Source organism: Pipra filicauda, unplaced genomic scaffold, assembly GCF_003945595.2.
Source record: "Pipra filicauda isolate LSUMZ 115617 unplaced genomic scaffold, ASM394559v2 scaffold161_size1661140_pilon, whole genome shotgun sequence".
In the NCBI taxonomy this organism is placed as follows: domain Eukaryota; kingdom Metazoa; phylum Chordata; class Aves; order Passeriformes; family Pipridae; genus Pipra; species Pipra filicauda.
In genome coordinates, this window is record NW_024104118.1 from 1,454,078 (window position 1) to 1,598,256 (window position 144,179).

Consider the following 144,179-nt stretch of genomic DNA (forward strand, 5'->3'; position numbering starts at 1 on the left):
ATATTGGTTCTGCAGTGTTCGTAAGGATTAAGTATTTTGACTGTTAGGTAATCCCATTGTCCAGGAAGCAGATTAGCTCAGCACCACTATATAGAAATAACACCTCGTTTGTTGCTCTGATAGAGTATGCAGATAGTTTTATACTGCATAGCACAATTCAATTAATTGTTGTGCTATTGCCAGGTAATGCAACTTATTTAAACAGATACTGATGATATAGGTAAATTTTAGTCATGTCAGGATCTCGAAGGGCAATGCAGTTCCTCCTCCTGACTGGGACATAATCCCATGTTCCAACACTGGAACCATGGGCTTCATCGTGCTGGGGGTTTTGTGAGTCCTGTCCCTCTGTGCCCAAAGTGATCTGTGATGCAACATCACTGCAGAGTCAGACTCCGCAGCACAGAGACCACGAGAGGCGGAACAGCAGCTGCCAGGGACCCAGAGTTTGGGGAGTCACCACTGACCCCAAGCTGCAGTAACAGCACGACAGTACTGGGGGCCGGGAGAGGGGAAGTGTAGGGAGCATCTTGGACAGGGCACCTTCAGAGCTGTAATCATGCCTACACCCAACTAACCTTTGGGAACAGACACAGTGACAGGGAAAACAGCTACACTGCGTGCTATGTTCTGCATTTATGCTGTCAGTCACAATCTGAGAATATCTGAGCGGAGTAGCAGGCTTGCACTGGTACTCACATTGCAAGCATACAGAGCTCACATCTTAATTTTCTTACTGACCTTTTCATACACCAGTTGGAGTCAAGATCTTTATCTCACCTACTACTCCAGTTCTGAAGCTGAAATAGCTGATGTGTACTCTTGCTACTTGTTCTCTTTGTCCACTGCTGTCTTTAGCACAATTACTACCTGCTAACCACATCTAACTTCGGGTGCAACTTCCACCTCTTTTCGCCCTTCAGGCAAAATCCCCACCTTGCACTGAACGAGTCAGTTTTACAATCCAATGGGCAGCATCAGGACAGAGCTGCAAAAACTCCACTTTGTTCAGAAACAGAGGAATGAGTACGAACTGCTTCGGGAATGGGCTCTTAGTTCACACAGTCCCTTCCCTGACTGCAAGCACACTCTTCCTGCATTTAGGAACCATAACACGTTTGAAGAAGAACACACTTGCTTCTTATTCCACATCCTCTGTAACTGAGAGGTATTCCCCCCCTTCTCTGCACAGAGGAGACTGCCCCACAATACAGACATTGTTCTCAACGTCGAGGAATGGCTTTTCCCATATAAGATACTTGCTGCACAATGTTAATCGTGGTATCTCGCTGCAGAGCACTTATGTGCTACTATTGCATGGTCTAATTTATAATCCCCACCTAATGTGACTGTGTTAGTAATAATCCTTTTACAAGTGTCCTGCAGGAACTTGCAGTATCTTCACAGGAGCTACCAAAAAATAACTATCACTATTGTCTCACCCGATCCACACTTGGGTAATAATGTTATACAGCACATTAAAAGAACACAGTTTGCTTACCTTTCTTGGTGCAAGTTCCAGTAATAAGTCTCGCAAAAAGAGTAGGATTCCTAACAGTCACTCCACAAAGCAGCAATTTCTGACTGTGTGCCTATGACAGCAGCCCTGTGTTCAGACAAATGAGCCTTCTCTGCTGTGGCAGAGAATGAGCATTCACAGCTGTAAACACCCCTACATCGTTACTCACTTTACTTCTTTTACATGTACCATCTTTGGCAGCTGTTACAATGGTGTCAGGTGTGTGCTCTATTTAACACAGACCTTGTAGATCGGTTTGCTCTCAAGCCCACATGTAAGAACCAAGAAATTCTGCTGGAGACACATTTAGCAGAACCTTTTCCTGTACATTCAGCAAGCTAACAAGCGTAGAAACCAAGCACACCCATGGACTATTCTCCTTAAGAAAAGTTACTGTGACATGCCGTCTTGTTACAGCTCATCAATCCTCACGATTTAGATTTCACCTCTACAAATATAACAAAAAAGGCCTATCACATTTATTACATTTTTATGCAAGGCAAACCAAAAAGTCCCTGGTTAAGAGCACTCTAAATGGATTTCAACTTCAGAGAAGAAACTATAGTTCCTTTTCTGGTTGGGGCAAGCAATGATGCTGCTCCGGGACGGGGGATTTCCAAGAAGTGCTGCAGCACCTTTACAGACCTGGAGCGCTCTCGGTGAAGGCACTGCTGAGGCACCACACGTTGGGTGGGTTTGCCCGCACGGAGAATAAAAGCGACTTTCACGCTGAGGCACCGCCGGGGCCGTCCGTACCCGGGAGCCGCACGGCACAAGTTGTGCGGGGCGCGGGGGCCGGGCCGAGCGGCGGTGCCGGGGGGCTGCGGAGCGGGAGGTGCCCCAGAGCCCCCTCGGCCCCCTCCCCGAGGGGGTAACGCCGCTCCGGCCGCGACCCTCAGCCCGCCCGGCCCGGCGGACCCCGCGCAGGGTCCCGAGCGCCCCCGGCCCCACCGCCGACAAACTTTGTCCCGCGCGGAGCGGCTGCCCCGGCACCGCCGGCGAGGGGGGCCCGCCGGGCCGCCCTGCCCGGCCCCGGGGGCGCGCACGGCCGCGCTGGGACACGGCACCGACCCGCCGCCCGCACCGGAGCACGGCACGGCCCCGCTTCCCGGGCACGGCACGGCCCCGCTTCCCCGGCACGGCACCGACCCGCTTCCCCGGCACGGCACCGACCCGCTTCCCCGGCACGGCACTGCCCGCACCGGAGCACAGCACGGCCCCGCTGCCCGGGCACGGCACGGCCCCGCGGCCGGAGCACGGCCCGCACCGGGGCTCCCCTCACGCCGCCGGGGCTCCCCCCGCACGTACCTGCTCTGCCCGCGCCACCGGCGTCCTGCGCGCGCCCCACGCGGGGACGGGGAGGGACCCGGGGCCGCCCGCGCGCGGCCCCGCGCGCGCCGCCCGCGCCCGTTCCCTTGGCGACGCTGGGCCGGCGCGCGCGCGCGCGCGCGCGGGTCGCTCCGCGGGAGCGCGGGTGGGGGGGGCGCGCGCGCGTCACGCGCGCGGCGCGGGGCCAATGGCGGCGGCGGGCGGCGCGCGCTGGAGTACTACGGGCACGGCCCCGCCCCCCCGCGCGCGACCCCCGCGCGGGCACCGGAGCGGCGACGGAGCGGCGACACATCGCGACAGACCGCGGGACACGGCGGGACACACCGCGGGACACACCGCGGGACACGGCGGGACACACCGCGGGACACACCGCGGGACACGGCGGGACACGGCGGGACACACCGCGGGACACACCGCGGGACACGGCGGGACACGGCGGGACACACCGCGACACAGCGGGACCCGCATCGCCGCCCCGCGCGGCGCCGCCGGGGCCGGGATTGCATAACGGCGCCGGAGCGAGCAGCTGCGGGATTGCACCCTGCGGATTAGGGATTACGTTGATTCAGCAGATTGCCCGGTGCATGTCTGAGAAAGATTACAGCAGCAGAGTTAAGAATACCCCTGTGCTGCGGTAAGCCGTGGTTTCACTAGAGCAAATTAACTCAAAACAAAATTAAATGCACCAAAAAAAAAAAAGAGAGAAAAAAGAAAGGAAGTAAACCAACCCAAGGTTAAGAATGTGCTTTAAATGGACAAAATAAATGGGACTGGAATTCAGCTTTTGAGTTATCCGCCCTATGCTGTAATAGGAACCAGCTCTCTGGATAAATCTTAAAAAATCTAAATCAGTACAATGAACACTAGTTACATTTGATTCCTGATGAGTACCATGTAAAAGTAAATATCTAAACTCTCACGATAAACATTTTGTAGTAACTCAAAATTATTTAAGAGGCACCGGTCAATTTGATTCTGTCACCATGTGCTAAACTGTCTTCTTGTACAGAGTTTGTAACAGGGATTTTTAGAGTTCTGATCACTGGATCTGAGGTTACTGACACTGGGGAGCTGACATTGTGGGGTCACTACATCTGCCACTGAGGTGTGAGTAAAAATTAACCATGCACTGAGAACCTTTAAATTGCATTAATTTCAGTTGATTTCTTACAAGAGTTGATGAAACTTGGAAGCAAAAGTGCCACAGAAGAAATCATCAAGCACACAGAATGAAAGAATAGTGTTGTGGGGGTTTTTTCCCAAGCTTGGTAGTGATCTTTTTTAATGCGTGTTGCGAAATTTATTAATTCCCCCCACATAAGCACACACAGGCTCGAGACTGGAATCTCTATCTCAAAATTACGAATTTGTAGTTATATTTGACAGAAGCTCAACTTTGTAGCTTTGCCAATGTCTGTATGAATATCTCATACAGTAGAACTGGGGTTTCTGATGGAAATTTGCAGTTGGTTGCAAACTGCTTGGGAAATTTTAGGAATGGAAAGTGTCCCTTTAAAGTCACTGTAATCTCTCAAATTGCAATTTCAACACCATGACAAGAGCTTTAGGCTGCTGTTGTAGTACATAATTAATCCTAGGTGTACTTCAGTGGATAAAATCAAAACGTAAACCTAAAGTTTTGCTGTAGGCATTTCTAAGACAAGAGGACTCAGTAATTTGTTGTCATCTCAGAAAACTGTAATGGAAAGAATTTTAAACAACTGTAGTCAAAAAAATTAACCTGTAAGACAAAGCACACTGAGATTTGTGAGCTATTTATGACCTGCCTTTGCTTCTGCCTTTTGTTAGAATTCCCTCACGTTGTGGCTGTCCTATCCTAAAAGAAACTTTCAGGGTGTAAATTTGTCCTTATACAGATTTGTTGTAACATCTCACCTTGAATTCTTCCTTAGAGGGATCCTCATTTGTGTCAGGCAGTTCAATGGATTTTTTTTCTGACACCTGATGATTTTCTGTGCTCAGATCAGTTATGAGCTTCAGGTGGGGAGGGGATGAGAAGTTATACCTAGATGAGAAAAAACAGACTCCTTTTAACAAGACTTCAGGACAGGTCCTGGCTCTTGGAGAAAATAAGAGGTGTAGGTTACTAACTGCTTGACAGATACCAAGGACATATCTCAGAAGGAAAGTTGTATTTAATTAGCTCAGTAAGCAATTTTTGAAACCTTTTCTGTTCACTGTTTTCACAACACAAATATTTGAGCTCAATATTGGGGCAGAATGAGATTTTACTTTATTTTTTAAAAGAATACATAATGCAGTAAAATCTCATTCTTTATGATGGCTGTAAAATGCAAAACTTAATCTAAATGTGTATTTGAAATAGCCACATGACCAAAATGATCTTTAATTTGTGGGAGTGTTTACATAGAGATTAATTTTAAGAATGTTTGAATAACAAAGAACCATAAAACAAAGCCCAAATCGCTATTCAGGGCTTGCTTTTTCTCTGCTCACTAAGACTTACAGTTACATTCTTTGGGGGGGTACAGCATCTCATGGATGCTTGGGCCAGCTAACCAGTAAAAGTACCCAAACTCAAGAGGCAAAGCAGATTCTGATTTAAATATGTGGGGAGTAAAGCACACAGGTTCGTTTAAAGACAAACCCAGCGAGTTCAAAACAGTTGTTCCAATATATCTCAGTATGCACAGGTGACTTAAATGTCTAAACTGTAACATTTCCAACAACATACAGCTGTTGTTTAGTGCCAGTTTAGATGGCAAAGATGTGGGGGAAAGGATAGAACTGATCTGAAGCTTTTTTTCAACGAGCTGGCACAGAGCAAAATAGGCTGTATTTTAAATTTCAGGTAAAAATGCTCCAACTGGATACACAGAATAACTTTTCAGGAGCTCCCAAGATGCATGCAAGATACACAATCGAGCACTCATACAACTGGATCTGTAGTTTCTGTGAGCATAGGCTACATCTGCCTCTTAAGAGGAAGACAGATTGGAAAGTGGAAGGTAGAAGCACAAATGATCTTTGTGTTTCTAGTATGAACTCAGTGCACAGATAGGTTTAGGCAAGTTGGAATAGAGTTTAGCAACAATTTCTGTGGTAGTATTTCCTTTTCTTTAAATATATCATCCTATTTCTAATGAGACAGGGACTCCAATCTGTTCTTTATAGGACACTTATACATACTCGAACCTCTTTTCAGAGTGCAGCACCCCAGAGAAAAACTCATAAATACATGACTACCTAATGATTTATTTCCTCTTCAGTCTTAAAAAAGAAAAAATAGAGAACTAGTGGTCCCATGGCCTCCCTCAGGCTGCCTTGTTGTCTGCAGTCAGCCTATAAACCATGTGTAGTACCCGTCACAATGAGAACTAGTCCAAACAGTGATGAGTGGCACAGCACACCCCTGTAACACACTGATGCAGCAGAAAACCTCAGCTTCCCCATGGGATTTTCTGCCAGATCACTGGATTTAAGCATCTCCTGAAAAAGTTCAGCTTACACCCGGAGCAGCAGCAGAGACAGTGAGGTGCATACTGATAGTAAGGAAAGACGAGAGATCTCCTTTTTGCAGTAGCAAAACTAAAGTTATTCTGTCAATTCAAGGACTCCTAATTAAATCTGGTACAGGAGCTAGTCTGAAATTTAGGTGATATATCCTGTTTATATTTTCTGTTATGAGAGCTATTGGATATTTACCATTTTGTGGAACTTCCTGTGAAAAGGGAGACTAAATTAACAAGGACTGCTTGCTCCAATTAGATACAAATTTAAATCAGATTTTTGACTGCTGTGTAAAATATATTTATGATGCAATTTGTGTGAGATAGACTATGTGAATATTTTGAATTCAGCAATAAACTGTAGTGCTGGTAACGCTAGAAAAACATGCAAGTGATTCTGTGAGCATAATGGGGTGTTCCCCTATTCTGTGCTTTGCCTCTGCAAGGATGTTTGTCTTTGCTGTAACCTCACCCACATTGCACTGTATGTAAATGTGAAGCCTTTTTCACAGCACATAAAATCCAGATCTCGACTGCAGGAGAAACCTACCTGCAGGATGATTTATTTCTTTTAAAGCCAGGATTTTAGTTCTGAAGCGACTCCTGTTCATCTGTCTCTTTGTGCAATGTTAATTGTTCTCGTTGTGCACACAAAGGTTGTGTATCTGAGGCAGCTCAAGAGGACGCCTTTGGGTGGGGACCTTGCTGTTACAGCCCAGTGTGACAGGCAACTGCCATTTCAGATTTTCCTGTATGGACAGGACACGTGAAAACTAGAGAAGCCACCTGAGGTCCCATGAAAACCAGAACTGTCTGCTCATAAAGTAAGTACAAATGCATTATACCTTCTGAAATGGGCCTCTGCAGAAAGTTGGTTTTCTGTTACTGAAAGCTGAAGGATAGGCAATTATTCCTCGTAAAGCTGAGACTTTATTTTATTTGATCATTTAATGGGAAAAAGATTCTTCTTTCCAATAAAGAGCAGTTTGCTTAAATAATTGCTTTACGTACACTTTAAAGTATAATTAAGAAAAAAGAGCAAACATGAAAAAATAGGATGATCTATTGCATTAGGCTTAAACATAACCTATTTGGTACAGTAAACCTTGACTATACCTAACAAGAAAACAGAATATAGCAAGGCTAGCTGGTTATAGAGTTGGCATATCTACAGAATAAGTTTCTTTTAGCATTGTCAAGTGAAGATTGGTTTCTGTCCAGGCAGAGAGTTTCTATTCCAGATTTTAAAGATCATTGTACAAGCCTTGACCTTGCTGAGTTCTGATAAATTCACAGCCTGTATTACTAATTCCACCTGACATCCAGACATGAGAAACACTCAACTGGAACACACAAACTCTCAGTGAGAAATGACAAATTGGGGAGTTCTTGTTTGTGGAATGCAAGAATTCTACCACCAAGACCTTACCTGACTGAATAATCAGCAGTCTGAGGACTGGGGCAGTTGTGTGCACTGTCTTTCAAGGTGCAAATGCCAATCTAATGAGCTGGCCAGAAACAATCAATTCGATTGCCTAAGTGCACAGGTATGGCAATTCTGAATAAGCATGGCAGTTTGAAAAAAGCATTCATTGTTTCAATATGCTTTAGTGTGAATTTGGTTTTACTCTGCCTTTAGGGATTCACTGAACTGGATAGCAGACCTGAATGTTTGCCATTAACTGTGAATTAATGGAGCTCACATCTGACAGAACCTCACTGTCACAGTGCAGCAGACTCTTAGCAGCAACACTAAGTTGCATTCCAGTAGCTGTCTCTTCAGGGGAAAAAGTCATCAGGTTTAAAAATGACATGCTCAACTTCCATGTTTGTCTTCAGGTGCTGTTTTAGAAGAGTAGCCTCTGACCAAGAATAAAAATTGTTGTCGGAATAATATGCGAACAGGTAATTTCTTCCAAGTCTTCACCTGGATACACATACATGTATAATTAGAATTCATTAATATTGCCTTGAATTTAGGAGCTGCCCCTGGGATTGTCACAACTGCTCTGTAGAGCTGCCATCCCTTATTAGAGTTCACCTGCTGATGGTACAAATTCTGTAAGGGCATGTTTGCTTTGATCAATCCTAACGTTTCACACTTTGTGACTGATTAGCATACAGTCCAAAGTTGCTTGTAAGTGAGGAAGCATCAGCCCCCTTTTATCTTCTGTCAACGTTTCCCACTCCTCCCCCTTTCCTTTTTTTGTGTTAGCAGACTTCAGGATTAGACAGTCTAGTATTTTAGCCTCTGGACTAGGCAAGACAGCTGAGTCAACATGTGGATTATCAAGGCTGGCTTGGCTCTTGGAGAGTTAAGGTGGTGTTGAGCCTGAATTTGTTTTTTTAACAGCTAGGACAGTCAGGTTACAACAGTTTAAATGCAAACAGACGAGATAGTTTAGGGACACAGCACTGTACCAGGAAGAAAATTAACTCTGTCCCAGCTGAAACCAGGACATGTGCATGTCCTCAAAAAGAATAATTAAGAATAAGTGTATTTAGAGCCTGCTATTACCCCAGCCAGTTAAGTATTGATAGTCTGGCATTAAGAAAGAACAACCTTGTTTTATTCCTCTTTGCTTCTCCTTCCACCAAATTCAACTTTTTTTAAAAATAACTTTGTGTCCTACTTCTCTTTAATCTCTCACATAGGATGTATCAAAATACATACATATATATTATGTGCAACATAAAGAGAGCTCTGTTAATTTAAAAGCTAAATCTTTTGTATTTTTTTAATCTCCAATCATCACTTGACTTGTTAAACTTTTCTATCTTGATTATGGAGTCTGAATGTAATATACATTTGACTTTCAAAGCACACAATTTGCATTTTTAGATTAATATAATGTATTGACCTACCTCATGAAAAATCATAACACATTCACCAATGCTAATGTAATTGGGTTTTGGCTTGTACTGAACCCCTTCTGATTCTCCAGTATACTCTTTTGCATCATTGACTATAAATTTAGAGGGATAAACTGGTGCTTTCACACCTTCCTATCTATAAATACAGAACTGTGGCTCTGAAATTTGCTGCAAGCTACTCTATTTCAGTACAGTAGGTATGAAGTACAATAATATCTATTTTTGTGTTACGATTTTCTAGTAATAATGTTTTATAGTGTTGAGCATCCTGAATTTTCTTTTATTGCCTTTTGTAATTCTGACACCTACTTTATACTGTATTACTCTGATAATTTCACTAAGTAGTAGCAAAGTATTGATAAACAAAATAGAACTAATGAAAAGCACAACAGGATGGAAAAAGGGGCACATGATCTAGATGGACATAGAGGTTTCTTCGAGTTTCTCATCACTGGTAAAATTAAGGTTACCATTTTTCCCTCAGGACTGGAAAAAGTCTATATCTGGAAGGAAATAGCCTATAGAAAAATTGTCTGTAATTACAATCAAAAAGGTTTCAAAGGCTCCCTGGGCACTTTTTGTTCTCTCTCTCTGCCTCTCTCACATTCTCTAATAGGCCTGAGGCAGAGTGCCTGAGGTATTTAGCCAGAGCAGAAATGCCTGGTTGTGCTGCAGAGCTGGTCCTTAATACAGAGGTCACACCTGAACAGGGATCATTCTCCCAGATGTCCCGAGGCCTGGGTGACTCGAGGCATTGAGGTTTCCTCAGGACTCTGCCACTGTGCCAGTGTGAGACAGGTCCATTTCTGCCTAAAGATGAAGAAAAGAAATAGAACCTTAAGGCAGGATTTTAAGGAGGTTAACAAATTCTCATTAATTCTCACGAGAACTTCTTTGCAACCTTTCCATGAGCTGTGTAAAAGATTTTTTTTGGGGGGGGCCTACCTTCTATCATCTTGCTTTTCCATCTGGTAGAATTTCAACAGTTAACTCCCTCAGACACTTGATAGAGTTGAGAGCACGTTGAGAGTTTTGTTTTTCTCAGCTGATTCTTATAATTGTATGGATATCCTGATACACTGTTCATGTGTTCAGTACCCTCTCTTCATTTGACAGAGGATTCAATTGAATTACACTCTCACAGAAGGTCCACTGTGAGGTTTGAATAGACTAAAATCAAATAATTTGTAGTTCTTGTTTAAAAACCTCCTTGTTTTTCTTCTGTGCCCATTTTATTCCTATTGCAATTGTACTGTTAGTCTTCTAATAGTGAACTTGCAGGAAATGAATTGCCAGCAGAGAAGCACAGAAAGCTTCGGAGTTAAAATAAATTTCCATTTAACTTCTAACAAGGTAGGGCAGAACACACATTTCTGTGCAACAAGGTCAAACATGAACAATCTTTCCAGCCTTTCTTCTCCCTCCTCCAGCTCCCTCTTTTATCTGCACACAGGCAAAAAGGTCCAGTTCCCATTTGGATGCACTTGGATAAGAGGAACATGGCACTGAATTCCTGTTGGGTGCTGGGGTTTAACTGCCTTCACCTTAAAATAACAGAAGGACTTGACTCACACTCCTACATCAGTATGCCATCACAGAAATGGAAGAATATGTGGGAAAAAAGGGAGAATGGAATTGCTGGAGATTGTCTAGAGGATAGCAGGATGCACAATGGTTTTGTTGCAGAGTTAGAAGTAGCTAAGCCTCTCTGCTACTCTTAGAAAAGTCAGTTTTATTTTACATACAGAGCTGTAGAAACTCCCTCTAGGGTAGGATTTCTTATGGCCACACTTCTCACTTTTTTCTGCAGGAATAAAGGGGAACCCTAACTCTTTTTCCTGAAGGACAAATAAGAAAACTAAAATCTTGATTACTCTTAACGCTGTATTTTGTATAGAACATGTCTTCTATACATAAATAGTGAAACAGCAGAGTTCTTATTTTCAGAGCTTCTGAGAGAAATAACAGCAAGAACACTTAAAGTGTGAGGTAACACATGATTCTCACCCTTGTGATGTCAGAAGACTGCTCTATTTTTGTTTTGATTGAGATACTGTAGTTTCATAAGATGGAAGAAATATATAAAAATATATATATGCATATATATAAAATGAATTACTGATGCATTAAATGTGTCATAAATATATGCAGTCCAGCTTCCAAATTTAGACTGCTTTCAGAAAGAGTGAAGTGGTACAGTTAAATATGCTTTTTAAGCATAAAATGGTCAACTGCTGCTACGAGTGCCAACATTAGTGTCCTGTATGGGGGTGTTATTAGAATTCCTAATTATGTTTAACACACTAGCAATTCATCCAAGAAGCCTATTGAGTCAGGAAAGAGCCTTTCTGAGGTCTGTGGAAATGACATTGTACCACGTAAGTGACCCTTGGCAGGCTGTCTCCTCCTCTGGTCATTAAGAACTGGGGTGGGAAAACCTGCCGGTGTCCAAGTGGGCTGTGATTCAGCTCTTAACACAGCCCTGAGCAGTCTCAGAATGTGCTGGCCCACACCTGTGACTATTCTGGGTGCATCTGTACTGGCTGAGCCTCTCACAGAAGGTAGTGAAGCTAAAGATAGTTTGTGCCAGTGGAACAGGACAAACCAGACTCCCCACGGGTCATCGTGTGGTCACTGTGCTCGGCACGGCGAAGGAAGGAACGCAGAGTTCAGAAGTTCCTCTCACTGCCAGAGAAAGTTTGATTTATTTATCTAATTTAGGTGTTTCACATGTGATATGGTGATAAATTAGTGATCTTTTCCGCATATTGTTACATGAAACAGCTGTGCAAGACAGTGCTGTGTGTTGCTGGCCTGGAGGGCAAGGCCGACGCCTTTTCTGTTCATAGGGTGGTTTTGTTTGTGTGAGGGTTTGTTTTGGTGTTTTTCTGGTTTTGAAGTCTCTATTTTTCTCAGTGTTTTTTTGGTCTTATTTTTAAGATCATGAAGAACTCTGTGGCACCAGTTATGGATCTTTTTGTCTAAATGGAGGGATTTGTTATATGATTCCTACTGTATCCAGTCCATTCTGCAGGTCAGTGAAACTGAAGTTTGTGTGTCTAAGTGTTGGACAGTAGCTGTCTAAAGACTATGTCTCCATTTTGTTTCTTTAGGAAATCACTGTTAAAATGTCATCTAAAAGAAAATATCTATTACCTATTACTTTCCAAGCTTGTAGAGCCGTGACAATATGAGACAAATAATTGTGTATACTTGGTTTATACTTGCTTGGCAGGTGCACCAGCACTCAGTTACGTATGCATTCAGGATGATGTCTATATTTAGAGCCACGTCTCTTCCCTCATTACAATACAGAAAGAACAAAATACCCTTTGCCTCATGGAATATAGACTGTAGGAAAGGCATTCAGAAAGGCAAAGTACATTCCCAGTCTTTCTTACAGATGGATGATATTACAAACATTTTTGTAACATAAAATGGCCTACCCTGAACAAAACAAGGAGGCACAAAAAAAAATATGATCTTTTAAGGGGGAAAAAAAAAAAGACTGTAATTCAAGACTTACTGTGTTCTCTGAATCTTGCTGAAATACTCAGCTTTCCAGTGACAGCCAAAGACTACCTGAAAAAGAAACATGAAGGCAGCAAATACAGATACTTCCTACATCATTCCATAGCAGAACCATTCTTCTCTCTGAAACCCATTTAGCACACTGGAAAAGTAGCAGTTCCTGGTTTTGCATGTGGATACATTTCCTGCATGAATACAGCCCTATCTTTTTATTTTCTCATTTACCAAGACATAAGATGCTAAATGAAATTCTCATTTTTCATGGTTCATTTACTAATTCTGAGTTATCATTCATCAAAATAAATTATGATTGATTTAACGGGTTTGCTTAACAAAATAATAGGCATTCAGACAAATATTACATACACTTAAGGATATTACCTTTTTTGCTTCTATGGCAACTTCTGCTCCCTCTTCCATCTTGAGCTATAACTAATGATAACTGGATAAAACAGTTGAAGAAGGGAACAAAATCTGTTCCCAGATGCCTAATTAAAATATCTCTTTGTTTTGTTTGGGACAGTTCAATTTAAACACTAAAGCTCAAGCATGTAAACTCATTTAGTTAGATGAGGAGAAAAGAGACAGTTTTGTGATAAATGCTCATTGAAAAATATACACAGCAGATCACTGTCATTGTCCAGTGTCACAATGAATCACATCCAGAAGGGAGACTAGAGCTCCAAAGTGCTGGATGATGGTGATTTATTCTCTGCTAAACCTTGCAAGCTTGTGTGATAGAAAATGAATACCACACACACAAAAAGTGAAACATTTTGAAATACATGCTGGTTTTTTTTTTTTCTAGAAGGAATCCCATATTACTGATATTAAAATACCTAAATGAAAAATGAATGGTTAAACTAAATAGCATCAGTTACACAATTTCAAAGCCCCTTCTCAACTATTGCTAGGCTGCGTAACAAGGAAGATGTATTTGATGCAATAACTATAAATGTGAAGTAACAAATCCTCAGAACAATTCATCCTTCAGGAGCACAAACTAGTCAGCATAGATAATTTCCACTTTAACAGCTCCAAATGAAGTCATTTGCAGTTCAGGTGCTATAGGATTTTATAATCTGCTGAAGCAGAAAAGTAACATCCTAAGAGCATTTCTGTTATACTCAGGCAATCTTACTGCATTTAAATTATCAACTATTTTTTTTTCCGTATCTAGCGATTGATTATGAAGTTAGATGGTTTAAATAGCAGCATTCTATTTAAGCATGTCCTCATTCTAAGCATGTTCCTTAATCAGTCAGAGAAGGCTAATTATAGATGAGAAAGGTTTTGTTTACACACAGATATCTTAGTAATCAGCAGTGATGTGAATAGAAACAACAGAAAAAATGCATCACGATTCAGCAGAATTCAGGAAATATTTGGTGCTTTGGAACTTCAGGACTGGCATCATCACATGGCTGCACAAAGTTTCTTTGATGGAGGTTTCTGCCAAATCCCACCCAAAGCTCCCAAATGTTCTCAAATGATCATCTCCCACCAAAAGAAAACTCAAATCACTTTTAGACTCAAAGGCTGGATGACTGATAGTTAAAAGGGGGAGATGGAGAAAGAACAGCCTAAAAAACTGTAAAAATACCTTGAAACACATTTGCCTTGACATGCTACTTAGTTACACCAATGTGTTGTGCTAAACATAGTCCAGGTTACCTGATGCAACGTCATTGGAAGTAATTTCGCCACAAAACTAAGGAAAATGCATCAGTCTTTAGAAATATGTGGGTTTATGCATGCTAACAAATTAAACCTTTGGAATTTAAGTTATTTTAATCATTCAGAAATGGACATATACAAGGTAGAGATTTAATAGAAACAAACATTAATTGACCCCCCCTTCCTGTGCAACATTAGCAGATTTTAAATACAGCTGATGTGTGCTGAAACATGAAGTTGCTCAGCTGCCATCTTCCCTCACTGCTTTCCTAACAATGAGTTAACGTTCTCAGCAGCAAAAGCACACCTGGCACCATAAACCAGATGAGCTTCAAACCCAGGAACACTTAAATGTACTAAATAAACAGGCAGCAGGACAGAGAAGGATGGAAAAGCAGCTGCCTCAGGTGTCTCAGGAACCACAAGGCTGAAAGCATTTGCCTCAGCACCTGATGGCAGCTGCCCCAGAAGCATTAATTAATGCAGGGCAGAACAAGGAGATTTTGTTTTCTGAGGGGGAGCTCTGGTACTTCCATTTTTTTCTTACACTTGGCAGATTTCTGAGAGCATTCTTCTGTGTTTCAAACAAAATACAGATGGCATAAGACCACACAAACATAGCTCCTCTGCTTGGGAGGGCAGTACACACAAAAACAACAGTGAATGCTCTCCTTATGTCTTTGAAAACTATTAGCAATCAGAACTACAGCTGGAGATATGGCAAATCTTGCCACATAAACACATAGTTAAGGGAGTTCTAGGGAAAAATAATCAATTCTTTCAACTTCTCTCCACTAGGAGCATTTTCTTTTACTCTCTTTGTATATGAAGTCATCTTCAGAGTAACAGTTTTGAAACTCCCTTAAATGCAAAAATGTTTAAAAACCTGCTTAGGGCTTCCAGTTAACTTTGCTATTGTTTATTCACTTCAGCTTGAAATTCTTTTTCATACTTACTAGATGTCCTTACAGTGTATGGATTAAGACAACTTTCAGGAGCCTGCTACAGGCTGAAGATTATGGTGATTTTGAAGCTCTCAGCCATGTAATCTGAGTTACATTGACAAGCAGATAATTTTTCAGCTTTTTCTGCTTAGAGCTTTGTATTTCCATGCAAGTAATTTTGATACCAAGAAGCACCCAGGATTTTTCTGACTAAAGGAAGACTAAATGAAAACTAAAGTCAACACCCTTACAGTGTAATGCAGTGCAATGAGAATCCAGGTGCATATTTGACTCAAACTCTACTTCCATTTTTAAAGTCTGTCAGATACTTCCTTATGTTGCCCACCTGGGAGTCTGGCAGAGAAAGAAACCTCTCCTTGTTACTATATCCCACAGGCAGAGGACCCCTTGCTCAGCCCCATAAGAGACAGCAGTAGTGCCTGCTGTTATTGCAAGACCTTCATGCTTCTGTTTTAGTTACTAATCAGATTTTAGGGGAGCAATAGAATTGCAGACCCACCCAATGCAGTCTATTTACTTCCACTTTGTACTGATGCTGACACGGGTGGTTTGGATTAATATCCTATGCTGAAAGACTCTCTGGATTTCTTTACCTCTGCTAGTGTTTCGTCTGTAGCACAGCTCCTGTAGTATGTTTGTATACAACAGTTTCAGGCTGGCTCATCTCGTCTGACAGGAGGCGTGGGGGTGTGTGCATGTGTGTGCAGGCACCTAGGAGAGCACAAATCTGGATGCTTTCTGAAAATGGGAGGTTTCAGTCACAGATTTCCCTCAAACATCGAAGGTTGCTGTATTTCCACTCTGATTGAATTAGAAATTCTAATTTCTTAGAGGGGGGAAAGACCTCTTTTCCATTTTAAAAATCAAGTTTGGGATGCTACATAGTAAGACCATTTAGGCAACACAGAGCACGTGCTGAGGCAGCAGACCCACAGCATGGAGGTGATGTTCTGCAGCAGCTACACCTCGCCTAGGGAGCACAAGACTTAATGAGTCTTATGCTCTTAGTCCAGCCTAGAACCAGGCTGCTCTGGTTTTGCCCCAGTTTATTCAAGTGCAGATGCACCAGTGCCTGCCCTATTAACAGCTGCTCCTAACCTGGGCTCTACTTTTAGGCATCCGTTATAAACAAGATAAACTAGGAGTTTATCTTAAAAGCTGCTGGCTTTTAAAGCTGTGTCTAGTAAGCCTGACTACCTCTAGAAGGCATGAGATAGATGCCATGCATTATGTTCATGGCCCATGTGCTTGATAGACACTGTGTTTCTGACTTGCTTGCAGTCATTGCATAAGTAACTCCACTGAAATTATTAGAGCTCTGCTACAGGATAATAAGGTCTTTTGAGTGAGTTCCACTGCTAATTATAGAAGTCTGCTTAGTTTCTCACCAATTTTAGGAAAGGACTTGCAGAAGAAACCTTTCCTGGTTGTCTTAAAGCATCAGTTGCCTTCACCTCTGTGTACATCAGGACAGGTAACTTCATAAAAGCTCGTGAAAGCCAATATTTGAACATCTGGATTTTCAGAAATGCCCTGGCTGTAGCACAGTTTGTTGCTAAGGTCACATTAGCTATAATTTTGTTTATTTATATGTAACCCAGAGGTACCTCATCGCAATTTTCCTGTTTCTATGAAAACCTACATAATTTTTAGGTTTTATGGCAGCAATTTTTACATAGCTTGGAATCACTTTGAGCAAGTGTGTCAACAGCTCAGCCTAGTTTGTAATCCCTGATCCACTTCACACAGTTAAACAGATACTATCAAACTAGCCAGTCATGAAAAACATGTTTCTACAACTTGTTTTTGTTACATCCATGCAGAAGAGGTTCAGCATCCAGGATGTTTAAGTTTTGCATGTGCTTTTTTCAGTGCAGGGATTTTTCCCGTTGCTCTAACCCTGCATTCATATTGCTGTAGTTTTCCCCTCAGAGTCTTAGGCCTTCAAGCTCCTTTCCCTCTTAAAGGCTTGTGACTACCTCAAGCATCTGGTTGTGTTTTCTATTTAGTAGGAAGTGCTACAATCTCGGTGAGGTTTTTTCTAGGCTGTCATCACATTCCCAATTTTTTTTCCCGTGGTCTTTTGCAGCACATGAATACAACTTCTGTGCACTGATCATGTCACCTCTACTTCTCACAACAGTTCACTAACCCTCACCTTTTACCTGATCCTGTGTGCAACTCTCTGCAGCAGGACTGTCTTTTCTTCCTCCTGCTTCATTTGACTCTTTAGGTTACTGACTTACTCCCTTTACACTCGTTCTTTAGAACTTTTCCATGAGCCTTAATTTGATGCCAAAACCTATTTATTTTTTTTCCTTCCTGTATCATTTTAGCCTTGCATTATTCTCCAGTTTCCATTGGTATTCAAGAATACTTCTATGAATTTCATATTCCATTTTCTATCCCTGTGACTCTATTCAGCTCTCCAAAGCATTTCTCTCTCACTTGCTAGAGAACAATGCCCCACTCAAACTACACTTCTATCCTTAAAGTATTCTACAGTATTTCAGAAATAGGCCACTGAAAAGCCACTACACTTAGAGTAAATATCTGGAACATTATCTCAGGCAATCAGAGCAGTCTGCCTGCCCTTGCTTCTCCCAGCAGTGACACATCATAACTTTGAAAAGTCTCCCATTGTCCTTGGCAGTTTGATCAGCTGCACAGCTTTAATATATGATGATAATTAAACAGATTTTTTTTTTTTTAGTGTCTAAATCTTCCATTATATTTCCAAAGACAAAGAATTAAAAGAAAGGGTAGTAATTCTTTGTGGCTGAGACCAGCAGTACTGAAATACTGTCCATAATGTAGAGAAAGTGGAGTCACAGTGAGCCTCCACGTTGGAAAGCTCACAGGGATCCTTTTGTCTTAGTTACATGTCCCAGACATTTCTCCTTTTTGGCAGTTCCTCCCCACTCCCCCTTCTTATCCCTCATCTGAAATTATACCTTGCAGCTGCCAATGGCAGTGGAGAACTTCAAGTATGCTACAGAGTTCAGCCCATTTCTCTCAGCTGGAGCCTCAAATTGCTTATGTCACAGATTATTATGACTTCAGTGCCAGAAATAGCAAGAAGGAGCAAGATCTTTAGTAATACAGAGGGAAGCAAATTTACATATATCAAAAATACATGCAGAGTGTAGATACTGAAAGAAGTGCTTTCCATTTTCTGTACTGCAAAAGAAAACTTAGCAGAGTAAGTGCAAAATACAAGACAAATGAAGATTAGTTTAGCTTCAACCTATCTATTTTTGACTGAATGTGAATTACTAAGCCATCACTTCTATTTATTTTTAATAAAATATACCATTTTACCTTTCTTCAGAAGTTTTCAGAGGCTCAATACATAAAATAAGCATAGTAGAGAAGACTTACCTAGGTCTCTCCAGGAGAGGGTTATTCACCAAGCACGTAACATGTTCTGGCATGAATTATCACACTGCATAAACTACTTCTGCAATTTAAGGTGTACCGTGTCTCAATGAATTCCCATTTCCTGGATCTATTTACCTGACAGCTCTTCAACAAAGGAAGCTAAAAGTTACATGAAAGGGAGAAAAGAAAGCATGGCTACTGTGTGAGAACCAGTGGGATGACACAGTTAACACTAGAGAGGTAGATTTAATTAATTAAATCTGTCAGTAATGAATATACTAAATTTAATATATGAAAGCAGTATGGATCAGAATGTAAACTTGATGCCCAATGTGCCCAATTCCCTTTGTTCCAGAAATACAAGGTGAGAGGAAATTCCCTAAGAAGAGTTGCTGCCCAGCAAATACAAACTTTGAATTATGTCATAACAGTTCTCTCCCCACTTAAGAGCAAAAGAAGCCTTTGACAAGTTACCATCTAATCCGAATACCACTTGGTTTCCCAGGTGTATTGAGCATTACACAGGAGCCCGTTGTGAGGAAGTTTTGCTGCCCAGCATCAAGTCCCAAACAAAAGGTGACCTGTTTGCAGCTTTCTTGGCTTCACTTCTTCTTCTAGGAGTTCTTGTAATTGGAGCATTCTACTTCCTTTGCAGGTAAAAGTGCTTCATAAGGCTGAAGCTGTTTAATCAAGTAGAAATTTCTTCTGGTAATCATGTACTAATTATCTGAATGTAAAAGCATGTAATGAATTATCCATAAGGTTGTATGGTTATTCAACATAATGAATGTGGGTGTCTCAACTTGTTGCTTGTAATATTTCACTTCCTGGCTTAAAGTTTTCTCAGTGTCTTTTCTAAGCTATTACTTACAGTTGCTTTGTAAAAAATACAGGTAGTACACCCATGTTTGAGATCCACAGTCTACCCAGAGTTAGTGCTAACCTTTAAAAACTTTATGTTGTCTGAAGATTGAGAAGTAGAAGCAAATTGATGAAGTGCTTAGGGAACAAAAACTGTTCCCACTGAGCTGCCAGCCAAAGCAACTGGTGCCATTAGCTCCTAATTCCTCTACAGCTCCTGGTCTAAAAAGGAAAACTAAGGAAAGAATGAAAGTGAAGAATAATCCCAGGCAGATACTTCCTAACTAACATTTTGAACAAAACAGAGGGCTAACTAATTTGTCCAGGATGATCCATGTTAGAGTAGCAGGAACATGTCAGTGCCAGACAGCAAGTGCTGCAGGTTTGGATTTTGCAGCATTTTAGGCACATCAGGACTTGGAATGAAAACACACAAGCAGCTATTGGGATCAAAGCAGCTATTTGATGCTGTACATGTGTCAGTACACTTAGACCAAACCCAAACAAACTTACTGTTTTCACTTACTCTCTGCATTTATAATGCAAGTCAACCTCCTTTATTTTTAGAATACAGCACTTTTTATAAGAGCTTATTTTGTCATACACCATTAATATGTGTTTATGCCTTTATGAGGCAACTTACATGAGTCCCTGTAATTCTTGGCCACCACAGACTTGCAGCCTCTTCCCCTTTCTCCTGTACTGCATTTCTCCTTGGCTGTGATAACCAAAGGTTCTTGCAATTCTGTTCTTTGCTCTCCCACAATCACATTGCCAAATCAACCTCTCTGATCAGTGCCTTTCAATGAGCGACCTTTGGAATAGCTGGGCTAGTTTTACCTCAGCTGCTGTCATGGAAACCCACTGAATGCCAGTTTTTCCCACAGCTGAATGTATTTAGAAGAGATAGAGAGCATTTGATACAACAGTTTGTATAAAAACCCCCTTGTTGTAAAGCATACCCCCCACCTTAGTAATTTTAGTTAAATTACTCCTGCTTAGCCATGGAATGCCACAGCAGTTCTTCACTAAAGAACATTTGAAGATTGCCAAAAAGTTATTAGAATACAGCTTTAACTAACTTGAGAAAAATTCATTCAAGTGTCATACAGGCAGTATTTCTTCAGAAATAAAATTGTCTCCAAGAAGAGAGCAATCTGTTAAAAGATCCCTTTCCTCTTGCATACAGCAAAATTAGGGGAAAGCTGGAGACACAGTCTACTGAGTGTCATGGTCAAAGTACAGAATCTTAGAGTGACAGCAATGACAGGTCTGTGCAAGTTCTTTTATTAGACAGTTGGAAGATGAACCTCACCTACCCTTCACTCAGGCTCTGTCTAACTGGCAGAACAAGTAGTAATGCCTCTTTATTGGAAAAATAACTCAGTCTTAACATAGTTGCCCTTGAACTTATCTTACATACCAGACTAGCTTGGGAAATCTCATATAATCATTATCAACTTCTTTAGTACAGATAAAAGAACCTAACTGGCTCAAAATTGTCTTGTCTTACCTTTACACTTCTGAGGCTGATGTAGGATGATCATCTGCTAGAGAACTCATCTATGCAAGAAACACTTCACATCTGTAAGTCCTTATGTCTTGACTGAAATGACCAACGTGTGAGGAGTCTCAAGTGGATACTTTAATCTACTGCTCTCTTTTCAGCTGTGTGAATGAGGATTATTGCCAGCAGCTGTCATTAATCTGCACTTTTTTCCCCTCAAATTTGATCTATCACCTGTATCCTATCTTAGAAGAGGGTGAAATTAGGGTTTCTAAGAGTTAGCTGAGAGTTGCATCATCTTTGGCTTGTCCTTGACAGGATATGTTAAGTTTAAAATGTTAAGGAAAAATACTGTTTCCACTGTTATACTTTATTAACAAAGATGTTTGATCCACAATCAGAAAGCAGAGTTTTTTCCCCACTATTGTGTTTTATTAAGCATTTCCATGGCCCTTTCAGCAGAGGGTTCTAGTGGGGTTTTAGTACAAACAGTAATGCAACCTGGAGGGATGCAGAAGAGGAGATACTACTGGAAGTTCAGGACAAGGAAAAGGAATCCCTAAAATTACACATTAAATCTTTTAGAATTTAGGAAATCAGTTTTGCTCTGTTTTCTTGTTTGTATCATCACTTATACCTCCCTTCCTTTCCAAGTTGTCTTTCTCTGAGGCTACTTGGGACAGATTTGAGGACCAAGCACATGCAAGTGCATTTAATGCTCCCTAGAAACAAATCCATTCAGCCATACAAGCGTGGAGAGAAAGGGTTTCAGTGCTCTGCTTATAAAACTAAGTCATAACTAACAGTGAAAGAAACCCATAAAAGAATAGGGCTGCATAGGAAAGCTCTGGGTGAGCAGTGGGAAATAATTCTTTTTACATTTAGCTGAGTCATCACATTTTTATCAGCTGATGATTTATTTTTTTCAGTCTGCAGAGTGCAAATCCAGATGCAGGTGCTCTCCACCTTGAAATAAACACCCCTCCAACAAACAGACTCATAAAGTCTGTCTTTCTGACATGGGCAAAACAGGAAAGTCTGCAAAAATCCCTGCTATTACACTGGTACTGGGTAACAAATGGCATATTTTGCTTCCAGCAAGTCACCTGTCAGACCACATCCATCTGGCCTTCCTTCCTCCAGAAACATATTGTCCAAGGGTTGCTGGAAGAAGAATAAGAAAGGTGGCTGATGACTATAGATGGCACATAAGCCAGCTTTTATTTAAAAGCAATACAGAAGCCTAAATGCCACACACAGAGCTTAGAGGAACAGAACAAAGCCTAGGGAAAACTAAAATAAATCTGCAATTCATTTCTATATTTCACTGTAAGTCCATGTTGAAATGCCAAATTACCTGTAAGGTAAGTGCAGTGTTGATGAATGGGATCTCAGCCAGCCAAAACTACAGGGTCTAGGAATAAAGCCACCTGAGCTGTCCAAGACAACAGACTTTGTGGAGGAGTTACATCACCACAGGACACAAACTGGACAGAACAGAGAAGAGCTCATGACTCTTCTCAAGAGAGCAGATGTCTGATTACTATTAAAAGAAAGGGAACAAGACAGCAAGAGGTCTTTACAAATCTTTACAAGATTTGTGTCTCCTCAACAAAGCGCGGAGAATTTCACATAATTTCCAAACATCAAGAGAATTAATAATAAATTATTTTGTGCTGTCTACTAATTGCTTAAATAAAGAGCTGAGAAATCAGACAAACAGGAACATTAGGAGAGAAGCCACATAGTTCTGAGCGCTCTACTGGCCTCTGATCTCCGTCCTTCTCCCTCCAATACAGGCTTCTCACAAACACTGACTATTAATTAGACAGGAATCACAGGAGATCCGTGTCACTTTTTTCAATGGACATCATTCAATTAATTTGTCTCCTCCCTGACAACTTTTTTCACTCTGTGTGTATTTTTTTCCTCTCTCTGTTGTCTGGTTTTTGTTTCTTTTGGTCAGAAAAGTTTCCATTCCAAGGACAAGTTCCTCAGAGTGTGGTGCCAACCTAGTTGAACCTACAAGCAGCAATGGCTGCAACAGTGAGTGCAATTTAAAAGTTAAATGACTGGACTCCACGAGGAAAGTGGGGGAGGAAGTTTTCCTTAATTAAAGGTATGTGTTTTGTTTATTTTTCAGAAATAACAACAGCATAAAGCAATTAAGTGGAAGAATGGTGGGAAAACAACATGCAGAGCAACCCTAAGAACACAAGTTGTAGAGGATGATGTGGTGAGCAAGATGAGAGAAGAAAGCAAACTGAAATAGGAGGCTTATGTGTTGGAGAACACTGCAACTGAGACATAAACAGTTGCACTTAATGGCATTTGTATGTATTTTTAAAGGTGCATCAATTATACAGAAATCACTATAACTTGTTTGAATTTTTTGTGAGATTGTTTTATGACAAGTTACAGTTTTCAGTAATGCCCAATGAGAACTTTGGGGTTTACTACATGGGAAATGTATGAAATATATTCAATATTTTTTTCACTGCACAGAGAATATGAGATAAAAACAGGGGTTTAGCATGACATAATACTATGGATTTTTGATAAGGGAATTTTGTTTGACTGTCTTGATTCAATAGTTTCAAAAGTTGTACTACTGATACATGTCCAGAATTTGGCTTGTTTCAGACACCCTTAACAGATGTAGGGGGGAAAAAAGTACCTTTCTGCCAGCTAATACTCTTTCTCTATTTTTCTTTTTAATCATAAGACAACATGAGGATGAGGTACCACTGCTAGTGTATTTGATTTGAATTTGAATGAAAAGAAAAGAGATAGGTACTGGTTAAAAGAAGTTTAGGCAGAGAATTTACGCTTTGTTTGCTCTACATCCCTAATATTAAGCAAGACATTTTCCTTGATGGGTTTATTTTTGTCTTGCTTTCTTCTGAAACTCTCACTGCTGAGGGAAATTTAAACCTCGCCTTAAGTTTTCCGGTTGATATTCAGATAGCAGAAGCCAGGAATTTTATTCATCAGGTCAATTCCTGATACAAAATATCCAGACAGGTGTCTTGGCTGGAAAAGTGCTGCCCTCTCTAAAGATTTATTTCTTTTATTCACATAACCATTTGTTGATCCCACCAGTACCTCATATATCACACTCTGGTTCCTTACAGGATTCTCTCAGACAAAGAGAGGCCAAATGACATGGTCCATGTCCCTTTTTGCCTTGACAACACAAAGAGAATGGTCTGGTTAGTCAGAGGTGTAGAAAATGTGAAATGAGCAGCTTTCTTTTCAAGTTATTTCTAGCACTGGGGGTTGAAACCAGCAAAAATCAAATATGTTTCCATTTTTGCACATTACTCAGCAGGTCATTATATGGGATTTTTAAGGTTGTACTGAGGGGAAGATTAACTGAGAAAACTTCACGAATTGAAAGGAGAGAAAATGTAGAACAGAGATTTCTTATCTCTGAAATAAACAACCTGGAGTTGTGTAAAATCACAGGTGCAAAGAAAATGCTGAATAAGCTCCTATTTCTGGGATGCTTTACTAAGGCTCTGGTGTACTCTGTATCAGTGTAGACAAGAGTCCAGTGGGGCAGAGAAGGAAAGCCCTGTTATAGGGTGCAAGGTGAGGAGTCAAAGGGAAAACTGTGCTATAATAACTACTAGAACACAAACCACAAAAATTCATTACCTTCCAAGGACTCATGTCAGAGAAGTCAGAGTCCCAGTTAATGCTCAGCATCTGAAGGGAGAATCTGAGGGCACCAAATCAAGTACAGGACCTGATCCAGAGATTAGGTTATATAAAGCACTAAAAGATCACTTTCTCCCCAAATTAACCAATCTTCTATGTTATTTTCTGGACTTCAAACCTTTTGCAGATAAGCTGAAGGAAGCTGGGAATATTGTCTTAAAGGCTAAGAAAGAGAAAAGTGATTTTTCATCACACAGGGACATGTCACTGTTGTAGAGAGAGCTCAGGGGATGTGTGGCAGTACTGAGAGCTCCATCAGAATCACTGTCACCTGAACTTTGCACATCCTCAGGGAAAACTAATCAGAGACAGCTGCTCTCAGATAACTTCAATATGTTACTGATCCTGAGACAGTCAGACTTACAGTTTGGGATACCATCTCCACTGAAAAAGGAAAAGGCTTGTGGTCATCTTAAGTGGAAATTCAGGAAGGAGATATTAATAGAAGATGTAAGAAATAAATGGGCTGAAGTTGTACTGTATAAACTCTTAGAATCCCCTCAGCTTTCTAGACAGATATGGAAGAGTTATTCCCTGTTACCAAGTGTGTTTGCATTATTTGGGAAACAGTTTGTACAAAAAGTGAGGCTGAATAAACCAAACCCATGTTTAAATGCAAACAAGGTGATTTATGGAACAGTGCTACCTGTGAAGGAAATGCTATTAGCAGTTCAGACTGCCTCAAACCCATTGCACCTGAGAACATTCCAGCTTCCAAAATTAATGGGCTCAGTTCACAAGCTTTGTGACTGTGACGTTCAGATCTAAATGAGATCAGGCTACAAATTCATTTTAAGGTGGTCAAATGCCACAGAAAGTACAGGGTAGCCAACATTATATGTAATTTCATAAAATAGTGCAGCACTTTGTAGCAATGTTTGCTTACAAAATAAAGTAGCCCTGTGAGCAATAAAGCTAAAGAAACACCAGTTCCAATGGATCAGATATTGTGGTTGGAGTCACTGGAGCATAAAATTACATGTTTATGGAGGGGTGAGTAATAAGGGCTTTCTCTTGTCCATTTGACTCCCATTTCCAGGAAACACAAGATCTCATGTCTTTAAAATTACCTCTCCACCAGCTGGAAGGTTATGAGGGAAGAAAAGTAGAAAAGGCTAATTTCCTAAGAAACTCCACTACTATGATTACACCACAATTTATTATAGTGTTATGGCAAAAACTCTTTTATACCTGAGGATCACGTCTTCCTTTCAGAATCTTGTAGTAAAAGTCTCTTCATAAGGTGTTGCAAAAACCTTTTGATCACTTGCAGAACAAACTGACAGCTATTAGCAGGAAGTCTCTTTATAGACCTAAGGAAGAGGTTGCTTATATGTTACAGTATATAATTGTTCTTCATTAGCAGCCCAAACAAACTCTGGAGTAAAGTACAGTTAAAGGAGAACGTGAAATGGCTTTTCAAAGAAAACAAGAGGATTTTCTCTGTGCAAGTCTTTTGATTTATAATGTTAAATATTAAGCAGGAAGACCAACAGAAAGTCCATTTGGTAACACTTCCCATTTTAAAGGTACCTTCAATGTTGTGCAACTCCTTCAAAATTTACTGCACTAAAAAAAAACCCTTTTCCTTCTGGCCCTGCATTTTTGAACAGCTGGGGAGGGTCTCTGACTGTGTGACTCTCTTTCCTTTGGTATTTAGCATCCTTTTATTTAAAGGACATCAAGCTATTTCCAGCAAAAACTGAAAAGACTGGATAAGTTTAAACCCAGGGGTTTTTTCCATTTACTTTCATTTTTACTATGACTATATTCAAACCCAAGGATATTCATGAAGATTTATCAGTATAAGTTTGGGAAAAAAAATGGAAGCAAGTTGTGTAATGATTCCCTGGCAATATAATTTAGATGACCGGGGTGCAGGTGTTCACCATGCCTCCCAGTTACAATGTCTGTTGACATCTATATACTTTAATGAAGAGATAGAATATTCCTATATCTCAGATTATATGGAATAATCAAAAGAATCCAGACATAAATTGTTTGGGTTTTGTGGTTAAGATTAATGAAAAAAGGGATTCTTCATTTAAAGGACTGCAGTATTTCTTGCACTTTGGGGGAAATGAGCAAAGAAAAAAACCCCTAAACCTGTGTATGCCTAAAGATGTTATAAAAACCCCCATAACCCAAAACCTTCTTCATTATTCTATGTAACATTATCTGCTTATGCTTATTCAAAGTCTGTTCTTGCTCTCCTTCTGACTGTAACCTGTTCAACATCATCTATAAGTAAGGCATGAAGTCAGTTCCTTGACAGCAGAGCACCAAATACAAATTTTGTCAAATACCCATAGTCAGGCTGCTGCTCAGTTCCATCTTTGGGACTGACACTCCACAAAACCTTTCACCAGGAATCATTTCTAGAGCGAGATAAGGGATGTAAATAGAACCTACAGCTGCAGAACCTGAAATAACAAGAAGATATTGCTGTTTTCATCCCCCAAATTAAAGCTGCAACCAATTTTTAACTCTTCTCGATGCACCTCTGTGTTTGTGTAACATTTGAACAGTCCTTTTCAGTGTTCATTTTAAAAGAGACTGTTTTCAAATTACCTTCTCAATGCAAGTAATGATATTTCATCTAAAACTTTGTGCAGGCACATGATGGGCTGTAAAAAGGTAGCTGAGCATCCACTGGTGGCAGTTTGTAACAGGGCTGGGTGGTTTGAATCTATGTTGTTCATTCTCCATCACAGAAATTGCTGCTGTTTCAAACCATTCAGTCATTTTCACCAGTTCTGGAGATTCTCAGAGAGTTGCTTTTGAGGGGATTAGTGTTTGCTCTCCCTGCTGCCATATTGACAACTCAGCTAAAACGAGCTTATTTTAAAAATAGCTGTTTCTAATTCTTATAGCTGTGAAAATTTGTTGTGCAAAGGTGACATGACCTGCCACTGTCAGTGATGTGAATCACCAAAACATTTATTTTGAGAATTTTGTGCTACCTGCTAATCTCACTGAAGATCTACCTGTGAAATGTAATGAGGACAATTTATACATTGTTTTTTAAAAGCATTTAAAAGGACAAATCCCAATGATTTGGGAATAAATTTGTTCTCTTAAGTTATCAAAACACTTGGGAAAATATTCCAATTAGCTATTTCTCTGCTAATAATTCTAATGTAAGTATCCAGGTGATACCACTTCTAAAGAATCCAGACCTATCTTATGCATTTCCTTTGAGTTTCCAGTTTCTCACTGCAGCTGTTTGTTCTGTTTATAAAAATACCCTACATTGTTCTGGAGTGCTGGTGGGCAGAAAACAGTCAGTACAAGGGCCCTACAATGCTTGAACTTGTATTGTTTGACCTAAACCAGTGGTACAGGACCCCCACCAGCAGTGAGCTTGGTTTACCTTCCAGCCTGTAGTTCAGAACACCCTCAGGGCTCCTCTGGAGTCCTTCTGGAACAGCCTCTTCTGGAGTCTGCATCTGGCTGAGAAATGGGCTTAGCAACAGGAAAAGAGCTTATAAAACACCACTTAACTGCACATTTACTATCTTTGTAACTTCTAACTGTGCAAACCTCTAGATCTCAAATATTATTTTTCTGTATCATTCCACTGAGTAAAACAGAAGTAGGCATCTGAATGAGAAATGTTTTTTCTGGTTCTCTCACTGGGCCAGACATGAGGCATTCAGAACACTTAGGTTTGTTCCAGAGATAGTGTCTGATATGAAAACTGTCTGGAAAAACCCATCTCACATTAGGTTGAGATGGGGGAGGGGGCTTAGACTAGGGAATTGGATTTTTGGGGCTATCTCAAACCATGACACAACACCACAGATATACTTCTAGGAGAAAGAAGTTCTCCATTTTTAGAATGAAAAATATAAACTAAGAGGGGGTAATGACACTGACTGAGTTTGGAGGGAGACTTAACAAAATTAATTCAGAATCATATGTAACTACTTGTTCATAATTTACCTCCTCTTTATCAAATTATTCTTGCTTTCTTACAACTGCACATCACAGAAATATCCTATAATGAGAAGACATTTGGATAGTAACTTTAAAATAAAAGTTACAGTAATAGCTTTATGTTTGGCAGTTGCTATTTTGGTTGTGCAAGTATGAGGTTATACATCACACCACTTGATATTATTTCTTATATTTTTAAAACTTAGAGATAATTGAATGATGCATTAAGAACAAATGTGCAGCAAAACATTATTCATATTCAAAAGATGGGGAAAAACAATGCCTTTACCTTTCATCAGCAAAACTGTCACTCCTCCCTGTCTTGTGCCTCTGCAAGTTTTCTTTTTTTCATAACAAAACCAAAACCCAGTTGTGGTCACTTAGGAATTCTGTTCTCTTGTTGGAAACAGATTAGCATCAGCACTGTAACTGCAGATAAACTTTATCTTTAGGTATCTTTATGCTATTCACATTTGCCTCAATTGCAGAATACTCATTTATCTAACTTTGCTCACTTTAAACCCCTTTTTGAGTGAGAGTATAAATTCTGGCACTGCAAAACTTTCTGTCAATTCAGAACAAGCTGTCTTTTGGTACCTGCACCTTTTAAGCAAATATATTTTGGTTTCTCTGAGGAGTTGTAGTTGAAGAGCAAATGACAGCATGGAGGCAAAATGAATTTGGATAGCAAAACACTTTAGTCACAGATGTTGCAGTTTTGTCACATCATTTCCCTGTCACATGGAAAGCATGATGCAGGCTGGGAGAGAGTGCAGTGGTTCCAGCCATGTGTGTGGTTCTGGGATCCCTTGGGCTCATCCCCACTCCCCGAGGCCAGAAAGAGGATCCTGGACTCTGGTGCAGGCTCTTGAGGTCACCCCCAGCATCTCACCTGTACTATGTTTACCTCAGAAGTTTCCTCAGCTCCAGGACCCTGCTGATGAGTAGCCCCTTCAGACCACCCTCTGGTTCTGGTTTTGCTGCACCATCACCTGAGCTCACCAGCTGCTTCCTCGGACACATCTGGACACGGCTGCACTGTCATCCAGGAACAGCCAACAGTGGAACATTCCTGTCATCCAGGACACAGCCAGCAGTGGAACAGTCAGGTGTACTCGGCATGGCCAGCAGGCACAGGAGTCTGGGTTACAGGAAGGACACATTTCCTTTCCCTCCCGTTCAAGGTGCAGCTCAGGCAGGCACAGAGGGCTGAGCACAACACTGTGGTTACCTCCAAAACCACGGAGCCGCCTCCCACCGAGGGGCTGCTCTGACAACTCAACCCCATTCCCAGATACCTTCCCCCTTAATGCAGTGACTGAAGGCTGTCCCAGTCACACCCACACTTCCCGATCTCCCACTGGGAGTTCACAGCACCTAATTAAAAAAACCCATCATCAATAAAGCCATGGGGAAGTGCTGGGTGTGCTCAGCACAAACTGAAACCAACAGTTAACTCAGAACAGATACACCTCTACCTCAGCTCCTTAGGCCAAGTTCAGGAGAAGTTTTAACTAGATATAAGCAAAAAGTTGCCAATGAAGACTTGCTTGGTACATTTAAAGCAAAAAATGTTATTTTGTTTTACAACAACAGCTAAGTGTTTTCTTTTTACTACACTGAAAATGGGCCAGCTGCCTGATTTGGTATTTAGAAGTATGGTGAAATGGTGGGAAATTAATCTTATTTTCTTGTCCTTCTATTACTAAGTGAAAACAAAAGGGAGGAAAAAATTTAGAAAGCAGCAAATATATTATTAGCTATACTGAGACTATGCTGAATTTACTTACTTGAACAATACTGCATGCCAGCTGCAGCAACCAAAACAGGTGACTGATGTAAAAGCACAGGAAAATCATGCAAAAGCACAAGTCTTGTTTAAAGTCTCTATATAAATATAACCAGATCCTGTGTGCCCCACAATTCCAAATTAAAGAGCAAAAAAAACTTTTTAGAGAAACTTAAAAGATACCAGGTAGCCTTATTTTTTTAGGACTCTGGATTTAAGTTTGTAATCAAGCTACAAGAAGATCCAAAAGAAAAAAACAACCACTACATTCTAAACCAGACAGTTAAGACAACTGAAATTCAGTTCAAGGTGGTGAACCAAGCTGAACTCGTAGCTGGACAACATCTCTTTAAATCAGAGCCTTTTCTCTAATAGAAGGCAAAGTACTTTGACACACTTTTATTTAACGAGCAGGTTGTTACTTTTAAGATTTTCATTCATTTTATCTAGTAAAACCATTCAGCTTTGTAAATAGGACTCTGGGAAGGCTGTGCATCTCTCTAATACTAAAATCCAGGAAATGGATTTTTCCATGGACTGCTTTACATCCATAAATAGAGCACGTCGAAGTCCCGTTTCTTTCTACATGTTGGTATTTGGGTTTGCTGACAACATGAAACTGGGAGGAGCTTCAACTCCCTGAAGGGCAGAGAGGCCCTGCAGAGAGACCTCCACAAATCAGAGATGGGCCATCATCAACCATGGCGTGTTTAACAAGGACAAGTGCTGGATTCTGCCCCCTGGGATGGGGCAGCCCTGGCTGTGTGTATGGACTGGGGAATGAGAGGCTGGAGAGCAGCTGTGGGAAGGGCCCTGGGGGTCCTGGTCGGTGGCCACTTGGCCATGAGTCAGCAGTGCCCTGGCAGCCAGGAGGGACATCCTTGTCCTGGGGGCATCAGGGAGGGGATTGTCCCGCTCTGCTCTGCCCTGGGGCGGCCTCTGCTCAATATTGGGGCAGTTGGGGGGACACAATGTAAGGGAGATATTGAGCCATTAGAGAGTGTCCAAAGGAGAGCAATGAAGAGGAAGGGCCTTGAGGGGAAGCCATGTGAGGACACTGAGGGCACTTTGTGTGTTCAGCTGGAGAACAGGAGACAGAGAGAAGACATCATCAGGATCTTCAACATCCTCCCGAGGGGCAGGTACTGATCTCTTCGCTCTTGTGACAGTGACAGGACTCAAGGAAACAGCATGAAGCTGAGTCAGGAGGTTTAGGCTGGATATCAGGGAAAAGTTTTTCACCCGGAGTGGCTGAGCACTGGACCAGGCTCCCCAGGGAAGTGGTCACAGGACCAAGCCTGTCTGAGTTTCAGAACACTCTCAGGCACATCGTGGGATTCCTGGGGATGTCCTGTACAGGGCCAGGAATTGGACTCAATGATTCAGTGGATCCCTTCCAAGTCAGCATATTCTAGGATTCGTGCAAACCATTCTCATTTTGGAAGAAAGAGGCTTTCTTCAATTGCAGAATTCCATCAAGTATAATTTCCTGCAATTCTGATGTGTACAGGGGATTACACAAAATGCAAGGCTTTCCTGCAGATAGCATATTAAACTCTATTGCAACTACAAGACTTGATAACATTACCAAAATGATGTTTACGTTTTGGAAGGGGGTTCTGACTGCAAGATGTCCACTCTTCCAGACTTCTCAGCTCTCTGGAATGAAACAAACAGCTCACTGCAGCATTAAACCTTATTTATGCTTGGCTTGCTTTAGTTGAACCAAAATGAATAAGAGTCATAACGGTGGTGTAACCGTGAAGCAGGTCATCCTTAATGTCATTACATTCTCTTAATACGAAATTCCCAGTAACTATTCGATCACATCCTATTTCCCCGTGTCCAAAAAAGCCAAAGAGGGGTACGTTTGGAAAAAACTTCCTGAACGCATCCGCTTCCATGTTCCTCTTGGTTTTGTAGTGCCGGTACCCCCTGCCCACGCAGGCGAACATGAAGCCCAGGGTGTTGTGCTCGGGGATGTTGGCGGCCTTGAGGCGCTGCACGGCCGCCTCCGCCGTCCTCTCGTCGGCCACGTCCTGGTCCAGCAGCACGGTGGCACTCTGGATCTGGGGCCCGCTGAAGGCCAGCCCGACCACCCCGCAGGCGTCCCCGGGCTGGGCCTGGGCACTGCAGGGCAACAGGCAGCGGGTTAGAGAGCGTTCCAGGAGACCACTGCCCACCCCCTGAACTGCTGCTGCTGCTGCACGAGGGGGGTTCAAAGGAGCCAACGCTCAGGGGATTCTGACACCACCCACAGCTGAAAAACAGACCAAAGCCTTCGCATTTTAGCAATTTTTTTTTTAGCAACCTTTCCCAAGGAAAAGCTTCCTCATCCATTATTGGGGATTAAGCATAAACTTACTGTTTCATACATGCCAAATTCAGCAGTTTGTGTATGTCACAGCTCTGCAATTCCAACTAAACTATTAGTTGAACTTAAGGCAAGCAAATACACTCATCATTTACACATCAAACCAGGGCAGCAGGCAGTAAAGTTCCATATTCATGTTGCTTTAACTTGGTTGGCCAGGTCACACAGGTTTTAGTAGTTACACACTAATGTTTTATTATCAGTCACTTAATGTAAAGCCAGCTCTGTTATGTGCAGCTGGAAAATTGGATGCAAGAAACATGTTGGTATTAGTATGAACTCCAGACCTACAATGGCATGAGAGGAGCCTGTGGGCATTGCCTGCATGTGCTCCACAGAACGAGGTGCTCCAAGTGCGGATGCACCAGTGGCACAAAGGGCTCTGTCTGCCTGTGCAGCAGAGCAGCTGGAGCAACTGGGCCCAGCTCTGCCCTGCAAGGTCCTGGGCAGGGAAGGGGTGTGAGCTGGATGAGATCTAGCCCAGTCCTGGGAGTGCCACATCCTTCCACAGGGCAGCTCCTGGGGCACAGCCCTGTGTGTGTGTGCAGCTCCTGCTCTGGGGTGTGAGCCAAACCCAGGCACATACACAAACACGTGGTCACATCCATGGCCTCTGCCACAATGGGGAATCATTTATTAAACACTGACTGCAATAAACACACAAAGGGTATCTGAAGCTGGAAATCTCCTTTTCAGTGGGTTTCTCCTAGTTGAGTTTCCAGAATCCAATTGGTAACACAGCCATACAAAACTTCCAGCTTTTCTGCCTACGCCACAGTGTAGCAGTTGTGACATTTTTCTCTTAAAGAAATTACCATTTCAGTTGTGACATTTTTCTCTTAAAGAAATTACCATTTTACTCCTGTTAAAGGGCATTTCTAATACAACTAGGCGGCTACGGATCTGCAGTGTTTCTCCCATTTTAAATCCTTTTTATCATTTACCTTGAAAAAGATACCTACTTCTCAGAGGTCAGTGATGTGAAGCTCTCCACTTGTCCCCCAGCCAGGATGATACTTTTCTCATTCAATGGATTGACTATCTGATGAAGAAATCGAGTAGCTCCAGACTTCCAGGAGTTGTAGCCAAACAGAAGAACAACACGGAGATCTGGGTTATTCTTCAGACCTACAAACAAAACCAAACACTGATCCTCTCTTCTTTTTAAATCCCAAGCCCTGAAGCCCAACCTTCCTAGTCTCTCCTCAAATAAGAAATCACACCTTTAGTAATGGCTTTCTGTTGCAATTGGGAAGGCAAGACACAAGTTGCCCAGGCAGGAGCTGGGCTGTGTTCCCCACCTGAGAGAGAATTTCTGGAAAGAACTTTGCAAGGAAAAAAACAGACTGCATCTGCTTCCTCCAGCCTTCCACTCCTTTACCACAGCACGTGAGTTTTACCACAGCTCTTCAGTTTTACTTGACAGTCTTTACAGGTAAGAACCAGGCATATGAGTTATTCAAGAACCATAATACAGTGAATAGCTTTATCTGAAAATGAAATAAATTCCACACTTCAGCAATTTTCCTATCCCAAGGCAGGTTCCTATCCCCCCAGGTTCCTAGAAGACTCAAGAGACCCTTCTGACATTAGTCTTCATGAATTACCTACTCTGCTGAGGACACAATGTGAAGAATATGAACTGTATTCACTGAAATATGCTGTCTTCTGCTCTGCCTTCCCTTGCTACAAACCCAACTTGGGATCTAAATGCAAAGTCATTTTGGGGAAGAAGAGAAGCAGCTCTTCCCCACTCGTTTCTAAATTGTAGTGACAGGAATAATTCCCAGTGGAATATTTTTAACCAATTAGAAGCTGCTTAAAACCCAACAACTCTCTGAACAACTCCACTTGGAACCTAACTGAGGTAATCTGAGACTGATACTCAGGATAACTTAACCTTAATGCTCCACAGATTGGGAGGAACAGAGATGCACAATTACCAGCTGCGGCCCTACAGAGCCAGGGGGCTCTTGGAGCCAGCACAGAAGCTGCTGGTTCCACACATCACTCCAGACTGGCACCTCAAAGAGTAGCACAGTACTTCACAACAGCCCAAGTGAAGGAGAGAAAAAGGACATACCTGCTTCAGCAAATTTATTTTCATCAAAGACCCTGTTCTTCACATCTTTACTAAAATGGAAGGTGTGAATTTTCACCCCATCCATTTTGGGAAACAATAGAGCAAACCCAGCTTCGCCCTCTTCAATTTCTTGAGGCTGATTGCTGCTTGAACCCATCGGGGTAACTGCAAGGAAACAAAACCAGGCATCTTGTGTTCAGGGACTCTCATACTTTCATCTACACTGTAACAAGAATTGAAACAGGCTGAACAGCTCAGGGGATGTAAAACATGACAACTTATTTCCCTAACAACTTATCTAATTGAAAACTGGTGTGATTTTTTTTTTAGAATCTTTTGGAAAGATGAAACACATAGAAGTCCTGCTGGCTATGGATTGTGCTGAAGTCACTTTGGATAAGGAGACATGGATATATTTGGACATTTCCCCACAGTCACACCAAATATAAAACAGTAGGAAAACAAGCACGGGTCTTCCTACCAACTTCTACAGGCACACAAACATGCTCAGGTTTTTAAGGTGTTATACAAGCGTGTGATGACTATAAACCAAACTGACACAAATACTGGGAGTGTATTATTCAGTTATGGTAGTGGTAACAATCAAATACCCTACTTATGCCGTGGGGGTTGAATTTAGGGTGAGTAACTATAAAACCCCAACTTTCTAATGATGAAAAAGGGAAGCATGAGAAAAAGCCTGCCAAGGAAGGCTGTGAATTATCCAGTTACTGCACGTGCCTCCTGCTAGACCACAGCAAACGGGTACATACGAAGGATGTCCTGTACAGTCAGTCACAATATGACTGAAATATATACATAAATCCAAGAAACATTCTGTAAGTACATCAGTGCCAGGAAAAGCTGCCTAACCGGTTAAATCAATCCTTTTAATTATGACTGCAATACACAAAGTAAGCTCCACGTGTCAGTGAGCAGCAACACCGTGAACTCCTTAGAACTGAAGCCAGTGCTGAACAAGGTGGAAGAAGACACCTCCAAGCTGATCTCTCACAAAAACCACGTTTTGCTCCTACCTACAATCCCTGGGGTGACCAGTCCAAGAACCTGACATCGCTTTGGCAACAACTTTTCAAGTGCAAGTGCTGTTTCTTTACTGTTTCTTTTCCTGGCTGTTAAAATAAGAAAAAGAGACAGGAAAACATCAGAGAGAAGTAAAAGTGTGTTCTGAGCAGAAACCCCGTCCTGTTGAGCCAATGCTGCCCATCAGCGGCCGCCCTGGTAACAGCACACAGGTCTGAGCTGTGTACGAGCACAGGGCTGCCGGCACCAGGGACTCCGTGTCCTCCGGAGAAGGGAAAGGATCCGCGCACATTAACACACACCTGGCAGGCTACTTCACATCACAAAGGCAGGACTAGGGGGTCCTGCTTTTCGCAAAAGATTTACTTCCCACTGAAATTCACACCAGGCAAATTCCCTTTGAGCCGACGCTGCTCCACCTACACCCCGAGCACTCCCGGAAAGGGCAGCGAGTCAGGGCCAGGTGTTACCTTTCTTCTGCTCGTGACACTCCTCGTGCCCGCTGAACGTCTCGGCATCGGCGATGTAGAGCACGGTCTGGGGCAGCACGTGCACCTTCTGCAGAGACACGGGACAAGGAGTGCGGGGACAGGGAGGGAGGGAGAGAGACAGCGGCGGCACGAACCGAGGAGACACCGCTCCGAGGGGACACGGCCCCGGCCCCCGCCCCGAGCTCCCGTCAGACAACAGGACACCTCCCTCAGCCTCAGCACTGCCCAGACTGATCTAATGAAAGGGCAGCACGGGCACAGAGCCGACCCAGGCCCCACACGAGCGAGGACAGCTCTGCAGCCTGGCCCCCTGACTGCTCGTTTTAACGCTGTCTAAACTCCTTCCAGTCCTGGCTGTTGGCTTTCGTCAGCGCTGACGCTGGGAACAGTGTGGAGGTGCTGCTGGCCTTTCCAGTCCCCGTTGGTTTAACACTCATCTGCTGAGGTCTCTGTTTAGTGCTTAACAACTTGACAGGAATCTTTCTGTGGTGAAGATCTAGCACTAGTGAACACTGGAAAAGAATCCTGCCAGAGAAATCCTACAATGTCGCCTGTGTCTCCCGGGCTAAAAAGGGTTTATCTCTTAACGAGATCGCCGAGATGAAGAGACGCGCCCTGACCTGGAAACCCGCGGCGTTTCCCTCAGTGTATTAACTAACACATAGCACCGAACTGTCCAACCGCTCACAACCTCCGAACGCGCTCCCTGCGCCGGGCCCCTGGGAGGAGCGGGTGGAGCGTTCAGGGGCGGCACGAAGGCGCTGACAGACACGCACCCACACCCCCTCACACACACCCCTCCCGCCCCCGCCGCCCCTCACCTCGAGCTCGCGGCCCAGCGCCCGCACCAGCGCGTGGCTGTCGGCGGGGCCCGGCTCCAGCGCCGACACCCAGGCGATGCGCTGCCGCGCCCGCAGCGTCCGCCGGGCGCACTCCCTCCACAGCCGGCACACACTGCAACACAGCACGGACACCCCGCGTCGGCCGCGCCGCCCCCGGCAACCGGGGCCGGCCGCCGCCTCGCCCTCCCCCCCGCGGCCTCGGGCCTTACCAGGCGGCGCGCAGCAGCGCCTTGGTGGGCAGGAAGCCGAGGACGCGCTCCACCACCTCGGCCAGGTTGGCGAGCACGAAGCCGCCCTTGGCCTCCATGGCCCCGCCGCCTCACGGCCCCGCCGCCCCGCGCCACAGATACCGCTTCCGCTCGGCACGGCCGGGCCGCCGCAAGGGCGCCCCCTAGCGGCGCGGAGGACCCGTCCCGCCCTCACACGCCCCACCCCCGTCCCCCCCCTTCACCCCCCGGGCCCCAGCACGGACACAGCGCTTCGTAAAATGCTTTTTATTTATAAACTTGATGCAAGTTTACAAAGTACTGTACATTGCCAAGGAACTCTGCCAGGAGAAGTGGAACCCACACCGAAGCATGCGCCGAGGGCGGGGGCGGGTGGCGGCCGGGGCCGGGTCTGTCCCTCACCCCCCGCCCACGGGAAGCGGTGCCAAACCTCGCCCATCGCTTCTTTCGAGCTAAAAACTGGATCTAGAAGCAAATGCACAAGGACCCGCGGGTGCCTGATAGAGAGAAGAGCACAAGTTTGATAGTCAACTAAAAAAAAAAACAAACCAAAAACAAAACCATAACAAAAACATGCTTCTGCACTTGTGGAAGTGCTTAATCCACGGAACACACCCTCAGCTTGGCCCCAGCGGTGCGAAGGCCTAACGACTAAAACTACAACCAAAATAGAGTCGATTTCTGTAAGGCAATGAAATTGTGTAAGTTCACAGACCCAGGTTCGTCTCCTAATAAAGAACAAACAGTTCCCATTAGTCTCTCAATAACAAAACCACTGTCATGACTATGGCAACATCTCTTATGCCTCTGAAGCGGATGACATGTTCTTGTACTTTATTGTAGCTTTTATATAAAAATTTTTCATTCAAGGACTTTCATCTCGATTTGTGCCAATTACTTTATAAGTTCATTAGTTTACAAATGATTGCAACAACCCGTTAATAAAATGGAACACCTAGAAAGGTTTTTAGTATTTTAAATAACTTCAAGCTTCATACTGCGGCTCTTCTTGTTAAGGAGGTTGAGCCAACAAGTAGCAGGAACAGCCCAGCAAGTTCTGATGCCCCAGTGGAAGTGACTAGTTACAAGGTTTTATTGGCACAGCCTTGCTCTGCATAAAAACAAACAAACAAAAAAAAAGAAGGGAAAAACCCCCAAACCTAAACAAAAAATTAACATAATCTAAACAAAGAGCATCTTTTCCAATAAACAGTTCATATTCTCATACAGCCATGAAAAATGTTTAATGACTTAACATACATGAGTTTTTCCTATATCATTAATTTGGAAATACTACAAACGCTGTCATTTTAGACCAGAAGAAACTACTGTGATTTGCAAGACCTGACATTTCCTAAAACAGTATTAAACAATGTATTAAACTTCTTGGCTTTAAATGAAACAATACAACGCAAGTCTCTGCAGTCTGCATTTTGCAAAAGGTAAGAAATACACAAAAGTGTGTGAACAACTCACTCCTACTGAATGATCTTTAGTAAGTTGGTAGCCTGCTGTAGGGAGAGCTTATGCTTTCAAATAAAAAAACAAGGAGAAGGGAGGTCATGGCCCAAATATGCTTAATCCATAAGAACAAATGTGGTAAAGGCCCAAACTGCTCAGTCCAGATACCTACGGAGAGCGGAATGGTAAGGCTGTAACTTATACTGTATGTGTCAGTTGACAGATTATCCACTAACTTATCTAATAGCTAAAGTCCTCAGTACAGCTGTTATGGGGCACTCATAGCTTGAGTCTGTGTGTTGGAAAACATAAAAAAGAGCTTGTTTTATTGACATTGGTCCAGGTAGACAATAGTCCTCAGCGTTAGCCATCTTCTTTTGGAGGAGTGTACCAGCCTGTGGAGAACAGAGACATGTTAGGGACTGACACTGCTGCTCCAGACCATCTTACCCTCCCATCTGTGGGAGAAGGAAGCCTAATCTGGCTCCTCCCTGCCCTCTTAACATAGGCCAGCTCAGTGAGACCCAGTTCCCTAAATGCTACTGGTCAGCAGTGGGACATGAAGCATGTGTAAAGGATCAGACCCAGTCCTTGAGAGTACAAATTAAATATCTCCAAGTTTGGGGGGTTTTGTGGCAGCAGCTATCCTGAGCTGGACAAACTGGACACCGACAAAGGAAGCTGCTGAAGGAGGAACACTGCTGACAAAACTTAGTGGAACAGAGGTAAACCTCCCGAGCCTTCAAGCCACTTAATGCACAGACATACAAACACAACTACACTGGGACACTTATATAAATCCCATTTTGTGTACTGTGGAGTTAGGCATGCACAAGCAGTTGAACAGTTTATCCTTTTTCTGCAAATCTTCCTGGAGGAATAAGCTCTGAAATGTCAGTTGAATAACTGGTCTCCTGACACAATTTGGAATGTTTAGCAGCTGAATCATACCTGATCAAGAGTGCACAGCTTCTTCTAGCCACCTCCACAGCTCCAATCTTAACTCTCCCAGCCCCTATAGCAAAACTTCCTCTAAACGTGTATATACCCACTATGGAGCCTATTAATGCCATCCCAGAGAGCAGGCAGCAGGTCTAAGCTAAAGACACCTTTCCCAGCAGCATTAGGTGCTGAGAGTGCTTTGTGTACAGCTCTTGATGCAGGAGTGATCACTAGCCTAGGCCAGCACACAGCCAGAAGTAAACAGACAGCCATGCTGGCCTTTGTAGGGAACTAAAATAGCAAAAGGCTGTTCATGGCAAGATCAAACTATCATAAAATTGGAAAGCACATTAAAGTCATTATCTTTGACCTTCCTCCCAACAGCAGAGAAGGTGTTATGTTCCATTTTAGCTGCAGGGAAACTGAGGCTCTGACTGCAGTCACACTGAAACACTCCCTTGTGTTCACAGCAACACGAACTCCCAGAGGACACTGCATCCAACCCAGATCAGAGAACGTCACAGAAGAGGTAACTGGACTAACTCCTGAATCACAAGACCAGATACCAATTCTGCTGACTACCTTTACATAACCTGTAAGCTACTTAAAGCTTTTAAAGCCTCAGGTCATTTATTGTCTTCTCATACTGGCACAAGTAAATGCAATTACACCTGAAGCAATTTTTTATGCAGCAGAGAGACTACTGAAGAGGGTAAAAAAAAACAAAAACAAAAACACAGGCGTCTCCCTATTCTGTTGTAGAGTTTTCCATCCAGGACATCTCACTTGGACTTATTGTATTTTTTTAGTCTCAGGTCTTTCTTTCCATTTTATCTCTTCCATAATGATTACTGCACTAAGGTCTTGCCACGTTGAAACAAAGCCTTTCAAGGAAGGGACAAGCTCCCAGTAGATATTTCACTAATAAATAAGTCCTTTTTAAAGCTACAGTAACAACAAAGTTCCTAGACCAACTGGCTGAAAACAAAATGGAGCTGCCTTTCAAGAAACAGCAGAAACACGTGGAAACATTTCATGCAAACTGGAGAAGTTGCAATGATTGCAGTCAAGTTCCTTTAAGCACTCTTGTTTTCCTAGTGCAAGAGGAGAAGGAAACACCATTCATGGTCTTCCCAAGCCAACATAAGACACTGTCACTTCCAGTTTCTCTGTGGCCAAACACCAGGGTGCTCTGCAGACAAGGACAAAGTCACAAGAATATACATACCATTTTTCTCATGGATTTGTACTAGTGACTTATAGGACTGCTGTGCTCTTGCTAGATTATATTGATTCTGAAAGGAGAAAAAAAGCAACATAAAAACCTGCATCTAGACATGGAAGACTTAAGAACAGTTCTTCTACAAGGAAACTCTACAGCGGGCTTACAAATAAAACCCATGCACAATGTAGGAACATTTCTGGCTTTCCAGTACAAGGTTGTCAAGACAAATATCCTTATTTTCTCATTTCTCCTCTGTCATAATGACAGTATTTTGTAGAGCCCTGCTGCTGGGAAGGCCCCTCCTGTCAGAAGGTTCAGAGCCTGGGGTGAGTCAGAAGCATGTGTGAGCAGAACAGAAGGCTTCAGGCAATCCCTGCCATAACTCTGTCCTGCTCAGCTGGGTTAGGCAGAATTGTCATCATAAACTTTTACATCTTACCTGAACTGGTACTTAACAGACACCCAAGCGACAATTTTGCTGTCTTAAAAATTAAAACATAATTTGAAAGCAGCATTTAATTCTTCACAGTCTTTTAAGTTATGCTCTGTTACCAGTGTGCACACTTGAACTGAATTGTGCTTTCAATTAATGCTGAATGGTGAGCTTTGAAGTATTTGCATATTATTATTTTTCCCTCTCTCATAAAACTTTGCAGGTGTCTCCAGCAATAGGAGAACTTCTTACCATGAATGTATGTAATCCTGGATGTCATCTACAGCCCTTCTCAGAGCCAGAACATCCAAATCCTCCCAATTCTGATCCTCCTTCCCTCCCTCCCTTGCCAATGCAAGGATAGTAAAGTCTAACTACTTAAAACCCCTGCCCATCCCAAGGTTTTATCTAACTCATATGCTCATAATTACATAACAAACTCTTAATTGCCTCTAAAATACTCATACACATGCACTAGACATCAAGACAACTCAAAATGCAAATATATTTGCAATGACAATTCTGTATTAAACATCTGTGCAAGTCAACAAAGAAATGGAAGCCTAACAGTGATTTGTGTAATTGATAAACAGCACATTTACCTTATTGGCTCCAAACTGTACTCTGGCTTTTCCTTTGACTAAAGTGGCATTGATCTGCATGATGACTGATTCTATTGAGTAGGCACTGCTCCAGCCCTGGAGGAGGAAGGGAATATTAACATGTAACATGTACTTGTTTCTTGTGCTCACACTGTAAATCTATTTTGGAATGTGTGCTTTGGGATTATTTTTTTTTCTGAACTCCAGTTTTACTTTTAACTACTTGTTTTCAGTTAACTTTTATTTTCCACAGAAAATCTGTAAAATGATACACAGTATTAGTACTAAGAACTTGTAAGGAAAATGAAAAGGCTGAATCACACATTTCCAAAATACAGCAAGACAGGAACAAAAAAGCTCCATTCCTACAGCACTTACACATTTTCAGCAACATCACAACAGAAATTACAACTTCTTGTTCCAAGAAGCAGAAAAGACTGATATCTAATGAAGTCATTCATTGAGCTGTGAGAATTTTGCTCCCACGACTACTATTGCTCATCTCTGCCATTGCTCTACCTTCCAGTGCTCACAAGAGCTTCTGCCAGAGCCTGCAGACAGTTACTTCATTCATTTACTTATTTAGAATCACTCTGTCTACACAAGAATAACCTATGCCTAGAATCTCCTGTATTCCTCCCTTCTCCAGAGCTGACTCTGTGCAGTTGAAGAGACTTCTGGAAAAGAAAACAATGTGTCTTGTTCCCCAGAACTCCCTCTTCACACTGGCTTCCTCACAGAAATTCTGAGAATGCAAAGGTGATGTGCTCTCACTTCTGCTGCCTCTTCCTCAGATCTCTTGTAAGCCATCCAAGGTAGAAAAGAAGATCTCACACAAGATCTGCAAGGCAAATCTTGTGGGACTGAGGTTTATTCCACCATGCTCCCTTTGGAGTGTGTAATTTATTCCACACAGGAATTCTTCAACTCAGGGAAAACACCTATTTTTATTATTTTAAAGCATGTTTTGTTATTATCCAGATAACAGAGCCTGTATTCACCTGTTTAGTAAGAAGTTCCATGCATAATGCACCTCCACCTAGGACATACCTAGAAACAAAGGTGAAAGAAAATATATTTGACATCAGCAGTTAGTAAAAAGATGCAACTGCTCACTGCACTTTTAGCTCTTGCCAGCTCGTTTGTTAAATTCCTTGTTCATAAAGCTGAAATGCCCTTTAACCAGAAATATATTGTAACTAGTGAGCCATGTTATACTCTTAAGCAAAGAAGATTAGCATTGTGAGACAAAAAAAAAAATTGTTTGCTAACTAGACTTGGTTAAAACCAGTGACTAATCTAGTGTGCACAGCTGCTCAGAGACACTGGAAAAAAGTTGCCTTTTATGGCTACGCTACATGGGACTGATGGGTAGTTCAAAAAAGCCAACAACAGTCAATTCTGTAAAGAAATTTAACACAATTTCCAACAATGCAGGTGCACCTATAAATCAAATGAGATAAAGCAGATCTTTGCTTGCTCTTTTCCTATAAACTCCTTTCTAATTTCAATAACACTTCATCGTGCATTGTGCTGACTGGGACTCAGCAGAAGACCTGAGCACCACAAAACCTGGACAGAGGGAGTAGAACTGACCACTCCCAAAATGTGGTCTGCTCTAGGATCAAGGCATTCAAACCATTCAGAGGGAAATGACTGCTGAAAAGCTATTCTTTGTTTCATTCTACAAAGCCCAAGTAGAACAAAACGAGAATCCAAAGTGTTTTCTGGTGTTCTGCTCCTTTAGTTTAGAGACAGCAGCACCCCTCATGAATGCTATTTAACTGCACTAACCATGGCTTGAATTCAAAAAAGACACACAGCAATTAAAATCAAATCAGGATCAGCTATCACAGACTGCATTTTCAAATGCAGGTATCATTTTCTGTCACCAGAAGATGCATAAAAGCCTTGGAAGGTGAATTTAATCTTCTCTCCATGGATATATAAGAGTTTCTGTGCCACAGACAGCACTTCAAACATGCTTTACATGACATTTGGAGAATGGTGTCGATTAAATGTAGTGGGTTTGGATTAGCATTTGAGGATTTTTACACAAAATCTTTATGGCAGTGTTACAGCAAGAGAGAACCAGTTGGGACTATACAGCAAATTTAAGGCAACACAGGGATCAAGACCCATTCAAAGCACCAACTCAACCACCCACAAAGAGGCCAGTTCTGGAACAGTAGGGCAGGCACAGAGTTTTTCAAGTTGTGACACTTTTACCACAAAGTACAATTTCTGCAGGGCAACTCAAACCTACCCTCCTGTGAGCACAGGAGACACCACTCGCACAAAGGGAGGATCAAAAGGGAAGTTATCCTGAAAAGAATAATAAAAAAAAACCAACAGGTTAAGAAATTATTTCCTAAGCAGAAAGTATTTCAATAGCCTTATCTGGCAAATCAGATTTGAAATAGTGCAATTTTTCAGTTCTGTCAAAAATCACTTTTCCACAGTATTGGAAAAAAAGAAGCATTTTCTGGGAAGCTTTAGTGCAGTATCCTTCCCCCCCCCATTTTATGCTACAGATCCATTTTTACCCAAGTAACAGCTGAGGGTCACTTCACTCACTTTCCACAGTAAACCTCAAATTTAACCACAGCATTTCTTCCCCCAGACACATACCTTAAAAGAGAAGTTGAGTAAAATGTATTCTACACCTTCTTTTTCTTTTAAGAACTGAAGATCACTATGCAGTGGGCTATCAGGGTCAACCCTGTAAGAGAAGCAGGGGGGGAGGTCCTGGATGTAGTTAACATTTTCACTACCTGTAAACAGGAATTCTTCTCAAAGACTTCCTTTATGTAATTACAGTTTACAAACTGAAATCTAAGGTGAACTCTAGAAAATTCTTGCTCCTTTTACAAAGTAAACACTGTGCCATGAGGTCAGCCTGAAAGCTTGCTGCAATGCACTACATTCCCAATGCTATCAAGTGTTATTTAAACACAGCACAAAATAAGCTGTTTATTTGAAGAGAGCACTTTTAATTCTCTTCAGTTCACTGGAAATCTATGTTCAAAAAAAGAGGGGAAAAAAAATTAACAGGAGAACTGTAGTCATCTAGTTTTCAGTACACAGTTAGTGAACCCTTTATGGAATATGTAATTGTAGTTCTGCATCAGCTGTTAAAAGTAATTTGCATCAGCAGAAATACTAAATCCAGCAGCTTCTGCTCAGCAGAATTTCAACAACTGCTTGTTGCAAAATGCTGCTGATGAGCAGCCTGATCATTAATTCAGTCACTACTGGGTCAATCCCACCCAAGCTCTGACACCCCATCAGCTTTTAAGAGAGACTAGTCAAAAAACACCTGCAGCAAGCCCAAAGCATACATTAAAGGGACTGGCAGGCTATTAAAGCCAATCCTCTGCTACAGGTGGAATCACAAAGTTATGAGATCCCATTCCAGAATTACTTGGGCAGTTTATCCCCATCCTTCCAGTCTGAAGTTGTTCAGAAGAAAAATCTTCTGTGCTTAGAAACCTCTCGTTTCCAGCCATAGCTTGTCAGTGTGACTTGTTCTAGTTACAGTGCTGCTCCTCACTCCAATGGGCTCTTTTATCTGACATTTACCCCCTTGGCCAGTCTGCACAGTTTGTTTGTTTTCAGACACTTTTTGCCGTGATGAACAAACACAACACTTATTCTTAGTCATTCTGGAAAGCATTTGCTGCATCCAGCCCATTTTCTCTTTCTTGAAGGCAGAAAATGAGGCCTGTTCCCAGCACTCCAACAGAGGTTTCCAACCACTGCACAGTGGTTTGAGCACTGTTAGAGGTGCTCGACAGAAAAAGCCTCCTGTTACATGACACAGATTTTTCTGACACATCATTCCTGCCATTTTCAGCTCCAAAACATTCACAAGCCCCTGATTACACTGAGGAGGAAAAAAAACCTGTGTTTCAGCAGCTGGTGGCCCAGCTGTACAAGTCTCACCCCTAGGACAAAGCAGCAAGTCCTACAGGCAGGTCACCACTGTGCTGGGACAGCCACGTCCTTGTCCTGATTCACCAGGACAGATCTCAGCTGAGGGAAGTTCCTTCATCCACTGCCATCTTTTGCAGCCCCCCAGCATGGTTTGGGTAGGCTCTTCCTTTCTACAGGGTACCTTGTGTGATGGCAGATGGTCTTCTTACCAGGAATAATTTCAATATAACACCTCTAGGATTACAGTTACTGGACTATGGACACAACAAGATGAGTTATGTACTGCTTTTCATTGTGTGTACGAGGAGATGAGAGAAGACAAATTATATATAATTATGTAACTCACATTTGTGTGATATCTAAAAGTTTCAGTCCTATGTCTGTTCAACTGTAGAAATAAAGAACTAATGACACTAAGACAGTTCTGTTCCTTCTTACATCTTGAATGAAACTAAAAATTGCATTTTCTTGACATTAAAAACAACTAAAAATAAAACCATCTAAAAACTCCAGAAAAAAACCCCGTTCATCATTTAAGGTTTCATATTTTGGAGCAGTTTTAGAGAATTGAACAGTAATGACAGTTACTGGATTACACACTGCGTTGGCAGTGCAAAGAGGGTTTGTCTTTTTGCCAGCTCAGTTACTACAGTTCCATATCTACACATTCCTGTATATCAGAATTAGAGCCACTATTTAGTGGCTACAGTTATCATTACTACTTTTACTACTGTAACACACTATTTTATATGCTCTGGCTAGAGATTCTCATTTATCTAAAGTAAGAATCTCTGCAGCAATAATAAAACAGATTGTTCAGAATATGAAAAAACTTGAATAACTTACTTGAGAAGCTTAACATGCCATTCATACAAGCTGTCATTTACCAGTTCCACTGAATATATCCCTGTAGAAATATTAATGGGATTAATTATGCACTAAAAGCATTACAAGGTAAAACACAGCAAAAACATTCTTTGCATTTAAGTACAAATACTGTCAGGAGATGTAAGCAATGGGTAAGATACTGTCACTGCAGCACACTCTTCCTCTACTACAAATAGCAGAAGCACTTCTGAGCAACTACAAGGAAAAAAGTCTTTTCATTTCCATAAAAAAATTAATCAAAATGGTTTTTTGACACCTAACCATTTCCCCTTCAGACTTTCCACAACTACAAGTCCAGCTTGCTTTTTACTCAGTGTATTTTACACCCAGTACAGGACCAACATGCTTTTAAGACACTGAACACACAGTCTGAGTATGCAGCACTGGATTTCACAGGCTCTCATCTGCACTGGCACACCAGGACAGGACACTGGACAGGGTATGGAGCAGAAACCCAGAAGATACTGCATGGGATGGAGCACATTCCCAACAGCTGACTGAAGGAGCCAGAAAGGTGCACTGAGGGAACTGCTGTCTGTGGGAGCCAGCTGGTGATTTCCAGTGGTCTGTTTGTTTTAGGGATGTTCCACAATAGTTGTGCATTCCACTCACAGGGAAGGAGGGAAGTTATCTGCCATTTGCTTGCATATTCAAGCTTCCTCTCCGCATAAATTCACAAGCAGCCCAGGAAAAAGCCATAAATCTTTACCCATTAGACAAGATTTAGAACATAGTATCAGTCATGCTCTAAAGTCTAATCTCATTCCTCACAGACTATTCATGTATATACACTAAACCATTAGGGTTAAAACTTGTTACCTGGCCTAATATTTAACAGCATCTCTGCTGATGATGTAATTATTTGGAAAACATATGCAAATCAGGAACCTACCAAGGAATTCTGAAGGCACTACAACCACCACAGTGCAGTCACCACATTCCCTCCAAGGAATGGCATTATCTATTTCTGAGTTTTATTACTCCAGAATAGAGATAATCTTGCAGTCAAAACTTAGAAGCGTTGGTGCTTGGAGTACAGATGACATCTCAAACTGTCCAGACACCCTTATTTCTAAAGCATTTCAGAACTCAGTAAACAAGGTAAAGAACCCGTGCCTGTTTCTCCTTACTGAGTGTACAAGGTAGCACAGCCAAGAGCATTACTGCAAAGTTTTCCATGTCTAGAACAACAACTTAGGCCTGAACACTCCCTCAGCGTCCTCTCCATGTCCCTTTTAATCAGCAGCTGGTTCAGAGACACAACATTTCTGTTCCAGGATGAACTGAAGGAGCTATTAAGGCCTTTTTCCAATTCCCCAGATCCAAGGACACTATTTTCTGATTGACCTTCATGTAAGTGGAAGTCGGGAATTATAAGAATTTCAATTTGTACTGCTCTGATGTAACAACGAAAGAGCTGACATTCAGAACTCTGCTCATTGTCAACTGCCATCCATGATGAATCTATTCCACTGTTGTATCCAGAATATTTTCTTCCACCTGCATCCAAATGGGAGTAAAGGCTGGAAGAAGCAGCCTCTCAGTATTCCAGCTTTGGCACCAGCATAAGTATAAAATACTTATGTTGGAACAATGGAACAAGTTACAGTGAGGATCCTGACACTACCCTAAACAACAGACCACAAGAGAACTCCATAGCTTGTTCATTCATCAAGCCTCCAGCCCTACTCCTTTCCATTCCTCCCATCACCCCTGAAGTTCATGGACCGGTCCTTCAGCTCCAAGGCCCACACATTTTGCCACCTTCCCCAAAGGAGTGACTTGTGCTGCCCTGAAGAGCTGTGCTGAACCTAAACTGGAGGCTGCAAAAGGGTTCTTCAGAGAGACAGGCTCAGCTCAGCACTGACCAGCACGAGCCTTGACACAACAGCAGGAGACTTCATCAGCCACTCCAGCACCCACATTTTGAGACAAATAGTGCCTGTATCTCCTCATGAACAGCAGCATGGTGGCTCACTGTCTTCAGACAGAAGCTTCTTAACAACACTATGCAAAGTTGAGGGGGGGTTGTTTGGGGGTTTCTTAATAATCAAGAGGCGTTATTTGAAAGCAGTTCATATGCTTTTTTCTTAGTTTTGACAGTAAGAGGAAAAAAGTTCCTGTCAAGAAGTATTTATCTGATTAACATCAGTTTCTGAGGGGTCCTTCAGGTAGGAAAGGAATCAAGGTAAGTTCCTCTCAAACACACACTTTCCCCCGTGCTTAAAGAGGTTTTTTTTTTTGTTTTGTTTTATTCCTCTAAGAGGCCATCTGTAGAGGTGATCAAATAAAAACAAGCACACAGAACCATGCAAGCAAAAAATTAAGTAATTAAAAGGTAAGAAAAACAATTCATTCCAAAATAGAGGCATTATTTACGACAACTTTACTACATCTAGAAGTAACTCCTATACAGTCTTTGGATAAAAGCAGTGAGTGGACATCACTACATATGAACAACACAGCTGCTAAAGGTATAAAAAGATTTCATTTGATAGCTCTAAATTCTTTGACCCTCCCCTTCCTTTCCCAATCTCCCAAATTACATTAAGACCCTTGTGAATCTCCAACTTCATATTTGGAACTTCGCAGGACTTGCATTACCTAAACAGGTTAATGAAACTGTCTAATTCACAGCAGAATAAATTTGCTGGAGTGCTTTTTGCTTCTGTTAGCTCATATGAAGATTATTTTTGGTTTCTTTAAGGGCAGTCCCTCACCTAGACTGCCCAGGTATAAGCAGCTTTGCTGTTGAGAGCAAGCTTGTCATCTTTTGCCTTAACTCCAACAGTATTATTTCAATTGATAAAGGAACTTGAGTTCTAAAATGGATACCCTCAATACACTTCTGCTGTTGAAGACCTCACTGTGTGTTTTAATACTTTTTTTTTATAAAACATTTTAACAGAAAATAAAAAATGTAAAGGACTATTGCTACAAATATTATTCCCTTCAGAACTCCCAGTATAGTCCTACTGTCAGTCCTAAAAACATGTAACCTCACACAGACTAAATAAAGTGATCCTTTCCCAACTAAAAATCAGGCTTAGACTTTCTGCCTTGTGTTACAAAAGATGAAAGGAGTGTTAAATTCCTTTGCAACTATTACCAGAACCTTTAAGTTTCACAATGGTTTCTTTTGCGTGTTTAATTTTGGAAGAAATTAAATTAAGGTAAAAATGGTCCATGGAACAAGTAGTCAGAACAAAAATGACATTAAAAAAAGCCAGCTACCTACCATACCCACGGTGACAGTTATCTCACAAAAGGCAGAACTAGGCTATAAAAGGTTTTGTGCACAGGAAAGAACCGATCCTTAAATTCGCTCAAGGTCAAAGGCTAAGTGAAGCCATAAGGAGTGAATGCAGGTAAGTTTTATAACAAACAGCACCATTTACTGGCAAAATTTAGTAAGTGTGTCAGTAGAACAGTGTTTCAAAGCAGGATTACCACCAGCTTTACAGTGCCAGCCTCCACCTGACACTACTTCATTAACATGCTTTAGAGATGAACGTGAGGCACCCAGCTGCAGGCTTCTTACAGATTCCCAGGTCACAAGCCACAGTCAGTTACTACACTCACACTTCAGAACCTCAGCTTTCTGTACAGTTTAGCAAGATTTGCTTCTCCTCATAATTCAGTCTTTTGCAACTAGTTAAGAGTTGTTATTAATCCAAGGCCAAGAAATGGCATTATTAAACAGCCTAAATCCTCACCTTACACTACACCAACTGCAGGGGCTCCTGTGCCACCTCGTGAGGAAGCTCCACACAACAGCCTTTACAGGCAGGTCACAAAAACAACCCTGAAGAACACAAATGGGCAGGAAAGGATCCCTCGTGACTTAATACAGCTCTATTTCCAGGCTCTTCCCCAGACCCACTAATCCATCCCTCACCGGATGGCTGGTGATTAGGGCACCCTGGCAAGCACTCGGCTGCAATAAAGCCTAAAAGAAGTAGGTTGTGTTAGATCCACACCAGGTACACTGGGTTACCTACTCAAATTTATACTTTGGACATTTTACCACTCTCTGCAGGTACTTCAGCACATAAAACAATTTACTAGGAGTTAAATATGACGAATCAAAGCAGGAGCCTATCGGCTCTTCACCTCTGTCCTTTTACACAAGATTGAAATGCTGTTGCCAAGGGAGATTTAAGTCCACTAGAAATAAATCTGGGGAGAAGTTCAGAAGAGTAAAAGATGATTAAAGTTTAGATTGACTCTCTAATGGGGCATTTTGGCAGGCCTAAAGGAATAAAAGTTGCCCAAAATCTATGTAATTTCTACTTCTTGCATGGTAGCACTCAGACAATTCAATAAGCTGATTCCTTTGCTGAGCTAGTTTAGATACAGGCCCTACAGGGAACAACTGGAACAGGCAACCACCCACCTAAAGATAATCACTGTTCATTGTTCTAAGGAATTTAAAATGCAAGCTTGTTTTCTACTGTCATTTGTATAATTGTTCCAAGGAATACATGGAGCTTAGGATCAGATTAACACCATCACAAAATAACAGAAGTAACAGCAGCATAATTAAGGTTAAGTCATACATAATAAGTAAATCTGATGCTGTCGAACACAAATCCCTCTACAGCAAACATGTTCCTGTGAGCAGCACTACCCTCCAGGAGAGGTTTAAGCCTCTGCCCTACACACCTTTCAGGTTGTTCTGAAAACTCAAGTCCCACAGGAGTAATCTTGAGTTCTTTGTAGTCATCCACCCCAAGAGCACTCTCACAGTTACACCAATCCTACTGATTCTCATACAAGACTTTATGTAACAAAAAGAAAGAACATTTTACAGGATATGTATACCCTGACTTCTTTTCTCCACAAATGCAGTACTTTATGTAATGAGATTATATCTAATTTATCTATGTATTTTTATATATGTGCACACACGGATATACACACACACACATATAGGACAACAAAACACAGAAGGATTAGCAGAAGTATTTGCCAAGAGAATTCTATTAAAGTGTATTTCAAGAAGGGCAATCTGAGGCATTTTACCTGTTTTATAACTCTGTGATCTATATATATCCCTGAGTTCTTTCATAAGTCGATCTGAAGCCTGAACTGACCCAGAGACTGCACCCTGAAACAAACAAAAAAAAAGACTCCAAATAAGTGCAAAGTCATATTTACAAACAGCTTTATTTACATATGAAGTTACACTAACTAGAAGGTATTAACAATATATTCATTTCTGTATGGGAATTAGTTTTTTTTGAAAAGTTAAACATTCTAATGAGCAGATTACTCAAAAGAAACAAGGCACTCCCTCTAAAGCAGTACACTAATATATACTACAATATGGTATAGGTGATACAAACTTTTAACCAAGGTACAACAGGTATTTTCCTGTAAAGGAGCTAAATCCCTCTGGCATTTTAATTTCCAAGATGGATCCACAGTACATTTCTGGCAGCAAAACATTTTGTTTTCCCTTCTGCTTTTATGCAACAGAGAAGCAAGACCAACCAGTATATTTAGAAAATGTGAACAAAAGCAGTATTTATTTGCAATAGATGAAAAAAATCAACACCTCCACAGAGGAAGACCAAGGTAAGTAAACCTCAAAATACTTTTTGTGATTTGTCACAGGCCAGAAACGTCTTTGTTTTTGTTTTTTTTTTTTAGAGCTCACTTCTGTATACTCAGCACCTTGAAGTGATAGCAAACCTAGCACCCAGTTTCTGAACCCAGTATTTCAGGCTGAGATACAGTGCTAAAGGGAAAGAAAAATACAGGATAAAAGAAAAAAAAAAAAAAAAGAAAAAAAGGAGACCAACTTTAAGTGGTATGCATATAAAATATATGATTGGCTCTAAAATCCCCCAGCTACTGACAAACTAATGAACACAGCAGCTACCCAGTAACTGAGGTCTCCTTCCAGCAGCTGCTGCTGCACTGGATGTGTTCTGCACACATCACCAGTGCTCACATTCCCATGACCCTGGTATTCAATTTTGCCTCAAATCTTCTGGGCTTTAAAGTGAGGACAGAACCTTTTCCTCATATAAAGTTGAAGGGCTTATCTTGAACAACATGATCATCAGAAGTACCTAGATTACTCTCTCCAATTCAATGCCAAAGCTAACAGGATGGATTCTGATACTAAACTTTAGATATTACCTGATTTCTCTGTTATATATTCCATCCAAAATATCATTTTAGGTTCAAGATTTTTGAAAAACAGAGATACAAGGTAGCATTACAAGATTTAAAATATAGAAAAGGAATGAGGACTCCAAATGAGGTAAGGTGGGTATCACCCTGAGCCCCAATGCTGTGACCCCTGGGCTTTCACCAGCAAACAACCCACAAACAAATACTTTTTGGACAGAATGTCAGAGAAGTATTTCTGGAGGAATATGAAACAGCTGTGACCACTGTCTAATACCTATACCATCATCCTATTCACCTGAAGTCATCAGTGATGTTTTATATTCTACAAGGTCTTAATTGTAGAACCAAATCATCACTTACTGATATTTAATTCTTATTAACAGTTGCTTGATGCTAAAGCCTCCACATACTCCTGTCTTCCCTGTGCAGCAGCATCACAGAATATGCTTAGCTGCACACTACAGTCTGTAGACTATTCTTTTAAGCCTATTCATTTTCATATGCCACTGGATAGAATTATGCAGATTACTGAAATTCCACTAGTTTTTCTTAACAGACCAATATGAAAATGAACTTTGGAATTAAATAGGCAAATAACAGGCAACTCCTTTCATGTGATTCAACAAAAGCTACATAAAGACAGTGCACCAGACCAGTCACTTCTCAGTTTACTGAAGCCCTTCTCTATAGAGCAGTATCAGATGAAGGGATTCCTCTTTCTATAACACAAGTACATGCAATTTTATGGAAAAAGCTTGTTTATATACATTATTAGCATATTACTATTATTTATGCCCCCTATTTACAGAGAGATGAAAAAGAAGCATTACACAAGTTAACACAACATGTTAATCACCATTCCTTCTACAGTTGTTGTTTGTGAGTGTCAAGGCTGAGACTCAATGTGTTGAGTCTGCAGGAAAACTTCATGGAGAAGTGTCAAGGTTCTGGTTTTCTTCTGTGCAGAGCTGTGCAATATCCTTGCACCTTCTGCTGTATTTCTTACTGAAAGAAGGAGTTTTCTTACATTTTTCACAGAACATCAACTTCTGTATACAGGCAATTTAAAAACAAGCTAGATGGTCAAAACCATCCTGTGGAAAACTAGTTTCCTCACTGCATCTTTATTTCCATCAAGTTAAACTACTGAATTTCTATACATAACTTTGGAAGCTCATCTTGGCATATCAAAATGTGATTAACTTCTCTACTGTAGACATTTAAACCCCAAAACTTATCACACCCCCTGACTGCCATTATAAATGCTGATAAAATGAAGTGGTATTAAAAATGAAGTTAGTTTTAGTGTGCGTAAGGAGCCTCAGTAGACCTGGTCTATAATACTGTTTTTCACCCTTTTTTCCTAGGAGCTTCTGGTTGGGCTGCCCACTCTATATAGCAGTATTAAATATAGTTACAGTTGCTACTCTAAAGAATCCATAGACTGCAAACCAGCAATCTACAATTAGGAGAAAGAGGATAGCAAGCTTAACCTCAGCAGTTTAGCACAGGAGCTTATTTTACTTGCTCTGAACTAACTCTGAACAACTTGGAGAAAGCTGGAAGAGGAAGGTAACTTATGGTAACACCAACCACCACTGCTCTAAAATACACATCTTCATTCTGGAATCACTTTTGGGTTTTATAGCTACTGTTAAAGTGCAGTTTAGAAGAAAGTACTACTTGCATCATATCATTGTATGTTATAGAGCAGGCAGGTCAAGTTTTGACTATAAAAGCACTAAAATTAAAAACTCGTTCAGTAACTCGCTATATACAAGTTATAATTCCCAAGACTGAATTCAGATATAAATAACAGAGTATCCTTCTGGAAAAATGGGACTTGACACTCCAAGGGAGTTCAAGTTACCATTTCTGCACTTGGGAGATCAAGATTTATGGTTGCAACTGTCTTGGGAACAAGTGATCAATCATGGGATCTGACAGGTATCTGTCACATGGGGCTGATGCCATTTCATCTGAATTAGTTAATAGAGCTGCCAGACAAGACTCAGGTGATTTTTTTTTTCCTATTAAATAATCAAATAGGCACAAAAAGCCTCACTTGATCATCCCCTCCTGTACAAGCATATCTGTGGTTCTCCAGAAGAACGGGCAGGTAAGCTGGAGAAATCCCTGCTGCAGGAGGGAAACATCTTTGTGGACAACATGCCAACTGCTGAGAGCTGCAAGTACCAGAAATACCTGGTGCAGGAATTCCCACAGCCAAGACTGGGGGACAGAAATAGTATTAATGAGATACATCACCACACGCTTGTCCTGTTCTCAAACTCCTCCCTCTCAGGATGTGCCTCTGCCACTGTCAGAAAGGTGACACTTGAGCAGTGCAGCAGCTGGGCCAGCACTTGCCACTGCCCAGCTCTGTCTGCACTGGGCCTCCAGAGACAGGAGGTTTTTCTTTTCCCCTTCCAGTCCTCAAAACACAACCACAGTCTGCCCCCCTCCCCAGGTTACATGAGGTAGGAGGTGCAGTTCATTGCAGTTTTAGATCCCAAGACCAGAATGTTTTCTATCTGAAAAGTACTGTCACACATCAAAGCACTACAGGAAACCATCTCACAATACATGATAGACATTAATATTATTACTATCTGTAATATATTAATATTATAGATAATTTAGCCACAAGACCAAAAATCACCTGCTAAAACAAAACATGGAAACTTCTCCAAGATAACAAAATAAAAATCTCAAGAGACCCAAAGAGAGCTAAAGAACATGAGATGCTCTGTTGTCCCAGGACTTTTGCAGTATCTGTGCAGTGTACATTATTTCTGGAAGTTACAGTAGATTCACACTTACTTCAAGGATTAGAATGAAAATAGAAATGACACCTTAGACTTCATAAAATCTGGAGACAAAAGTAGAGACATTTGAGACTTCTAAAGGAAAGTGCATAAACTCCTCAGTATGAAACGGGAAAAGCTAATAGCATTATCTAAATAAGAAAGGGATTAATCTCTAAAATGACTATGTGGGGAGAGACCTCTGAAAAGCAAGCAGCAGCAAGTTGTTAAATATTTGATGTTAATGATTCCGGTTCAAAGACCTCTTTTAACTCTAAGCAAGTGGTTCTTTAAAGTTATTACAATGTTAAGAGGAGGATTAATTCTTGCTCCAAGTTACAAACTGTACCACAAGCCAAATTTATTTCCTGATGCCAGCAAGAAGAATGGGATTAGGGATACTGCCAAGGAAGAGAACTCATTTACAAAATTAGTAGATAGACACGCTTAACTTGTATAATACAAACTCTAAAATCTCCTATAACAAAAGTCTTGAGAAGCAGAAAAATGTCTTTAACCTGTGAGAAATAAATGATGATGGGGCTGCATGCACTGCTTTCCTGAGGAAAAGCCTTTAGCACGACCCATAACTTCAGCCTGTGCTGCAGCAAGGGGAGAGAGGACAACCCCTGGCTTTGGGCCAAAGAACATGTGAAGGAACTGTCAAGTCTTCTGGCTGCACTGGGCACCAGCCAGAGCCTTCCATCAGCCTTCCCATTCCCTCTTCCAACCAGCAGCATGGAAATGGCTTGGGTTCATTTTACTGATCTCTGCTGGGGAAACAGAGTACCCCAAAACAGCTGCTGGTCTGTGTAGGGAACAGACTGTGTTTGGCCACTGCATTTAAGTTTGTGACACTCCTACTGTCCTTGAAGAAACCCACCTGTGAGGGCTGTACAGATTGAAGTTTTGCTGTATCAGGATACTGAGCAAACTTCTGCTCTCTCAGGGCACGGTTAACACCTTCTATTAAATACAAGTCCCATGTTCTGGCAGCATGAAAGGCCACTGAAGTGCTACTAGGTGAGCTCTTTCCCAGGTCAGTAGCACAGCTATCATCTTCTGTTCCACAGCATTTAAGAGTAAACCCTCACGAGTCCTTCGAGAAATTATTTCAGCAGCGCAGCTATTTCTGGTGACCCACAAAAATACCACAGTTCCTCAGCAGCAGCTGAATACCCTGTTCCCTGTACTCAGCTGACCTTGTTTATGCACCAGCATCAACGAGAGTGTCTTGGCATGAGAAGCAGCTATTATGTAAGTTGAGTCTGCTGTTGTCAAACAGAAAACCAGCAGTGTTCATTTCAGCTCCACTAAACGTGGAAGGGGAGAAAAAGCAAAAGGAAAGGCAATATTTGCCAAATTGGAAAGAACAGACAGCAAAAGAAAATCTGCAGTTTTAAGAGGCTTCCTGCACCAAGAATGCTGACACTACAAAAACCTTCTTTCAGTTCTACCAAATTTTAGATGATGGTAAAGCAGGTCAGGCCTTTCAGGCTGCAAGAGAATTTAGTTTCTTGAATAAATAAGGAGTCTTTACCACTAGATCTGAGTTATAAACACAGAAATACACAGAAATTCAACAGGCATCTTCTAAAACTGTGAACATTTAAGTTTAAACAAAAGCAATAAATGACTGTTGCATTTATGGTTAGTCAAGTCTCAAAAACAGACTACACAGCAAATGCAGTTTGGCACCTTATGCTTACCTGTTTTTAAGTAATGAAATACTGGTCAGGTTTAGGTGTTGTGGGGTTATTTGGCTGGGTTTTTTTTTTGGTTGGTTGATTGTTATTTTTCCCCTCAGGGGTCATCATTACTGTGCACTCCCTTCACACCATCTGATAGGTAACTACTGAATTCACACACAAATCAGAGCAGTTTCCTTTAGCCAGTTACCTCACGCTGCCATTCCTGCAGAACATAAGTCTCAGGTACTTTTGACAGTTTGCAGTCAAGTCATATTCAAACAGCACAGGGACAGCAGCAGAACACTGGTAGCTGAGGAACTCAGAAGCATTTCTGCTTCATTTCCTTTCAAAAGCAGATGGCTACACACTGAAACTCTTTCCCCTGGTAAAGTGTCGGTTACCAAGAGAAAGAACTTTTTCTTCTAAATTAGAAGACTCAGTAACTCATGACAAGAAATAGTCAAGATTCTGCTAACTAAAGGAGCCTTTTCCCTGAATTCCTGTGATAACTGGATCTATCAGGGGTGCACCCAATATTAAAAGTGGATTGGCTTGGCTAGAGGCAAGCACTTCCTATATAGTTCTCACTACAAATGAAAAGAGGTTTACAACATCAATTTTCTTGAATCTAATATAATTCTTTAATGCATTTTAGGCTTTTTAGGAGATATTTGCTGGAAAAATCATCAAGTATAAGAACTAGAACAAAAATCCAGGTGTGTTCCTTACACACCAATCCTAAATCTTATTCCTTTCCTAAATAAATATTTACAGATCCCTCCCCTGCACCTCACTACTGCTCACATCTTCAGCTACTGGCTGAATGAGGAACAGCACAGATTGTGTCTGGACATGATTTACATGTCTGCTCACTTGCCAAACAGCACAGGAAAACCTCTGGGCTCACACAGAGGGAGGCACCAGTTCAGGCACTTTCTTGCTGTACAGGTGACTTATAAAAATCTTAAAACCCCTTGGCTGAAACAGAAGTATCGAATTTCCTGCTTTACACATTTTAAGCCTCTATGAAACAGAAGTTTTGATTTCTTTGGGAGCCAGGTTAAATAAAATTAAGGTTGTATGACATCATCGCTCCCTCCTACGTGCACTTTTGAGAAGCAGAAGTGTCTCTGGAACTTGGCACTTGTGACAAAACATTTCTAAACCTCTGGAGAACAAACTTTTTTTACAACTGCCTGCTGGCAAGATCCCTCAAAAAAACTGATAACAAAGCTGCAGAGCTGCTGAAGGCCCCTTGCTTCACACCTGGCAATAAAAAAAAAAAAACAAAACCAACCCAACCCACCACCCTTCAGTAATTTCCATGTGGCACAGATATTACTGAAAAATAAATTCATGCATAAAATGTATTTAAGGCACAAATTCCTGGGTCCCATGATTTCTAATGTAGTCAGTTTTAAACATGGCTTTTTTTTCTACTTGAAGGGCTCAGCAACAGAAGTCATGCTCACAGCCTCTGTGCCTCCTGCTGATTCTGCAAGGAGGATGCTGTTCACAACAAAGGCACCGAGCAAGAGAGAGGGAAAACCAAAGAGATACCTCTGGAAATGACACAAGCAGGTCAACAGTCAGGTACAGGTTAATTTACTTGCAGATTCATAGCAGTGGGCTGGATTTGCTGAAAACCATCTCTGTTTTAGAGTCAGAAATATTACACAGAAGTATTGCAAAGTATTCCATTGCAGTTAGGATGGAATCATTAACTCACATTTAAGTGATCTTGCCTTTGATTTTTTCTGATTTTTTCTAAGATTGCAAGGTTCTCTTTTTCAATGCCTTCGTCCTCAGACTTCTTCCCATCAACTGGTTCCTCCTCCTTCATATCATAGTGATCCAGATCCTCAATGTCCTACAGGATAGAGGAAAAGTTAATTGTAAATAACTGCACTGTGCTCTTTATTCAATGAAACCCCCTCCAAGAGCACCTGGAATACAGTCACATACTGCACAGCACTACATGTTTGTGATTGTTGGATGCCATTTCTATTTTGTTCTAACTTCATTCTCAGCCAAAACTGGAAGTGTAGGGAGCCCTCACACTACAAACAAAACCCAAATTCACAGCACATCTCTGGTCACAGAAACAAGCACAATAAAACCTCTGCATGAAGTCAGGACTGTAGTGCATTAGCCCACTAAAGTAGGTAGAAAACAAGGCTTGAGAATCTAAAAGTACCCGAAGCTGGGGTGGCTCCAAGATGTTTCTAAAAGCAACCTCTCTTTTCAGTTCAAATCCTATCTATTCTACACTTCTGGCACACAGTTATTAACAGATCTGGCAGGGCTGCAGCAGCCCCTAAAGAAAGTTAAATATTAGAAAACTATGTGTACTTTACTCAAGGCGAACATTTCAGCTAAAGATCAGATGTAGGAATTTTGGAATTGGGACGCAAAACGCTGTGGTCAAGCATTCTTGATCACACAAGCAACATTTCAGTTCCGAGTTCTAGACTAAGACACTGAGAAATCCTCTGCTCTGTGCTCTGACATGGGGTCATCCTGTTGCAGAGGAGCACTCTGAGCTTCAGGCAACTGCCTGGGAGGTGACTCCAGTGCTAGTTGTGGAGAGGAGGGGAAGGATGTAAAAAGGAAGCACTCCAGCAGCCACCCCAGCAAGCTCTGGTTACACAGCTGTCAGACACACTCCAACATGCAGTGCTCTGCCACACTGGGGCTACTCTTCACACACCACCTGTTTGCATGGCAGGAAAACCTGGCCATAAACCCAAAACCAGGGATGTCCTACAGCATGAGAACCACCTTGCTGGTGCCCTTGACAACACTGTTTCCTTCCACTGCAACAGACCGAGTATTCTTCAAAATGCTCCTGTTTCTCAAAGCAATGACAGAGCCCCAGGAATCGGCTGCTTTCCCATCCACAACTTGGACTAGTCACAAGTTGAAGATATCACTGCCACACACAAAGCCACCTGACAGCTTATAAATAACAGTAGGCAATTTTTTTTGGTGCAAAGTAACCCAAACAGAGTCTAGAAGTCTGCAAGCAACGAGAGCCTTGTGTCAGCAGGTGTTCCCACCACCTTTACAGAAACACCAGCTCCACCAAATGTGTTCTGGGTCAGACTAAATATGGTGTAAACAAGGTGGCTTCAAATTAATTCCAGAACTTGGTAACATTTAGGTCATTTCTAAAGGAAGACCTTTTATTCGGAGAAAGAGTTGTTTATTCTTACTACACCTTCACTGAAAACCTAAATCTGAAGTACTCAGAATGGTTCTGCTACAGTAATGCTATTTAAAGTGGTTTAAAAAGCATCTTGGAGCTATTCTAACAGGTAGCAGAAGTAAGCAAAAAGGGTAGTTCTTACTAAAAAGCTCATTAAAAGGAGCACCACGTTGCCAGACAGTGACAAAAAAAGTTCAGTGTGTCCGTTTGGATGTCCTTCCATTTCCTTCAAGGTATCAGAGTTAAAAACTAGCTCACCTGTTTAATGAGTCAGCAAACTGATTTACTCAGCCAGTCTGCTTCAATTTGGGAGACACTTCCAACTGTATCAGAGCCAGTTCACATGCTGCTTGAAATAGGAGTTAACAATGCAAAAACTTACTGCTTTGGCACACAATGTTATGAATTGTTTGACTAAAGCACAAACAGATGTCCAATTCTCTGTATCCAAGTACCTCACAGCTGAGATCTAGGTTTAAGAAGAAAATTTCACTAGTTTTGTGGTTGAAGTGAAAGCTGACATTCAGGTAAACATCCAAATTTTTAAATATCTTTTCTGATGAACTCTAGGGAGGTTACATTTTACTGTTTGGCTTAATTATTAGCCAACCACTGCAGAGCAAAATGCCAAAATTCTACTGGATTAGGACAATTTCATATATAGACATACTTCACCCATATCATCTTCTTCCTCCTCCTCTGATGTAACTTCTTCTGTTGTTCCATTCTGCAATACAACAATGAAGTTTCTGCATAAATTCTGCTCATGTTCCTTCCTTTCAAAAACACGAGTCTACTTTTAAAGTGAAACAGTATATGTGAAAATTACACTTATCAAGGTCTGCAAAGGACTGAAGTTAAAAGTGTAAGATGCACAAAGATGCTTTCCTGCAGTATGGTAGTGAAGAGACTTTTGCATGAAGCAAAGAAATAGAATGTCACAATTAATTCCAATTAAGTTCTAAATAGAAACTTTAAATTCAGATAAGGGATATCCTATGCTGAGACAGTGACATAAGCAGCAAACACAGCGAGTGGGTTACAATTCATGATCTCTTAACCATGAAATCAGATCATGGTTCTGACTAAAATCCATCTCCATGCTACACTCTTAAAAAGAAAAAACCCAACAAACTTTATACCTCAAACGTAAAGGCTTCTTTTTCTCACTATCTACAACTTCTGTGTAGCCACTACTATCATCATGTAGCCATTGTCTTCAGATTATTTGAAAACATTCCAAACCAACATACTGAGTTAATTTTTCATGGCTTTCTATTTCAGGATATCACTTCAGGCTCAGGAAGTCTGAGCTGCAGAAATCCTCAGGAGCATTCTAATGTGCTTGTCCTGTGCTTACTTATCCTTTGGAAAAGAAGGAATCACAGAATCATACGATCAGCTGGGTTGGAAGGGACCTCCGAGATCATCAAGTCCAACCCTTGATCCAACCCCGCCGTGGTTCCCAGCCCATGGCACTGAAGCCACATCCAGTCTGTCCTTAAACACCTCCAGGGATGGAGAATCCCCCCCTTCCCTGGGCAGCCCATTCCAATGGCTGAGCACCCTCTCTGCAAAGAAATTCTTCCTAATATCCAACCTAACCCTCCCCTGGCACAGCTCAAGACTGTGCCCTCTTGTCTTGCTGATGGTTGCCTGGGAGAAGAGACCAACCCCCCCTGGCTCCCCTCTCCTGGCAGGGAGTTGCAGAGAGTGAGGAGGTCTCCCCTGAGCCTCCTCCTCTCCAGGCTGAACAGCCCCAGCTCCCTCAGCCTCTCCTCACAGCACTTGTGCTCCAGACCCTTCCCCAGCCTCGTTGCTCTCCTCTGCACCTGCTCCAGCCCCTCCATGTCCTTCCTGAGCTGAGGGCCCAGAACTGGACACAGCACTCCAGGTTTTGCCTCACCAGTGCTGAGTCCAGGGGCAGAATCACTGCCCCAGACAATGCAAGGGACTAGATGGATCTTCAGTCAGACTTAATAAGGCCACTCTTATTTAACTTGCAAACTGTGTGACATGAGTTTGTTTTTGAGCTTCAGAGCACATGCAAGACTCTTCACAAAGCTACTTCCTAAGATCACAGGCCCACTGCCTTGCACTTGCACTGCTGTGTGGGTGTTCAAAGCAGAGACCTGTAGGATTACAATTTGGCACGTGACCAAAATTAAGCAAGTTATTTGTCATTCCTATAGTACTGTCACCACAGGAAAACCATCTGTTACACTACAGGAGCTTTTAGAAATCATGTCATCTTAACACATACAAACAAAAGAAGATATCATAGTCTTATTAAAAATACAAAAAAGAACAGTTACTGTCAGTTACCGGTTCTGTTTTCAGCACAATACAAAACATTTTGGTTAACAAGAACATCTCACAGCCCTTCACAACTCAATATGTCAAGTGCACAAGAAGGAAACAAGGCACCTCAGATACTCCCTACCCAAAGGAGCATATGGTCTTGAATCCCATGTCTCTGCAAGGGATCGAAGAGGAAGGAAAACATCAACAGTACTTCATCCAAGTGCACACTGTAAAACATATACACTTCAACAAAGAGCAAACATTTCAGAAAAAGTAAATTTAGGAAGCACTAGGAGTGCACAGCCATTGGCTTGAACAGTGTTTAGGAGGGAATATAAACTTGACAGCAGTGGTATCACTTACACACCTTTCAATGATACAGAAACTCCAAAGGAAATTGTGTAATATTATCACACCATTCTTAAATGGATTTTGCAAACAAAATTCAGACTGAGGACATCATAAAGCAACAGTGCTTCATATCTCAGTTCTGGCTTACACAAGGTTTAATCATTCCCACCATCTTCTTTCTTGGAGTTGGAAAAACAACTCCTTCATTGCCATAAGGAGGTGTCCACAGCTTTTTCAGTTTACCTGTCCAGCTGGCAATGGCTGATCTAACATTTCAACATCTGGATGCTGAGGAAGATTATATAATCTGCAGAGGTCACATATTAATCGCTTCAGCTGTTGAAGAAGCTATAAAAAACAGAAACATGGAAGTGGTTATAACCAAAGCACAGAGCAGGATTTTGAGTTTTCTTCACACATTGGTAGTGAACCTAAAGTCACTGTACAGCATTTAAATCTTCTAAGGCTGGAATTAAATGTAAAGACCCCTCTTTTCCTCTGTAATCATTGTAACCAAGTCCCCACCATGGAAACATGGCAAACCAGAATAATGTGCCCTGACAGCATCATCCAATCCAAACACAGGTGTCTGAGCCACAAATCACTATGGAATAAGCAACTGGTAATGTTCCATAAGACAAGACGGTCCATTCCCATTTCCCAGCTTAAAAAAACCCCCATGTCTTAAAAAAAAAAACCAAGGAGGAACAGTCTGAGTCTGATTTTCCATATCCTGAATTCTTTTACAGGGCACACCAGTGAGGCACTGGAGCAAGACAAACACAGTACAAGGCACAGAAGCAGGCAAGCTCTGAGCAGTCTGCCTGCCACATCTTGGGTCAGGGGGAGGCACAATCTGTTACTATCTCTGATTTCTCTTTCCACCTTGCAGCATTACACTGACATTCTGTTAACAGCAAAACACAGAACACCTTACACTCACTGTTATGCAAGCCAGAAAAATAATTTAGTTCTGCAGAAACAGGCAAACATTAAGTTTGCTCACCACATTAATTAAGCTGATTTCCATAGCTGTTAAATTTCTCTAGGCAGTCTCAGATTCCCAGTTAAGGCCAAGACATGAAAGACTGTACTGCTGCATTTCCTAACTTTTCAAGGTCTTTGCACAGCTATGTCAGGAAAACAAAGAAAGGACTGCAGAATGCATCTGTAAAAGGGTCAACACCTCATTTTTTGCATCCATTTACGGACTTTTCTTCCAGACACCAAAGGGAGTCTGTCTTGCCACTTGTTAAGGGCAGTGTGTAAGACAACCAAGTCTGCACACACATCCCTCAGTACTCCTGGTAGTAACACCTGAGTGGCAACCCCCTCCCCCTGAAGCACTTCTCCATAAAGGAGGGAGACTCGGGAAATGCAGCCTCACCCAAGGTACAGCACAGACTTCTGAAAGAATTATAACTCTACAACAATATTTGGTGTTTGTATACTGTATTTCTCAAAATATACAATAAATTAAGGTAAAAAAATTAATCTCTTCACTCCAAAATATTCTGCATGTCTAAAGCTATTGGACGGTTTAGATGTTCTTACCTTACCCTACCACAAGTGAAAATTCAGTCTCTCCAGAGTTAAAAACTTATTTCCACACCCAAATCACTAGCAGTGATAAACAAATGTTGCCTTTATGCTATCTGAAAGCTTCGGTGCTTTTCCCTTCTGCAGCAGAATTCCACATTCTGTGTAAAAGGAATGTTATTTATCCATCTGAGGCCATGAACTCAGACACCAGCCTGCACTACAACTATGGCACTCCCTCCTCTCACACCACATTTGCTATTTCTGCATCATACATGACAGTCTTCCTTCACTCAAAAATAAAGCAGGTAACACCAGCAGGACTGGGGTATCAGCACCACACTTCTTATGAGTAAACACATGAGATGCGATAGTTTATGTTGCCAAAAGCTTTCTGTAACAATCACGTTTCTCATCAACCTTAAGACTCAACACTGGTTTGAAACTTCCCCGGTGTCTGAAACATCAAGGAAATCTTTTAGCAGGTAGAAATCAGGTTAATCCATCAAAAAGCTAGTTGCCAGATAGAATCAGATAGAACTACTGTTTCTCAATATGTGCAAAATGCTGCAAGTTGCACTGCTACACATTTTGTTGAGAAACTTTTTCTCTGCACAAACACTGCCTCATGGAGAGCTGGAGCATAAACCATACAATTTGAGGAGCTGTAATTTTTCTCACAGAGCTATGTAAAACCAGGCAAGCCATTAATTTGTTTACATCTGCTGTGAAGCACACACACACACACACACACAAAAAAAAAAAATCTAAGTGGTGGGGGAAAGAGCAGCACCATCAGCAGTGGGCTGGTCCATTAGAACTGACTTTGGACAAGCAGATGAAGACAACATTAGATGTGTCTTAACTAGAAGAAAGAGTAAAGGCTGGAAAGAGTTTAAGAACTGCTTCCTACCCTGGTTCCTCCACTCCTCATCCTGCTCATGAAAAGTCCTGTCACCTGAACCAAAGTTAAGAAGGAATTTTTGCAGCCAGGCCCCAACACACTGGAAGCTTCTCACAATCCCTTCCAAGGCAGCACCACAAGCAAGGGACACCAGCACCCTCCAAGCAACAACCCCCTGGCCCAACCTGGGCCACATTACAGAGCCTGTGCCTGGAGGAGCAGCAGGTTTTCACCTCCTCCCTTCCACTGGCCCCAGAGATCACACAGCCCTGAGGCAGCTGAGAGGTCTGTGGGGGACCAATTCCTGATGAGCTTCAGTGTCTGAGCACCAGTGACACCATAAAGGGGAGGCAGAGACAGGCAGCTGAGAGCAGGGATCCCCTGCCTGGGCAGCACCCCACACTTCAGGGTTACATGAATGCAGCTGTCACACTGCAGTTCATTTGTAGAGACCAGCTGCTTTATTTGACATCAGTGTCTACAGTTTGCAAAGGTGGTGGCAGAGAGAAGCTGATCCTCTCTTTACAACCCTTCCACTTATTGCTACATTTTTTCCTCCACAGGAGTTAATTTCATACCCTTGATCTTTCTGCCATGGATCACCATCACTTATCCCTTATACTCTGCTCCTATATACGAAAAATCATAGGATAATTTGGGCTGAAAGGCACATCTGGAAGACATCTGACCCAGCCCCATGCCCTGAGCAGGGCCTGGCATGATTTGCTATGTGTTGGTATGTGCATGAACAGATTGTATCAAAAGGAAGAGATTTCTGTCACGTATCAATAATTTAAATGTATTTCCAGGGTAACTTCACAGGCTTGACTAATGTAAAGTGAATGCTTAACACACACACTCTGAGGTTACTGAAGAAAAGGGGCTATCAGGACACCAAGAGTTTCCCTGGAATACAAACTGCCTAAAGCACAAACTAAACATAGAATGCACATCCAGAATGCACAACCCTCAGGGGATTAAAGGAGCCATGTAAGGAGCCTGCAGAGGGGAAATGCTCAAGTGACCAAATGCAGTGACACATTTATAAACTTACTACATTGATTATAATTAATATAAAAGTAACAAAAATATAAGAATTATAATACACATCCCTGTAATTTTTAATGCTTCAGGAGCTCTGAGAAGTTGGTAGTTTTTGTGGATACCATAATGCTGGTTTAGAACACAAAAACACCTCTTGGAATTCTCTGCTTCCTATGTTAACAACCTACACATCTGAGAACAATTTAGAACAATCTTTTCCTGAAACTGAGGCTACATTAGGAGGCTTTTTTATACATGAAGAGATCTTTCTAATGCAGTACAAAAGCATTAACAATTTTAGGATACCTTTGATGATATTAATACCCTGCTGGGTTCACTGTGAAACACCTTGGGTTTGGATTATCAAGAAACAGAAGTACAGTGGAAGTTACAAAGACTTCATTCTTCCACGTGTGTCTATCTACACATATACACACACTGTATCTGTGTAAAAAGAAAGGAATCAATCAGTCTTAGCCTACCACAGAAACTGCTGAAGGAGGATGCCAGTGGAAACAGGGAAGCAATAACTGGCACTTGGAGTGTGCCCCCCACTCAGCTCTCAGGCAAGCTGTGACACCACCTGCCCTCACACACACTCTGCAGCCTTGGCCAGTCCCAGGGAGCAAAGCAAAGCTTATTCCTGCATTTTGTCTCTATGACTCCCAACACATGATCTGCTGCTGCTGCACTGGGAGTTTGCAAGCATTCTTCCTGAAATGTCTCCACGTGGGACTCACTCTGCATTATTAACACCACAGCAGCATCCTTCAGGACAGCAGCTTATCCAAGCTGTAAACAAACTCATACCAGGAATTCTCTACTTTTGACATCTTCCATGCAAGTTTAAGGTCTAGAGAGAATTTAAGCTATCTGAATTTAAGCTCGTTTCTCTATTCTCTTTAAAAAGCAAACCTCCAAACAGCACATAGTTATACTTAGTATGTCATGAAGGTTTGAGGCTTCAGACTTGCATCGTATAGCTTCCACCAAATTAAACTTAACAAGACAGTAGGATTTCTCTTTTGCATAGCACAACCACTAGAAGGCAGATGGCAGTTTCATACCCATCAAGTCTCATGTGATGCTGGATTTTCAGGATCTGAGAAGCAGTTCAGGAGACACTAAGGGTTGAAAGAACTGTGTAGCCCCTTCATCTGCTGACTGGAACTTGTTCAACATTGACAGTCAAGCAGCTAAAGTGTCCAAACCTAATGATATCTATGCTGATCACATTCTTAGCAACCTTTCAACAAATTTTCCTAGCAAATGCACCATGCTCATACAAGGTAACGATGCAGTTTTGGACCCACAGAAGATTTTCCAGGAAACACGTGCAGGATTTCAACATCGGAAACCAGTTTTCCTTTTACCGTGTCAAATGACAAGGCTGGCTTTCCCCTGTCAAACATTTATGCCTGAAGAGCATAAATTCAGTTTCCCAAAGAGCTGATACCTGTCACAAGCAGGTAGAAAGGGCAGAGTAATACTAAAAAAAGCTAAAGCAGGGTATGTGCCAGCAGTGCTTTTAGCACACGGTTGCTGTGTCCACTGAAGCTCCTGCAAGAGTCCAGTGCAATTTCCCATTCAAAATTTGATTGCTCCAATAACTCTGAGTTTAGAATAACATGGCACTAATGATCCTTTACTTGCAATAAGTTAAATGAAAACTGGTTTGAAACATTCTAGAAATCTAAATTAAACTAAGTGAATTTTTAGGAGACTGTGATAAATTAGAAGCCTTTGGATTTCTACAGGTAGTTCCCAATCCCTTCCTACCCCACTCCAAAAACTGTGTGAGCTGCTCCAATGCCACTGATAGGGAGGAAGTTGCATGGAGAAAAAAGAAACTCAAACCCCACAAAGCCAAACCTTTGGAGTAAAAAAAAAAAAAAAAAAAAAAAAAAAAAAAAAAAAAAAAAAAAAAAAAAAAAAAAAAAAAAAAAAAAAAAAAAAGCCAGATTTTGTGGTGTTTTTATCTCTTCAACCACTCCCATCTGTCTTCATCTTGGCATAACAAGATGCAGGGTGGATTCCTGAGAAACCAATGGGCCATCCACAGGTGCCTATTACATCAACCCAGCAGCTTTTACATGGGCAAGTACAATCTTGATATCAGCAGCTGTTTTCTTACCAGGTACATAAGCAGTGTCTGTGCATATGCAATTCAGCACAGCAAGTCCCATGCATGTTTACAACAAAGCTTTCCAGCCCAGTGCAGGCAGTCCCACAGAGGAAACATCCTGCTCAGAACCCTCAGGCTGAAGCCATCAGCCACACCAGCTTCCACCTGCACAGTCTGCTGGGAAGTGTACTTAAGAAAAAGGATCATTTGGCCAGATTTTCTGCTACTATCCTGTTCTGTGTCTTTCCGGGCAAAAGTCACAAAGATTAAGAGATCTATCACATTCTTCTGAAGGTGGTTTAGTCTAAAGTTCAGGTTGAAGTAGAAAATACACAACTGAGACCTGTGTCTCCTGCAATCACATCCGACATAATGCATTAAATCACTAATATTCCTCTGCAACTGTTTTTAATTATGGCAAGGCCCTGAAAGACTCTCACTCTTACTAGTGTCCTAATTATTTCTGCTAGAAGTCAAATGCATTCTAAATATTCTTGAGAAAAAGGCACTTGTACATTCTTGTTTAAGGTTGGGTATGCTAGATTACCATTATGCCAGTAAACATGACAAGTAGAGGACTTCATAAGAACATTCCCAATTTTTCCAAACCAGGCAAGAACTAAGCACACAATCCATGCAATAAGCAGTATTTTGCAGACTGATTTGTTTTGTATGCATAAATAAAAACACAACATGTTAAAGTAATCTATTAATAAAGATCACCTTTAAAGGCTATTTAATATCCATAAAGCTGAATTTGGAGTGGAAAAACAACACTCAATCACTGAATTTTCTGTATGCTGCAATACTATTCCTTGTGGAACAAACTGCATTTGTACTGACATTTATCTCCAAGCACTATTCAAGGACACTTGAATGGGAAGTTAATTTTTATATATATACACACACACACAGACAAAGAGCTCCTATCACTACATGAAAAGGGTACTCAAGTAAGATATAATGCTTGAGAGTTTTCTGCAGTACAAAACAACCATTAGAATCTGTACAGAGATTTTCTTTAAGTAGCAACTGCCCAAAGTCACAACCCTGTTTAAATGTATCAGTACCTAAGGAACATTCAGATGAACCACAAGCTCTCAGGTCAAGTCTCCTTTACTGAAACCAGGAATTCTTTGTATTATACCCACATTTTGCAGAACATACGTTCTCAAGAACACAAAGCTTTTGCCTTTGTAATTAATCTCTGTGCAAAGAAAGTTCTACAAGAACTGGTTTTTACAGTAGTTTTAACCTTTTCATCCACTTCACTGTTTAATTATTTTCAGAGAGATTCACACTGTAATTACTGGGGCTGTAACTTTACTTAAATGCTTACTCTGTAAGAGAAGTTACCTTTTCCTACTTGCTTCAAACCTTTTGGATCACTTGTGGCTCCTTTTGGAAGAGAAAGTTGTTTTTACAAAACCTCCCAAGTGACCCCAAAACTGAGCAAACCGAACTGCTTGTTAATATTACAAAGCCAAATAAACACCCAAACCCAAGTAAATGCCCAAGAGAACCAAAAACCACTTTGCTCACCAGAGTATTGCTCTTCTTAATATCTTCTAAACGCTCTAAGACTGAAGTCAGGTTTGGGTCATCTGATTCTACAAACCATATTGGTGAGGAAGAGGGATAAGACTCCTGTTAAAAAAACAAACACAAACCCCAACACATAAATAAACAAAAAAGAACCAAAGCTTTTAAAAATCATTCACCCCCAAAATTTCACAACACAGTATTAACATCACCTTTTATCTTATTTTGTGCCAGGTAACATAGAAGCTTTTAACACTGCTTTTTTTAGGCAATGCAAAAGAAGTTGAAAGAAATCCAGCCAACTGGTTCTTCTAGTATTTCATCTTATTTTAAAGTTGCCCAGGTGATGGATATACATAAGAAACATTGCTGAGAAGTTTAAAACCTTGGGGGCAGGTGGAAGAGGAGGGAGAAATTTAAAAATGCAGTATAGGTGATAATTACCAAGAAATGGAACCATACGTAGCCCATGTCAAAAAATAAAACTGTATTGATGCTGATTTTTCATAAAAACACAGCTTCTTCCAAATAAAAGCTGTGAAAGTGTCCCTTCATATCACTGACGTGTCTGGATCTTATTTGTTTTGTGTGAGTTATTTAAGGCATTCTCTGTTTCTCACCCATTCAATTATATTTTTAGTAGCTAAAGACAAATTGCTGAACCTCAGTTTTATCACCCAGATATTATCTTCATATCCCCAGGTCTGAAAATTCCCTCATTATTTTGGAATTCATTTCCCTCACTGCAGTTGAAAAGGAAAAATTCCATCTTTCTCATTCCAGAGACAACAAATCATGCTTCATTCTTCCACTCTTAGAGTCAAGGTTTGAAAACTGGAGAAAAATACAAATATATTAGAGCTGGCTTTTAACAATATAAAGCCTATTTCCTTACTGACCTTCTAGGTGAGGTGCTGAACCCCACAGGAGAACCCATGTGACTAAAGGACATCAGTTTTGGCAAAACAGACTATCACAACAGTTCCCACCTGGCACCACACTCCAGCAAAGTTCCAGCTACACAGGTCTAAAATTCCCACCTGTAAACCAAAGGCTCTGCATAAACCTATTTTTTAACAGGCTCAATCCCCTTGACTTTATTTTTTTTTCCTAAATCACAGCTAAAACCACCTTGAAAGAACACAGGATATTCCCAGTATTTCTATGAAAAGACAAATTGTTCACATCTTTCATCTTCACTTCAAAGCACACTATACACAAACACAGAGACCTCAGAATATCTCCTCTTGATTAACTAAGGCCTAACATCTCACATGTCTATCAAGAAAGCCCAGAGCTCAGCTCACTGAGATTTCTGGCTAGGGCAGGCTCACAGATGGGCACATGGATGTGGTTTCATCACTTTTCTCCTTTACACAACACAGCACTTAGGGAAAAATGTATTTTCTCCTTGGTTTCACTCAACACACTCTTGAAAGAGTAACCACACTCTCCGTGGGAGAAACAAGATTGAACTCCCCACTGCACAGGGCTTCCAAAACATTATTTTTAGGCACTGAACTTCATTAAAGATATTCCAGGCTTTGTACTGATAACATCTCACTCATTTTTAATAACATGCAACCTACTTACAAAGTCTTCTGCAATGGTGCAATATCCTCACCTCAAGCCTTTCGCTGCACACTGATCCTCATGGACAGCGAGGAAAATCATAAAGGAAACTCTGCCAACTGTGGCCCCACTGCCTGAAGACCTGCTTGAACCAGGTATGTTTGAGACCTGAACTTCTCTCATTTAGCTCATTCAGTTGAGAGAAAGGCAGCAGAGTAAACACAACTATCACAACTTTAGATTACACCAACATTCCCATCAGGAAATACAAAGAACAAGCAAAATGCTTCCCAAGATTCACCAAGCCACCTGTTTCTTAAAGTCCTCAGACTCATTAGAATAAAAATATTCTCCAGATACAGTCAACATTTGGACTGTGTATGCACATTCTCCTAACAGATATTTTTGGCCTTTTTCTTTTTTAATCAAGCATTTTTTAAATTACGTTAGTCCAGGTCTAAGCAAGTCTCTTAATTGCAATGATTTCTAGAAGACAAACATCTGCCACCTCTCTTCTAAACCATATCTGGAATCTCAAGACTGCTTACAGAATGGAGCTCACCTCTTCACTGCCTATATTCTTCTTTTCTGACAACCTTAGTTCTCCTTTCTCCATCTGAAGGATTTCATGAACAAACCCACGGCTGGACATTTGTTATTGCAACCAGCAGCATCCCAGTCTGGGGGCCTGGAGAAAAATCTCCCAGCTCCTTGCAGCACATCTGGGATCAGGCAGGACCATGACTGACAGTGCAGACCTGATGATCAAGCACTCCCAGAGTGTGTTTAAACACATTACAGGAGCAAACTGAATGTGCTGCTGCCTTCTGCACTGGATGACAGCCCCTACTCATGTTCTGCTCTCATTCCATTTCCTGCACTGAAAACAAGTCCTCCTGTATGTGAGAAAACCCACAGTTTGATACTGCCTGGATTATTAGCCTATAGCACATATGAATGACTGTGCCCTACAAATCATTAGCTATTCAAATTTTTAGTCTGCTTTAGCTTTTCAAACAAGAATAGGAACAATGTGCTTCTCAGAAAGGCTTTCCTTTAACATGGAGAGCTTATTTACTCAGCTGTATGAGGAAAGATTTCAAACTTCAGATTTTTGGACTATGGATATTTAATTGCACATTCCAATTTTTTCACAACAGGTGCTTAATATTAAAATACAAGTTCAAACAAACTACCATTTTGTTGCAACACTTTCTAACTCTTCAGACTTACCAATAAATATATTAACTTAAAAACAGAAATGGCATTAAATTTCTCTAGAAATCTGTATGCAATCCATATTTTTGGAACAGCTGATTTCCACGTGGATATGAGTCACTGTATTTTGAAATATAGAATTCACACACAAAACTTCAAACATTCTTAATTTAAGATACAAACAGGCTCAGGAGTTTGTAATGACCACAGATGCCACTTAAAACCACGCTTGTGGTTTGTGAGGTCACACAACTGCACTTCACATCAGCTAATTCTGCTGAGAGAATTAAGGCAGCTTTTTCTTTTGTATCTGCATCCTATAGAGATTGGATTTGAGCTGTTATGTCATGTAAGAAGCAGGCTTCCCAGATACAAAGACAATGCTTCATGAGAGGAAGCCTAAAATAGCAGTTATTTTAATTCTCAGTGGCTAAAAGCCCCGTTATTTTGGGCCTTTTACTATACAGCTGACAGACAGGGATTTTGTATATATAATCTATCACCCATACTAAGTGTTCCAGATCTTTTATGTAACTGCTGTAACACGACATTTTCTTGCTCTCTAAGAGGCAGAGGCTGTGGTGCTCAGACAGTGCCCAGGGCCAGCTGGGAACAGCAAGGCCGGGGCTGTGCCACACTGACATCACACCTCGCAGGAGCGGGGCCGGGACAAAGGCTGCATGTTTACAGCAGCCCAGATACAATCACAATTCATGGCATCATCACTTCTGGAGAGCCCCTGTATCAGCACCAGGACAGACTGGGAGCTTTGTCAACACAAACGCTTCTGTCACAGAACGGGGCGAAAGAATTCAGCCCACTAATAAACAGGGCAAACACAAAGGGAGTAAAGCCCTGTGCTCCTGCCACGGGAACAATTTCAAACCCAACCAAATCAGTCAGGAAAACCACAGCGTATTAGAAGGATACACACGGGATCTCACTGTTCAGACATTCCATTACATCCCCTACTGAAATTTTCACTAACACTTTTGCTTACCAAAAAAAAAAAAATAAAGGGGGGGCAGCAAAAAGCGACAGAAGATTCCAGGAACACACACATTAAGACAGCTTTTCCTGGGCAGGATCTGTCATCTAAGTATATCCTATCTAAGCTTTCTCATCCGTAACAATAAGGCTGTGTCCCTTGCAGTGTTATATAATCGTTATCCAGCTCTCCAAAGCCACAGCGACACAATTTCCATGTTGGTAAGAGACTTTTAAACGAGCTGTTTCTAAATGACTACAACACAGTTGAAATAGCGAGGCTGTAAAATTAAAACAAAACACCTTGCTCTGGCTCTCCTGATTGGAACAACCTGTAGACACCAGGCAGTGGGGGAACCACGGCTGCCCCAACACAACCGAGCCGTTTCAGGAACACACATTTCAGCACACGGCTGCTGCAGCATCATTTCAACTCACAGTTACTCGGTGACAGTCCCTCATTTGCTTTAATTTCCAGATCACAGTAGATGGAAAAAGCGTGGGGGGTTTCTTTTTAAAATCCCTAGCATACTGGCTGAACAAAACTCAAAATTTCTGGTTTTAAGTTCTTGCAAAATGCCCATCGTAGACAGAACCCAGTTCTGTTCTTTTTACACCAGCTACAATTAAACTGAGCTGATTTTTGTAACAGCACTTCTAATTTTTTTTTCTTCTCAGTCCCAAAATTTTTCTTCACCCTCCCTTTACTTCCCAAAAGCAGAACATCAAACTCCCAAATCTTTTAACCGGCTTAGATACTTTGAGAAGGCTGGAACTAGACCATTCCAGCTCACCCCAATCTTGGTAATGAAGTGAGTAAATCCTAATGGAACAAGACATCCCAGAGGGCTAACACAGTTCTCAAGGTGAATACATTTGCAGCTATAAACACACATCAAGTAATCGATCTGAAATCATAGATGGTTTTCCCTCAGCAGGCACCTTGATGCTACCAAGGTTGTCCATTTGAATTAAACAGCAGAACTAGATCATATATACATCCAAATGAACATCCAATAAATACTGAAGATTAAACTACACAATTAGCTACAATTTAGTACACATTATTTGCAGCTGTTAGTCAATCATTCACTACTTATTTGTCACCTGTCTCAAGCTGCCTTTAGAGGAAAAAAAAAAAACACAGAGTTAATATTAACAAAAATATCAGGATTTGAGAAGATATTCTTAAAGCTAAAGTTTAGCCTGATGATCATAAAACACTAGTACTTACAGTTGCTTAAAATAGTATTAGTAGTGATTACACAACTGACAGACTGTTTCCCATTATTAGGGGCCAAATTTTGCAAAGGCAGCTTAAAAGCAGGAAGCATTTTCTACCACTAGCTCCTCAAGTGCCAGGGAAGTGTACAGGCCTTGTAAGTCAGCAGATTGTCATCTGCCCTTTCATTTCAGCCTTTATAATTTTTTTTAAAAAAGAAAGCATGAAGGGTCACTTTCATTGAAAATAATCCAAATAAAACCATTTCCCAGAAACCTCAAGTTACTAAAACCACCAAAATTGGTATTTTCAAACATCCAGCCGTCACCATTTACTCTGTTGCACAGCTGTTATTGAACATGACAATATTCTATCATTTGCACTTTTATATATAAGAGATTTGTCATTTCCTTAAAAATCTAACTTTTCAGTGATCCAGAGTTCTAAAGGTTAAGAAAAGTGTTTGCAATGGAGGGTTTAAAAATGAAGTTTAATACTGGTGGTAGTGAGGAAGCAAAGTTAATTTTACCCACCTCTACTGAACAAGAGGAAAACTTCAACCTGCTTTTCCTTTTGAATTATAAAATAGTATATAACATACTAGTAACTTGACCAATCCATATAAACAGCAGGACATAATTTATTCACTAGAATTCAGTTAAATAGAGATCTTTAACTGTTTCTAAGCCACAGAAAGCAAGCTTGGATTTGTTTTACTTTTCTTCCACTCTCCCTAAAGCCTGACATGCTCAGGTCCATGAGGGCAATTGTTCCAACTGCTGTGTTTGGTCAGGCACCAAATTCAGCTGTCTGAAATAAGTCTCTCTCTTCAACATACAAAATCCCTGCAGTTCTACTCCAAGTCTAATGGCTGTTTGGGCAGCTACAGCCTATGCAAGACAATCCCAGGTGAAGCATCATGCTTTGGTTGGACCCCTGGAACTGCAAGAGCTTAATCATCGTGCCCCTTTGCAGGAGGAAGGTGAAAGAATCCCATAACCCTGTTCTGTGTGGGGTCTCTAACACACTCAGCGCTGCAGAAGCCAAAACCTTCAGGAGAGCATTCAACCAACACAACCAACAGGGTCAGGCTTTGCTTCTCCCACACACACTCCAGGGAACGGGGCAAGTGCAGCAGAGTACCTTGTTCTAGAACTGTGTATGTTATTAAATACAGCCATGCTAGAGATGGGAGAGGCAAAGGCTGTGCCTCATGGAGCAGGAAGGCCATAACAAACCACAGAGGTAAAATCCCTCTGCAACCACAGACTGTCCCAAACAAAAATACAGCTCTCTGTACAAACGAGTTCTACTGATTGCAGAAGGCTACCATGAAGGTAACCAGGAGGAAATGTTTGTAAAGAGAACACAGAATGGTTCTAGAGATCCTTTTTGTCTTCACAGCCTCCCTCTGGGCAGGGCAAAGGCACTGCCCTCCTGCCCAGTCAGGCTTCAGGCACAGGAGCAGTGCTCTGACACTGCACCTTCCACAGCCGCTTCCTGCGCCAGTGCCCTGGACAGCAGCACATTCCTACAGGAGCTCAGGGCTCACGCTGAGGAATACTCTGTGCCATATACAGATTCAGCAGCATCTGCAAGTGCCAGTCTTCGTAAGATGACCACAGCAGAACTGAAGTATCAACAGGGACAGCATTTCAATGGCAATTCACTTATATACAAATTATTCCAAAACCCGAGCAGTTTGTAATCGCCAGCTTCATCTGCACCAATTCACTTGTTCAACACAAGCCTGTGGAATTCTCCTGAAATTATTATGGATTCTTTAATTTTTACTTTGTGTGCATCCAAGATAGAAAATAATGTTTTGATTAAAAAAAAAAAAAACCTGAAAATTTAAGCAAATGCTGCTTTCAAACAAGCACATAGAAGAGGCCAATAATTTCAAATGCTGTGAAATAATCTAAGCTGCTTTTGTGTTTTACTTCCATATCTCTCTATCCAGGTACCCACATCTGTCAGTGCTCAAACATCATTACCTGAGAAGAAGTCAAAACATCTACAACCGAAGTAGCAAAGGCACAAATCATCACTTCAAATGGTCACAAACACGAATGCAGATGTGGCATCGTAGTTCTTACATTTCTTATGGTCAAGCTCTTTCGGTCACATTTTTACTGCCAGTCATTGTTCAAACTGTTTAATCTACACCAAGTGCCACAGCTGCCAGTTCAGCTCCATGAAACTGCGTGTGACCCTTGGGAATACAGGTTTATCAGACTCTCCTATCAGTTGCCACGACCTCATCCTCTCCCCTTACCAAAAAAAAGGCAGAAGGTTACTTGTCCACTGTAACATAACTACACAAGTAAAATAGGAATTCTGAGTATAAAAGGAAGAAGAGGCACTTTTCTGGTAGAACAGTTATTGATCATCACTGTGAAGCAACATTTTGCTCTCCAGGTCATCATCATAATGCAGCATGCCATCTCTCCACTCAAAGCAATTCAGAGAAAAAACAAACACTCCTAACAGTTTTGTATGGACCCAAAGTAAAATCCCCCAAATGTTACTGTACTGCTGCTCAAACACAACTCAGGCCCGATTTCACTAACAGCACAGCAAGTGACAGTTGTTCAAGAGCAGTGTGTAGTCTCTGAAAATGTAAACTGTTGCTGAGGGCCAACCCAGCTAAGCGAGCTAAGGAACATTGCTTTGCCAGTATTAACAGCAACAAATAAACTTACAGATCATCCACACTGAAAACTGAGCAAAGCACACGGCACCGCTCCAGACTAAGTGACTTGCTTACTGGGAAGATGTGGACCTGAGATGACACCCAGGGTTTTACCACAGCACCTCACAGCAGTGGGATCAAGCTGTCCAGCTCCTCACACACAAAAACCCCACTGTGTGCTTGTCCCCTCATCTTTGCAGTTGTCAGAGGCTGGTTGTTTGGGAGCCCTCAGGCACAAGGGGTTCTCTAACACACACATTACATGTGCACTCAAGCTGGCAACGCTTTACCTAATGAGAGCTACCCACACAAACTAAAGGGAAAGGTATTTTGCAAATCTGATTCTCCAATACTCCTTCTTTAATAGCAGCACAGTGTCTTATGTGCCCAAATTCCTGCAGAAGTCTAATTAACTGAAACAAATTATCAACTCATTCTAGCCATCAAGAGTTATTAATTACCTACTTCTACAACTATACAGATGAGTACATTCTGAAAAGGTATCATCAACATCAGTGTCACAAAGCCAGAGCAGAAAGAAATGGCTTCTAGTATGGCTAGGACTGAAGAACTGGTTAGAACTAAGTTGTGACACATCCCTCTCTCCCCAACTCAACTTGATAAAAAACTTCCTTGCAGACCTGCTCTCACCTTTAATCACTGCTGTTACTCCTCAGCATGCACAGTCTGATACCACTTCTGCTGTCACCCAAAAAAATCCAGGCTTCTCCTTCATTCTGTTTAACTTCAGCAATTTACATCTTTCAACTGTTCAAATCACTCAGCATCCCCTTCCACCCGTGCCCTTTCCCCCTCCCTGAGAACGACCTTCCTCTTCTCCACCTTTTCCCTTTGCAGAATTGCTGTGCTCCAGACACGCCTGCAGACACACACAGGGGTTTTTTCAGGCTCACCCAGGGCCAGGAGAGGTCCTGCTGCTCTCCTGCCCTTCCACCTGACAGCAGCCCAGCCACCAAGCCCAGCTCTCCCCTCACAGCTGCCCTGCCACAGGCCTTCACATCGGAGCCATTTACATGGAGCTTTGTCCCCCACACACAAAATTTCAGTACCACAGCATTCAACCAGTGTTTACCATTAATAAGTTGAATACCACAACTCTTACCACAGTTATTTCCTACTTCAAAAATTCAAGGAAGCCTGTGGTATCTTGTACACCACTGCTCAGGAACGCTTTGATTTTTTTCTAATGCCACTATGCAAGTTTTGACAGAGCTTATGCTCCTGCCTTTCTAAATGCACACTGAAGAAGCTATTCCAAGATCTGCAATTGTATTGAACTCTCTCTCAGAGGGGGTAAAAAATTACAAGGTCTGAGAGAAAGGAGAATACAGTTCATACTAAATCCTCAGACATCATATATTAGCTGCTCTACAGTACTTAATACACCAGGATGTCTTGTATGCAAGAGATAAAAAAGAAAACATATGCAAGGTCATTATTTTCATACCACACTTAAGAGATTACAGCTGGAAGCAAGAAATCAGTAAGACATACACTAACTGGTATGCTTGTTTCCATCAAAGATCATATTAGCTTCAAGTGCACTGCAAACAGGCAGGCTGATTGAAGATCTAAACGTTAAATAGCCTCTCCTTACTATAATCAGTCATTTAATTTTCCAATTGTCTTCTAGGAGGTGGTGAAAGGTCATTTTCGTTTCTCCTACAGAGTTTGCAGCTGAAGAAACACAGTGGAACGCATACTAAATCATCAACTATCGTGTCTCTCCAAAACAGAACACCACCATTCATAACTTAAAGGGAAAAAACCCAACCTAATATTCAACTTCAGCCAGGAATTCAGGGTTTATAACCCTTCAAAACTACACAAAGGCAAACAACCTGACAGTACTGAACCACAGTCCACACTGAGGCATAACTAAAACAGTGCTCATTTCTGCTAGTCAGCTTCTACAAGCACTTGTGCCTACCTAGAAATTTTACCCACTCTTTTTCTTTTCTAATAATAATAATATGATTTAGAGAACTGTCTCCATCTTTACATCTTCCAGTCTCCTGGAAGGAATTAGATTTTACAAGTAAACAAACTACTGGCAGTTAAGTCTGGTCCAGCTGTCACAGTAACAAACAGACAGTGGTGGAGGCCCAGGGGCCCGATGTCACCTCGGGTGCTGCACCCAGGAGTGGCCCCAAGTGCCCCCGAGGGTTGTGCTGGCACTGCTGGATTCAGGCTGTGCTGGCACTGCTGGATTCAGGCTCCCCCTGTGCCCTCTGTTGTGCCGGGACAGCTGTTTGTGCAGCCACGCACTGAACCAGACTGGGACACGGTCCAGGTCAGCACTAACTCAGGAAAGAATTTTTACATGGCAGCCAGGTCCTTAATCCAGTAAACTCAATTTTGGCCACCTCACATGGCACACAGCCTTTGTTGGGCTGCGAGCAGCAGCAGCATTACAGAGTGCACAGGACACCACCACACTCTGTTCTTCCTAACAACTGTGATTTTCAATTCACGCTGAGGTTATCAGGTCATCGACACACAAAGCCTCCTCAACAGTTCACATGACGAAGCATGTTGAGTGAATTTATTCTTTCTGCAAAACTTTTAATTCTTTTCATTATCAAAGTGCACAGAGAGCTCTCTCAAGGACCACAACAGTCCCAGTTCTGAACCTACTGTATCATTAACTCACATGAGTAACCCACTGGAAATAAGCACGATCTCCTCTACACTGAAGACTCAACATGAGCCAGCCTTTCTATTTGAAGCCCACCATTGTGACTTTCTAGGATATTTTAGAAGCACTTCATACATTGTAGAGAGGAACTGTCTGCAAAGTCCTGAAGTTTTAGTTACAGCCTTTCACACATCACACAACCAGGCTGTAATGTCAGAAAGGTCCTGTCTTCCAGACGCAAAAGACTCCTCCTACTCTTTTTTACAATACTCTTTTTCCAATTATGGTCTTGGCATAGAAGGAGAAATTAAAATCTTCGCTCTTTTAGTAATTTTTTTGTTTAATTTTGGTTTGCTAAATAAAACAACATTAAATGTCTCAATTTCTATTGCATAAGTTATGCTTGAAAATAGTTGCATGAGTGCCTTTTTTAGATGACCAAGTATATCTAACTCTAGCCAAAACCTACATATTATCAAGACAAATCTACGTGTGCTTTTATACAGTCCTGGTATCCACATGGTGCAAAACAAAGGTCTCAACCTCACTACAGAATGTCTAGTGATTTAAAAAAAAATCAATTAAAAAGAGTCTGAGGTTGGAACTGAACACCTCATTCATTATGCGGTAACTTCTGCGAACAAATATATAATATTTTTAAAAGGTTACCAGGCATTACTAGGAGTGAGTTTAATATTAAAATCTTATGTCTTTGAAGACCTGTGGCATGTTCTAATACACTCACTTTCTGTATATACCCAACTTGTCAAAGCTTCACAGGTAACACCTTTTCATCCATCCTGGTTTAGAAGGGAAAATGAAGTGTTCCCCCCTCGATTGCAGTAATCTGCAGACAGCAACCTTCTCAAGCCTTTCACAGCAGCTCCTAACTCCGATTTAGCAGCAGGGTGTTTTTCAGGGAAAGCAGAAGATGTTCTTCCCAGCAGAGAGGCAGGAGTTCACTGAGTCAGCCACGTCACCTGAACTGAATCACTGCTGTGTGAAGGGTATCACTGCTCAGCCCAGCCCTGCATCTGTTTGGGGCAACTGCTCCCACTCACAGGGGGCACAAAATCCCTTCTACCTGTTACCTGAGGACACAGAATTTCAGTAGTAATTTTGTGGGGGGGGAGATATTAATATCCAGTTCCTCATCTGAAGAGATGATATAAAAAAAATGGGAAATGTTTTACAGTAGTCCAAACCAGTGCTTTTTGTTGCCATAATAAGGAAAAGACTTGGGTGTAGAATAATTCTAACACACCCTTGGCAAAACTATGACCTAAGTCTGATAAGGTACCAAACTGAAACTAAAGACTGTATTGAAGGACACTTACCTAAAGTCATGATCAATAAACACACTCCTTTAAGTAAGGCCACAATTTTGATACTATTTCAAAAACCACACAGAACAGGACCAGGCTTATTGAACTTGATCAACTGGAATAGTCCTGTCAAATAAAAAGGAAACCTGAGAAAAACAGACATAAAACTCCAAATGGAGACACTGCTGCTGGCATAACAAAATGGGAATGTGAAGGTACACAGTCTGAACAAGTTCAATAATTAGACAGTTCTCAGGAATAAGCAGCAATGTTTCTGACAGGGATGACTCCACCCTCAAGTGCCTCTTTTAAAATAATCTGATTAACCATGTAAGCTCCAATATGGGTCACTACCAGAAATAGTGAAGGACAGACTTGGACAAAGTTTGGCTGCCATTCTATAAAACAGAAGAGCTATGGAATAAAATGTATCCTGCTTTAATTTCAAGCAGTGTTCAGTGTCACAGGTAGGCTATCCCTAGGATGCTGCAGCTAATACTGAACTTTGACAGTTCTACAAACTCATATTGCAGAGACAATCACCAGTGAGAAATGCCAGGGCAGACTTCTAATTAAAATGTGAATTTTAGTCTAGGAAACTTGTGGAGACCCACACAGTTCCTAAGCAGATATTCTCCCTCACCTCTCCAGGAGAATGTTCCCTCTTCCCTCTGCCTTCACTCTCTCGACTGGAAAACAGAGAGAGGTCCATTGGGAATATCAGAACAACTTAGTTATCAGATCTCTTTTCAGACTTAAATTCCTTCCCTATCAGCCATTTCTCCATCCAGTAACTTCAGCATCTCTACTCACTGCTAGACAGTTTTCATTTTAGGTGAAATATTGAGGTATCTAAACAGAACCATGAAGAAGAAAAGTGAAATTATGAAGCTTTGTGCTTACTCTTTCCCTTGACAGGATTCTTGAGAGTGGAGACACAATCCACTGTACGCTTTTGCTGAGTAAGGGAAATACCCCAGCTGGATCAGTATTGTAGGGGTTAAACTGGTTAAAAGAAGCAAACAGCTAAAGTTACATATTTGCTCTGCAAATCCAGAGCACTAAGATAGCAGCTTCTGACTCAGAAGAGTGAGCCTCCCCAAGAAAACATATTTACCAACAACTTTACGGCCTTACCAGCTTTTCCATGCCACTAGTATTTGAAGTTCTAGTTCCCACAGTACCCACAGAACCACTGAAGCACAGTAAACGAGACTTATGATTTCCTAGTTTACAGTACCTACAAAAAAAACCCAAAACCTGGAGGCAATTAGGAGTCAGAGCCAAGAGGCTCCATTCAGTGGGGAGGGGGAGAAAAAAAACCAATCACTTTTGCCACACTTAGAATTCTAACATTTGTGTCAAAAAACTAGGACAGAAGCCCAGAGATGAGCTTTCTCTTCTTGGCTCTGTCACCTGCTGCCCATTTGTTTCAAGGGAGCAACTTCTGTATCTCAGATTGCCCTCTGCCAGTTATTTTTAACACCTGCCTCAAAGAGCCCCAAATTAGTCAACACTGGAAAGCACCAAGTTGCTCACAGACAACTCTGAAGGAGAAGTTTCAAGAAACTCAGACACGGCCTTTCATCAAAGCAGAAGTCTCAGCTCTAAGGTTCAAAACCAGCAGTTTTCCTGTTCTTTTTGCAAGTTTATATGCCACAATTCTAATGGCACGTGAAAGACCTCCTGACCTTTGGGGCAAGTGACTGCAATAACAAACTGCAGACACTGTTCCCTCACTAATACACAAATATGACAACAGTGACCTGTGCTCAGACACTCCTCAACCAAAGGCCTACAGGTAAGTGGGCATTTTCTTTTCAAATTAAGAATTGTTATCAGAAGTAGTTACAACAGCAGCAGTCTCAGAAGTAGATAAACACCACGGCACAAATCCCAGGCACAACTTCAGGTCTTACTTACTACTGGCTTCCCTGTTAGCTGTCGCTTGACAAAAAAGAAATAACCCATCAAATTCAGCTGGCAACTGAGGGTGCACAATCATCAAACCTTTCACTTCACTGTTTAGAGGGAGATTTATGAAACAGGATCATGTTGTGTGGAAAGAAACAGCCAAACTTCTCAGCAACGCACCACTTCCTACTGAATAAAAAATATTCACAGGAAGTCATGCAGTCCATCATCTGATGGGTGATGTCTGAAAACAAGAACACCGAACCATCTTGTTTATTTTACCATCGAATTCAGCTGGCAACTTACGGGTGCACAATATCCAGTAAAACAATCACACCTTCACTGTTTAGAGGGAGATTTATGAAACAGGATCATGTTGTGTGGAAAGAAACAGCCAAACTTCTCAGCAACGCACCACTTCCTACTGAATAAAAAATATTCACAGGAAGTCATGCAGTCCATCATCTGATGGGTGATGTCTGAAAACAAGAACACCGAACCATCTTGTTTATTTTACCATAAAAAACATCTTACGTCTTACAAGTATCCAGTAAAACAAACACCTGTCCCACGACCGCAAAACTGACTTCTCATGACAGTTAACTGTGAAACCTGAAAGGTCTGCTTAACAAGTCCCCTTTAACTTCATAAAGTTACTTTAAGGTAAGTGAGAATCTGATCAGGATTATTACTTGATTTGCCTGGTTTGCATGCACATTTTCATCTTTCAGTACTGAAATGTTCACACTTACATGAATGTTTCTATCTCCATGCTGTTTGAAACTTTCATGCAAAGACATAAAAGCAGTATCTTCCTCAAACCCAAACATGCTGGTTTCCCCTTAAGTTTTTCAGCTGAATAAGGCATATAAATTCACTTATAACTACAACCAACTCAATAAAAATGAACCTCCAGCACTTTCCTGTACATGACTCACAGACGCCAATATACTCAAGTCTTTTGGCAAGTTTAGGCCTTAAACTTCTAGAAAAACCAGAGTATTTTTACCATGTCACAACAACACCGAAAGTTTTATTCTTCAAGGGAAGAAAAAAAAACAACAAAAAACCAAACACAGCAGTGAGAAGAGCCAAAGCCCTCTGGAGGTATCAGTCCCTCAGGTTGGAGGCTGCTCGTGCCCCCTCACAATTCTGAGGGCACCGTTACGGTAACGCAGCCCCTCGGCGGCAGAGCTGGTTCAGTGTCACCCCTCTCAGAGGGCTCAGTGTCACCCCTCTCAGAGGGCTCAGTGTCACCCCTCTCAGAGGGCTCAGTGTCACCCCTCTCAGAGGGCTCAGTGTCACCCCTCTCAGAGGGCTCAGTGTCACCCCTCACACCCCCGCCGTCCCTGGGCCCCCCGGGCCGCCCCGCCCGGCCAGGCCCGGCCGTGTGGCGCACTCGGAGCCGCGCCCGCCCCCGCCGGGGCTCGGGGGAAACGCTCCCGGCGCCCCGCGAGGGACGGGGCGGCAGCGGGGCCCGGCAGCTCTGCCCGTCACCCCCCCGGGGCTCGGAGCCCCTTTGTTCCAGCCCCAAGCCCCGCGTCCTGCCCCCGCACCCGGATCCCCCGGAGGAGAGGCCGGGGCCGCCCGGCCGCTGTAACTTTTGTTGCGGTGGCGGCGGGGAGGGCGCTCGGAGCCCCGCGGGAGCGGCCCCGGCCCCCCCCCGTGCTGAGTCACCCCCGCGGGGCTGCGCCCCCTCCCCGCGCCCCGCGGACAATGGCGAGGGCGGGCCGTGCCCGGCCCTGCCCGCCCCGCGCGGCCCCCGCACCGTGATGTTGCAGTGGATGGTGAGCGGCGGCGGCGGCTGCGGGCTGGAGCCCGGCGGCGGCGGCAGCAGCACGAACTGGCAGTGGAGCTCGTCCAGCTTCCAGGAGACGATGCGGAAGCGCTCGTGGTCCTTGTCGAAGATGGACTCGAGGAACTTCAGCTCGGCCTTGAGCCCTGACACCGACATCCTGGCCTCATCTCCGGGCCCGGGCCTGCGCTGCCGCCGCCTCCCTCCGCCTGGGCCGGCCCGACCCTGGCCCCGGCCGCGCCTGCGGGGCGGAAGATGGCGGGGCCGGGGCAGCCCCAGCCGGCGGGGCACGGCGGAGCTCCCTTTGTACCGGCCTCCCGCGCCCGCTCGCTCGCTTAAAAGGGCAACAGCGCAGCGCGTCCCCCTTCCCTCCGCTCCCTCCCGGCGGGCCGGGCCAACCGCGCCACCGCCCCGCCCTCGCCCTGCCCTCCGCCCATAGCCCGGCCCCGCGCCCGGGACACGCGCACGGGCCGCGCTCCGCCCCGGCCCCGCCCGCCCTGCCCGGGGCACCGTCCTGCCCTCCCACCGTCCTGCCCTCCCACCGCCCTGCCCGGGGCACCGCTCCGTCCTGCCCGGGGCACCGCTCCGTCCTGCCCTCCCACCGCCCAGCCTGCCCTCCCACCGCCCAGCCTGCCCTCCCACCGCTCCGTCCTGCCCGGGGCACCGCTCCGTCCTGCCCTCCCACCGCTGTGCCCGGGGCACCGCTCCGTCCTGCCCTCCCACCGCTCCCTCCTGCTTCTCATCGCGCTTTTATTTTGCTGAGAAAAAACCTGCAGCTTGGGTTTGCCCTTGTCATCCCGGAGCCCTGCCAGTCCTCCAGCGCTCCTCGGGGTCAGTCGACATAAGAGAGGAATTCCTGTCCTGATATTTCTGGCAGATCATACAAATAAAATCTGGTTTTGGTCGTTGCAAGGCAGAGGCCAAGGAAAATTGTTACAGTTCCATTGAAGCTCCTCTATAGTTGTTTGTACAACATTTTATCCCCATACATCATAAAGCATGAAAGTAAAGTGAATACTCGCTACATTCAGAGATCAAGAGATGCTGCCTCTTCCTCACACTGGAAACATTTCTGCACCTTTATTTGTCCCTTCCCATCTTGGTTTTGCCAATAGATTGTTGTCAGCTCTGGGAACATGGATCAGCTCTCACATGGCATAAAGTGTGATACAAGCAATGGTGTTGCACTGTGTCCGTCTTGTTTCCCAACCAGCTTTTAATTAATGCAGTACACACATAAACCTGAAATAGAGAATTGCCTTTTTTTAATTGATATTTTATATAAATCTTTAACTCCAGACAAACTGGCAGCATTTCACAAACCACAAGCTGAATCTTGTCAAGCAGTGAGAACTCTAATCTTGATCCAGAGAAACAGTTATGCACATGCCCAACTCCAAGCAGATGGAAGTCTTACTGATTTGTGGGCTTGAAATCCTATCCTTCCAGCAAAGAGAGCTGCAAAGAACACCCTTTGCTACAAAAGGAGTCGGGAAGGATTGACACTGGTTAGATGCTCTGAATGAAAGATACCAGAAAGTCCACAGGGTTTTTTTAGGTATCATTTTAAATTCCGATTACACAGTGTTTGCAACTCAGCTTTCCTAGATGGGCTGAACTGTGTGTAGCTTAGACTGTACAGCCTGCAAAGTGAAGACAGAATGGATATGGCTGTTGTCTGTCAATACATCAACAGACAGGGCCAGGAACTTTGAGGGGTAAGGGGAGATTTAGCATAAGGGCAAACTACCTATAAATAAAGAGCAGAAGATGACTATACCTATTAGAAAAGGGAGGGCCTGGAAGAACCTCTCTATGGGAACACCAGAGACAAAACCAAACAAAGCAGACTTTGTCAGGCGTTACATGATGAGATGCATGAAACAGCAGAGAATGAATTTGGTGACTCAGCCCTCTTTCCCTCGTACGATGGGATTTGGGCCTGGAACGCCCCACTGCAGCTTCAGGTGGGAAGGCTTAGCAAGTTCAAACTGCACCTTTTGTCATACCTTACCATGCCTCCATCACTATCTCTGGTCTTCCATCCTCCTTGGCTCCTCATCTGTCTTCCCTCTCCTCTGCCTCTCCCCTGACTGTGACAGGGCATTTTTTTTGGCAGCTGTGCAGCCGAGAGGTGCTGGCTGAGGGGATGCCCCGCCTGCACTCGCTGGCAAGCTGGTGGAAGCCATGGGAACCTCTCCCAGCACCCACTGATCAAACAGTTTCCTGAGCATCTGGCAGGCCAAACAGATTGTTTGATTGGCCGAGTGTGTCCTGCAAGCCATATATTATTTATGTCTGGTCTACAACTTTCCCCAGCTCCTTCAGTCTGCCTTTTTGTTGCAGGCTTCAAGAAGCAACATGCAGCTGCACAGCCACCACTCCTCTGAATTCTGCTGCACTTCTCTGTATTTAGTAGGCATTGTGCAAGCTGCAACTGTCGCCTGTGAATTAGTTTCTGTGATAAGCCCTTGAGAACACATTGGGCCTGTCTCCTCTCTGGAATTCAGAGGCACTCCAGAGGTGTAAAGAGCTGTTTGTCATGTCTGACTCATTCCTGTTTCGTTCTTCAGGGACTTGCCATGGGACTTTGACATGAATCTCACCTTGGTTATAAGATGACTCAGGAAATCCTGAGTTTCTCAAAGACCAAAATGATTGCACACAGGGGAGGACCTGACAGCTCAAGGTAATAAAGGAAATGAATCTTAGTAAAGACCCTTGGGAGCACTGTATCAGATTCCAGTAGTTACAGATGCTCTTAAGTTCCCTTAATCTATATGGCCTTTTTTTCCCCACCTTTCTTCCTGCATTTACATCTTCTGATGAGAAGATCTCTGAGAGTTGTAATAAAAAACCACCAGCAGATTCCTCATTGCATTCTTGGGTGGAACTGGCAAGGAACAAGGAGGCAAACAGTCTAGACCAAAGTTGTCTTTCCTATTAGCTTTTAGTGCCAGCCCTGTCTCCAACAGATCAGGTAGGCATGTCCCTGGTGAGACACAAAGCCAGCAGCAAGGGGCAAAGGGAACTGAAGGAAAGATGAGCTCAGGATGACCCACTAAGAAGGACGTGAACTGAAATGTAGGATGAATGGGCTTTGATGAATAGTTGTTAGGGGCTTAAAGAAAGGCTTCTTAAGAGCACAGATGAATATCAGTTTATATTAGTCCTTTTCTTCCTGTGAATGCCTTTTCTAGGTTTCTGTATTTCCAGCTCTACCCCCGAGTGAAGCTCCTCTACATTCCAGTTGAGTGTTTGTGCCTAGCAGTGGGTTGATTTGTCTCTCTGAGAATGTTTTATGGGTTTGGTTTTGACCTCACTTCTCTCATTTACAGCCTTGCCCTTAGAAAGGCTCTTTCTGTTTCTAATAGCACTTTCCAGGCACTGCCATTTCAGGAATAGGGAAGGCCCAGATCTTTTGTAACCCTAAAGCTCATCAGACAGAGAAAGTAAAGGGTGAAGTTAATGAGCTGGGTGGGAGGAAGTGCAAATTGATTTTAATGATAGATGATGCAGTTTGATAATAGCTGATCCCGGGGTAGAACAGACACTTGAACTTTTTCACAGGTAGCAGCAGAACCTGAGAGTAGAAAAGACAAATTATACCTAACACCCATAAAGAGAAGGATAAGACAGGAACCTTACCTGAACCCTTGGGCAAAGGCAGAAAGAATTAAGAGGGTCCTGCTTTACCAAGATACAAGTCAAGCTGTCTTGCTTGCCAAAGCCAGGCTTTCACATCATCTTCTGAGCTCACAACACCAAAGTCATTGCTTCAATAATGAAGTCACCCTCAAAGCATTTGAGAAAAAACATACATCAGTGCATAAAAGCTGATGGAATGGCTGGACAATGCAGTTTCAAGAAGCATGGTATGCAGTGGGCATGGGATTGCTTAGTTCCTCAGTCACCTATACTTTTAAGGGCTTTAACATTTAAGGAATGGCATTTCAAAACCAATCTATCCTAGGGCAGCTTTGGACAGACAGGGATATCGTTGCCAAGATGTTCAGGGGTACGTGTCAAGGAGATGTCTGCAGGCACTCAAATACTATGGCTATGGATTTAACATTAAAAAAAAAAAAAAGAAATGTAGCATGATTTTACCCAGGATGGTCAGAGAGCAGTTTTCAGCCACAGTTCTCCCGAGTCCACCCCTGTGGCTGTCAGCAACTGAGGGAAGTAGGTCCCTTCTTTAGAATGTTTTTTCGTAGCCACTGAGGAGTGTTTGTAATCCTATAAAGGAAACAGCAATAACCTGTTGGTGAAAATTTCATGACTGTTTGTGGATTTGTAGTTCTGGCTATACTTATATCTATGACTGAAAAGTGTGTATTTCTGAGCAGCCAAAAGGTGAATAGTGTCTGCAAAGCGAGGGCAAAGGTGTGGGTTTTTTCTGTATGAAGGTTGTGAGAATTAATTTATCAGAAGAAAGGTGCCACAGGAGAGCAAAGCCATGTTAATCACAGTCTTGCAATGCTGCAGGTGGGGATTAGAATCCACTCTACAAACACATCAGAAACCAAACTCCCTGTGCATACTTTAAAACGCACAATGAGGGAATATTCCCGGTGCTCTCCTTTGTGGCTCACGCAGCTTCTTTAAACCAGATGAAAAACACATCTCTGAAAGCAATAAGGAGCCATACAGCCATATCTGAGGCACTCCATTTAATAAAATAACACAGGCTAGACAAAAAAGGAAAATGTGGTATCATTTTTTCGAACCCAGCTGGGTAAGGGAAGAGGCGACTTCATGGAGCTGTTCAGAGAGTAACAACACGCCTTCCCTGGACTCTTTAGGACTTGCACCTTTCCTTGGGGTCCACAGAGTATAAGCCTTATAGGGCTCAGCAAGCTTATCTCCCCTTGCCTTCACAGAAGCTTAAAAGGGATGTACAGGAGCAGAGGTCAGGTCCAGGTTCAGTCCTGCTAAACACATTTCTGGCTGGAGGGGGAGGCAGGGAAACGGGCAGATCCTCAGGTCAAGTGCTCACAGTGCTGAGATGCAATCCTAACCACAGCTGAATGCACAGCCCCTTCATCTCCCTTCTGATTTCTTATTTGGATAGGCAGTGCAGTAGTTAACTTTGTCTATATTTAAAATATCAGCACGAGGCATCTGAGTTGGCAGGCACTGAGATGAACTGGGCAGGTCAGAGGCATTGTTTCAGGTTCTGCAAGCACAGGCAGAAATCACCACATCCCTTAGCATGGAAAACGCAAATCAAAGGCATCTCAGCAACCATCCAGGGCTTCTCATTTAGTCTGATTTATCTCTTTTTGTAGGTAAGTTTAGATTTTGGGAAAGAAAGCGGTGCCTGTGGCTGTGCTGTCCCTGTTCAAACCCTCAACACACTCTGGTCCTGCACAAACACTAACCAGGCACAGGATCACTGCAAACCAGGCACAGGATGCAGCCTCACCTCATATGTGGGGAAAGTCAGACTGGTGAGGTAGATCAGCGGGGTTCCATCATTGGCTGATTTGGAGGTCGTAAGTGTCCACAGGTCAAGATCTACCAAGCCCTGGTATGGGATTTTTTTACATACTCTGCATCTAGTAACTTTTAAATATCAAGTGCAGAAAATTGAGCTTGGTAGATACAAGACTGGGGGAAAAGGGTGGGGAAGTACATCTGGAAAACTAACCCATGTATCTTTATGGGTGAAAGAAGGACAGAAAATATAAGACTTTTTTTTTCCCATTATAAAGATGGATGACTTGAAGTCATCTTTTCTCAGAATGACTGAGAAGAAGTCACGGAAAACAGCAGTCTCAGACTCAAATGCAAGACCAAACCTCAGAAAAGAATGACCCCAGAAATTACCATCCTGTAAATCTGACTCTTTTCCTGCTAGAAGCAAATTCTAAGCACAAAAAGCTGCTAAAACAGATGAAGGATAACAGAATCCTTATAAACTGCAGTTTATAAGGAAGGGAACCTCCTATAGACTTACAACATCAGTGAGTAAAAGGGAAGTAACAGAACCAATATACTTGGTTTTAAACAAACATTTGAAAGACTGCATCACAAAAGTCTGAATATAACATTAATTCACACCTCTTTTGACATAACAGCACCCACATAACTTGAGAACTGGCTGAAAAATTGTGAACAAGGAATAAAAATAGCAAATTACTGAGCAGGAAGAGGTACTTAATATGTTTAAAATGGATCGTGGTAGTGCTGTGTTAGAGTTGAGATCAAGACTTTCACTGTGATTTAGAAGATACTGTAGTTGATGAAATTATCTAATGACAGAGAGAGACATTTTGAATAGCAGTGAGAACAAGGAAATAATTCCAAGAGGTGCAGAAAAAAAATCAACTCCTTGATCTACAAGCCACAAATCTAGTGAATCCTGTTTCCTACAAATTGCATTTTTATTTCGCCATCTCACTGTATCCCACTTGGGCTCATTCTATAATCCCCCTCACCCTTTCCCAGTTCCTCCCCATGCCTCCACACTTCTTACTTTCCACAGGATTCTCCATATTTCCACCCACATTCACCACCTGTTTTGGCCAGGGGAGACAGAGCAGATGCTGTAGATTCTGGTTTCAGAATCTACCCTGGTAGATTTTATTGTGTTCCTTACGTAGAACAACTGTGATCTTGGCAGAAAATGATCAAAAATCAGAGCAAAGTGTGGCACTCAGAGGACAGGCTTCTGACATGAGACTTAGTAGGACTAAACAGCAGAGCTGGATTCTCAGATGCAGCCAATGTCCATTAGGATACTCCTTTACACACCCCAGTCCCAGCCCTGGCTTGCCCTCCCTTTAGCCTCAGGCACAACTCTGAGCCACCTCAGAACAACACAGAATGTGACACCTGCAAGAATGCAGAGTGTGGCAACAGCTCACCAGGGTGATTTTTTTTTTTTTCTAGACAAGAGTCTTAACTTGTCCCCTATCTGGCTGAGGAAGATTTATCTGGCTTGAAGAACCAGTCTCATAGAAACAGTTCTAACTAAGGGGTAGTCAAATAGGAATACACTATCCTCCCACAGGGACAGGAGGAGAGGAACAGGGCTGGAGGGAAGGAGTTAATGGATCTTTATAATCCCCTCCCTGCATTAGCACATGGTTGTATCATATAACCAATAGTACCTGGGGTTGCACAGTCCTGCATCTGTGCTCTGGCTCTCCAGATCTGCAGGCTACGAGCACTAAGCACTAAGCAAGGGATCTTGCTTCAGAGGGACCTGGACAAGCTGGATCCATGGGCTGATTCCAATGGGATGAGGTTCAACAGGGTCAAGTGCTGGGTCCTGCACTTTGGCCACAACCACCCCTGGCAGCCCCACAGGCTGGGACAGAGTGGCTGGAGAGCAGCCAGGCAGAGAGGGAGCTGGGAATTTGGATTGACAGGGAGCTGAACAGGAGCCAGAGTGTGCCCAGGTGGCCAAGAAGGCCAATGGATCCTGGCCTGGATCAGGAACAGCGTGGCAGCAGGAGGAGGGAAGAGATTCTGCCCCTGGACTCAGCGCTGGTGAGGCCAAACCTGGAGTGCTGTGTCCAGTTCTGGGCCCTCAGCTCAGGAGGGGCTGGAGCAGGTGCAGAGAAGGGCAACGAGGCTGGGGAAGGGACTGGAGCACAAGTGCTGTGAGGAGAGGCTGAGGGAGCTGGGGAAGCTCAGCCTGGAGAAGAGGAGGCTCAGGGGAGACCTCCTCACTCTCTACAACTCCCTGACAGGAGGGGGGAGCCGGGGGGGGTTGGTCTCTTCTCCCAGGAAGCAGCAGTAGGACAAGAGGGCTGGGTCTTGAGCTGTGCCAGGGGAGGTTTAGGTTGGATATTAGGAAAATTTTTTTACAGAGAGAGTGATCAGCCACTGGAATGGGCTGCCCAGGGAGGGAGTGGATTCTCCATCCCTGGAGGTTTTTAAGGTGAGACTGGATGTGGCATCAGTGCCATGGTCTGGGAACCACGGTGGTGTTGGATCAAGGGTTGGACTTGATGATCTCAGAGGTCTTTTCCAACCCAATTGGTTCTATGATTCTATTATTTAGCACTGATATAGAGAAGAAGCAAGAAAAATGAAATTAGGCCAGGAAGAGGAAAACATAACCTGAATGTTGGCCCACTGTGGCAGAAGAGCCTCTAGAAATCCCTGAGGAAGCAGTGCCATAGCCCAGAAGAGCTGCCAGGAGTGGCCAATGAGCGGGGACAGGAGTGGCCCAAGGTGGGGAAGGCCAAGGGGCAAGGCTGTGGTTTCAGGGGGGCATGGCTGGATGAGGTGATCTGGAGGGAAGAAGTGTTGATCAGAGGCTGTTTGTGAGCCGGGCCTGTCCCGGGGTGTCCGGGGTGGTCCCGCCGCAGGTGCCCCAGGTGTGTCTGCTCCTGCCCCGGGTGTCTCCTCACCTGCCCCAGGTGTGTCCTCACCTGCCCCAGGTGTGTCCTCACCTGCCCCAGGTGTCTCCTCACCTGCCCGGCGTCTCCTGAGCACAAAGCGCCCTCCGGCGCCGGGAGCGCGCCCTGCAGGACAACAGGGATTCACTGTCCCCATCCCCGCCTGTTCCCTGCCGGAATTAATTACAGTTATACAGGAATATTAACAGCTAATACGGGAAATATCCCTCCGGGGGCCTGCTGCCACATTTATGGCTGACCATAAATTCTTATTCATTCTTCGTGTCAATCACACTATTTAATAAAATGTTTTCAGGGATGAGATTGTGTCTTTTTGTCCAGGTGCTCTGAAATCAGCAAAATCAATGGCACACCCATCAATTTATCTTTGAAATTGGACAAAGGCTTATGCCTTCCTCTCCAGGTAAGGAAATTAGCCAGGAAGGTTTTAAAATCATTTTTCCCTTCACAAAATATTAACTTTTTACAGGAAGGGCTTTTAGAAACACACAGTCATTTACCAGCTGGTGGAGCTCAGCAAACAGCAGGAAGATTTGTCCACAAGCATTCTCTGAATTGGAAGCGAATTATGACTCAGCCACCTTTATTAACCTTTTGCTTTTATTTTCACAACAGCTTATATGTTTGGGATCTTATTTCCCCCCCCCTGCTGGCAGAAAGCATTACAAATGCACTGAGTCCACAGTGGAGTTGCTACCACCTCCAGCTGTTGAAGTTCTATGGAACGGGTCTCCTCAGCACAAATCCAGAGCAGATGCAAATGTCTGACCTTCTAGAACAGCTACAACAGATGTGCAGCCAGTTATCAACCGCTGAAATTAGTCAAAGCATTAACCCACATCTCTCATGACACCAAATATGAATTATAAGCTGGGAATACATGGGCTAAACCACCTAATTCTGATAAACAGCCCACTGACCTCCAGTGGGAACCTGCCCACTGAGTCCAGCAAGCCTTGAATGAGGCCAACACGTAAAACATCACATTATCTTTCAAATGCATTTGCAACAGGAACTGGATATTCAACACTGACACCTGTTCAAATTTCACAAATCGTGGACTCAGCTAAAAGAAGTTTTAAAACCCCCAGATCTTCAAACTAAAATACATGTAGTGTTTCTTAATTTGTCACCCTTTTTTTTTTTTTTTGGTTTTCTTAAGACATAAGGATATTTTCACACTTTTCTTAGCACTTTGGGTGCTAAAACATACCTTAAAATTAAATCAGAAATTCTTAAATACTTAATCCAGGAACTGAGAAAAATACAAAATGCCTTCTGAAGAGTTATATTAAGTTGGTTATTTAATTTGGGAGCATGAATATTTCTGCTAGAAATTATGATCAAACTTCTATAATTTCTAGAGTCAGAAAAAAATTATTCTTCTCATACAGTCAAGAGAATTAAGAGCTGTCCAGTGTCCTAAGTACTGGAACAAACTATGAAAAGCATTATTCTAATGCTTTTTCAGGTTGCAGAAGCAGAGACAGTGATGGGATCTAATCAAGCATTAGTTTGCCAACATATCCTCTTAAAAACTTCTGCTTGGACTCTCTTTAGGCCATTCCTGTGCCAGTAATTTTTATGACTGTGAAACACACACACTGATTTGGCTTAACCAAAGCAACTAAAGGTTTTACTGGGCCACATCACTCTCACACTGGAAAAAACCTGATGTGTAAGCTTAGCTCCAGGCATACAAGCAGTGCCATAGAAAGAGTTGGAATTTAAGCACATACTTTATATTAAAAGCAAATGCTCAACTGTTTTGCTGGATCAAGAGCTGTAAGTCTTAGTGATGCCGTGGTTTCTATGACGACTAAGTATGATATTACATGAAGGATTATGACTTAAAGGAACACTATTACATCTGGCCTTTTCAACTGACGTGCTCCCCGTTTATCCTGTACATACCTCGTGTACAAATCTGCTTGTCTCTGTGGAGCCACTGAGCCCAGGACCAGGTGGAATGCAAGTGAAGAACACTGCTCCACTCTCTACACCTGCAGATTTCAAGGAGAAAAACTAAATTCAGACTCAGGGCTGCACTATCCTTTCAGGCACAGCTGCAGCCCAGGAGCCTGCTGGTAGCTGAGGGGGGGCTGCAGCAGCAAGGCAAGAAAACAAATGCCAGGTAGGAAGTAAAGTAGCAGTGAACCCACACTCCCTCCCTGCAGAGCCCTCACGCCCTGGCACAGTTCCCTGCACCCACAGCCTGTCCTATGGGGTTGGCTCCACATCCTGCTGAAGACTGGAGCACCTGTGGAATTCCTAATTAAACTCTGGTTCAAGCAGGTCTCACCTCCACAGGCTCCTTTCCCATCCCAGCAGTGAGCTCTGCTGGTTCCCTGCTCCTCAGACCTGAACACTGCAGAAACTCCACTCCACCCTTGCTTTCTGATTAACTCATTCTCCATTTGGCTCAGCTGGGAACATGTTTGATCTCCTGGAGACACACTCCAGCCAGCTCCATGGTCCTCAGTGATCTCTGCAAACAGGTACTTTCTTCCCTTGGGAGTAGGTGCCAAAAGCAATTCCATAAGGCTCAGTACTAAAAGCTAGCCCAGACCAGCTAGTTTGGAACAGGGTAGGAAATACCCAAGAAAAAGTAAACTCTCTCACTGTCCAGGGTGTACAAAGAGCATTCTGCTTTTTAACTGAGAACGATTAAAAACCCACCCCTGCAGCCCTCCAGCAGCCAGAAGGCTGCAGCACACTCTCAGCTGCTCATGTGCTGTTGCCCACATTCATGTCGGCTGCTTGCAGCCATTTTGGGTAGGAATCTCTTCTTCTCTGTCTCCCTGTCTCATTTTCAGAGAGCAGCCTGGCTCTGGGCTGCTGTGCATTCAGGACACACCGGTTCACCTGCTACTTTTACAGGCAAACGAGCCAGTGTTGCAAATGTGTTCAATGGCCCTTTTAAGTACATGGCTGGCTCTGCAGCAAACAGCTCCCTTTAGATTAGGATAAATGCTTTACCAGGGAGATTAGTGCCACTGCACTTGTGAAGTCATGATATTCCCTACAAATAAAATCAGTGACTATAAATAGCCAGAACATCTTCCATTCTATGAGATTATGAGTTTCTTGCTTACAAAACAGATGAGCTCATTGAGAGATAATTTCGTGATAGCCAGATAGCTTCAACATAAGATTGAGCCCATCATCATTAGTACAATTAAAGCTCCTTTTTATACCAGTAAAATAATTGATGTGCTGATAAACTGCCTCGGTTCATTGTTACTGCAATATCCACAGCTGCTCTGAACACATCTATGTAATCAATATGGCCCACTAAAAGGTTTCTAAATGAGTTAACTCTTCCAGGAATCAGCCAGATTTCTGAGGGACTATCATGCTTTTTGTTCTGTGGGGTTTTTTTATTTACAGAGGCATTAAGTCCAATAACAAGCTGATCACACACACTCGAGCAGAGCATAATATGAATGTCACATGCCATTATTGTAATGGAAGTTGAGCCAGGGAACCTGGCCTGGAGGCTACTTTTCCCATATTAAAAAAATACCTACCCAAACCTGCATCACTGTGACAGAACTGGGTTAGGGAGTGACTGTATGTGCGGTCCCACTGGCAGAGCACAGCGTGCCATGAGGGACAGGAGAATGGCAGCCAAAGACAGCGAGCTCCAACTCCAATTCAGCAGCAGCCCGAAAAGCAGCTCCCAGAATAGCCCCAGAAACGTGATCAAAAGGGCCTGTTCTGCCACCATGCTAAGCTGCAGGCCAGCATTTCACACAGACTGGGGCTCCAGTCTCCCTGTCCCTCTGTGGTGCCACTGTCCCCCCTCGCCGTGCTGCAGGTACAGACAGCAGCTCCCAGGGCAGCTGAGAACTGAATTCCTGTGTAAAGGGTGTGGCTGTAGGTACAGTCATCAAGTTCCTGCCCTGGCTTTCTGGGATAGGTTAGAAACATTCTCAGGAGCCACAGAAGATCTCTCTAAATGCCCAGCTTTACTGCAGAAGAAGAAACAAATCTCTCAGGTCAGCCTCTCCCTGCCCTGCTTCAAGGGAAGACAAGCCTGCACACATTTGTCAGGGGGTTTGGAGCTTTTGTTGTTGGCTGCAATTAAAAACCCCAACTAAAACTGCAAAGCTTTGTTAACCTTCTATGAGGCAAATGTTTGAACTTCAGACTTACTCATCCACAAATCTCCTTTCTGAATCAAATACTTCCATTTCATGTACTTGCCACATTCTGGAGATAAAGGTTTTTTAGCAGCTGCAGATACCCAGGCAGAAGCACTCACTCCTTCCTGATGCCTGCAGCATTCCATGAGAACTCCACAGTGTGAAATACAACTGCCCAGTCTCCTCTCAAAGTTTCCAGCAGGCAGCCACATACCCAGCAATAATGCTGGGTCCTGCACATGCATTAGAGGAGCTACAAATAGATATCTTTTCCCACTTAAAAGTAGCCATCACATCCATATAGATGATCGTGGGGGCCAGGCACTGATTTCTTCTTGACCTAAACACAGCTTTACACTTGTTTGTTGCTGTCTGCTGCTGATAGAAATGCAAAATGGCCACTCTGCATTTCCCATGCTGAAACACAAACCTTTAATGAGTTCATTTTGAATTGCTCCTCAAAGACCAGGCAGAGATGGTAGTAGGATGTATAGCTTTAAATAACCTGTCAAAATCCTTTTAGGAAACAAAATAGCACACATTTTTGAGAGGTTTCCATCTGTCTGAATTTCTAATTTGTTTTTTTGCAGCTCACACAGCTCAGATGGGATTTAGCTGAGAATCCATATCCTGAAGCTGGGTTTCTGAAGTTTTCTTCACACCAGGATACCAGGATGGTACCTGCATAACCTAATCCTTAAGCTGCTGAACTGCAGCTCAGGCCTCCTGGCTCCTCTCTGCCTTCTTCAGATAAGGAGGGTCACCCAGCCCCAGATCCCAGTGCTCCCAGACAGGCTGTTCCTGAACAGCCCCTGCAGCAGTTCCTCAGTGCCAGGTACAGCCGCAGGGGAGCAGCTGGTGACAGGGACACAGCACAGCCTGGCTCTGGCTGATGGATGCCTCTGGCCACCTTAGCCCTCCACCATTCCTGGAGGTCCTGGTAAAGCTCAAAGAGGCCCTGCAGCTACGACAGGCCCAGCTCTCAGCTGGCCCAGGTGGTCAGCACCAGGTGGTGTTAGTTGGTTTGATTTTAAATCCCTTTGGAGATTGTTTACAAAGGCTTTGTGGTCCATGAGAAGGCCCACACCACTTTTAAGGGTGGTGTGGCCAGAGGCAGTGAATTCCTCCTTGCTTCGGTTGTAGAACTCTGCCTTACAGTTCCCATCCAGGGAAGTGAGCCAAAGACAGCTGCCTCTTCCAAAGAAAGGCCCTGTGGAGGCTGCATCGCCCTCTGATGTTTTGAAATTTCCAGTGGACCACATCAGTCGCTGAGAAGTGAGAAGTGGCATCTAAACTCAACCTTTCACCAAGAAGTAGAACATCATCTGTGGCTGGGATACCATCTTGTTTCAAAAATCCCACATCTGTCAGAATCCTTTTGGCTCCTATTAAAACATATATTGACTAAAAATAGTTGCTTGTTTCCTGTTGTTTCAGTTAGTTTGCTCTGGGTACCTGACAGCATTTTGCAGAGTTCCACTGTTTCCCCAAGGCTGTCAGTCAGTTTTCCCTGTTGTTTGTGTGGGCTTTTCACACACAACACAGAAGAGGAAAACATTAAAAAAAAAAAAAGGGAGGGGGGAAATGTGATTATAATCCACTTAAAGCAGCCAGCAGGGGGGTGTGCAGTACCCAGAACTTTTTTAAAAAGTGAATGCATTTCAAATTTACTGTCCCTATTTAGCTGCAGAAGGCAGTCTCTGTAACAAAAGTTAAGAGCACAAGTTGTCAGCCCATCACCATCTCTGGCAATTTCAAAATCAGCTGAAGAAACACAGTTTCATCTCTATGGATTAAATGATGTATGGCTACATTGGTTAAATGAGCCCAAGAAGTCAGTGATCAACATAACTTCTGCCTAGTACTTACAATTTTAGAAACAGAAAAGTGTTAGTCTTTTTAGGATGGAAAAAAAAGTATGTAGTTATCAAGACAAGAAAGCCAGAACTTCTGGATTTTTTTTCCCCAGTAATTGATAACTAGTTCTATTATTTACAGATCTTTAGTTTTACTTCTGTTGCTTTAATCAGTTGTGAGCTTCAGCCCCCAAAGGTAAGATCTGCACCCATCCAAAGAGGGGCATTTCTTTCAGCTTCTGTCTCCCAGCAGCTCAAGATGCTCCTCTGGACACCAGTCTGAGCCAAGGGGCTGCACCCCAGAGCTGAGGCACAGGAAGCTCCACAGCACCTCCTGTGAGCAGCGACAGAGCAGTTACCACGTTAAACTCCTCGGTGCTGATATTTGCCACCACTTACAGAAGAGCTGCTTCAGGAAAGACCACCCAGCACATGCAGAGCTTCTGTCTAGATGGGGATGGAGCTCGTAGTGTTTCCTGTGGCTTTTATATCTGAGAGCAGACCTGATGTTTGATACACACAGCTTTATCCACACACTCATAGGCAAGTGCCATCCACATCACGTGTCTGCTGTTCTTCATAAGCCAGGGGAAAGCAACAGGAACAAGAGGGAAAGAGGATGGTAATACCTTCACCAAAGAGGGACACTTCATCACCTGGATTCACCTTCTGCGGGCAGCAGCCCAGGGGAGGGTTAGGAGGAGGATCTCGAAGCCAGGTCTAGTTAATCCCAGAGAGCTGACCAGAAGATGGCGAGAGAGGAACAGTTTTCGAAGCCCACGAGGCGCTGTGACCCTGCAGCCACCGGGCACCGGCAGAGTGTCCCAGCCCCTCGGCAGCCCCCTGGGAGAGGGGACGCGCCTGTCCCATTCAAGGGAGGCATGGCTGGAGAGCCAATTTAGCTGGTTAGTCAAAGGGATAGTTTTGTTCTCCAAATCCGGTTTGCTCTGGAAATCTGACGTGTTCCAAAAACCTGTAAAACTTGAGAACAAAAAGGAAATAACATCTGCAAATCTTTTGGGGCAGGAGGGGACACAGTAATTCTTAATATTCTTGACATCTCACGGTTGGTTCTCAGAAGGCTGTGCAAACACTACAGTCTTTGGCAGGTATTCCCACACAAGAAGCCATTGACAATAAGGTAAACCTATTTAAATCACTACAGCTACTATGGGTCAGTATTCACCCAGAGGAGATCAAAACCCTGCACCTTCAAAGGTAATTCCTCATGTGTTGCCATGGTTATTTTCTTCTCCTACCAAGCCGAATGTGCTAGTTCAGATAATACATCCTGAATTAAACTGAACTCTTAAGTTCAAGCAAAGAGTACTATTTCTAGACAACTGTTCCTATTAATTTAGGTCACACTAATTTTCCTATTCAAAATCTTGAGAAAACCACATGGTATTTCCAGTATGGGATTAAAAGTTTCTCATAATTTCACTCTACTTGAAAATCTACAACATGCTTTATTTTCTGAAAAAGTATCTAGAAATCTGTTTTTCTGAGGTTCATACAGCTTTCACCTATTTGCCAATATTTGCTTTGGCTCAAACTGAAGTGGAGCAGGGAATTAACTCTGTGATAGCCAGACAGAGCTGTGATGGAGTTTTACCATCTGAGTGCAGCACAGGACAGCCTGATGTACAGCTTCCAGAACAACCATTGGCAGTGGTTACAATTTAGTGCTGTAAAAGGAAAATATGTTCATGTTGATGTTCCAAAGCGAATCTATTCCATTTTATTAAACTGCCATGTTTTTACGGGGGAAAAACTTAGTTTGGAGAAGCAGTTCTTTCCCCTTTTAATATTCCATTTATTTCACTTTTCCCAACCCATTTTCAACTAGAATACTGGAAACTGTTCAAATCTGTCCTGATCAACCCTATGTTTCTATCTTACATATGCTAATAAATGCTCAAAATAAGAAGGGCTTTTTAGGATTCAGTGGGTTACCCAAAGTACACTTCTGCTCTTTCTGGGCCCTTTATCCCTCCCTAGAGATCCAAATGGCCTCAGTGTTTGTCACAGCCCAGACCCCTGTACTCACCATCCCCCAGTTGTGCACATGAACTCCAGGGGCCACACAGGTGAAAGGGTCCCCAGTTCTGTGGAGGAACAAGTCCAACAACCCCTGGAAGCTCCCTGCTCTGCACTGGCTGCATGGGGTCATTCTTAACCCATCTGGCACTTTGGGATGATGCTTCCTGATTGCATGTCCTGGCAAGTCCTGCTCTGACTAACTTTGCAAGGGTAGCTTTTGGGTCTCTTGGAAACTCGGCAGAGCCACTTCTCCTCAGGAGGAGATCATGTGGCACGTCAGGCAGTGTCACAGACTGTGTTTTCCTCTGCACATCCCATGTTGGCTCTGGTATCTGGGATCCATCTGCCACTCTCCCAGCGAAGGCAACTGCTTGGCAGGCTGCTACAATGCTCTTCACATTGCCTTGATCTTAGTCTCTGGTGTTCCTGATTTAGCTGTCGATTGACTGGGGCTTCTTCTGCAGAACATGGTAAGAAACGTTGGGAAAACACCCTACCAGTGACATAACTACCTACCATTTCAAGTGGGTTTAGTCAATGCTGCCTTACTAAACAGCCTGCAAATATCCCCAGTTCCCTCCACAGGGAAACTCTTGTAACACGTGTAATTGTAGAGCAGGACCCCTGAATGACAGAGGTGGAGATGGGAGACTTATGCTAGCAAAGAGTTAAAAAAGAACCTCTCTGAACACACAAGGTGGGTAACCAGTGGGAGAAAAAAGCATATGATCAGCTCTGAGCTACAGAGAAGGAACAAAGGCCAAGAGGAAAGACTGAACATAATCTCCAGATTGGCTTCTCTGGGGAAGTTCAAAACTCCACCCATATCAGCAGGCACCTGGGCACCTTTAAAACATGAGCTCAGAGTCTTTCACCAGCTCATCTCAATCAGCCTGTGGTTCTTCTTGGCTAGTTTTTAGCCATCAGGTTTTTCACAGCTCTGCTGTTGCTGCTCAGTGGTTTCCATTAATCCTTCACAGCCACCAGCCATCCCCTGCCACCCTCTCCTGGCACTCTCCCCAGTAAACCTTGGAAGTGTTGTAAGGCAGGAGTGGGAGACAATCCTGTGGGGTTTTCTGTTGTCTGCAGGGACAAGGCAGCAGGGCCAGAGTTCTGTGGTGTGCCAGGCTCACTAAGGCACGTGGCCTGTCCCAGGGTGACAGCTGCCTGTGCCTCCACTGGGTTCTGCCCTTTGACAGCTCCTCTTCCCTAAGTTCACACAGAGAAACAGTTGGCTGAGAGGCAGCTATGAATATTTGACCAGGGGAGCAAACACTGAGGCATCTGAATAGCACCTGCCCACAAGTAGTTCAGGAAAAGAGAAGTACAGATGCATCCTCCAGCAGAGAAAACACACATTCAGCAACCTGAGAACTAATACAACCTATGGAGGCTGCAGTGAAAATTCTCTAGTATAGCTGATAATCTCTTCAGTTTATGTGAGTGGGAAAGCCTTAAATTTCCTGATAAGCAGAAGATGATTTCAACTCCACCTATTCCCTGCACAGCATCTCTTTGCCACAAGAGTGCATCCTTGCAGCTTGAACTGGGCACATCCCCTCTTACTGCAGCATCAAGGTAACAATACCTGAGTTGTCTTGTACCAGCTGCTTTTAGCACAGGTTCTGATAAGTAGTTATTTTCAAATGCTTGGTTTGATATAAGATCTGGTTTATAGCATCCCAAATCAATGGGATGGTAACAAAATGCCCTTTAACTAGACTTAAGATAGGCATTGTGTATTAGCACAAAACACTGCTAGAAAAACAGTATGCAAAGCCAGAAACAGTATTTCTTTCTGGCCAGCTTTCTTAGGTTTCCTTGCCACACTACCCTTTTTCCTATCATGCTGACAAGAAAGGAATAACCACCCCAGTAGTTTAACCCACATTTCCTTACCAGGTACTGGCTACGTTTTTGTCAGCATACAAAAAAGGTTTCTTTGTAAATTAAACTTCTCAGCAGACAATCCCCAAGAATGTCTCTAGGAGTGGGAATGTAGGGGAATAGAAATAACACAATATCTGAAGTGTACATTTGATATTACACAAAGTCTCATAAAACCAAGGCTTTGAGACTTGTGTGTAAACTGGGCAAAGGGAAAGCTGATGGAAACAGAAGTCTCCTTGGGTTCCCCTTTCTTAAAGGAGCTGTTCCATCTTTTTGTGGATTTTGACTTTCCCAGCTGGGCTTGTTCTGTCCTGTGTTTGCCCTGCATAGCTGGGTACAGAGTTGGGAACCTGAAGAGAGTGTTGATCCCAGTGTTTCCTACTTTGGCCAACGAACATTCCTGCTGAGACCCTATGAATTAACAGGAGCTGATCTCAGACAGGCTGTTTCATTGCCACAGGCATCTTTCTGGAACTTCACTCCTGCCTTCCCAGAAACTACTCCCTCTGAGAATAATCTTGTACTTTATAGAAGTAGATGCATCACTTCTGGTATTTCCACAATTTCTCAATCACGGCTGTCCTTTAAAGAAGCCACTATAAATCCTTAGCAATCCCATTTCAGATACAAAGGCTCTACAGATTATACCCTTATCCCTGATAATTTTTCATGGACTGATAAACAGTTGCACTGTTTTGATTTACAGCCACCCTGCACTGTCAGACTCTTTGTGAGGTCTGACCACCTGATACTTTGGGAGGTGGCTGGTCTAGAAGATGTGCCAAAGTGACAGGACCCAGACAGCTGGATCATCCCCCTGCTTTGTCACAGGCCCTGCACGTGGGACCTCACAACTGCCACAGGAGGTCAAGCAAGTCCCAGCCTGCTGGTGCCTCTGCTCCATTGGCACCTGCCATCTGTCTCAGCTCTTCAGGCTCTGAGCTCTGCACGACAAGGGTTCTTCTTACAACAAACACATTCAAGATCACAGGTGTGGTTTCTGGGCACAACTGCAACACAACAGTGAGCACAAAAGCAGAGCTGAGCTGTTCTGCAAGACTGGCCCCAGCACCGGGCTGGGGAGGCCCAGGAAGTGCTGTCAGAAGGGCAGAATTCATGATGAATAAGATTGTTTATCTGAATGTCTAAAAGCAGATGAGTGTGCACATTACAGTCATTAAATTCACTTAAGAGGCAGACAACTAACATTATACACACTCTGTTGTGGATAAAGAACAGGCAGTGTAGTCACTGAAATGAACTAACTAATAAATATTGGAGTCTGTTCTAAGTTTCTCAATGACCTACAAGGATTTTTATTTTCAACTTCTCAAAAGGGAAAGAAGAAAATTTTCTTGCAGAAGAAAGGAGGATTAAACAGGGAGATGTCTTACCAATGGCCTTGGTTAAGCAGATGAGTGGTGGTTATAAATATGGAACAGTCTGGGATGTGAAAACAGAGGAAGGATGTTGTGCAAAGTGGTGGCATTCCTACTGGCAAAAAGACAATAGTTTCTGGATAAAAAAAAACAAAATAGGGCAACAGAGAACAGCACTTTAAAAAAAAAAAAACACTACAAAAACCCCAAACCTCTCATAGGTTGTAGAGGCCACTAGTAGAAAATGTGAACAAGAATCTGATCCCAAAATAGACAGATATAAATATGTCCCAAATCTCACATAAGCAACTGATTAGTAACAGCCCAGACAGGCAGGGACTTGTCATCAGAAAAGAAAGTTAAACCTGAATATAAGGCTGGCCCTGGGCTGGAGAAGACAGTGGGGCAGCAGGCCTTAGGCTGGCCAGGAAAGGCCAAGGTGCAGTAGGGTTTAATAATAAATGTTTTAACTGAGCATCTCAGCTAAAAAATCATGAAACTGTGGCTTTTCATTCATCAGCTGACAGGTTCTCCACCAGTAAAACAGCCAAAGCAGCCATGGAGGATGAAGAGGTACTCTAAGTTTACAGGATTCTGATTAGGAAAAGCAGGATCTGGTGCATCTCAGCAATTAAGAATCAGCTGCTACAGTTGTACCTGCCAGTTACTGGGTTTGGACTTCCAGGAATTTTCTTCCACTTTGAAAGCTTTGAAAGTATCTTAATCAATGTATGCCAATGACTCAAATATCATTTATGTAACTAAACCTACCCTCACTACACAGTCTGTACACTGCCTGATGAACTGCCACATCCTCCTAAATACTGCTTTTCTGTCACACAGTAAAAGACCAGGTTATGTCCTGGACCTGGTGCTCTTTGCAGTTTTACCTTTTACTGCAGAATAAACTCTGAGAGTTATTTATCTAAACAGCAACTTCAATGAGCAAGAAAAAGGCCGAAGCACCTACCTAAGAAATTAAATCATGCAGCTCTTGGCTTCCGTTTGACTGTTCTAAGTGTGGCCTCTCAGTGCCAGGACACTACAAACATTAGACAGACTCATTTTTCTTTACTTTTATCTCACATCACTACACAAATCAGTTAATTCAGAACAACTTCTGGCTGTGTGTGCCTGAACAAACACTCTCAAATGGAAAGTTCACAGCACCACTGAAGCCGATCCCTTTGTTTCAAAGAAAACTTCCCTACTACAAGAAAACACGAAGCAGCACAGTTATGTTCTCCCAGCATCTTACCAGGCATTGTTTACCATCTCTCTTCAAGAATTTCAGGCAATAGGTCAGATCTTGCTTTCAGGCTTATGGGATTAGCAGGGGATCAAATTCATCACAGGTGAAAACACAGCTATGACAACCAGGTCAATGGATTGTGCCCATATCTGTCTTTGGAAGTCCAAACACGAGTAAAATTGTTTGCAAAGTATTGCCTTAGTTCTCCTGTACTTCTAAGAAGCTGAAGCATAGTCTGCTAAGCTATTTTCCACAATTTACAGTGCCCTACCTGTGGGAGAAAATGGCATCCAAACAGAGGGACAGGTGTCATTTTTCTACTCTCCTCTGGGCTCCAAACAGGTCTGAGAAGAGCTTGACCAGTCCCACTCACTTTCTGCTTGTTTGTGAGCAAAGACAGACACCCAGCAACAGGCAGGCAAAGGACATTGGTGTGTGAAAGGGGGACCACTGTGGACTGTTCCGTGGTCTTGGCATCCTGCAACACCATTCTATTGCTACAACAGAATTTGGTTTTATAGCTGCTGCCAAGAAGCTCTGAGCTGCCCCTGACACTGGACAGTGGAACTGGCACAAACTCTGGCAGTGACATTACCTGTGGAAATGTCAGCTGGAAACAGCTCCTGGTTTTCTGCATCTCTGTGCTGGGGGAGGAAACTGAGGACATCACACTGGACTATTCTGGGCTTGGCCAAATGGACAGATGATGGGACAAAGCATCAGGGTTTTGCCAGTGCCACTGCCAATCCACACAGAGCAGCTGGGTGTCTGGGTCAGTGATTCCCGGGCTTTCCCTTGGCAGGACAGCTCTGTCCCAGCACTCTGCTGGCCTTTTGTGCACAGGGAAACCCTTGGGACAGGTCTGGAGACCTTTGTATCAACTGTCACCTTCCTGCTTCCCTGGTTTCCAGGAGAGCCAAGGAAGACAAATCACTCGTGGGTCAAGATCTGTTGCCAAACAATACAGAAAGACAGAATTTGTCCACCTTGTCCAGGCTACCTCTATCAGTAACTGCTGCTGGTATCTTTTATATCCAGGTGGATAAGGAATGACCCAGCAGCAGGGAGAGCTCAGAACCTGATTTTAACTCGCAATGCAGGTTTAAGAGACTGCCCAGTCCTCCTCCAACCCCTGCAGCAGGTGCTTAAAGCAGACAGCAAGTGATGAGTCATAGCACTAAGAGCAGAAGAATTGTATTCATTATTTACCAGTCTCTGGGGTTCCTGTGCTGCTTGGAGACAGCCCACATCTCCCATCAATCATTTAACACGTTCCAGTTCAGAGCAGTTACAGCTCAGAGCACGGACCTTCTCTGGAAGAATCTCTCAGTTAATGCAGCGCAACCTCCCCCAAGCCTCGTGTACCTTCACCAGCCTTAAAACGTCTTGGCAATGGTTCATCTCTTCCTCACCTGAAAAATTAATATGGTGTTCACTGAAGTGCCAGCACTCAGAACTGCAGCCTGATGTTCCCCTGCAGAGCAGGAACCACCCCAGCACCAGGAGACTGTGTGGTGTGACACTGACCTGATGACCCTTTTTCCCAGGGGCAGTCTTTGGAGACCAGTTAGTTACATTTACAAACTCATTCGTTTCTCACCTTCTAGCTGAGAAGTTGTGAGGTCCAGCCATACAGAGCTGGACTGAGTATCCCTCTGGCCCCAGTATCCTGGCTCTCCCAGTGACCAACTAGATGCACAGGGAAGGAAGCAAGAGGGGAAGTACCAGTCCCAAATACCCTCCTATCGATCCCAGCTCAGAGACTTCCTGGGTTTGAGGTATTTAGTTGTCCTAGATAGTATGAATGTCTCTTCCACAGACTTGTTCATGGAAGTCTTTGGTATCTGAAATCCTACAGCAGTAATCCCACAGTTTATCCACATCTTGCAATAACCCTCACTCCCTTTTCCCTGTTGTGAACCTCCCACATGCTACTAGACCAGAGAAGATACTGATTCTTGTTGCCTCATCTGCCAGTGACCTACCACAGGACACAGGACAGAAACACAGCATATCTCTGCAACTCTGCTTTACCTGGTCCAGAACAGTTCAGACAAGCAGGCTGCTCTGGAGACGGCTGGACATCCCTGGGTGAAGAGCTCTGTAAGGTGCATTTTTGCTGTGAGGTAGATGATGGTTACAGCCCAACAGACAGGCAAGCATGAGGTCAAACCACCAGGTCATTCAATGGTAACTTTTGTATCCCAGCTAATCCTGAACAAATACAAAACACACCCTCAGAAATGGGCCTGGAGCTCCTTTCTGATCCTCTGTATTGATCCAAGAGTAACTCTAACACAGCAGTGCTCCTACGCCAGGATCATCCCGCAGGGAAACACCCTCTCGTGTCCCCATTCAGCATTTCTGGAGGGAAGGTGTACACTGAATATTTACAGTGGCAGCTTAAGAAGCAGTGCAAGATGGAAAGGATTTAGAAGTACTCAAAATTAAAGGCAGCTGGAGAAAAGTTTCTGTTAAATGTTTTCCAAACGCAAACAAGGTTTCCTGTGAAATGGTTTGAGCTTTCACTGCAAACCAGAGTTGCCTAAGGCAAAATTGTAAATATGAGATTCCAGAGTGTTTTCCCTTTCCATTTTTGACAGAAATGTGACTGAATTCATAGAAAGCTTTTCTTTTAAAGTTAAATAAATCTTTGGCAAAACTAATCTTTCCTAAAACAACTCTTCTTAAAAATCTTTAACACATGGAAATGCAAACAGGTGACAAAAGAGAGAGACAAATAAAGATGAAATTTTTGGCATCAAGAAGACTTGGTGAGTTACAGAGAATATGGAAAATTAAATGGCAGAGAGAAGGAAATTGGAAGAATTTTTAAGGTAAAATCCTATAGGAGATCCAATGTCATCCACCAGATTTCAAAGGGACATCTATGTGACTGAGCATCTTGGCACTGATTTATGTTTACAAGTAAAGTAGCTGTTGCTCTTTCTCCTGGTGTAATTCCAAATTGCTTAAATTGGAAAGCTTCCATTGGTTAAGTTTTATCCAGCCAGGGCAGAGCAAGCTGACAGTGAGTGTAGTGGACGAAGCCAAAGTCCTTTAGTCCTTTAGTCTGCATGAGAACCAGGGAACACATACTTTGTAGGTTATGACTTTGGAAGAGTTGTCTCAAAAAAGACAAACATGGAATACCCCCATGGAAATACTGAGTATTTCACAACCACAGCAAGCCTCAACAGCTATTTCCTTAACTCACTTCTACCACAAAACACAGCAATGCACTTTAGACAACACCATGGGTTGGTGTTTGCCTGGACCAAGTCTGTTAATCCGAGTTTAAGCACTAACAAGTGTTACTACATGTGCCAACTTTCTACTCAAGTATTTTAAAGAATTCTTGGGATGCTGGCCTGTATCTTTTGGAATACATTAGGAAAAGGCAGCGTTTTTCTGAGAGCTTTGCCATATTTCTCCACACTACCAATAGTGACAGGAACTTTCAGTTGTCTCCCAGACTTTTTCACCACTTATTTATGTGCAGCTATTCTTAAGTCAGTGCATTCCTCATGATTACACAGGAGACAGGCTGGCAAATATCCTCTCTGAAGTCATCAGGAGCAGTGACTGTGCTCTTAATGCAACATGACAGCTCTTCGCTCAGCGACTTTGCAAAAGCAGCTCTGGTATTTAGAACTGTTATTTTTATTTTTATTTTGAGCTTACACAGTAAGAGATTAAGCCTGAATTGTCCTCAGGCTAAATGAACACAAAGGCTCTGTGCAGTTAGAGTATATGAAACCTTGTTTGGTTCTGTTTTCCTCTGGGTGGAGTGGGAATGACACCTACCAGCCAATGGAATCCAGCTGGAGCAAGGTAAAATCTCTCAAGGTTTTAACCAACTTTAAATTATAAATATACAGAGGACAGAATCATAGATTCAGAGGATAGTTTGGGTTGGAAGGGACCTTAAAGATCATCTAGATCCAACCCCCTGCCATGGGCAGGGACACCTTCCACTAGATCAGGTTGCTCCAAGCCTCAGCCAACCTGGCCTTGGACAGTTCCAGGGATGGGGCAGCCACAGCTTTTTCTATTCAAACCATGAACATGAAAAGCTTTATTGTCTTGGGTCCAAAAATACACCACCTTGTTCCACATGCAAAAATATCAGTTATGACCTGTGCTGTAGGAAATAGATACGTAGATATCTTTGGCACAACAAAAGGTGGGGGGAGATTAAACAGAATGAACAAGAGCAAAACACTAAAGCAATTGAAAGGGAGGCATGAGTCTCACTGCACTGAATACTTGTGATAAATGCAAGATCTGAATGCAGAAAGAAAACACCCTGCCACAAAAGGCTCAAACTGAGCTGCATCTGCAGAGCTGTGAATGAGCTTCATGTTAAATCCAGCAAGAGTCACACTGCACTTTTTATTCCACATCATTTCTTCAGGAGCAGCAGAGTGACAATACTCATCATCTTTATGCTTATTCACAGCTTTTTACATGCACCTGCCTGCTCTCATAGGACTGCCCCAGATCAGCACACTGTTAATTCCTACAGATGGAAGAGCACGCAGAAGTTTGGATGTACCCACACTGAAACTTTGCTTCTCAGTGGTCTCTGCTGCCTCTTTGAGTCCTCAGAAACTTTTCCCAGAGCTGCCCCATCCAGTGCTGTTTCTGCTGGCTGCCCACTTTGTCACCCACCATTCAACACTCATGCCTGGTTTGATGTTCCCCTGAGGAGAGCCCCCTCTTTTGCCACGTCTTGCTGAGGCCCCTCCGTGCTCTCCTGCAGCACCAGGCTGCAGTACAAACAGGGGACCTGCAATCTCCAGGGGACCTCCTGCACAGGCACTGTCACTCAGCCTCTCCAGCACTGAGCAAGAAGGGAACTCAGCAGACTTTCTAAAGCAGCATTCCATGTTTGGAGATCTGACAGGAGCTGATCGTTGCAGCAGCAAGCCAGCATTTGCCTGACTGACAGCTGAACTGAAATTCATGCAGCTCCATGGTTTAGGCTGCAGGACTGTGAAAGAAAACCATGAATACTAATACACTTTATGTAACCTGAGTGCGTGAACCAACCTCACTTTTATGACTCATCTGTGACACTATTTAAACAGTCTAAAGAGTGAGAAGATAGTATTGCATTGAACAATGCACAGATGGCCTACTTCACATTGGAAAGAAATTCACATTTTCATCCTTCATGGCAGCAGTTAGAAATTCAGTGAAGCACTGTAATGGATAAGCTGGGAGTGCTGACATTTGCAAGCAGTTAAATGGCTCAGTATCTAGAGCTGCAGGCATAAGCTCTGCCTGACAAAACAGTTTCTCCCAAGTTTACTGGGAGGTTAATACAGGATCGGTTGTGGCAAAAACGGTTTTCAGGTTCAGCCCTTTGTGGAAAGGTCCAGACACAAGAACAAACATCCTACAGACCCCACGTGTTGCCAGAGCAATTTAGCAGCAATGATAATTACAATTTTGTATCTTTGCAAGTGGAAGTAGGGGTCACAGGTAAAACAGTCTCTCCTGATTTCTTGCTGAACATGCTCTTTGTTCTTACCTAAGTCAGGCTTAAAAGAAGCACAGAATGCAGCCAGGCAGGCATATGCACAGTGCACAGGTGGATGTGACCTGGATCTTTTTGGTGATTTTGGGTTTGTTTGTTTGTTTGTTTTTAATAAAATGCACCTGAGAAATATTAGCTACAAATATTATTCAGGCCTTTATTTACCTAAAATATTGAGTAGAATGTTTGTTTGCTTTAATTGGAAGAGGATCTCATGATAGCCAAAAGAAAGAAAAAAAGTCTTTTAACTTCTCTCCAAAGAAAAAAATCTTGTTCCAATCCCCAGGTACTTATATTTTCCTAATTCTTACTCTTTCTTGACTCTTCCAGTCAGAAACTTAAATAATAAACATTTATTTTAATAAATGTTACATATATTGTATGTGTAATTAACACCACATGGAGGTAAAGATATGATGCCCCAATGGATTTTACCGTTCTAATTCCACAGAAAAAGCAAGGTGAGACTTCAGAAACTTGGACCTTCGATTCTGAATCCTTTGGTTTAGGTGGATTCTGAAATGTTGTACAAATTGTTACTGATAGATCCCTCCCCTTTAGTCAGTCCTGAAATGGAAAACCAGATTATAAACACAGCAAGGCAGTCAGTTTATCTATTACACTCATTCAAATCATCATTTTTATTTCAGAAGTAGTTGCTCAGACTGGGAATCTGGGATTAAACATCTGCTCTTAAAACACTAAGGTCTTAAGCCCAAACTTCTCATGACTGAAAATTAACGTTCTAGTTATTGCTTGCTTTCACAGTAATTTCTGTCTTGTGCCTGAAAAATTTCCTGACAGATTTTGACCAAACTGACATGTTTCTAGGCAGATGCAGCCGTAGTATTTTGCAGTGAGAAAGTTTTTATTAAACCACTCACAGCCAGCTGTCCTTTTAACATGATTTTTCAGTTAGTGATCAAGCTCTTCTGGTAACTCCAGAAGCAAAGACTGACTGAAAGGCCCAGCCACACTCTGACTGTTCCTGCCTTTCCTTCCCACCTGCAGCCACAGTTCTATAGCTGTGTCCAGAGAGTGGCTCAAGAAGATACCAGGCCCAGGGCAGGTCCTGGAAACAACCTGCTTTGGGGGAGTGGGGCAGAAGCATCCTGGCATCACAGGTATTCAGGCTCAGGGACAAGGGTTATCTGCTAGCCCTGATACAAAAAAGCAACAGGACAACAGTCACACCACAGGCCCACTCAAAGAACACAAGGTTTCTCATTTCCTTTGGAGGTGCTGCCTTGAAGAAACACAAAAATGAATACATCCATTCTCTTCCAACCCTCTGACACAGGAAATCTTCATTCAAGTAGCTGCAAACACAGAAGGAGGAACAACATCACAAAACCAACACCGAGCGAAGAATTATATCCCACCTATAAGAGCGTACAACATGGTATTAACACACAGAACCTTCTGCAGTCTCCAAGATTCACACCCTAAAAAAGGCTCTGAGAGATGCTCCACAAAGCAGTGTGTGGCTTCTGTCCAGCAGCACTGCAGAACTAACCTCAGGGAGCTGCCCAGTTTGGTCTGGGCACCTCCTCAGCTGGGCACGTTCCTGGCAACACAAATCTGAGCAGAAGGGTGGACATTTGGAAGGCTGTGCTCTTGTGCTGACTAAGCTAAAGGTGCTGTGGCTCAGCACTGTGAGGACACTGCACTAAGTACTAAGGCCACTGTAGGACACTGGCAGAGTACTGAGATGGAAAGGAAAGAAAGACATAAGGACCACAGGAACACAGAGTGCAGGGCAGAAAAGCTGGGGAAGAGGAAAGCGTGGCCAAAGCTGTGTCAAAAGTTTGTTGGGCCACTCACAGAAGTGCCCGGGAGTGATATTATTATAAGCCTAATTTCCAGACTCAGAGCCCTTGTTCAGTCATTTTGAGTGCCTATACCTTCTCATCACATCCCAAACTGGAATTTGAGTAAAAGCTACCTAAAAAACTGGAGCTTGGCCCTGTGACTCAGAACACAGCAGCATTTGGGATGAGGGAGCTTGCTAAGGCAGAGGTGATGGTGAAAATGCAAAGGCAAACCTCTGCACAACAGTACAGAAAGTAGATACGTGAAGAATAAAGAACGGGCTGTGACGTCTTGCCAAGGAAATGGAAATTGTAATTCTACATCTTGAAGAGCTGACAGCCTGAGAGATGTGCATTTAACAGCAAAGTTTAGGGTATTTACTGGCCAGGCTTCAGCAAGCATGGGGCCAACAGCACTGGAGAGAGAAGGAAGAACCAGCAATTCTCCTATGAGTTTTAAGCACACAATAAATAGAAAGATTTGAGCCAAGATAAAAATATCACCTCTGAAGTCCTTGGCATAGGGAGAAGCAGAAGAAACAAATCCCCTGGAAATCCTTCGAACTGTGGGAAAGTCAAATGATGCTGGAACTAAAGAACAATTTCTCTTGCACCTGAATAGCCTTCCAAAACCAGAGAGCATTTGCAGTTGCTATTCTCAGCCACTGGGAGTCAAAGCTGGATAAATAGAAGCAGAAGAGAGGGAAAAAAGCCCCAAACTTCACAGCAGTTAGCGCTGGACTTCCAGGGAGAAGGAATGCACAGCTTTCACATCCAAATGGCTACAGGGAGTTTCTTTTGAAATTGAAGGTAAAGAATTTAAAGTAATTACCTTAAAAAATTTAAGGTAAAGAATCACTTAATGTGATTCTTTAACACACTGAGGTCACATGATTCTTTAATCATATGATTCTTTAATCACATTGTGTGATGTGAGAGCTCCTTAGAGAAATGATGAATCAGAGAAGGCATAAACTAGACTAGAGAATTACCCACCTCACAGTATGTAGGAGTAGTTGGCCCCTATATATGCCAGAAAAACATCATCTTTAGCTACATCCAGGCACATCCAGCACTGATATTCTAAAACCTGTAGCTTAGCACACTTGCACTAGTCATTCCTAGTGGTCTCTAACCACTGTCATTTTCCTAAAAATTCTTCTGCCTATGCTTACCTCCAACCCCTTCCAACCCCTTACCCTTGTACTTGCCCTAAAAACACCAAGGTAGGGCCAAATCTGGATGATTGGTCAGTATCAGAGACAGGTCTTCCCCATGGGAAAATGTCTTTCATCAAATTTTAATGCTTGCAGCATTAAACCCTGCAGCTTCAGCCATGGAGCACAGGAGATAAAATTAAACTCCATCATCGTTAAATGTAAAATCTTGAAAGTTCAAGAGTGGCCATCAGTCCATTTGGATTTCCATTTAGTGTTCCACAAATCACACTGCCTATCAAATACACAGCTTTTGTGAAGTGACACTAAATCCAGTTTCCTAGTAATGCCTCAGTGATCTCATGTTGTCAGTACAAGCACACAGACACCACATTACCAGAGAGAAACAGGGAACTTTCCCAAACCCTCTTGATGATTCCATTATGCTGCTCCTTCACTGAAAAACATCATAAATTTGAGAAACAAACAATTTGCATCCTGGATGTCTATTAGCCAAGTCATTATTATCCCATTATAATATAAAATTACAACGGAAAACAACTTCAGTGCAATGCAGCAGAGACCCAGTGATGATCTCTCATCAAGAAATCATAACAGGCTTCCTCTGAAGGCAAAGTCACAAAGAAAATTGGACAGCTTTAACACAGCTTCTGCAGCTTTTCAAAACAACATAAGGAATTAAAGACTGTATTGAAATTAATACTGTATTATAGCCCATTAGTTCTGCATTTGATTGTCTTTGGCCTGCCCAGTGTTACCATCCCCATGTCCGCTGTGCAGCAGCTGATGCCACCTGGGCAAAGCACATCCCGCCTGTGCGAGGGCCGGGTGTGAGGGAGGTCCCTGTGCCACTGCAGAGCAGCCCCGGGGGTGCAGCACAGAAACGCTGCCAAGGGCCGGCGGGCAGAGCCTGGGCCGGGCAGGGCAAAGCAGCCGTGGGAAAGGACGCTCTGCAGGGCACCTAAAGGTCTACAGCCCAGTTCAACAGACCTTCCAAACAGATGGTTTGTTCTAAGCACACGTCCAGATTTCAGCACTTCTCTAAAAGGGGGTGGACGTTTGCACCAGGTCCTAACACGGGAGGAATAAATGCTATATTTACAAATTACTTCAATCCGAGTGGGCAAATAATGTTTGGGTGATTTAACCGAGGCAAGATTGTTCTTGAGGAAATGTATTTCTTAGCCCTTTTGAAATAACCCAATCGATAGTCCTTCCATTTCCTCTCTGTCCCACTGGACTGCAAGAGCAAGATTATTTTTCCCATTATTCATCCTAGTTTTCCATTAGCTTAATCTTCATCCTTTGACTAATCCTCGAAATAATCTACTCTCCTCTTCAGTGCTAGGATCCTCTAAAATGATTACATGATAAAGCACACTCTATATCTGTTGTTTATATATTGTGGATTGTATCTTTTTAGAAAATAAACCCATGCAAAAGCCTAGATATTGCCACTGCTGAGGGCAGGGTTAGATGTACAGAGCTCAAAACAAAGCTAATTCCTAGCTCTCTTTTTGGTCTCAATCCAGCCTCCAATTAATGCATCAGGACCCTGCACTGGCCCAAAATAGAGCAGAATTGGGATAGCTGTTATTTAAAATGCTACAAAGGGGTGGAGTTGGTAACACAGAGCAGTAAAACTGTAAGAGCTGCATTCACTCCACTGATTACAGAGAGAGAGAGAGAAGATTTGCTGGAAATGATGAATGCCCAGATAAAAATCTTCCATCCAACCATAAAAAGCAGCTTATGCCCAGATGCAGCACTATCAATAAAGAACATCAGCAGAGGTCTGAAAGGACAGCACCGTGAATGTCGCCAAGAACACGCTTTGTGCATTTTCAGATAAAACATCTGCAGCAGGTACATAAATAGAAAACACAACTGAAGCTTGACTGATTATTCCAGAACTATGATTTGCTCTTCCAAACTATTTCTGAGAGAAATTGCTCTATAAATATAATATATATGCTATCTACATACCCAATAAGGTATGCAAGAACGAGTTCAGCTTCCTATGAGGATCCAGACAGATGCTTCAAACAGACCACAGACTTCCACAACTTACTGCATGGGGCTTGTCAAGAAATCCCTTAAAATTGTTTGGAAGGAGACAGGTATTTGCACCCCTGTGACTTGGTAACACATAAAAAGGGCTGCGTGCTGCCACTGGGGGACTGAGAGCAGGAATCAAAGCACTGAAGTCAGGTGGGACCTGTAGCCTCCCCTAGGAGAGAATTTCCCTCTGTGCCCCCCAAAGCAAGGTGCTTGTAGGAGGCAGGTGTGCACAGGGGATCACCAGGAGGGCCAGAGGAGCCTTGGGAGCACAGCAAGGCCCAAGCTTTGTGCACAGGTGGCTGCACAGCTCACACAGGTGACTAAATCCTGCACTCCCTGGTTGATAAGGTTACTCCAGCACAGCCCTTTGTCACCAACCCTGCAAGTCATCACATCCAGTGCTACCTTCTAGACATCCCAGACAGCTTCAGACACCAGCTCCGAGCTTCCCGAGCAGTCACTGTTTCATTAAAAAAAAAAAAAGCCTAATCTAGAGGTTAAAATTGCAAATCATTTCATAGCTGAATATTTTACTGAGATGGTCAGCTGGAATGCTGAAACCCAGCTCCAAATCATCACATACAAGTGACAAAAATCACAAATGTGTCCCTTTCAGCTGCCAGCAGTTTCAGCTGGCACTGCACATCTTGGTCACAGGACAAAAATCCGTGGTATGGGAAGTGCTGACAGTGCAGCACAGCCAAAATAATAATACTATCTATCAGTATCACAGGTCTAGCAATCTGCAGAGTAAGTGGTACTTCTTTTCAAACCCTCATCCTCAATCTCAGATCCTGATCACTAGAACCCAGGCCAGAAGAAGGTTAGAAAAAATATTGTTCAATACAGAAATGTCTCCAGATAGTTTGGAGTTACAGGGAGCATCATGGATGTATCATAATTTCCTATAAAGCACCCTGTACTCAAGATTAGGCTGTGTTACAGTTGCTATATCCTCGTGCTCCACTCAGGTTTAAGGTCTCAGTCCTACATGATTTGTTCCCATGTTTGTCCTTATCTCTGTGATCAGGCCAGGCAAGTTCCATAGACCTGTTTGCATCCACACCCCAGAACACACAGGAATCTCAGCAGAAGCAAAGGACAAGTTGTTGTACTGTTATTGGTAACCCATGGTTTTTTAAAACTGATTCTGGCCCAAAGCTACGGAAAAAAACCCCACATTTGAATAATGTTTTCGGTGTCACACATCTGTCCCTCCTCAGTGCTGGGAATCCATGGAGATTGAGACACATGTGGCTTGGCAGCACCACCATAAATTCCTGTTACCACATTAAACTAATTGACTTTGAAGAAGGAAAGATAATTAGGAAAAAGAGAATTCACATGGTAGGAGAACACATAGCATTAATGAGAAATGCTATTTATTGCTCATACTCCTGCCTGTCTATCTTTGATACACAAGTGCTCTATTGTACACTAGCTGGAACTGCTACATAAAAACATAAGAATGAAAAACCACCTTCTTTAACTTCTATCAGATTATTCAGACTATCCTGAAGGTGTCCCAGCAAACTCCTCTCCCTCGTACAGGACTCTCTGCTTTTGGACTAATGGGTCTTAAAAATACCTGACTCTTTCCCTAATAACTGCTTTGGAGCTTCCCATTTTGATGTGAGAAAGGGAGGGAAAGCAGGACAAGGAGGAAAAGGAGTTGTAAGAACTGCTGGGGCCACGGGGAAGCACATCAGGACACACTGGGCTGACGTGGCCACAGCTCACCCCCGTGAAAATGCTGTTAGTGCTATTTTCCCTGAAGGTTATGGCCAAAGGGAGATTTTGATACAATAGAACAAGAGAGATTGTGGAAAAAAGAGATTACAGAGACCATTCCTGCCCTGTGTGCACAGTGAGCCCAACAGGAGCATTTTTGTTGACTTTGGTCCAAGTGGGATCATCACACTGCAGTTCAGATGAAGACAAAGGGGGGATCAGGTGGGAGGGAGAACATGTACACATTACAGAATTTCCACTCAAGCACAAGACTTACCCATGTCCCTTTTTCTACCCAGTAGAGAGCTTATGGAGCGAAATAGGAAAGACTACATTAGATGCAGCTGACAGACTAATAAAATATGCAATAATTACTGGAATTAACAAAGGCACTTCCTTAGCTAGGCAGGCAAAAAATGAATCCAGGATTTTCTTTGGGTAACTGAATAAATTTTTAAGTGAAATCTCACTCCAGACATGCAAAACCCATCTTCTGCTTACATAATGTCTACAGCAAAAACAGCTAAACAGAAAATTATCTTTGGAATAAAAAAGCTCCCTAAAAGAAGACACTGCTAATCTGAGCTGTTGTTGGAACAAAGGGCAGATTTAGAAGTACAGGGCATGGAAACAATGACAGAGGAACCTCAAAGCAGTGATAGATTCTTCCCTGTCCTGTCCCAATGACATAAGAAGAGCAGAAACTGCATTTCCCAGGAGACAGGTATCCAGCTGCTTGCTACTCCAAAGTGTTTGAAAAGCAGTATCTCCTGGGACAATTTTATCTTAGAATGACATGAACTGCTCTGCTACTCTTTCCCCTCTTCCATGAGCAGCTGGATGCCAGTGAACTGCTGGCAGCTGCTCTCCAAGGCTTGCTGAACTGGAAGAAACTACAGGCAGTGTCCAGACCTCGCTCACAAAGACAGCCTTGAGCACAGTTCCCTTGAACTTCCAGCCAGGAGGGACCTGGTGTGAACCAAGATCAGAAATGCCATCGGGGAAGTTGCTGAGGAAGATGTGGCAGCACTCAGAAGGGCCCCAGGGAGGACAGGAGCTCCCACTGCAGCCACACCACATGAGCTGGGGGGAATTCAGCACCAACACCAACAGCCTGCAGGCTGTTCCCATGCCTTGAGCTTTAAAACCTTGCCAGAAAGAGAGACAGCTGTTGCAGGGTAAATCCAAGAGGCCTCATTTTCATCTCACCGGCTCTCTTTCCATTCGAGTGAAGTTTTGGATTTAAACCAGTAGCAGGAAGAGCATAATCTGCCTGAGAACAACTATTTCCACTAGATGAGCCAACAGGAACCGTTCCAGTCACTCCTGGCCCATCTGGGACCTTCAGTGCTTTTTGGTCTCCAACGGTTTCTCTCCCAAATGTGCTAGGAAACCTTTCTAGGACCTGTCCTCTACTGAGATAAAACCTTCCAGCACTCCCTGAGGCTCAGTTAAACTGGGTACAGAACTGGACACGGATTTTTAGATGGCTCATAAACTCCTCAGACCTTTAGTATTATTCTTGCTGGTGGATGGTTTTATAACATGATTCAGGACCTCATGAGGAATTGCTCAAAACCCTGCAAGATATTATTAGCATGTGTCATAGCTGGAAACCTCCTTTTACTGTGCCATTTTTTAAAATGTGAGATTCTTCACTGTTGCTCTATTTTCAAGAGAGCAGAGTTTTTGAGGGATCTTGGAAAATATCAGTATTTGACAGGAAACACATTTGTCCAGAATATTTTTCCCCTAAAGAAGTAAAGCACACAAATTCACTTCCCAGCATAACTCTCCTTCCATTTCAGAAAAGTTTCAAGATTCTTATAAAAAAACCACAGGGGTATACAGACAAAGAGCAACCTAAAGTACAGTTCATCACCATAAACCAGACACCAAGAAATCACTCTGACAGCTCTAAAATCAAATAAATTTATCTGGCAAGGCAAACTGTTTTCCTATTGGTCTTTGGAGGTCTTTGATAAGCAGTATGTACCCTTTTAAAATCCTCTTACACTGTTAACATACATTTCATAAGGCCAACAAGGCAAAAAGAAAACCATAAAATGTAATCAGAGCATTGCTAGAAGCTCTGCAGATACAAAATCTGCAAGCCTTGCATATCCAGGCATAACACAATGAGCTCCCTTCTTTCTGTTTACTGGGGAAAAAAGTGAATTCCTGTTGTTTCTGGATTATAAGGGCCCAAGGAAACAAAAAACCAGGGCACCAAATAAAACCCCACCCATTTTCTGGACACAGAAATCAAAATGGGATTCATTTCAAGATGGTGCAGTGGTTGGACACACTGATTAAATATATGGTTTTATATTAGAGGTTTCCTTGATGTGCCTTTGTTTCCGACTGCTCTGAAAGAAGGTTCCACAGACATGGCAATGAAATTAGTCCTTAAAGACAGTATAAACTGAATACAAATTAAACACAGAGCAGTGGAAGGAAATGCTGTTCAGCTGACAAGAGGGTTTGCACTGTGCAGGTTGCAGTTGCTGGTTTAGAGCAGCCACAGAACAATTACAGTCCTGCCTGGAGCTGTGCATATGTGAGGGGCTGTGCCAGGCTGCTGGCACCACCAGCACCGCTCCCTGCCAGCTTATTGGAGGTCCTTGCTGTGCTGCAGACACAGCTGGGACTGAGAGAGGGACACCTCCTGCCCACCATGGTACCTACAGTGTGCCCACACTCCCTGGTCAGCCCGGGGTGCAGCAGGGATGGACAGTTCAGGCTGTCTCTGCAGCTCTCCCGGAGCTTTCCGCGCTTGGCTTGGACTGGTACCTCTTGCCTGGAGAATATAACTTCAGTTTGGAAGGATCACTCGGTTTCCTCCTTCCAAAGTTAAGTTTGCCCACATGGATCTTCCCTCCCCTCAAAGGCAGCTGGGAGAAATCAATGTGTGAAGGGAAGGCATCACCCCACACAACCTGCAGAGCTGTGGCAGCCCTTTCTCTTTGGATTGTGCCTCTGAGCCCCGTTCAGCTCAGTGCACATATCTGCAGACACCCAATGCACACTATATCCCTCCCTGGAGATTTAGCTTTTCCTTTCCTTTATTGTTAACTCAGTGAGACTAAAAGCTTACTCTTTTTGTTCTGTGTAAAGGGAAGCCGTACAAACTTCATTTTGCCCTGAAACTACATCAACTTTTCCGTGCAGCCTCTTTACCCTAATAAAAATATTAATGAAGCTCAGTTCACCATCCGTGTTTGACTCTCAATTTGTCACAGCTGACATATTTTTTCTAAACTCATCCTTTTCTGCCTCTTCATAAAAGAATAGGGTTCCTACGAGAGCTGTGCATCGTAAAAGATAACAGTTTTCTGACTTACTTCTATTTCAGCAGATGAGCTGGTTTGTTTGGGTTTTTTTCTTGTTTTTACCTCAGTGCCTTTAGACAACAAACCTGAGAGGAAAAGAAAGGCTGTGGGGATCTATGTAAGAACTACCTGATTAGCTACACTGCTATCAAAGATAAAAGAAGAACCTTCAGAATGGAGTGTGTTTTTCACACATAGGAGCTTTGGCATTTTAGCTATCTTGTTGATACACAGGTAACTGTCTCCAACGTGTAAGCACAGGATTAAACCAGAAAAGCTTATTTCTGCACAGGAAACCAATTTGATAAATGGCAATCTAATTCTATTTTAATTGGACAAATCATGAATTGCAGAACTATCAGTTTATCAGACAAATGTATTTGAAAAAATATAAACCAACAATTTTTCTCCCCCAGTACACAGACTTTGTTCTACTGGTACAAAACCCTGTGCCTGCAGAGTCTGGAAGTGCTGTTCTGAGAGGAAGGATCTATTCAGCTCCCAAATTATCCCCTACCACTGTCAGGCTTGGAAGTTTTGCTTATCCACATTTTCAAATTGCACCTGTCATCCTCATGAACACTTTTCTCCTTACATGTGAGGATACACAATTTCAGCAGCTCACAGTCCCCCTGGGATTGGCATATGGTGTTACAGGAATAGATGGATCTGGGAACAGTCCTGGTCGTGTGGCCACGGGGATCTCACACGAACTGCTGCCTTTCAAGTTGCACAAGTTCCAGCATAAGGATCACACAGAACTGTTTTCATAAAATCAGAAGGAAAGAATTGGAGCAGCCTTACTGACATAAAAGCTGATGGTGACATGTCCTCCAGGTGCAGGGAGCAAAGCAGTGCTGACTGGAGAGAACACTTCACTCGACAGCAAAGGCTCAGAAAGAAATAATCAATCTTTTCTCCCCTCCATCAAAAATTAAACAGCTGAGAGTTTTTGTGAGGAAAAGAAGGCAGTGGAAACTCTTCCTCTCTTTGTTCCCAAGAGAGGGCAACAAGATGCTGCTTCCCTTGCCTTTGAACCTCCCAACACAGACTCATCCCCCTTGGGCTGTGAGCAATCCTGTCTTTCAGCTTTGCTCTTTGGCCTTAATGCCAAAGGGACACAAACACCCCTGTGTTTGCCACAGGGAAGAATTTGATGTGGGCTGTGCACCACACCCAAATCCCTGTCGGGCAATACTGAGCCCCACAGGCACTTTGAACTAGATTATAACCCCAGTAAAGAAAAACAAACCAACACCAGTTCAGCATTTGAAGAACAGATTCTGAAAAACTTCTTGCCTTGAGAGAGAACCACAGCACACAGAGTTAGAAAAAGAAAGCAGAAACGTTTGAATATCCTGAATACCTGAAATGTTGGGAATAACCTTATGGAAGTCAAATTGTTATATTTGGAGGCACTATTGCTCTCCTCAAACCTGCAGGAACAGTTATTTTGTAGCTTCTTCACTTCATAACTGCTTCATATATTCCCTCCCTGGAGACCATTTCTCACTTTCTCTGGGCTCATAACAGAATGTACCAGGTAGAGAGAACCAGTAACCAGATTTGCCCACGGGACCCAAGCCTGCTCTTCACAGGAACAGAAAAGAAACAGGACACTGGGAGAAGGAGGAGCTGCAGGGAAGTCCAAGGAGAAACAGGAATTAATTTTCTTTTCAACCCAACGTAGAAGACACGCAAACCTTCTCTGCTCCTCAGTCTTCCTCAGTATCCAGTAAAAAAAAAGGGATGCAAACTACAATTCTGCAATTGTCAATCAGAAGACAAAAGCAACAGCTTTTAAGTTCTCACTCAGCACAGCACAGGGTGCAGGCAGTGAGGAATTGTCCAGCCTTGAGCCCACACTTGCTCTGCAGTTTGGATGTACCCTGCTGACGGCCCTGAGCCACCACTGTCATTGCATCTTCATTTAATTTATACCAGCTCCCCTAGACTCTGCTGTAGAGTTGTCAATCAAAATGACAATTGGCCCACTAAGGCTGCCACCAGTCACAGGCAATTTTGGATAACTCAGAGGAGGTGAACTCACTCACTGACAAATTGGCTATCACCTCATTCCTTCCTTTTTCTATTTTTTTTGTAAAGTCACCATGTGAGCTGTTTCTTGCATTTCTAGTAATCCTATTAACTTTCAAAGTGATGCAGCACGGGAGCCCAGTCAATCAGCCAGTGAGAATTAATGGCCAGTGGAAAGGTTGCCTGTGATAGATTGAGCTTTCATGCAAAGAAAATTGGAAATGCAAGTGAAAGAGTCAATGGAGTGAGCCGCAGTAGCCTGGGGCTCTGCCAACAACCGAGTGAAAAATATCTGCAAAACACACTGTACAGCTCACTGCAGTACCCTGACCCTCAGATCATGTGCCAAGCTGATTGCTCAGGCCACAGAAAAATAAGGTCTGATGTCAACACATTTTTACCGACCTCAGGTGGAGCTGCTAACTCATTATGGAGGGAAGAAGAAGCTGAGGCACTGTGTTTTGGAGAAGATCCAAACCACCTCCAAGCCTTTTATAAATGGGTGGATGAGGCTTGTGAAGGCCACAGAACAGAGTCACTCTGTGGCTGCTCACCTCTATGTCAGCTGATAGAAGTTCAAGGCAGCTTTTCCAGCAGAACACACGGCAGGTAAATGCATATTGTTTCCCCTCTTTTGGCAGCAAAGCAGTGTTTCATCATCCAGGATCTGAGATGGGACTTCAAGGCCTCAGTCAGACTGAAAGGCTAAGACAGTTTGATTGTAAATCTCTACTCCTCTGCATTTGAAGCAAAAATCTCCTAGGTTTGGCTGCTTGGTGCATTCTGCTTTTATAACATTTTCCAATAGAAAAGCAAAAAATCTCCAAATCTGATAGGTGGTCAAGACAACCCTCCCTCCAACAGGAGTAATGGGGACAAACCTAACCAGTTCAGATGTACAAGCCCACACAGGAATACTTGAAAGCCAAGATTTGGTTATCTGCAGCAGAGGATAAGGCTCATTGACTTCCTAGGATCACATGTAGGCAGATCACAGTCATACAAAAGCTTTTACTGTCACATAAAAGCAAAGAGAAATGCAACTGGCCTCATTCTGAACCCTCAACACTGTTTTTTATAATTTATGGTGCTTGAAACTCTGTGCATTAAACAGTGCATATATGACCAAGAGCACAAGGATGAACTCTTATCACCTCCTCACAAATAAGATTTCCTTGGTCCTGTAACAAAGAAGCAGCAGATAAAGATGACTTGTGATGCCCTTTAGTCCCATGTACCACCTGCATGATCCAGATGTCACACAAACTGCTCACTTGTGTCAAAACACACCTGGGAAAAAATTATCACTCTCACAGTCCCATATGCTGAGATTCTGTAACCCAAATGTACAGGGGTGTCTCCTCACTCAGTTACTTCTGGAGAGATGCACCCGTATCCAAGGAAGGCTTTTCACCACAAAACAAGCTGGCCAGTAATAAACAGGCACTTCTTTTCGTTCCAACTGATTTTGAGCAAGTGATGTAAATATTCCACTTCTGGAGTCTAATATCTGTAGGACTGAATCAAATTACCTTTTGGAAAAGTGACTTCTGGCTAGCACTCTACCTAATTCGTTCTGTCAGCCTGTGCTTTAGTGCTCTCTGTGTGGGAGACTGACTTGGTCCAAAACTGATGCTCTCTGCTCTATAAATTGAATCCACTGATGCATAATTGAGCCCTTGACTATATCAAGCATTTGCTTCACCAGACCCTCTTCTTGCTTACTTGCTGTATTTGCTCTGTGAAAAATACGCTCTTTTCACTCTGGGGAATGAAAAATTGAAACCTGAAACTAAGAGGTGCTGAGCATTCTTGGAGCCCTGCAGAAGTAGGTAACATTTCATACACATCAGGTAACAACTTTTATTTCCACTGTTTTGCTACTGCTTTGGGTTTTTGCATGTTTTTAAGCAAATTTTGCTGGAAGCAGAAAGCAGCGTTTATGTTGCAACAGGAATCGTTCTGGTTTTGGAAAGACAAGAACCAGGCTCACTTCCTATCCTCCTGGAAATCTGTGTATGTCAGCAGACTTACAAGGCTGCTCTTGGGAAGAAACCCAGCAGTCTGGAGCCTTTTGGCAGAGTCCACCCAGCACTGTGGTGCCCACGGATTGTACCCCAGCCGGAGGACAGGCCCTGTCACACACTCCAGAGGCTTTATCTGCAAAACGAGGTGACACATTTTCACCTGATGAATAAAGGCCTCCTGGGGAGGGCAGTTTCCTTTTCCCTCAGTCGGTGCTAAATAACAGCACCTCGAGACTGGGGTTTAGTCGTTCAGAGAGAAACACAGAACAGCAGGAGTGCCATTTGAAGAGCCATTTGTCTCTCTGTTACCGAACTTCCAGGCTTTGTTCCAAAGGGATTTGAAAGATGTTGGGAAGCAGCTGCTCACAGCTAATGTTGTCTGACAGGCACAAGTGCCTGAGAATCAGCCTGAGCCAGGTGTAAGCAGGCCCAGCACAGAGCCCTACCCCACCCTCCGTGTGTGTGCCCTGGCAGTGCTGCTGCAGGCCTGGCCTGCACGTGGCTGGAATTCCAGGATCTGCTGGATCTGAGCTGTGGGAAAGCTTGCCTGCCTTCCTGTGTGTGGTGAAACGTGGAAGGGCACCAAAGTACCACCAGCACCGTGCAAAATGGATGAGATAACAAGACAGGAGGAAGCAAAAATCAGGTTTTAGTCAATACACCTACTTGGACAAGCATATCTGTGACCAAACATCACCAAACCTGTTGACAGAGGGGTTTGTGTGTGGGCCAAGAGGACAGAACAGCTTGAAGTGGTGGTACAGCAAAGTAATGATATATTGTATATATACATTATAGATATTATTTCATATATATATATATAATATATATATATTAGTGCAAAGATTGCTTGTAAAACTCCTTAGACTCTTTTTCCTGTAACCTGTGTGACCATGTTAACCTGGAACAGAGAAGCTTATTCCACAAGCATAACATAATTACACCTTGCTCAGATACACTGGAATTCTGCTGAAACTTTTGAAGACATTGTTAGTCTTCACTGGCTTTGTTTACAACAACCTTGTAATTATGGAGAATTTCAAATCTGATGTTTGAGACAGGACAGTGCTGAGGTTACCAACTCTGATGCAGTTCAACAGCTCAATTAAAAACTGCATTTGCCCCAGACTTCCTGCATAATCTGCTCCCTGCCCATCTTGCAGAGAGAGAAGAATACTCTTGTCCTCACCATTTGGAGATGATCCATGTGGGACAGAACAAATGGACACTCCTTGGAGCAGGGATGACGTCCCAAAGTACACGGCAGCACTCAGAGCAACAGGGCTCTGGTTTTAACCCATTCCCAACACTGTGCCATTGTCTGTATAACAACAATCACCTCTGCACAGGTGGGTTTTCTATCTGACAAATCTCTGCTTCTCAGCAGCACTAATCTCCACCAGAAGACATGATTAGAACCTTTGCACAGGAAATAAAAGAAGTCATAATAAAGAAAATGGAACAATAAGTAAAAACAATTTCAAGTAAAACAACTCACAGCTAAACTTCTGGAATAACTGTGCCTGGAATTCTACGTTGCACATGCAGAAGTTTGCCACCATTGTACATTTTTAGGTTTCCTTTGTCAGGTTTTGTCAAGAATGGATCTGTGGTATTTTTACCACACTGATGCCACTGGCACATGGAAGCTGTCTCATGATTGTCATCCATAACAAAAGGGGGACAGCTTGTTACAAGTTTGACTTTATCTGGAAGCCCCTGGGTCTCTGGGCACCAGGCAGGCAGATTGCTTTTGACATGTGGGCAGCACAGATGCCAGTCACAGAGCAGCTTCAAAGCAGCCTCTGTCTCCCCTCCAGCTGTAGAGGTCACTGCACAACAAGGATTACACTCAGCCAGGATCCAGAGCTTCTGGCTTATCCACAGCTGTGGTGTCACAGGGCAGGGCCCCCATCCCTATGTTTTTAGTTCTCCCTACCTGTGTAATTAAGATCATATCCTGCGCCTGGGTTTATGTTATTCCTCAAATAAAGCATATTCAGGTGGCATCCAAATGAGGGATGCTATAGAAAATAGTAAGAATACTACAGGATAATACCAAGGTTTTAATTTTCTGAATTTTTTGAAAGTAGTAGTATATAAAATTTAATTTGAGGAACTTCATATATTAAGGGCTCAGAGTGCTATACCATCTTTTAAAGAGCTAGAATTACATGCACAACAAATGTTCAAGCAATGTATATTTATTACAAAAGTTTTGGACTGACTGACCATTCAAGTGAGGGAGGCTGCTGGCTGAACACATTTATACTGAGCTGCTCAGTTGATATCTGCACAACTGCACTTTTTTCTGCAGGTGCATAAAAATGTTTTGGTTTTCTAGTGATTTTATTTTATATAATTCATTAAACTTTAAAATCAAGTAGTAACTGAAAAATCTAGAAAGCTTATTTTCTTCTCCTAAACCCAGTCTAAAATACAGGTAAGGGAGGCAAAAACATACTAGTTCTAAATTCCCAGAGACCTAATAACTGAGTAACCAGATCAATTCACTCAATTATTACAAGTCATACTTGCTGTGGAAGTCAGTTGGTCTTAAATGGAAAATATTTTTAACAAACTTTTTTTTTTCTAAAACCTTCAGCACATTTAATAGGTATCAACACCCCCCCATCAAAATTAACAGATGCATCTCTGTATTTTTAAGCAGAGTTCTATTTGTAGCATGCAGATGTGCCAGAAAGCACCAACTCCATGGGATATTCCCCCAGAGGAATCTTTTACATGGATCAGTTTCCCCAGTTGTTTTATACACAAACATATACATATATATTGGTATACACACATCTGTGTTTTCTTCAGTAATTTGCACTTTCTCACAGCAACTCTCCGAAGGTTCCCTGCAAGAAACTCCCAGTTGCAGAGCAACTGAGAACCTCACTGAGAAAACTAACAGATGAATTAATGGTGTGACCAACACAAAGGTGTTGCATGACAGTATAAGATGGAAGTTCAGATGAAGAAAGTACATCACATTACAAAACATTTGAAAGGGGTCCAAAAATCCTACTGTGAAGGGACAGGGCTATATATTCAAGAAGTTAAAATTTTGCAAATGACACAAAAGGAAAAAAGGTATGGAATTTTTTTTGTTGTTGTTGGGTTTTTTTGTTTGGTTGATTTTTGTTTTGTTTTGTTTTAAATTAGGTTAATGTTGATAAGCTTTCTGCAGGTATAAACTGTCCTCCCTGAAATAACTGTAGATCAATAGGTACTGCAGCAGGACCCTAGGATGTGATTTCCAAGTTCTGGAACCACAAAGGAGTAAATTCTTTGCAAATATATTGTGTAAAATCCAGTTGAATTACACTGCAGAAAATCTCTTTCAAACTCTTAAAAGTCCAGTAAAGATCCTTACAGCTGATTTAACACCATCCTTTGCTTACCCCGTTTTCACCTTACAGAACTGCACAGGAATCAACACAGTAACAGTAGGTGGGTGAAATCAGATTCCACCTTTCCTAAGAAGGCTGAGACATAACCAGCTCCATTCCCCATGTTCCAAAGTACTGGTGAACATGACACCCCACCTGAATGACTGCATACACATAAAAAAAATACACATTCGTGTGAGTCTCAGAAGCATTTGGGAAGATCCAGAGCAAAACCATGCAAGTTTACAGTCTCCTCAAGTATCTTTCTGCTGTGTCTGCTCTGATGGAGATGGACAGTCCTGATACATTATTTACAATGCAGTTGGGAATGCCCCAGAGCCAAAAGGAAGCATATTGTAGGCAGACTAATGCAAGAGAACTGCTACTGCAGAGCCTGTCTTTTGGAGACCCAGGGGCTGGCCATGGCCTCCCACAGCACAGCAAGGCAGACCCAGTGAGGCTTTTGGGTGGTAACAGATTGGTTCTTGCTGACAAGGATCTGACAGTCATGAAGCAAGATATTTTCCAAAGGCACAAAGAAGCATAAAGGCTCAGCTCCCTCCTTTAACAGTTCTGATTTTCTGTGTTTATTTATTTTGTGAGCCATATGTTAATTATGGTCCCTTTCCTTCTGCAAAAGCCTCTCCTCTGAGCCCCTTCTCTGACCAGTCTTTCCTCTCCAGCTTTCTTCCAAAGATGTCCTCTTATCATTCACTTCCTTCCACCCTCCATGCACCAGCTCTCACCTCTTTGCTCAAATCCAACATTACTCTATCTTCCTTCAAATCCACCAGATACCTCACAGGAAAACACTTTCAGATCAGCCCCAAGTAAAAAAGCAAACTAATGTCATGCCCATAAATTGTCTTTTCCTCAGACTCTTCCAACGCATTAGCCTCCTGTTGCTTAGCAAGGATCAGATGCTGCAATGGTGTTTGCTGTCAGTGTGACTACAACAAAGAACTGAAAGCATCAGCAAAGTCTGTACAGCTCTCAGAGGTGGCACTGAGATTTGAAACTCAAGACAACAGGAAACATCCACCTCCCTCTGGCACGGCATCAAGAAATCTGCTGGTGCTTGACAGATCAAATGCAGTAACAACAGCAGCAGCAAATTCATCAGCAGGGACCTGCCTGGGCTTCTGTGCCTCTTTGTGCCTTCCCTGTGCCTGAGGACTTGGTGGGAGATAAACCTTGAGGCAGCATCACAAACTGTGAGCAAAGAGAACTTTGTCCCTGTGTGAGTCCAGCCTGGCACAGGGGCATTGGGGTCTCAGCTGGGGCAGCTACAAACAGTGCAGAGGAGAACACTCCTGCCTGTGCCCAAAGGTTTCCAGCCTTGGGCTATTGAGGGAAGACTCCTTTCTGCTCCTGTGTTCCCCTACTTAATGAATCACCTACTTTCAGGTGGCTGTTCTGAGCCGTGGTGCCTTGGTAAATATATCAGTATAAAATATTGCAGTAGGACATTGCAAGGAATGAATGACAGAACGATAACTCATGGCTGGTACATAGTTACCTCTCAGCCATGGCCCCAGAAGAAAAGCTGGCACAAATCACAGCACTGTAACTCATGCTGTCAAACTACTGTGGACTGACTACACATTGACAGTAGTTGTTACCAATGGACTGATATTTTAATGTCAGTAGCCAATCCAGATGTATTTACTATCCAATTATTTGTGGCCTTTTCTGTGCAGGTCTGTGAGAAGCTGGTGTAGAGCTGCAGGTTATTTTGAAACTGGAAATTTTATCAAACCTATCTATTTGGTTTCTGAGGGTTTTTAATTGGGATTTTGACATCAAGGAAATATTTGAATCCATGAGCAGAATTCTTTTTTTTCCAAGACATACTTTCCATTTAGTAAGCAACCAAATGTGATCAAAAGGGCCAGTAGATGAGATTCAAAGCCTCCCAGAGTGTAATGAGACCTCACTTTTACCAATTGTTTAAAAAAAAAAAGAGAGAGAAAAATTAATTCCCATAAATCACCTCAGCCTGTGGATTAAGAGCTCACTGAGAGCAGACTGCAAAATACTCTGAAACTCTGGGAGGAAGGAGACTGTGAAAGCATTGCCTGTTTTCCTGGTGTATTTCTGTGATTGTGAATTTCCTGAGAAACAGGAATGACAACTGTTTTCCCTAAAACCTCTGTCTGAACCAGATTTCTCTTCCACAGGTGATGGAGCTTCACCAAGAGTCTCCCAGGGGGCTGGACCAAGGGACTGTGGCTTCTCAGGAAACACCTCACCTGGTCCATGACATCTTTTGCAGACACCCTTCTGCTCCCCTTCTTACTTTGATTCAAACACCTGCCTCTCTGAGACCTTTGGTGGCAGAAACCAGGAGCAATGAAGCTGAATTCCATGTCACATGTGAAATGAGCACAAAACCAAGGCACACATACAGTTAGCACAGGGGAAAACCTCAAAAACTCAGTTACACTTACACAAGATCCCCATGCAAATCATGGGGATCTAATTCAGGGGTGCTACAAACAAGGGAGATTGAAAAAGGGTCATTATTTGGTGCACAGGGAAACAAGTGCTGTCCGGTACAAAACCTACAAAAATAAGTGTCATACCCAAGAAAACTGCCCCAATGACAGACACTGCAGGACAGAGACAGCAAATTAACTCCCAGTGCATCAACCTGTTTGATGAGCACTGGGATTTCAGGAACCATTCTGCCTGACAAAGCCAGGGACAAAGGTGTCTCATTGTGCCCACCCCAGCACCACCATTCTGGACAAGCCCACGGGGCCATGGACCAGGCAGAACTCAGATGTTCAGCATCCCCTTCACAAGCCACACTATCACTGTCCTGCCAAGCTCTGGAATATTGGTTAAAGCTTTATTAACAAGGCTACTCTGTACATGGAGTGGGATGACAGACTTGTTAAATGTCCTCACTGATTTACATTTTAAAATAGAACGTGCAAATAAATAGAAAATTGAAAGGGAGAAGTTCCTATATATATTTCTTCTCTCACCTAAAGGCAAAATTTATATTACCAAAGCTCTTTCCAACTGGCCATTTTCAAATGTGGTAGAAGTACTCTCCCCATTTTACATTTGGCAAACCTGGAGAAGCTACAGCCACGGGTCCAGTGTTCACAGGTCAGTAAAGTACAAACTGAGATCTGCACAAACACTAGCAGGACTTCTGCAAGTAGGTTTCTTTATCTTTAAAACAACTAAAATAAACAAAACAAACAAAGCACACAGGAAGAGAAACACATTAGATGCCAGCTCTATTGCTACTGGCTTAAAAGCATAAGGATCCCAGCCTTACTGACATTTTACTCCTCAGGATCACTCCAGGGGTTTACTCTCAAGTGCCCTGCAAAACAAGACTAGCACATGATGAAGAGTCTGCATCTAAGGAGCAGGTGCAGCTTCAGCTCTGGAGGGTTCATGCCAAAGCTGAATGGGCATGTGAAAGCCTGCAGCTTCAGTGAAATGAAGCTTTAATGTTGCAGTTTGCTCTCAGCAAGTAACTCTGGTGAAGTTTCTAGAGCCATTTAAATGTTAGAGCATTTCTGCACGTTGATCAGCAGCCAAGAGCTACGAGCACGAAAATGCCATTTGAAACACTCGGAGCATAATTTGCACATGCTTGTTGCAAAACCTAATCAGGATTGCAGGGCTTGGGACAGTAAATCCAAGACAAGTCATAAACTTCTCCAACGAGTTAACATCCAGCATTCTGCAGGAGCTGGGCAAACATTAATGCTAAAATAAGAGTACAGTGCAATGTAGGTTCTTACATCACAAAACTAACACGAGTCCATTTATACTCAGAAAAGAAGTATTGCACTCTGGGGTTTATCTGTTCTGTGACATATGAAAACACTGCCTAATGAGGACTGACCTAGTTTTAAGAGTGGAGAGGGCACCCTGTGTTTGCTTCTCCTTTCACTGCTCATTAGCAAGTCCCTTCCCCTCTGACAGCCCCTGACCAAACCAGGCCAGCACGTCTCCCCACCACGGCTGATAATGGCATCGTTTCCACTGCCCCTTCAGGATTTCATGGGGTAAGCAGTAACTCCAAATTCCACAGGGGAAAACAAACACCACCACCAGCCTCCCCCCAGTCTGAACCTCAGGAGCTTCCCGATACTCTCATCCTCATAACAGGGGCTAGAGGAGTGCACAGAGCTCCTGGCTGGGAGACTTGTTTGAGGAGTAGTTACTCCAGCAGTGTTAATTCACCATAAGGAGGAGACAATACTGCAAAGCAAATTAAAATATTTCTCTGATTGCATTGGAGATCCAGCTCCAATTAAAAATCATTGGCACTGAAAAAAAAAAGGCTCTGCTTGTCCCAAACGGCTCCTAAATTAGAAGTCTGAGAGAGGCCCCTCGCCCAGGCAGATTTAAGGAAATATTATTTCAGAAGCAGAGATTATGACTGCATAGCAAAAGCACTTCATCAAAGGGAATCTGACTTATGATACATCTACATCCTAAATAGAAAAGATATAGCCAAGGTCAGAGGGGAAATGAAAGCTGATGGGGTGGAGGCACCAAAATCATGGTGCAGACCTGAGCCAGGTCTACAATAGGTGTCCTGACTGAGTCTGAGCCTTTGCTCAAGCAGTCCTGAAAGGCCATTACTCACTGCATAATCTTCCTTCAGCTGGTCATGTGTGGATTAAACTAAACACCTTACAAGAAATTAGAAATTTCTGAATTAAAAGCCTTTTTTTTTTTTTTGCCATATAACCAATGTCCTCCAAATATACCTGGAAAACTTGTCTGTGCTCCTGTAAAAATTTGCCCCTGTTAATCTATCACACATCTTGTTTTTACATGTCTGTTTATTTTCTCTACTATTTCTAGGACTTTTTTTTTTTTTAGAACACACATATAGTATGAAGAAAAAATAGCAAAAGTTAAAATCCTTTAGTTGTGAAATGAAAAAGTTACCAGGAATAGGGAACTGCTGAATTATCTGAAATTACCTTATGTTCTCTGTTGTGCATGTCTCAAGCAACTCTCTTTATGGTATATACAAAGAAACTGCAAGGAATCAGACTAATAAATAAGTAGTTGCATGAAAAGCTACTGGGCAAATGGCCAATATTAAGACCAGTAATGCAAAAAAGAACATTATTGCATTTCTCACTGCTTCTTATCACACATGTGAAAATCAGGGGGGTTGCTCTTTTCATGTCTGGGAAAACGGAAAATGAGCAGAGTCATTGTAGTATGAATACAATAATTGAATAAGACAGCTCTTCCATATTTATGGGCAGAGTTACAAACAGGAGAGCTCTCATTTTAATCCTGTGGGCAACAGCTCCACGGAGCATAGCTCTGGATCCCAGGATGAGCACTCATGTAAAAGATTATATGAGTTAAATGTTCTTGAACTACAGCCAGCTGAAAACCCTCCGCTCTGCCGCAGAAGGGAAGAAGCCCGTTTTTATTCTCAATTAAGAAACCTCTTCTTTTCCTATTGAAACTCCCTGTTTTGCCATATAAAATGACAGGCAGTTGGCAATGGATTAAACTGCCACTCCCGAGCCCTTTCCCTTCCCCGTTGCCTGCTCTGCCCGAGGGGCTGACACTGCCCTCAGAGACCTCCCCCAACCACTGCCCTTCAAGGCAAACCACGTGCAATTCTGACTCTCACCCGTCTTCCAGGCTAAGATTACAGCTGCCTGGTGCTGATTTGTGGCCCACTGAGCTGTCTGGCGTGGGGAGAAGCAGTGCCAAGGGTCACAGCTGGTTTATCCCTTTAAGTTCATGCAGTGCCAAGTGCATGTCAGTCCAGAGTTAGCTGACGCGAAGCCTGACTGGCTTTGCCCTGCAAATGAACTGTGGCCAGTGCCATGTCATAGTGATAATTTAATCCTGTTCTTATTTACACTGACTACTAAATCATGGCTTTCTCCAGTCAAGCAGGCAATGCAGAAGCAGGGCACAGTTCAGGTGGGGTCCCTGTGGATAAACATCAGTGAGGTCTCTTTGGCTCACTGTCATCCTCTGCTGCCACTGCTGAAGGCACCATCTACAAAGCAGGCTGGGAGAAACAAACCTGCCTCAGGTGGGTCAAAAGGCCTCTGGACAGGCAATGCCTGTGGTTTGCCCCACACCTGAGAGGCAAAATCAAGTCCCACTTCATAAGGTAAAGCATTGAAAGGCAAAAAATAAAACCAAAACCATAAATTATCTTCTCTTCTCTGCTCTTACTTGCTTTTAAGTGGGCTAACCAGAAAGGGAAGCAGGCCAGCATCATGAAGCAGATAATTAAGTAATCCTGCATTATTTCTGGTATGATATTGACCATCCACAAATATAATTGGTAGCTAATGGTGAATTAGTGCTGCCACGTCTTCTTCTCTCTATTTCTTTCAAATAATTTAAATAATTTTCCCTGGGGATGTGCTAGAAAAGAGATTTTCCAAACCCCTTTGGCAGGAGTTTATTTAATATAGCCACTGACTTTCAAATGAAGTAATTGAAAAGGACAAAGCAGAGATAGTGACTTAGAGAATTAACTTCATATCCTAGAAAGTGGATTTGTTCTCACATCGAGTAAGAACTTGATGGTCTCAAGCAATCCTTCCTGGTTTTGTCCAGGTCACAGACTCACTCCATTCTCTGTCCTTGTGCTGCTCAGCACTGAGGGACAGCACCTGTGCTGAGAGACATGGGCAGGGAAGCTCCATCACACCATCTGTGCCTATAAACATCAGCCATGTACTTTCCTGAATCCAAAGACAGAGGTAGAAGAGGATCAAGAGTGAGCAGATGAATTTATAAAAAGAGTTTTGAGACATTTCCAAATATTCTAGAAGAATTTGGAAGTTTGTTTGGTAAAGCTGCACTTGTGATCATATCAGTTACAGGTGCAAAAAGAGCAGCCCCCTGGTTAGAGAAATGCATACTGGCAATTCATTAAAAATATCTCTGAGCGATGCAAAAAGAAACCCCAGAACTACTGTGGGCGAATTTCAGCTTCAGAGAACTCACACAGGGGCACAAACTCATGTCCTGCAGCTCTCAGCCAGCCCTGCTCCCACAGCCCCACCAGGGAAGAACAAGGCCGGTTTTTATCAACAGGAGCTGTTAAGCATTCAGGGTAAGTACTTTGTATCCCAGTGTTTGGGGTAAAAGATACCACACCTGGAGTGAATTCTTTCATGTGAAGAGAGTGGCTGGCTGGCTGGTGCTCCCATGATATACATTCTGTGCATCCCACAGCACCTACAGTTGGTTATAAACCACGGGGGGCATCTTTTCCATTCAATTTTCTTGATTTTAAATCAGTTCTTTTCTCCTGGAAGAGCCCTAGTTTCCTTTAAAGAAACTCATCCTCCAAAGTGTTTGCCTTTTTATCCAACTCCTGTACTTTACTGAAACCATTTCAAGGCTACAGTCCATAAGGAAATTGATACTGTTAATTCTTTATTACTCCCATTTTATTGCATCTTTATAGAAAAGAGCCTTCTTTCTTTATGAGTTAAGCAAGCCTTTTCAATTCTTTAAAATGCATAAAGAATTAAAAACCACTTTCAAGTAGATACCAAATTCACCCTGTGAGGTTCATTTGTGATTCTTCTTCCAGTGCTGCTTTTTTTTTTAATCAGTTTTACCAGTGCAAATACTTACAGAGCATCAATATTATCAGCTGTTACCAAATTCCCTCTCACTACTGCAGTCAGACACAATATTTAGATTACTTCAGCATATTGAACTATAGCCATCTGAAGTTACAGATGTAAAAAGCAATACCACACTTTAATTTCTGTCCTTAAGTATCTGAAATAAACGTGTCTTCAGCGTTGCTTCCTAATCTCCAGAGGAAACATACATTCAACCCTAAATGCAAGAACTGCATTAACTAACGAGAACAGAAAGGGGGAGTTTGAGCAGACTGTGTGGTCCCTGGGCACACAAGTGAAGTTTGACACTGGGCACAGGAGGCTCCTCTACCCCTTACCCACAGCTGTGATCACACTTTTTAAAGTCCTGGACTTTAGTCCAGTCATTTTATTTAGACATTTAAATCTGAAAAAAAAAAAAGTTGTTAGCAAAGCTATACCATCATTAGCAGGATAATAACAGCATGAAAATCTGCATTTATATTCAAAACATACAGGCATTCCAAGTGTCTCTCTCAAAGCTAAATTGCCTCATAGTCACACAATGAAGTGACTTGAATAAGAAACTTGCTTGATTGGTTTGGTAAAGATACAAAGTTATTTCAGGTAATTAAATCGAAATGTGACTGCAGGGAGTTACAGCATGATCTCACAATGCTGAATAAGCATTCAAATTCAATATTTTCCAAACATAGTAATGCACACAAGGCTGAAACACTGCTAATTAAATATACTTATCAATAGATTGCTTACTACCCCTAAATAAAGTAATAGGAGAGTCATCATGAATGGGTCTAAGAAAGTGTTAGTTTGAGACTCCAAAGGCAGATATGTTTGGAATTACTAAAAAGAAAATGGAGCAAAACAGTGTGTCCATTTTCTTACTGGTTTCTGGAATAGCATGATCTATAACAGCATGCCTTCAGGAAAAGTGGAACAGAGAAGGCATATATATTTAAATATTAATAATTTGTACTGCTCTAAAGCATTAGAAACAACTCTGCTCACTACACACTAGAGAGCTGATCCCAGCACCAAAGGTATAACCCACCATTATCTTCCTAATGTGAGCAGCATATTGATTTTTTTCTGTGCATCAGAGCTCCCAGTCAGTGCATGGGCACATGTGTGTGCATTTGAGAGTGTGGGGTAAGGACCAGAGGTGGATGCTGTTCTCTGGAGGCTTTGATCCATGCCTTTGGACACAAAACCTTTCATGTTTCTGTGTTCTTTCACGTAGGGGCTGCTGTTTCTACACCCCCCCTGCAGCTGTGAAATGAGTCAGGCTGTGCCCCAGCTGAGCACAGGCAGTGGAGCGTGACCCAAACTGGACCTGCCATCCTCTCGGAGGGCAAAGATTTTGCTTTTATAGTGCCTCCAGCCTCAGCTGAACTGAAGTTGAGAGGACAGACTCATTCCTGATCCTGCAGCTAGTGCAGGGTGATGGACAGTGCACACATCAGACCTCAGCTAAGTCCCTGTTAACAAATCCAACCATGTCAGAGCTGTCTATAAAAGCAGGAGAAATGGAGAGCTAAATATCATAACAAAGTAAACTCACGAGCCTGTATCACCTAATACTCACTAATAGTACTTCTTTCTGTTAAAAATAAATAATTAAAAGTGTGTAGCAATAGTTGTCGTTCTCCTGGTATTTTATTGATGCGTCAAAAGCTGACAGAAGAGACTTTGCTGTGATACTCCTTAATCCCCGTTAGAGTCAGTGACTGACCCTACATTTTACAACAATAAACTGTTTTTTGCAAAGGCAGAACTGACCTGGAGCCCCAGTTGGAGCTCTGACACGTCCTTACTTCTTCTTGGAGAAGATCAAGACTTCTCCCAAAGGGAAAGGCAGAATCCCAGTTAAGTCAATCTAGCAGGTGTTTTGTCCATCAGCTTAGGCACTCGTGTTTAGAGTTTGTTCAGCTGCAATTGCACGTCAGGGTAAGAATAATGGAAAGCTGGAAGAAACATGGGATCCGAAACCACCTCAAGGCATTTCTGCAAAGGTTCTACTTGTTATGAAAAGCGCTGGGAAGGCACTCAATGACTTACAAAGGCCACTTGACCCGTGTTAAGTGGTCACTCACCACTTTTAAGGGTCAAATGCTGTTTCCTCTAGATTAGGAGATACACCTCTACTCCACATTTCAATCCCTCCCTTTCACAGTCCCTATGGCCTTGACCCTGCCCTGTCCACATTTTCCTCTTCCCAGGGTCACAGAGTATCTGCCCCTCAGGATCCATCTCTCTCAGCTTCACAGTCTCAGGTCACATGCTGCTGATCCCATCTTCTCTCTTGTTCATTCTTCTCATTCTCTCTTGTTCTTCTTCTCAGGGGGTTCTTAGAGGTAATATTAAGTCTTTTTCCACATATCTAGCTTCTAAGCCATACCTGTGGGATAATCCCACTCTCCACAGTCACAACATCATTTTCAGTCATTTTATCCCCAGGTCTTACCTACCACATTTGCTTGTAGGTGTCCTTCTTCCCCTCACGTGAGCTCAGCCCCACCTTCCTCAGTTCTCAGCCCCCCCTGTCATCTCCCAGCTGCCTCGCTGGCCTCACCTTTCTCTTTTCACAGCAGTTCTAGTCTGTTCTCTGATCCTGCCCTCACGGTGCCTTCTTCTCACAGCTATTTCTCCACAGCACCTCTGCACACCCTCCCAGACTGCTTTCTACCTTCAGCCCCAATTTCCACCTCCTCCAGCTTCGCTGCTCTCTCTCGCTGTGCACCCACTTGCCTCTTCCCCAACTCAACTGTTCCATTCCCCACACAAAGCCTCCCAAGACATGGCACATACACTCCTGCTACTGCATTTTCAGACTTCTTGTACTTGAAACTCCAGGTCCAAAGGGAAGAGTCCCTGGAATTTTCTGGGCCTCACTCCCTTACTCCACCCTTCAGGCTAGTGTAGCTATAATCTGTGGGACTTCCACAGTTATTCTCAGATTGATGTAAGATTCAAACACTCAAGAGCCTGCATACAGCACACAGTAAAACAAACAATAAATAAATATTTGGACCAGAGAAGGCATTTAGACCATTATTAACACAAGGGAGTAAGGCCTGGGTGTTTCAGATGGCTGGTTTTAGGAATGTCTGAGCATTTGTGTGAAAGACATTGTTGCTATTACAGACACCACGTGTGAACAGGAACACCAGGGCTCACATGAGGCCTGTCTGCAGATCCCAGCCTGCTGGACTTCTTCTCCAGCCAGGACTTGGGAAAGACAAGAGGTGACATAAATAGCACGTAGCATGCTGGCAAGCAGAGCTGTGATAAAGTGCTGAAGTGCTGCCCTGGCTGCTCAGTCATCCTCAAGGAATCAGCACTTTTTTTGGGATGCTACTTCAAATCTTAATAACTGCAATAGATTGAAAAGATCAAATGCGCCAAACATGCTGATTCCAGTTCAGAGCAAAATCATAAATACACAAAAATCAGGGGCATGGAAAGAAAATACTCTCTAGAAACAGTCTCTTTTCCTCTCACTTATCTAATCCAAAAGGATTTAGCCTAGTGCTTAACGTGCACACTGGCTAGAGAAAACAATCCATCCAGCATTATGTGCCTTCCATGGCATCTGCTGCACAAATCCAGTGTCCTGGAATACTCCCGACTTAACCACACTGCTTTTGAGTGGGATCATGGACAAAGGCAACAGGAAGAACTGAACACAGGTTGGACAGAAAACACATTTCCAGAAATCTAGTCTCATCTTTGCATTGACCTCAGTGAGACTGTAACAGGGATAATTCTGCCCAAAGCATAGCAGGGAGATGACCTAAGGCTCTGCCAGCTGGCAGGAGAAACAGGAATGGTGTTTGGAGCATATACAAGCTCAGAAAGGCTTCCCTGATTTTGTCCTGTTAGAACATGGAAAGCACTGAAGTAAAACCAAACCACCCTTCCCCAGAAGCTTGGCTGGACTAATTTTCAGCTGTAACTCATGCTTACCTAGCCCTTGCCAAAAACTGCCTAAGTAAAACCAAGATGACTTCCCCAGCCACCTCAGTCTCCCATGCACACAACAATATCATGTACTTTTCTAAACTCCCCAAAACGACCTGACTGGCTGTTAAACAAGACAAAATATTTCTCTTATTCTACATCTCTCTCAGACCCTAAAAATAAAGACAGCGTGTGACGACAAACCCATCAAGGGAGGCTTCAAAACATCACTCTAGTGACCTAGATGAACCAAATGATGGTCTTGCCCACATTTCCTATGCAGCTCTACCTCCAAAGGAGACAGCCTGGCACTCAGGGCACTGAATGCTGCCCCTGCAGACTTTGAAGGGTCTCAGCAGGGGCACAGTCCCTGCTGTACCACCTACACAAGCCTTTCCAGCAGAGGCCAAAGGAGGGGAGTCTGAAACATCCTCCTTCCCTAGAAATCAATAACACTTTGCCAAAATGTTTGCATCTAGGTCATGATGTTCAGTGTGAATTCTACTGCTCCATGCTGCTGGTAATAAATAAACTCATAAATGTCTGATGGAGAGATGAAGTGAACTTCAGCCTGAAATTCTGCAGAGGCCAGTCAATTATTGTGGCCCAGAGCAAGGTGCTACTTGAGGCACCTCTCAGCCTACTAAGGGGCTGAGAGCATGAACACAGACTCAGGAACTTCACTTTGCATGGTCTGCACACTGTAACTCACTGGGTATTTTCACCTTACTAGAATTAATTATCTCCCTTTTCTGTCAGTTTAACTCAATCTCATAGAGCAAAATAATTGGCCTTTACCAGAGCAGGCATCCAAAAATATCATTGAAAGGTATACTGTGCAGAATTCAGACTTTTTATTCTATTCCACTGCCTATATTTGTGAATTTTTCTGTTCAAAATCAGAAAACAATCACACTTTGACAGAATGGATTCAAAAAAGGATGGTAAAACCTTCTGTCAGTAAACCCAGTGCGACTGGGAATTGGAATTTCTATTCTCCTCAAATACAAAACATCTTAGTTTTTACCTCATTGGCTTGATATTTAAGCTGCTGTAAATAGTTTTTCTGGGGCTTAAGAAAGTGTTCTTTGCATAAACCTAACCTAAAGCAGACACCACTAGATTAATTTTTAGAAATACTTCTAAAGCAACCCAAGTGCTCTTAATGAACAACCAAGGAACCAGCTGAACCAACTCTAGTCACTGTTGAATTCAGCTATGAAGAATGCTTTGTTTTCCTGCTTCTAAGCCAAAACTCCTGGATACAGAGAAAAATTAATAAGAACTGCCTCATATTTTAGCTGTTACCATCTTGCTGTTATTTAGATGACTTAAGTAAATTATCAGAAATAAACCCAGCCAGCCAATCATCCTTTATAATGGTAGAGTACTCCGATTTTTTAAATTGCTGCAAGATTAAAAAAAAAAAAATCTCAGAATTGAAATGCACACTCCTGAGCCAAACAGGAGCAGCACATGATAAACTCCCCCAGAAGCACATAACTCAAGGAGTCAGTCGTAATGCAAGTACCAGAAGCCAGTTCAATACCATGTCCCCTGTGAGCTGTACAGTAACAGCAATTTTTCTGCAGGAATACACAGCTGGTCCCGAAGCCACATCTCAGGAGTTGGGCTATTTGTCTTTTGCCTCACAAAAGTAATCAACTCTTGCTATGTCATCAGAAAATTCCCCCTTCAGCAACCTGGTGCTGGACCCAAATGGTTCTCTAAGTGGTGATAGAAGGAAAAATAAAGCACATGACTTTTTTTTTTTATTATTATTTAAACCAAACATGCTTGCAATAAATAGTGAGCCAGTCACCAGGAATTCTAATGTCTTATTGGCAGACTTGGAGCACACATTTTTCATCCCACCTGATTAAGGTGACCCTGGCATAAGAAGATTGTACTCAGGTTAAGATTTGGGTTTGTAGAGTCGGCATAACTGACCTCAGAGGGGGAAGAAATCACTGATATTTAAGCAAAAGTGAAATTCAGCCTTGCTCATGTGGAGAGCTCCCAGCTTCTGCACCTGCTCTTTTCTGAACTCAACCTCCTCCTTAGAGCACTTGTAAATCCACAGGTAAGTAATAAAAGTGAAGAGCTCCCACAGGACATCTCCCTTTAGTTGTGGTGCCTGCTCAGTGCTGCCCAGGATGGCTTTAGTCACCCTCACCAGCCACATCTCTCAACTACCCTGCTCTTGGCATCTTGTTCTACAGGTTATCAGCTCCTGGAATATTAGACACTATTCTGCCTCTGTGTAACACACACATGCAGTGGGAGCCAGAGGTTGCAATCCCCAGCACTGCTGCCATGGAACACAATAAAGAACACACAGTAATCAGTCCTCCACGTGC

At 42.9% G+C, this 144,179-nt stretch overlaps 4 protein-coding genes and 2 long non-coding RNA genes across 15 annotated transcripts in view; 2 read left to right on the top strand and 4 right to left on the bottom strand.

Annotated features, from left to right (window-relative positions):
• The window catches only part of TMEM266 (transmembrane protein 266), an 88,226-nt gene extending 85,319 nt beyond the window's left edge, over positions 1 to 2,907 (bottom strand). For 2 of the 5 annotated variants that reach the window (XM_027712177.2, XM_027712176.2), the window contains exon 1: positions 2,828 to 2,907. The gene's annotated coding sequence lies outside the window, so the exon portion shown is untranslated. Of the gene's footprint in view, positions 1 to 2,164; positions 2,338 to 2,692; positions 2,709 to 2,827 lie in introns of those variants that run through there. The other 3 variants (XM_039379271.1, XM_039379273.1, XM_039379270.1) reach the window with 3 other exon arrangements.
• A 336-nt stretch (positions 2,908 to 3,243) lies between these two features.
• On the top strand, positions 3,244 to 23,517 carry NRG4 (neuregulin 4). 4 transcript variants are annotated; one of them, XM_027712195.2, is made up of 7 exons: positions 3,244 to 3,482; positions 6,996 to 7,163; positions 8,179 to 8,244; positions 12,154 to 12,247; positions 19,273 to 19,422; positions 23,102 to 23,181; positions 23,279 to 23,517. In XM_027712195.2, exons 3-7 carry the CDS (start codon positions 8,235 to 8,237, stop codon positions 23,293 to 23,295), a joined length of 351 nt encoding a protein of 116 aa, XP_027567996.1. In that variant the 5' UTR covers positions 3,244 to 3,482; positions 6,996 to 7,163; positions 8,179 to 8,234; the 3' UTR covers positions 23,296 to 23,517. The 4 variants fall into 4 exon arrangements, with proteins under 4 accessions (XP_027567996.1, XP_027567997.1, XP_039235209.1 ...); XM_027712196.2 differs by having other exon boundaries at positions 7,083 to 7,163; XM_039379275.1 differs by having other exon boundaries at positions 7,083 to 7,163; positions 23,107 to 23,181.
• An 8,526-nt stretch (positions 23,518 to 32,043) lies between these two features.
• On the bottom strand, positions 32,044 to 37,759 carry FBXO22 (F-box protein 22). Its single transcript, XM_027712184.2, has 7 exons — positions 37,630 to 37,759; positions 37,400 to 37,532; positions 36,558 to 36,645; positions 36,081 to 36,176; positions 35,044 to 35,208; positions 33,923 to 34,088; positions 32,044 to 32,716 (listed from the first exon to the last, which is right to left on the bottom strand). Exons 1-7 carry the CDS (start codon positions 37,725 to 37,727, stop codon positions 32,287 to 32,289), a joined length of 1,176 nt encoding a protein of 391 aa, XP_027567985.1. The 5' UTR covers positions 37,728 to 37,759; the 3' UTR covers positions 32,044 to 32,286.
• Positions 37,760 to 37,899: 140 nt separating this feature from the next.
• Positions 37,900 to 86,528, bottom strand: UBE2Q2 (ubiquitin conjugating enzyme E2 Q2). Of its 2 annotated transcripts, XM_027712179.2 has the most exons (14): positions 86,154 to 86,528; positions 70,794 to 70,898; positions 63,883 to 63,987; positions 61,655 to 61,711; positions 61,367 to 61,453; positions 59,506 to 59,646; positions 52,160 to 52,244; positions 47,093 to 47,153; positions 44,942 to 45,032; positions 44,577 to 44,635; positions 43,312 to 43,360; positions 42,311 to 42,406; positions 41,279 to 41,345; positions 37,900 to 39,503 (listed from the first exon to the last, which is right to left on the bottom strand). In XM_027712179.2, exons 1-14 carry the CDS (start codon positions 86,337 to 86,339, stop codon positions 39,472 to 39,474), a joined length of 1,221 nt encoding a protein of 406 aa, XP_027567980.1. In that variant the 5' UTR covers positions 86,340 to 86,528; the 3' UTR covers positions 37,900 to 39,471. The 2 variants fall into 2 exon arrangements, with proteins under 2 accessions (XP_027567980.1, XP_027567982.1); XM_027712181.2 differs by lacking the exon at positions 61,367 to 61,453 and having other exon boundaries at positions 86,154 to 86,525.
• A 401-nt stretch (positions 86,529 to 86,929) lies between these two features.
• On the bottom strand, positions 86,930 to 96,655 carry LOC113983244. 2 transcript variants are annotated; one of them, XR_003539036.2, is made up of 4 exons: positions 96,473 to 96,655; positions 90,291 to 90,419; positions 89,829 to 89,975; positions 86,930 to 87,422 (listed from the first exon to the last, which is right to left on the bottom strand). It is a non-coding gene; the product is annotated as an uncharacterized LOC113983244 (long non-coding RNA). The 2 variants fall into 2 exon arrangements; XR_003539034.2 differs by having other exon boundaries at positions 89,829 to 90,419.
• Positions 96,484 to 100,084, top strand: LOC113983245. The gene is made up of 3 exons (XR_003539038.2): positions 96,484 to 96,692; positions 96,985 to 97,056; positions 99,297 to 100,084. It is a non-coding gene; the product is annotated as an uncharacterized LOC113983245 (long non-coding RNA).
• The last annotated feature ends 44,095 nt before the right edge of the window (positions 100,085 to 144,179 follow it).

Excerpts from the sequence above, each read along its gene's own strand:
- NRG4 (XM_027712195.2), top strand. Across the intron at positions 12,248-19,272 it reads GTATCCAGTCCATTCTGCAG|GTGTATTGAGCATTACACAG; the intron begins GTCAGTGAAACT and ends TTGGTTTCCCAG. Across the intron at positions 19,423-23,101 it reads GCATTCTACTTCCTTTGCAG|AAAAGTTTCCATTCCAAGGA; the intron begins GTAAAAGTGCTT and ends TCTTTTGGTCAG.
- FBXO22 (XM_027712184.2), bottom strand. The coding sequence starts at position 37,727 with ATGGAGGCCAAGGGCGGCTTCGTGCTCGCCAACCTGGCCGAGGTGGTG. Across the intron at positions 37,533-37,629 it reads GCGCTGCTGCGCGCCGCCTG|TGTGTGCCGGCTGTGGAGGG; the intron begins GTAAGGCCCGAG and ends GCTGTGTTGCAG. Across the intron at positions 36,646-37,399 it reads CGCTGGGCCGCGAGCTCGAG|AAGGTGCACGTGCTGCCCCA; the intron begins GTGAGGGGCGGC and ends GTGTCTCTGCAG.
- UBE2Q2 (XM_027712179.2), bottom strand. The coding sequence starts at position 86,339 with ATGTCGGTGTCAGGGCTCAAGGCCGAGCTGAAGTTCCTCGAGTCCATC. Across the intron at positions 61,454-61,654 it reads AAGAAGATGATATGGGTGAA|ATCTCAGCTGTGAGGTACTT; the intron begins GTATGTCTATAT and ends TCTTAAACCTAG. Across the intron at positions 41,346-42,310 it reads TACAGTTTGGAGCCAATAAG|AATCAATATAATCTAGCAAG; the intron begins GTAAATGTGCTG and ends TTCTCCTTTCAG.